We start from the raw sequence: 130643 nt of genomic DNA, 5'->3' as shown, positions 1-130643 counted from the left end.
AGACCTTTATTTCCTAAAAGGAGTAATATAGTTAAATATTAAATTTACAATAATAAATACTGGATAAAAGATTTATCATAATTCTTACTTATTTGCGATTGATTTTGTGAAGGCGTAGGTAATATTCGCAGCGGATCAATATTTATTATGAGATCATCTATTGGTTTACCTGCATCGAAAACACATAAAAAGTATTTGTGTTTAGCAAGATGCTTTATCCAGATTTTGTTAATAATACAGCATGATAAATAATTATTTTACCTGTAATCCAAGGAAGTTTGCCTGATTCATGTTCTTTTGACCATGGCATTACTTGCAGGGTAAAATTTGTTGTGTTGAAAGTTGCTGTCATCACTGCTTTTCTTTGTAGGTGGGGGTTGTGTAGACAAATGATGAAATTTGGTGGATTATATGTGACATCAGATGTGGTCATGTATGTTCCTAAATAATTGGAAATTGTGTTAACTATTTCTTTTGAGACTTGGCGAGGTTTCGCCTTGTATGCCTTGGATGGTTTTGCAATAATGCAGTGCCGCCAGTATGTTTCTGAAAAATTAAACAAAAAAAAAAGAACTATTAAATAAAAAAAAATAATAGGTTTTGCTGATTTTTTTAAATCGTAGAACAGTATGAAGGTCTCCAGAGTTGTGAATCTGTGTATTGAGTTCTTAGGTAAGAAAAAAAAATAAACCTTCATTATTGTGTGGAGTTTCCATCCCCGCAGATAGTCCAGTATTAGATGGCCTGTAAAATGAATTTACGAATCTGAATCGGTGAGTGAATCTTTGAAATCTATGAAGAAATTTTGTGGTCATGGATGCTAGATCTTGAATCCTAGCTGATCTCATACTTAGAGTATCAATGCATGCGGGGAATCCAGAAGTAAGCTGGGAGCAGATGTCGGAGAGTAGATGCACGGAGAAGGATGGACCTGGGTTAATTTGGTTAACTCACCTGGTGACGGGAGCAGTCAACGCTTGGTGAGCGCGCAGTCGATGGGCTTGGCGCGTCCGAGCTCGGTCTGGCATGAATGTAGATCTTGGCAGCGGCTCTCCTCGTCTGATGCTGTTGATGGTTTTTTTTTTGAACCAGCTGTTGATGGGTTTTGGCAGTGATGATGGTGGTTCTTTTCTACTCGTGGGTGCTGGAGGGCAAATGCTGCGAGAGCCAAGTATCTGAGGTGGGGAGGAGACCTGGAGGTGTGGTGTGGAAGAGAAGACAGAAGGATGCGTGGTCAATAGAAGGATGGAGTCGTTTGTTTTTTTTTCATCCTTATTTATATATTGCTAAATTGTGAGGGTCCACTGTTAAGAAAAGAAAAAAGAGAAAGCGAAAGAATTATGTCACCTTATGTTTTTCAATTAGCCAGTATTTTTTTTTTCTCGTCTGTATTTTTTTTAAGTGTCTGCCGTTTGGTTTATATATTTGTTTTTTTTAAAATATATATATATATTTTTTTTTCCTATGGATTGCATTTTAGGAGAAGCAATTGGACTTTTTTTTTAAAAAAAAACAGAGGTCATATATTTTATGTACACCCGCACATATAAATATTACAATAGTAGTTCGGGCAATGTATTGCCATACTCAAACTATAGCATATTACCAATATATTTATATGTAAGATACTTTATATTACATAGAGAAAAGGTAGAACGACTAATATTTCTAGAAATACAAATGCTAATATACTAAGATTTTGAGGTCTGAAGTCTCTTGCTCGTAGACTGAAAGATATAGCTGTGTCTACTTGAGAGCTGCAGTGATATCCTGAGCTTTTAAGATTCATCTGGGATTGAGCGATATATTGGCTGCAATCTTGTTGACTTGAACTTTTCCTGCAGAATTAAATAGTTAGAATGATTTATTAGTATTATTCTTATTTTGAAATGTTTGAAAATGATGACAGATTTTGGAGTCTATACCTTGTTATGGTTGAAGCATTGTAAAGCATGGTCTGTAGCTATGGAATAGTTTTGTATCCAACTGAGAAGGTGTTTAATTTTGCTGCTGAGAGGTGGAATACTTTCTGTATCCACGTGCTTTGTTAGTTGATGGTGCATATTTTCAATGTCTTTTTGGACTTCACTGATTATAGTACATGCTTTCCTTGCGCAGAGTTCTAGCTCACTAATCCCCACATTATAATTGTTAATTTCTGATACTAACCTCAGCAGAGTTGGGTAATTTTGATCCACAATATTGTAGGCGAGCTTGTTTGTTGCATACTTCAAGAAACGATAGATGCTATTTGCTTCAGCTTCATCAACCGTGACTGTATTGGCTGACATGTATTTGTGGTGAAGAGATGCAACTGAAATATGTGTGCATAAATATCCATTTTTTGTTTTCTCTGTTTTGACAGCTGCTGCTGTTCCATAGATCTTTTCAGTGCTGATATTGAGAGCTTTCTTTAGGAAAGATGCCAAAGTAAATGGTGTGTGGATCTGCAATACATATCATAAGCGTGGATGTTTAATGTTGGTAACATAACTATAGTCAGGTGGCTGCATCAGTAAATTTGAGATAAGCAAAAATATTTTGTGCACCAGTATTTAAGAAAAGAGAATAAAAGCTTTATCACCTGGCCAGAAGAATTTTGTTTCTTGTAACTTGCAAGGCTTAGAGGTGGCCTGCTTTTTTCATACATTGGATGTAGGGTGAAACCAAGTCCAACCAATTCTTCTGCAATATATAATGTCTCATAGTTTAAGGATTCAATAAAATCGCTGATATAATAGTTCACTTCTTCAGATAATGTATCCTGGAGACCGTCAGTGTCTTTACAGATTGGTTGGATCATTGGACTGAAGTCATTATAGAAGAGTTGGGCAATCTCACATATATCCCTGCATAATTCTTTGCATCTTCTGAAACTATCAAATTTAGCATAGTAGAAGTCCTTCAATTCAAGAATCATCAAGTAACTAAAATCTGTTTCTAGTATCTTCTTTTGCTGTCCTGTAATAATTTATTTATGAGTTTATAACATACTACTAATGTTAAAACTGAAATGCATATAAATAAGGTGGTATAAATATAGGGTCTAACCTGTGACAAAGTTGTATAAGATTGGTGCTGGAATCTTGGAATTGTACATGTAGATCTTTGACTCATCTAATGCTTCACCTGCATGTTCAAACATAATCTAATTTAAATTATATATTTTTTTATATGTGTGTAATTTGCTGGCTCTATGATTACTAACTGGTAATTAAGGGTAACTAATCATATACCTTGTTTTGGCTTGATCATTTGGTCACTACAAATAATAGCAGAGATGTGGCGTTGTAGTGGCTTTGGTTGCCCAATAAGGTTCTGTAGGTAAGTCTTTCCTGGTTTATTTGTCAGGTCTATATCTGTGTATGTGATATTAGGTAGTACCTCAGTAATATTCTTGAATTGGAGGAATAAAATTCAGGAAGTGCATATTTCTCAATATTATTTATTATAATACCTTGAGAAGAAGTGACAGGTATCCATAGGAATTCAAATGTTTCATATTCATAAGACCATGGTAAGATGTCTAGTGTAAAACCTGGTCCAGTCAGTGCTTGAACTGACAGGAGATGGAGCTGGAGCTCGAGCGATGTAAAATTAATAGCAAAGTTCGGTGGCGAGAAACCAACATTGAAGATTGGTCCATACTGTTTTAATTGTTCTGTTATTTCCATGCTAATCTCTAATGGAGTTAGAGCACATGGAATTCCTTGCCTTGGTCTGATAATTACTGAGAACCTCTGATTGTTTCCTGAAAAAAAAAACAAAAACAAAAAAATTAGCTACGCATAGTGTATGTGAAATATTCTTATAATTTTTTTTTGTTATATAATTTACCTGTCTGCTTTGAGTCCATAGTTCATATGCTTTTGTCACAATATCCTTATTTAACCATATTGTAGGTCTGCATCTGCAGGATTATTTTTTATTTGTTGTTTAGATTGTTTTGTTTGATAAGAACTGCTGTAAAAAAATCTTAAAAAGATTAAAAGCAAAAGAAGCTACGGCCACTTAAAAACACCGAATCTATTAATTAGATTTATGTTAAAAGAGGAAAGAAGGAATAGGCTGTAAAGAAATAGATCAATCTGTGTTCTGTGTAGTGTTAGCTCATTTGAATGTGCAGAAGTCTACTGGGGAAGAAAAAACGAAGAGAAGCGACGCTAAGCTGAAAGAGGAAAAGTATGATTCTTGAAAATTAGGATTTGCTTACCTTGGGTGCCGGCGGAAGTGCAAGGGACAAATGCTATTGTGAGTCGAAGAAGAGGTTAGAGCAGTGAGGAATCGGTGGAGAATATTAGACTCAGTGACGTGCTGTAACTTTCTAGATTGGGGTTCCTACATGTTTCTGGAGTGTTCCTTTTTTTCCCCGCTCTTTTTGCCTTTATTGTTGGTCGACCATTTTTTTTTGACGATGCTTTCTCGCGTCTGTTGTTCAGTATGGGTGGTCTATTTTGTAATATTTTTCCTTATATTACTATCCTTGTGATAAATTCGCTTTTAAGGTATTATGTATGCATCCCCTTTTTTTGGATATATTATAGTAAATAACTTTTTTTTGTATGTTTATATTTTTTTTAATATATGTTAAAAAGCATTATTTTCTAGATCTTATATTGTTATCTAACTAAGATAATACGAATGCTAGTATGTAGCTTAGTGCATTTTATTTAATACTAAAGAATATCACGAATGCAAGTATGTAGCTAAATAGCATACTGCTCAGTAATTGACGACATAGTTCCAAGGTACATGCTTGCTGGACCTAGATATATACATACATAATTATAGTCTCTAGTGTCATGTTTGCCTTGTTCAGAAAGTCTTATGGATCATAATTTACAAAATAACGAGGGCGTTACAATAGTTTATCCTCGGATCATAGTTATCTAAAAGAAGTCTAGAAGTTCTGAAGGATGATTCCTGCGATATTGCAAAAGAAAGACATAAATGCCTGAGATGGTTGTCCAACCTGTCACAATAAAGATGAGAAAAACATTTAGGAAATTTCATAGTGGAGAGATCTGAAAAAAGATTTATGAGTATTGTTCATTAAACATAGCAATTTTTTTTGTACGGATTTGGATGGAAATAGATGCATGAAAGTAAAAGTAAGTATCTATATATACATCTCATAAGTAAAATCTGTACAATATATATGTAAATATGAGATTTTACTTCTCACCTATTTTGTGGTTTTTGCTGATGTAGGTTTTCCAACTTTTGGTTGTAGCTGTAGGTTGCATGCATCAGTTTTTTGCCTGTTTATCATTGTGAAGAATTCATTATAAGTTATAAGTATGATTTAACTAAATAGAAAGCAATTTTTAAATTTGTAGTGTAGAATGGTGGAGTGATTTTCCTTACTTCTTAGCCTTTTGTTCTGTGGGCAAATTAGATGGTTTAATTCTATCATGGCTGCGTAAATCCTCTGATCCATAGTCTTCGTCAGTCATTGAATCCTAAAATATATATGTCAATATGTCACTATGTACTAAATAGATAATACACATGGAACGAAGAGTATATGAATTAGAACCAACCTTGACTACTTCAGTGTTAGCATTTGATGTAGATTGTTCTGTATGTGCAATGGACTTCATGGGGATGTTCCTGTAGGTAAGAGTAATGATCAAATTTTGGATATAAAGTAAGGGTTACTGAGGCTGTTTCTGTAGATAATAGGAATAATGATTTTGTGATAATAAATTAAGGATTACTAATTTGAAGGCAACAAAAATAAGCATATATTTGCGTAATATGATTTAGGGACTTACATTTTTGTAACATCTGTGACTAACGTTTCACTGAATTTTGTAGCATCATTGCTTGCCACTTCTGTCTGTGCCTAAATGTTGAAATTTATATGGAGTTATAATAATATGAGTAATTGCATGGTAATATAAGAATGTTGTATTAATGATGGACCTTGTGTACATCAGTGCTTGATGGAAAAAGTGTTCGATAAGCAGATGACTTTTCCTTCTCTATGGTGTCTCTGCCATGTATTATAATGAGAGTATTATGTGAATGTATGGGGATGGATTGTAAATGTGGAATTACTCAAACCACAATGCTATTGGTATGTTTGATAGAAAGAGACAGACCTGGTTAGTTCGGTTCTTTTTGGTGTGTCATCAATTGCAAAGCCTGGTGGAGGTGTTTGTTGCTAACATAAAAGATAAAAACAGATGTGGCATAGATATGAAAGAGTAAGTAAATAGGTAAATATAGATATTTAAAGATTAGTAAGCGTACCGAAGAGCCTCCGGTGTCCATAATATCGGGAACAGTATTAGCAGAATTACTGGGAGTACTGGACTGGATTATGTGTTCTTTGCTCACTATTGGTGTTAAAGTTAGTGATGTATCACCAGTTGGTTGGGTTAAGACCTGCTGTTTTGCTTTATAAGCTTGTACTTGGTGGTCTGCTGCAACTGATTTGACAATATAAGTTCTATCTTTCATTTCACCAAATGAGTCATCTGTCAAATTGACATTGAACGTAAACTTCTTTGAGATAACATCTGTGAGGAACTGTGGGAAACCAGAGCCCTTGTTGAGTTGGTTTAATACTGCTCTAACATTGCGGTGAATAATGTTACGTGCCGCGTCATCATATGCAAAGAACTGTGCCTCAGCTGTGTCATCTGTAGCTGTGAATGAAAATTTATACCTGTTGGCACAGGATATGGTTAAGGCACAAGAAGTTCGATAGATGAATTTCATAGATTATTAGACCAGCACATGGCATTAGTAGGGATAGTCCTTACAATGGTATACTTTCTGAACACTTGCATGGTGCACACCAGAATGTTCCTGTTTCTTCTTTTGGAGATTTTTTGCACTTTGCGCAACCAAAATACCACCACCTTTTTTCCTGAGGAATACATTTGATTGTAACTGTACACTTGCATCCTTGTTTCTATGAATGGGTCAAACAGTTGTACAAACATATGGTTAGACTCATGGGATCTAATATAAGAAAGGAAACAAAATTATCAATTTGTATGTAATCACTAACGGGAATGATGTTTGAGTCTATGTACTTTTGTTTTGTTCAATTATTTGTATTTCACTTACAAAATAGGAAACAAAGGACATAATGGTGATAACTTACCGGGAATTCAAATGGATCCATATTGTTAAGTTCATCTAGAGTTTTATGTTCCAGTATGATTGGCAGTACTGGTTCATGTGACGCAGGATCTAGTGGTTGAGGTTGATATATTGGTACAGGATTCTTCTTTAAACTGTTTATTTGAAAATATATAAGCGGATTTATATTAGTATAAAAACATTGCTTGTTGGTGGAATTTGTGGATGATGTGGTCTAATTTAAAGTAAAAATAGAGAGCTTTCCTGTCATAGTAAGGCTGCGCTTCCTTGATGTCTGGATTAAAGAACCATCGACAACCATTCCCTCCGCTAAGCTGAGTTTTACCTAATTATATTAAGTGGCAGGTCATACATACATATTTTTTTTCTGCCGTATGAATTAAATTTGATAATTTTGGGAAAACATAAATATACGTACGATCTATGCTTTTTGGCAGGCAGCCAACAAAAAGGACCACAATTGAATGGACTGGTCCAGAGGTTGATGATTCAGGCAGATTGAATGTTGTAGCATGTTCAGCCCATAGCGTCACCTTTAGTTCTTGATCACTGAAACAAGGTAATGTTAGTATTTTTTGATGTGATAAATCAGAGTATTGATTTTGAATATTTTGTTGTTGTGTGGGAGTCTTACTTCAAATCTTTTATCAAAATCTCTCTCATTGGAATGACTCTTTCTTTGTTTTTGACACGTTGATCAACCACATTGTCAACTGAAGTGACGATGCCCAAAACATCTGTACATAAGAAATAAAGATTATTAGGTGAGTAATACATGGACCAGAGAAGGATCGTTCACCATGTGTGATGTAAACATTTGAAATGGCTAAAAAAAGTACCAATGTATTTTGTTGACGATGGATACACAGGATTAATCTCAGAATAAGGAGTAATATTGTAGACATATTTTGGGAAACTGTCTGGTGGATTTTCAGCTGGTGTCACAATTGTGAAAGAAGTAAATTCAATCATGTATTTTTTTTCAAACGGCACATATGTTGATTTTGACGTCTTGACATAGAATTTTCTGATAAGATATGTGCTGTCAAGCTGTAGTAAAGGTCCTTTGGTGTGAACATCTCTCTCTATAATATGACCATATATTGCATTTCCCTGCATAGAATGTAAAAGTTAGAAACATAAGGGATGATAGAGCTATTACGTTAATATGTGTCTGAAAAAGAAAAGTATAGTTGGAACAATTTGAAAGGTGGTGTTATTATAAGTATATTAATAGTTGTAACTTTAATCTTCAAGACTCATACTTGATTAAGAAAATCGACCAAAAATAAATATAACCTTTTCATCTGCAAGCACAAGTCCTATGTAGCGAATGGAGCCACCAGTTTCGTTACCATCATAGGTCCACTTCCTCATGACACGTACACAGATACTTTCTGTTATTGGTCCATGAGTTAGGTCTGATAAGTAAAGCTTATGTGGTGTAGGGCGCTGCATTATGTGTGCCTGCACACAGAAAGTGGCACATGTTAGAATGAATTGATGATTGTAAAAACATAATAAAATCAAAGATATCTGCGAAATACTGTATTGATTTAAATTTTGATAAATAAGGAATATCTATAACAGGGAATTCATGTTTAAACATGGTAAAAGTCAAAACAAGATGTACTGAGATCAATTGTTTTACACAGGTAAAGTCAGGGAAAAAAAACATTAGATGATTACGTACAATTGTATAGAGGATAAATTTTACATGCAGACAGGCAATTGACTAACCATTTGTGTGCACCAAATATTATTTCAATGTGTGGTCAAACAGTCTGTGCAGATGTAAAAGCAGTAAAAACTTCATTATATACAACATTTCTTGTTTCATCCGTGCAGTTCCCTTTTTCATCTTCGATAATGATTTTGAGGCCTTCCTTTGAAGTAACACGGGAAACCGCAACATAAAGTTGACCATGTGAAAATACAGGTCTTTTCAAATAGACTCCTACGTAGGAAAGGGTTTGGCCTTGACTTTTATTGATTGTCATCGCATAGCAAACTTTGATGGGAAACTGTCGCCTCTCAAGCACAAATGGATATCTAGTACATTTTAGAGTCAAAGTAATGCGAGGTATCAATACATTTTTGCCTGCATGATTTCCTGTTATTAGTGTTGCCTCGATAACCTTTTCACCCAAGTGTGTAACAATAAGTCTACTACCATTGCAAAGTCCTTCTGTCTGATTGAGATTTCGGAGTAGCATAATGGGCACACCTTTTTTTAAATTTATAATATGTTGCGGAAAATTGTTGCCATTCAAAGAATTTAGAAATTCAACAGGATATAGTAACTGATAAGATTCATGACTGCCAGTAGATTTGGATATGCTGTCACAGCTCAAATATTCCCTAGAAGCATCTGGTAGCAAAGAGACAATATAATTATTAACATGATCAGATGATTCATTTGTGGGTGTAAGTATGGCTCGTTCTTTTAAATACACCTCATTTCTGTAGTTCTGTAAGAAATATGGATAAGTTGCTTCAACTATGGAAGCTATTTTGTCTTGACTGTTCATAATAAGTAAATCAGGTGGTATCTTAATCCATGAGGGTTCAATTTCACCTTCCCTAGTTATAGCGGGTACCTTACCTTCACCAATATCCAGCATCCACTGACTGAAATCAGCAAGGCACTCACTTGCAGTAGAATCAGAGTGACATGATGTTAACCGCATATTTTGTGTTAGCTGTAACACTTTAACAACTGACCAAAGATGTGAATTAAATATAGCAGATCCAATGATCTGTGCTCGTGTGCCACCTTCAATAACTGGCAATATTTGCCTGACATCACCACCTAGAACAACAACTTTCCCACCAAATGGAATAGATGATGCTTCTGGATAGTGGGCAGACCGGATGTCACGAAGAGTTCTATCTAAGGCCTCAAAAGCTCGTCGATTAGTCATTAAAGCCTCATCCCATATTATCAATGATGTTGCCTCAATAAGTTCTGCCATCATGGTTCCTCTGCTGATACTACAAACAGAGCTATCATCTAGATCACAAGGGATATTAAATCTTGAATGGGCTGTTCGGCCTCCTGGTAATAGCAATGATGCAACACCAGATGAAGCAACAGTAAGGACAATTTTTTTTCGTGAACGAAGGTGGTTAACTATGCAGTTCCAAAGATAGGTTTTCCCTGTTCCTCCATATCCAGATATAAAGTAGAAGCCTGGTTCATTATTGAGGACTGTATCTATTATAGTATTGAAGGCTTTCAGCTGACCAGAATTAAGAGAGCATACTATATTGTTTTCATTGTACAGTTCATCAGAAGGGTATGACAGCTCTTCCATAATTAGTCTGTTGACGGATGGGCAAGGGTTAGGCACAGTTCTTTGAGGAAGGTTGAATTCACGAATACTTCGACCATTGTTAGAAAATAATACTGACAGATCATCAAGAATACTGTCTCTAATATCATTGTCAGACATGCAGTAAGACGTGTTGCCTACCATATCTCTAACTTGATATTGGATGTCATCAGCTAGTAACCTCCAAACTTTTTCAAAAAATGCATATTCATCACCAACCTCACAAAAGAGAACCATGGTAACAAATAATCTACGAAGATGAGATGATGTGGCCCAAGTTGCAGCCTCATCAAAAGCATCATACCATTCCTGATCATCACCAATAAGTCCACGGGATCTACAGGCTTCCTTAAATGTGGAGTATTGTATACCGTTGTGTTTTCGCAGATCACTAAAACTAAGGGATCCTTTTACTGTTAACAACAACATCCTCAAATAATACCTCTCACCGGCAGAAGGATGTACATAATGCAGGCGGCCTATCTTTGGACGATTTTCTTTACGACGTTCCCATGATCTTGATTTAGTTTCCCACCTCCATTTAGCAGGAAACTGAGGATACGTGAGTTCTCTAGCTGAAATATGTGCTTGGTTAGTGGTGAACCATTCAGTAAGCATTGTTTTCCTTAAGAATTCTTGTTCTACAATTGATTTCATCTTAGCTCGAGCACTATAAGTTATAAAGTTCTCATTTGGTAAATGAACAGGCATTCTTTCAACAGCTGGATAATGTCTGTGAATGTCATAACCTAATATGCGCCAGCATGCATCTTGCTCGCAGATATATCTGCAATCTAAGTACTCTTTAATTTCATTGATAGTCTCTGTTTCTTTGTCATAAGGTGTAGCTTCACCATTCCTGACACTCTGAAGATAATCTTTGCTACAATCAGCACCTTTGGTGACATATTTGAAAAGATATTTGACAAAAATAGTTTTGTTGCACCATTCTGTATTGATATGTGCTTGATATTTTTTCAATTGTTTGAGATTATATGGTACGACCCATCTATTATCAAGACAATGGCCACCTTTATAAATGTACAGATTATTTGAACGTCGTCTGTAGACAGCAAAACCATCTTGATCTACAGATGTTTCTTCATGGTAATTTTTTGGGAAGAACTTTGAACATCTTCCATCCTTCATGCAAGGGCATCTATTGTTTAGTCTACCGCAAGGACCATGAACCATATGTTCAGCTACAAGACAATATCCCAATGGATCTACAGCAGGATCAGGTATCTCAGCACTTATAAAGGAATCAATAAGAGATGGGGTTGGCTCTGATGTGTCAATCTTAGTCCAAAGAATGATATGTGCATGAGGCAGACCACGTTTTTGGAATTCCACAGTATGAAGAACTGCAGAAATTAAGAATGATTCAGATGTTGGTGGCATGAATCTAAAAAAGGAACATGCAGCACCATAAGATACCAAAAGAAGTTCTCAAAGTTTTGGAATAAATATAGTAGGCAACTAAACACACCTGCCATACATGGACCAAATACAGTACCATGACGCAAATCATGTAATAGTTCCTCAAGTTTCATGTTGAAGACTCTAACAACTATATCTGATCTGTCAGTTGAGCGTTGACCAGCATCCATTATGCCTTCAGTTATCTCTGGCCATTTTGGATTGCACGTAAAAGTCACAAAAAAATCTGGAGGTCCGTATTCTCTACATATGGCGATTGCATCATGATAATTTTGCATCATGTACCGTCTACCTCCAGTAAAAGATGCAGGAAGCACAGTCATTTGGCCCATTTCACTGCCTTGTGTACAGCCACGACTAATTGCATCCGTAATCCCTTGTATACTTTCCATCCGTATATCCTTTTGATGATCAAGGATGTAAAAAAGTCTATTCTCATCAATGCAAGCCCTAGCATCAACCTTTATTTGGCTAGACAAAGCACCATAACTAAGGTATGGATTTGGTTGGTTCTTTCTGTAGTGTAGCATGTAGCGGTAGTAGTCTTGCATAGTGACCTTAGTTCGTGTGTTGGTGCTTGTAGACTCCGTACCTTCATATGGTACACCAACCTGGTAACCTCGTTCACCAAATGGAAATAATAAAGGATACTGCAATGGCATGAAAGCAGGATGAAGAGCAGATATCTGCTTAAGTTCACCAGCATGTGTTTCTATGACTATGTCTCGCTGATATGCGTCAACCGTGAAATCACCAACAACCAGCATTGCTAGATGGTTAGTAGTTGGTAAACTATACTGTGGTGGATCTCCTTCTCTTGGCCCCACAATTCTAATAACAAATTCCTCGTCACCATGTTCTTGCAACCTATCCCTGGCAATCCTAAACTGTTTAACAAATGGGTTGTGCTCATCTAACATACTTATCAAAGCCTGCACAATAGAGGTATCTAAGTTTCCTTCTGACGCTTCTGCATAATCTAAGGCCTCTAACCTATTACTGATTTCATTAGATGTGTCATATATATACAACTGTATAAACTTTGGAGGTGTGCCTTGCTGTGGCAACAAGGAACCTATCCGATGGTGGACTTGACCACTAATTTTGAACACGGGAGGACCACGGCCGTCATTCATGGAACGATCTATATTTGCTCCCATGGAAGTGAAAGCAAACAGGCAATTGTACTGGCGTATATTTTTCATGAATCTACTACACCTCGCATCTCCATCAAATCTTGATAATGAAGCTAAGGGCTCTGGACGGGGTAGGAACGGTGGTATAACAATTTTACCACCTTTGCAGCAATTGTTGTATTTTGGCTGTCTCAAATGGCGTGATGAGCCTCTTTTGATGCCTTCGCGTGGCCAAAAAACAGCTTGGCAATAGGGGCAACAATATTGTGGTGGGCCATAATATGATCTTCCCGGATGAGACGCTGCAAAGGAAGCAGGTCTGTTTTAGCAAAGAATTGAATAGATTATCGATTGGGCAAACAATAAAAAAACAAGAAGGGTTTTGGTAAAGTTTAGGTTTCTTTATATGTTGGTGAAGTATTCCCTAAGAGCCAACCTTTGAGTGCATCTACGTATGCTTCATCGAACTGTCCACACCTAAGAGTCGTAGTGTTCATATGGAGGCTTCCTGATTAGTTACAAAAGGTATTAGACTAAAGATATTACATAGATAGTAAACATATGTTAGGAGTCCATGGTTCCTTTTCTTTCACCTGTGCGAGCAAGTTTTCGCTGGTCAAGTTTTCTTTTCCGATTTAGTCGAGCCTGAGTAGACTGAGGACTTGTGATGGCATGCCGATCGAAAACGTTGTTGGCATTCAATGGAAGACAAAACGGTAGGGTAAATGGAGGAAGAGGCGATGGTATAGATGGCAATAAAGTTGCTACAACAGTACAAAAAAAATACGGTCAAACTAAGTGTATTGAACGTATTAAGATAGGAACATGTGCTAATATTTGTATAGATATGGATAATGTATACAGCAGCCTATTACCTGTTGTGGTGGAATCTAGGCAGCTGAAATTCTCTATTGTAGGCCAAAGATGCGGGAAATGAAGATTTTGAGTAAAACAAGGCTGTTCTAAGTTATCTGGGCATAACATTGGACAACATAAGATCAGGAAGAAAGGCAACCTAAGATAGATGGACAGATTCCAAACCATAGACTAAAAATTAAAAGGAAAAGAACCATACAGTGTGTGATGGCTAGATCACAGGCAGCTGTTGCCGTAGCGTCGAAGACCGACGCTGCAGCAGGCGCTGTAATGACAAAGTTGCAATGAACGCAGATACAAGATATTAAAACATGTTTCTTGTAAATGTAGACAATGGCACAAAGAAATCACCAAAAACGTACATGGAACAGTCGTAGTAGTTGGTGGCCGCGTATCCATCGCGATGGATAACCGTGGAACTATATAAATTCATCAAGAGCAGGGGAAAATAGTAGAAAAAAAAACATTGTTTTTTTTTGTTCACTAACCTTACCATGAATAACAAATCAAGAAATAAAAGCGTAATTAAAGGCACTCGAAAAAAGGCAAGAATAACAGCAAGAAATATAAAGAAGGGAATCAGTGACACCATTATTTAGGTGTATATTAAGCAGGATTTATGATGGAGTCTAACTCCTGAATTAATTGTTCAGCAATGTGTACTGTCTGATTATTTAGGTATATATTAACCAGGATTTATGATGGAGTCTAACTCCTGAATTAACTGTTCAGCAACATGCAGCACCTGTGTACTGTCTGAAATTTCATTATGTGTTGTGCCTATAACCATACGTGCTAACTGGGCACCTTGGTTTGCAAGTGAAAATAGCTGACGCATTAAGTGACGATGCTGCACAATTACCTGATAGCTATAATCATGGATGGTGAAACCATACAAATTCTGAAGGAAATTTATTGCTTGAAAAGCTGCGTCTTCATATGCATGTGGAGACATTAAGTTTTGGGTAGACCAAAAGAAAAAGCGCCGAGGCACATCAGTGTGGAAAAGTAAAGGTAATTCAATCTCTATACCCCTAATTACTGTACCATCGTAGCCAATTTCATTTATAATTGAAACTAAAGGAAGATGACAACGATAAGCTAGAACTTGTAGAGTAGATATGTAAGATAATTGTATAACAAACATGTTAATTATGAGGCTAGATTACTAACAGGGTAAGGCCACTAAAGCAGGCACTTCTGTTATAACTTGAAGAGGGCAGATATGTAAGATAATTGTATAAAAAGCATGTTAATTATGAGGCTAGATTACTAATAGGGTAAGGCCACTAAAGCAGGCACTTTTGTTAGAACTTGAAGAGGGCAGATTATTTAAAAGCTAAGGTACAAATGATGCAACCATGTAAATTTAATCTTCCCTTTTTTTTTCAGTACTGCTTGCCGAAGATGTATGTCCGAGAAAAAAATGCTTCTCTTTGTGCGGACGGTCCCTTTTTTTTTCTTTTTTTTACTGAATGTTTGTAAAGGTAAAATTTGTAAATAAAAAAAAAATTGGATAACAATATCAGTATACAGTTTTAAAATAGCAACTATGAATACATTTAGAAAATACATAGAAGAATAACAAACACAACAACTAAACAAAGCTAATGTTAAGAGTAAAAGGGGCATAGAAACATACTCAATTTATCGGAAGGCAGCAAGCATGTAGCAATCCGCCGTTGTTACCGTTCCAAGGGAAACTCTCCAAGGGAAACTTGAGAACTCAACAGGTACAATGTCAGCACACATTTGCAGTTAACAGCTGATGCCCAAAAAAAAAAGGATTCGTACCGTTCCTTACCGTTATAGCTAGAAGATCTGAGTAGCACCAAATTCGGTAAAGTTGAAACTTTTGTGTGCAGAAAACCTGGTAACACGGCATTCAATCAGAACTTACCCTAACACAATTTACCCTAACCCTAACTATCCCGTCAGTACACGGCCACGAAGAATATGGAGTCGATGAAGGACTATGGTTACCGTAGATCCAAGTTGCACCGGCGTAGATCTTCAAGGAAGGTAGCCAGCGGCAGCAAAAGCTGGCGGACACGGGCGGCGGGCTCAGCCAACGGCGGCGGTGACGGGCGCCGTGTAGATGGCAAAGCCACGGGGGGAGCGTGCGCACCGCTCGCCCTGGATCCACACGCCACCTGCAGCGCGCACCAAGGACAGGGAAGCAGGCCGGATTCGTAGCGAAAGAGACGCAGGAACAGCGAAGAAAAGGAGAAGAGGAAGCGACGGCAAGAAGAGGAAGACGAAGTAAAGTGCACGGAGCCTTGTTTCCTCTTTTTTTTTTTATTTAAGACTGAGGGAAGCGTTGAGGCGGGCCCGCCGGATGACGTGGACGGTACGACCGCTCGGGGAGCAGCTTAGGATTGTTAGGTTAAGCGCCGCCAATAAATACGCAGCCAGCTGCTGCAATCCGCAACAACAATCACCACACATATCCCTCTCTCCCGCTCTCTCGATCCATAGGAAACAGGATCAGTTACTCCTACTAAGTTGTTAGGTCACCAATGGCATCCTCGTCGCGCTGGCTGCATTGTTTGCAGTTGGATTGTGCGGCAACACAGTGACCTTGACGGTCGGCAAGGGCACTACCCCTACATATACCCACCTAGTCCTTGTCGCCAACCTCCCCATCCATGAGCTGGCCATCAGAGAAAAGGGCGCCGCGGAATTTTTGGACGACATGAAGGAGTCACCAGCCAAGACCTTTACACAAGACAGCAAGGCACCGCTCAAGGGACCCCTCTCCGTCCGCTTTGCTGTGAAGGGTGGCGGCTACCGCAACAGGGATGAGATTTTCCCTGTTGGATTGAAGCCTGGCGCAGTTATCAACACCAATATCCCGTTTTGAGTAATCGGCACATCTGGTCTTGCATTGAGTGAATTTATTTGACCATTATATAATTTGTAATATAGATTGAGGATATAAATAAGCAGGCCAGTAATTCATTTACTGTGGTTATTTTGTGGTAATCTACCGCAAAATAAAGTATACTAGGTTCTCCTCCTGCATATTGTTGTGGAGCTATGTATACACACAATTGACGATATTATTTTTATATGGCACAAGATATCTAGTCAACCATTGTCAAGGCAGCTGTGTATATATGATTTTTCTAAAGTTTCATTACATGTTTGTGTCAAAATCAGTGAGGCTTTTTTATCTTCTTTAGCAAGTCCAAAATGTCATGAAAATTGAATTTGTACTTGTGATCTTTTATTTAACACAAATTATTCAATCACAACAAAAGTTTTACCCTAATAATCCAAACACTTGTTTTCTCAGCACCACAAATTTAATCGGAATAGGAGGATCTATTGTAACATGGACTATAAGTTATTGCTATACGTGGCTCTTAATACATCTAAACTACTGAGTTGTACATGTCAGTTGTAGATCTGTTGGGAGAGGTAGCTGTTAGGGCCATGATAAATATAATTGTGGTTGCAAGTAAGTGTAAATATTGCAACAAATTATGATGCGTTGTGTTAATAATAAGCCGCTGGAATTCATGGTATTGCTGAGGATGCAATGAACGTTGACAATCATGAGGAGGATATGCCGGGACCGTGTGGGTCGTAACAGAGCTGCAGATTCTCGCCTACTTTGGCTCTGGTGCAGGCTACGACACAGCCGGAGTTCGTGGCGGAGTCTGTGGACGCACGGTCCAGCTCCTTCATGCAAGTTCCCGGCCACTACGACATGCGGTTCGTGGCACGCGCCGTTCGTCAAGGAGAGAAATGAGGCTACGCTCCGGAAGATTGTACGCCATCCACTAGAGTTCCGACCACTCAGCGACATCGTGCATTCATGCGCAATGAGGCCATGCTGTCCAAGATCCATTACTCTACTCGACAAGCAACTTGTGGAACTTCTCAACGAGCATGCCGACGATGTAGTAGGCTAGTAGCAGCCACTCTCCAGCTTGTGCACAAAGAGGTCCTCTTCCAGCTGACGATGTACACATCGGCGTGGCCGCCGTGAGGACAGCGAGGAGGGCGGCGTTCGCGCGGCTAGCTTGCGTGCCGCAGCACCGTTGGAGGTTCGATGGGGCCAACGGGAGGGCAGGGTCCCTTCCTATGTCGTCTGTGCATCGGCGTACATGATCTCCAGGTAAAGAGATAGAAAGCTTGCATAAAAGGAATGCTAGTTACTGGGACATATAGTTGGGAATGATGTCGATACATTGCATGAAGAAATAGAACATCTAGTGAGGTCAGTTAGTGGAGAATGATGTGAATACCTTAGGTTTTGTTTGGCTGCACACAAATACACCCGGTTTGAATGGGATTGAGGTGGAATTTAAACTAACTTCCACCTCAATCCCTCCCAAACTACGTGGATTCGGATCAATTTGTGTGCAGCCAAATGAGCCCATAAGAAGAGACAAAACGGCTCGTGGTGTTTTGCTATATATGTGTATAAAGATATAGATGGGAAAGCAACCCAACCGGCAATGCTTGCATTGGTTATAGAGGCAAATATAATTAAAGATAATAAAAAAGGGAAAATAAAAAAGACAAAATAACTTACGCAGCAGTATGTCATGATCCATTTGATGACTTATGTAAAATAGTCCACCTGTTTAGATGTACTAGAGCTAATTTTTAGCTAACTAGTAATTAGTCCTTGTACTCTACCCCACTCCACGTTTCAATAGTTTTAACCCAAACCATTTCAATCCACTAACTAATTACACCCACAAATTATAAAACCCATGGGTTTGCATTAAATGAACGTATATAAATTTGCATAGAACATACGAGTTCACATTAAAATTCAGTGTTCTCTCAATTTAAAATTTCACATTCACATTATAAAATTATATCCAAATTGACTAGCTTTTTTGCAGATGATTTAATGCAATAAGCAGCTTCCTCATGCCAATTAGAACTACCATATGATCACTACTAGAAGTTCAGTGTACATAGGGAGTTTTGTTTTGTAAGTAACCATGCCTACCAACGAGCCTGCATTGAAATGTTATTTGCAGGAGCTGAAGGTTTTCATTCTACAACTGGTGACCGTAATAAGCAATGAGATCAGAAGCGTCAGCCACCAAATTGAGAGTGGAAAAGCAAATGTCCACAATGACAGGGAGGGTTCAACAGCTAGGAGGGTTGCTCCTTCGAAAGCAGACGAGAACAAAGGATATGATGGTGAGGATGACGATGATACCATTTACGGTTCTGATGGTTTTGTTGATGAGAGGCAGACCAATGCCAACCATATGTGAAGGAGGCTCCACAATAATAAAACAGGCATGGGTGCATTTAGGAATCGATGAAATCAAGGTAATGCTGAAGCCGGCGGCCTGGAGTAAGAACTTGCTCCCCCAAGCAAGAACAACCGGTGAACATGCACACAGGCAAAAGACTCAAGAATTGAAACTGTCTCGGGTTGGGGACTGTGGAAGCGGCTATATATAGTGGGGACAGTTTAGTCCTAGATGAGCCTACTAGAACCGATGGATCAACCTCTAGTCCCGGTTGAAGCCACAAACCGAGATAAAAACCTTTGGTTCCATTATTTCGAACCACCCAGGATTGGAAGGCGGCATTTAGTCCCGTTTTGATCCACAAATCAGAACTAAATGTCTATGCTGAAAAAGCCCGCTGCTCTATCTGTTGGCAGGGGACTTTAGTATGAGATGGAAGCTCCAACCAGGACTAATACTTTCTTTAGTCTCGGGTCTAAAAGTGACCGGGACTGAAACCTAAAACCGAAAGTCTGTTCTGTACTAGTGAGTTGTGATTGGCTGGCGGGACTTTTCAGATTTACGAAAAATGATGCTTGCTTTTCTTTCATGAGATTTGTGAAATCTGCGATTGTATTTCTAAGGGTGTATAGATTCTGAGCTTTGGCTGGAAATCAGATTTGCATAGTTGTATTTTATTGCAAGCCACTTATATAGAGCCTTCCTTGCCGTCTCTAGAAACAGTCTACGCTTTAGTGAATAATCTGCTTTCCGCACGAACAGGGGTGGATCCAAGATCACACTAGGATCCGGGCTAATAACACATGAAATTTCCACAACTATAGAATTTAGACTCTTAATATTTCATTGTTTAGATGATTTACCAGTGGTTTTTCGGTCAACGACACGGGCTGCATGCAGCACGGGCACCCGGGGCCTGAGTCCGCCACTGTGCTCAAATATACACATAAAGTCTGAAGGGGTATTCCCATAATATGTATATCGATAGTCTTTCACTTCTACACTCATCGAGCAGAAAAATCACATTCAAGGGACGACGAAGCTTTCGTACAGCTGTTACGATAATCATTTATTTTTAAAATGTTATATATTTGAACCTTATTTTATGGAGTCCTACAATCGTGGTGGCGCTGCACCAAATATAGTAAATACGAGTAATAGCGTCATGATCCCTCAAAATCACCCAGACATCAAGAGAAGCCGGTCACCACTACGTACTATTTAACCCTATTTGGATACACGTTGTTCATGTTCATCTTACAAGGCGGATTTCATGTTAGAGATGTTAAACAACTCTCATGTCCACACTGTTTGGTCCTGAATTCTAACAGTAGATTAGACTAATAATAGTGGTCAAACATAACAAATTTTGAATATGTAATCTCTTATATTTGAAGGTATAAAGAGTATTAAATTTGTTTAAGTAGGTCACGGTGTGACTTTTTCTGTATTTTACTCAAAATAGTAGGTCACGGTGTCACGATGTGGGGGTTGCATGGCCAATGCTTTATGAGAGATCTGCATGTCCTGCGCTTCTTTTGCCTGAAAGCAAGACAAGCTGGACTACTGAACACACATCTATTTGTGGCAATTGAACAAGTATTCGTCAACAAACAAGCCGGCCAGGCAGAGATCTTTGTGGCATGTCTTCTTGCCTACACAGCCCATAAATACGCAGCCAGCTGATGTAATAATCCGCAACAACAATCACCACACATATCCCTACCTCCCACCCTCTCGATCCATCAGGAAATATGGTAAGTTACTCCTACTGAGTTATTAGGTCACCAATGGCATCCTCGTCCTCCTTCCTGCTGGCCATGGCAGCGCTGGCAGCATTGTTTGCTGTTGGATTGTGCGGCAACAGTGTGACCTTGACGGTCGGCAAGGGCACTACCCCCACGTACACCCACCTAGTCCTTGTCGCCAACCTCCCCATCCATGAGCTGGCCATCAGAGAAAAGGGCGCCGCGGAATTTTTGGATGACATGAAGGAGTCACCAGCCAAGACCTTTACACAAGACAGCAAGGCACCACTCAAGGGACCCCTCTCCGTCCGCTTTGCTGTGAAGGGTGGTGGCTACCGCAACAGGGATGAGATTTTCCCTGTTGGATTGAAGCCTGGCGCAGTTATCAACACTAACATCCCGTATTGAGTAATCGGCACACATCTGGTCTCGCATTGAGTGAAATTTTTTTACCATTATATATTCTGTAAGATAGATTGAGGATATAAATAAGCAGGCCAGTAATTCATTTACTGTGGTTATTTTGTGGTAATCTACCGCAAAATAAAGTATACTAGCTTCTCCTCCTGCATATTGTTGTGGAGCTATGTATACACACACTTTACGATATTATTTTTATATGGCATAAGATATCGAGTCAATCATTGTCAAGACAGCTGTGTATATATGATTTTTCTAAAGTTTCATTACATGTTTGTGTCAAAATCAGTGAAGCTTTTTTATCTTCTTTAGCAAGTCCAAAATGTCCGGAAAACTGAATTTGTACTTGTGATCTTTTATTTAACACACATTATGCAATCACTATAAAAGTTTTACCCTAATCCAAACACTTGTTTTCACAGCATCACAAATTTAATTGCAATAGGAGGATCTTTTGTAACATGGACTATAAGTTGTTGTGATACGTGGGTCTTAATACATCTAAACTACTGAGTTGTACATGTCAGTCGTAAGATCCGTTGGGAGAGGTAGCTGTTAGGGCCATGATAAATATTATTGTGGTTGCAAGTAAGTGTAAATATTGCAACAAATTATGATGCGTTGTGTTAATTAATAAGCCGCTGGAATTCATGGCATCGCTGAGGATGTAATGAACGTTGACAAGCATGAGGAGGGCATGCCGGGGCCGTGTGGTTCGTAACAGACACTAACAAAATGGTGGAGTTCTCCTAGTATTTTTAGTTAGTAATAAAACACTATCACTAGTCAAAACACTAGGGAATCCTCACTAGGTGGTATTTACTAGGGAAAGTTTATACTAAATTTTGAATGCTAAAACACTAGGAGAACCCCACACTACTAATAGAAATTGAAAAATCTGGTTGTGAGAGCTGCAGATTCTCGCCTACTTTGGCTCTGGTGCAGGCTGCGCCGCAGCCAGAGTTCGTGGCGGAGTTTGTGGACGCACGGTCCAGCTCCTTCATACGAGTTCTCGGCCACTGTGACGTGCGGTTCGTGGCACGCGCTTTCATCATGGAGAGCAATGAGGCTATGGTTCGGAAGATCGTACGCCATCCACTATAGTCCGACCGCTCAGCAACATGTGCATTCATGTGCAATGAGGCCATGCTCTCCAAGATCCATTACTCTACTCGACAAGCAACTTGTGGAGCTTCTCCACGAGCGTGCCAACGATGTAGTAGGCTAGTAGCAGCCACTCTCTAACTTGTGCACAAAGAGGTCCTCTTTCCAGCTGACGATGTACACATCGGCGTGGCCACCGCAAGGACAGCGAGGAGGGCGGCTTTCGCACGGCTAGCTTGCATGCCGCAGCACCGGTGGAGGTTCGGTGAGGCCAACGGAGGGCGGGGTCCCTTCCTATGTCTGTGCGTCAGTGTACAGGATCTCCAAGAAAAGAGATATAAAGCTTGCATGAAAGGAATGCTAGTTACTAGGACATCTAGTTGGGAATGATGCGGATACCTTACATGAGATAGAACATCTAGTGAGGTCAGTTAGTGGAGAATGATGTGAATACCTTAGGTCTTGTTTGGCTGCACACAAATACACCTGGTTTGAAAGGGATTGAGGTGGAATTTAAACTAACTTCCACCTCAATCCCTCCCAAACTATGTGGATTCAGATCTAATTGTGTGCAGCCAAATGAGACCATACGAAGAGACAAAACGTCTCGTGGTGTTTTGCTATATATGTGTATAAAGATATAGATGGGAAAGCAACCCAACCGGCAATTCTTGCATTGGTTATAGAGGAAAATATAATTAAAGTTAATAAAAAAGGGAAAATAAAAAGACAAAATAACTTACACAGCAGTATGTCATGATCCCTTTGATCACTTATATATCTAACAAATTAGTCCAGCTGTTCCAGATGTATAGAGCTAATTTTTAGCTAGCTAGTAATTAATCCTTGTTTGTGAAGAAGCCGAGTTTGCATAGGACATATGAGTTCACATTAAAATTCAGTATTCTCTCAATTTAAAATTTTGCATTCACATTATACAATTATATCCAAATTGACTAGAGTTTTTTTGCAGATGATTTAATGCAATAAGTAGCTTCCTCATGCCAATTAGAACTACCATATGATCAGTACTATAAGTTCAGTGTACATAGGGAGTTTTGTTTTGTAACTAACCATGCCTGCCAATGAGCTTGCATTGAAATGTTATTTGCGGGAGCTGAAGGATTTCATGCTACAATAGGTAACCATAATAAGCAATGAGATCAGAAGCGTCAGTCATCACACTGAGAGTGTGGAAAAGCAAATGTCCACAATGACAGGGAGGGTTCAACAGCTAGGGATTGCTCCTTCCAAAGCAGACGAGAACAAAGGATATGATGGTGAGGATGACGATGATACCATTTACGGTTCCGATGGACCGTATGTGAAGGAGGCTCCACAATAATAAAACAGGCATGGGTGCATTTAGGAATTGATGAAATCAAGGTAATGATGAAGCCGGCGGCCTGGAGTAAGAACTTGCTCCCCCAAACAAGAACAACAGGTGAACATGCACACAAGCAAAAGACTGAAGAATTGAAACTGTCTCGGGTTGGGGGATAGTGGAAGCGGATATATATAGTGGGGACGGTTTCGTCCTGGATGGTAGAGCCTACCTGGACCGATGGATCAACCACTAGTCTCGGTTGGAGCCACAAACCGAGATAAAAACTTTGGTCCCATTTTGTTGGACCACCCAGGATTGGAAGGCGACATTTAGTCCCGATTTGAACTACAAATCGGAACTAAATGTCTACGCTGAAAAAGCCCTCTGCTCTATCTGTTGGCAGGGGGGACTTTAGTCCCAATTGGAAGCTCCAACCTGGACTAATACTTTCTGTAGTCCCCGGTCTAAAAGTGACCGCTGAGACTGAAGCCTAAAACCGAAAGTCTGTTCTTACTAGTGAGTTGTGACTGGCTGGCGGGGCTTTTCAAATTCACGAAAAATGATGCTTGCTTTTCTTTTATGAGATGTGTGAAATCTGCGATTGTATTTCTAAGGGTGTATAGATTCAGAGCTTTCACTGGAAATCATATTTGCATAGTTGTATTTAATTATTTCTAGCCACTTATATAGAGGCTTCCTTGGCGTCTCTAGAAACATTCTATGCAGTAGTGAATAATCTGCTTTCGCACGAACAGGGGTGGATCCAAGATGACACTAGGATCTTGGCTAATAACACATGAAAGTTCCACAACTATAGAAATTAGAGTCTTAATATTTCATTGTTTAGATGATTTACCATTGTTTTTTCGGTCAATGACACGGGCAGCATGCAGCATGGGCAACCCAGGGCCTGAGTCCGCCACTGCACAAATATACACATAAAGTCTCAAGGGGTATTCCCATAATATGTATATCGATAGTCTTTCACTTCTACACTCATCAAGCAGAAAAATCACATTCATGGGACGAAGCTTTCGTACAGCTGTTACAATAATCATTTATTTTTAAAAATGTTATATATTTGAACCATATTTTATGGAGTCCTACAATCATGGTGGTGCTCACTACCAGACTAGAGATAATTCCAGTCGGTCGAATTAAATACTGACAGTTTTGTGTATATTCCTGACGGTTTTCGGCTGACAGGAATGATCGCTAGTCCGGTAGTCTGCACCAAATATAGTATATACGAGCAATAGCGTCATGATCCCTCAAATCACCCAGACAACAAGAGAAGCCGGAACCACTACGTACTATTTAACCCTATTTGGATACTCGTTGTACATGTTCATTTTACAAGGCACATTTCATGTTAGGGGTGTTCAACAACTATCATGACCACACTAAAGATAGCTCTAGTCACATCTTGGAATTATTATCCTATGCAACTACTAGACGGTTGGTTTCATGGCATATACCTCTTCAACTTGATCCTGCAGTTTAGCTGAGTAGATGGAGATCAAGCATAGTGACTGAAGGGGCCTCACCATGGTCCATATTATGCTTTTACTAGATCCAACGGTTTGTGGATTAACTGGTTACATGGCCATATCTGGTCCTCATTGTTTGGTCCAGAATTTTTACAGTAGATTAGACTAATAATAGTGGTCAAAGATAACAAATTTTGAATATGTAAACTCTTATATTTGAAGGTATAAAGAGTACTATATTTGTTTAAGTAGGTCACGGTGTGACTTTTTCTGTATTTTACTGAAAATAGTACTAGAGAAAAAGATACGGGTCGGATGGCCAGTGCTTCATGACAGATCTGCATGTCCTGCGCTTCTTTTGCCTGAAAGGAAGACAAGCTGGACTACTGAGCACACATCTATTTGGGGCAATTGAACAAGTATTCGTCAACAAACAAGCCGGCCGGGCTGAGATCTTGGTGGCATGTCGTATGTCCATGCCTAATTTTCTTGCCGACACAGCCCATAAATAAGCAGCCAGCTGATGTAATAATCCGCAACAACAATCACCGCACATATCCCTCCCTCCCACCCTCTCAATCCATCAGGAAATAGGGTAAGTTACTCCTACTGAGTTATTAGGTCACCAATGGCATCCTCGTCCTCCTTCCTGCTCGCAATGGCAGCGCTGGCAGCATTGTTTGCTGTTGGATTGTGCGGCAACAGTGTGACCTTGACGGTCGGCAAGGGCACTACCCCCACGTACACCCACCTAGTCCTTGTCGCCAACCTCCCCATCCATGAGCTGGCCATCAGAGAAAAGGGCGCCGCGGAATTTTTGGACGACATGAAGGAGTCACCAGCCAAGACCTTTACACAAGACAGCAAGGCACCGCTCAAGGGACCCCTCTCCGTCCGCTTTGCTGTGAAGGGTGGTGGCTACCGCAACAGGGATGAGATTTTCCCTGTTGGATTGAAGCCTGGCGCAGTTATCAACACTAACATCCCGTTTTGATTAATCGGCACACATCTGGTCTCGCATTGAGTGAAATTTTTTTACCATTATATATTTTGTAAGATAGATTGAGGATATAAATAAGCAGGCCAGTAATTCATTTACTGTGGTTATTTTGTGGTAATCTACCGCAAAATAAAGTATACTAGGTTCTCCTCCTGCGTATTGTTGTGGAGCTATGTATACACACAATTTACGATATTATTTTTATATGGCATAAGATATCTTGTCAACCATTGTCAAGAAAGCTGTGTACATTTGATTTTTCTAAAGTTTCATTACATGTATGTGTCAAAATCAGTGAAGCTTTTTTATCTTATTTAGCAAGTGCAAAATGCCATGAAAATTGATTTTGCACTTGTGATCATTTCTTTAACACAAATTGTTCAATCACTAAAAAAGTTTTACCCTAATCGAACCACTTGTTTTTACAGCATCACAAATTTAATCACAATAGGAGGCTCTATTGCAACATGGACTATAAGTTGTTAAGATATGTGACTCTTAATACATGTAAACTACTGAGTTGTACATGTTAGTCGTAAGATCCATTGGGAGAGGTAGCTGTTAGGGCCACGATAAATATAATTGTGGTTGCAAGTGTAAATATTGCAACAAATTATGATGTGTTGTGTTAATAATATAAGCCGCTGGAATTTATGGCATCGCTGAGGATGAGATGAAGGTTGACGAGCAGGAGTAGGACATGCCGGAGCCGTTGTTCGTAACGGAGCTGCAGATCCTCGCCTTCTTTGGCTCTGGCGTGGGCTGAGCCGCGGCCAGAGTTCATGGCGGAGTCTGTGGACCCACGGTCCAGCTCCGTCGTGGCAGTTCCCGGCCACTGCAACGTGCGGTTAGTGGCACATGCTGTTCATCAAGGAGAGCAATGAGGCTACGGCAGGAACATCATACACCGTCTGCTATCATTGCCGACCGCTCAGTAACATCATCGTGCATTCATACGCAATGAGGCCACGCTCTCCAATAGCTCTGAAATTATGTGATCTCAGCTGTTCCAGAAGAAAAAAAAAAAACACCTGTATGATATCATGGACAGACGTCCCTCGGCCAGCGAAGTGGCTGTGCAAGGCCAGGGGGGAAGTCGTTTCTTTTTTTCCAACGCACAATTGGTTTCATTCAAAGTCGTTTATTGTTTGCTACTATATATATACTACTGTGGTAGCTTTGGAGCCTATTTAAACTAAACTTAGGACATTGTGTTTTCTTTGTCCAGTTAGGTAGTAAGATAACAGATATACATTACTGTCTCGTTCGACAGAATGAATTTGTACAGGCAGCTGTAAAGTTACTAGAACAAATATAGATCACTCCCTGACATACATGTTATTGTGAGACAAATATACAATTCCACGCAGCTTAATAAAAAGTTTCACTAGAACAAATGCACACGAAGTTATTCACTAAGTACGCATGCATTGTGCATATATAACTCACACGGAGTGGTAAATTGTAACTGGACGGGTACGGAGTATAATGTTGGACGTGGATATGGATACATGATAAAGCTTATAACATTTGCTAGGCTCAAGTGCTGACCATAATTCAAGCATCTCTTCCAGTCTTCTGGATGCCAACCCTTCAACTCGCCTCAGAGGATGATGAGCCTTCGCAGGCCATTGCCTTCACCTGCTTAAGCTCCTCAACAACCTCTGCCATGGTTGGTCTCTCGTACGTCTACGTCTTGCTCGAGACATCTAACAGCCAGCGTACCGATCATGTCGAGGCACTGCATGTTACGTTGAAACTGAGCACCATCACCTGAGAAAACTTCTATATCATACATCTTCCTTCCGCTACCCTCGTCCTTGAAGCACTTGCCGAAGGCCAAGGGCAGACTTGTATTCCCATCATACAGGGCTGTTTTCCCCGTAATGAGCTCCAGAAGCACCACACCGAAGCTGTAAACATCGCTCTTCACTGTGAAACGGCGTGTCTTCATATATACTGGGTCTATGTATCTCGTATCACCAGCCACGGCCATAGCATACCTGTTGACTGACAGGAGCTTGGACGAACCAAAGTCAGACACCTTCGGATTGAGGTCATCATCAAGGAGGATGTTGGCGGGCTTGACATCGCCATGGACGTGATCACCATGGGAGTGGATGTGGGAGAGAGCTTCGGCGGAACCAATAGCAATGTCTAGGCGCTTCAGCAGTGAAAGAGTAAACCGCTTGTCACCATCATGGAGCCTTTTTTCTAAGCTTCCATTGGAGACCAACTCGTAGACCAATATGGGAATTTTTGTCTCTAAACAGCACCCAATCAGTTTGACCACATTTATATGCCTGATCCTAAACTGGAACTTGATCTCGTTGACAAATGCACCATCATCATCCTGCTCCTGCTGCGCCAATTGTTGGATGGCCTTTAGCCAGTTGCGCTGCACCACGGAGTATTTAACTGCAACCAGTTGCGATGGTTTGCCGTCGATTCTACCCTCATACACTTTGCCATACTTCCCTTCTCCAAGAAATAATTTGCGCTCGTTTGTGATTTTGTTCAGTTCCCTTTCAGAGTACATGGTTACGCCATGACCCTCCAGTATTCTACGACCATTTTTGTCAGAAAGTTTCCTGCGTTTTCTTTTCTGAAGCAGAAAACCCGCAAAGCATGCTAGAATGATGGCAACAGCTATTGCTGCACATAAAACAAACGTTTTCAGATTTATATTTCAGAGTGCTTCTAGTATTAGATGTTGACTTTATACTAGCAAAAATTATATGATTTAGTTATTTATCATCTTATTTGTATATGTGATCAACTATATATGATGTTAATCATTTATTGTACATCATTACATTGGACTAGTCCAATTCATCCAGTCCAAAACTATCGAACCCCAGTTGGCGCGGTTCTAATAACTATGTTTTCAATACATTAATATATGTTTTTTGGAAATAAACATAGCAACAAAAAAAAGAAATCTTCCATTCACTACGTGATTGTACCAAACTCTCACCAAACTGTAATTGAGGAGATAAAGGAGCGTATCATTTAGTGGATCTCACCTATGGCAGCTATAGCATATGGAGAAAATACATAATGATCACATCCCTCTGCACTTTTACCATCTCCTTTGTGGTTGAATTTGCATTTGCAAATATAATCACCGTCTGTATCCTTGCATGTGCTATTGGGGCCACAAGGGCCATACCTTGTACTGTTTGATTGTTGTCTAACTTCAGTACACTCATTGATATCTGTATAATAATTTAAAATAGTATCAGTCAGTTCACGGAACATACAAGAAAATTCTCAAAATCCAGATTTTTTTATTTGCTAGTGTGAATTGATTTTGTTGATTGTTGTAATTTTTTAACTGAAGATTCATAATGTATAGTCGCCAGTAAAAATGAAACTCTAGGCCCACGCTATGAAGCACCAGTATAAATTCATCTTAAGTCTCTATTGCCGGGATAATTTCTACTGGAAGTAGAATTAAGAAAACAACAAGCAAAAATGCATTTTTACTATTGTTCTCTTAACCTAATGCCACTACAAATAATTTGATATTAATTTTTTTTCATTTTTCAGGTGATGTCGGATGGATACATTAGTCTCTACATTGCGGTATTGGTTCGGAAAAGATCTACAACTTAGCAGTTGATTACTCTTTCATTTAAAATTATTTAGGGCTAAAAAACTATGCATTAAGATTAATGATTTTAAAAATCATACTTTTTTAAATTTCTCAAATGATCATCGATCGAAAAAGAACAACGGCTTGAAATCTCCATTTTGAAATTTAAAAAATCAAAGTTTAAATTGTGGATGTCATAAGATTTTGGCATGCAACAGAAACCACTCCACGCAGCTAATAATTGCATATTCAAGATATACACACGTGCCTTGAAATGGAAAAACCATGGTTATTCACTACTACAGAGAGTATTTGTAACAACATCTTTTTTTTCTATTTGAGTCACCTCTACAAATAGTTTACAAACGAGTCGACCCATAAATCCATTTGTAGGGGACGATGCTGGTGTTCTAAGCCGCTCCAACAAATAGACCCTATTTATAGGGGCGGCTCGATTTTGTAAGGTTCGGCTTATATTAAAAGTTAAGTATAAAAAATTTAAATTTTGAAATCACCTCGGACAGATAAATGACCAAAATAAAAGTTGTAAATTTTGAAAAGGTCTAGAACTCTATTGTTTATAATTTTTTCATTTAAAATCATTTATTTCTTTAAAATATTGAAACAATATTTTGAGGTAGTAAATAATTTTATCTGAAAATCATGAACATAAAAGTTATAGAACTGATCAAGATCTATAACTTTTGCTTTTGCCGTTTCTTCATCCGACAAAGTGATAGTAACATTGTTCAAAAAAATAACATATCTCTCTGTTAGTTCGTAAAACCATATGAGAAATATATAAATTTTGTGAATAATGTTAATATAACTTTGTCACATGAACAAATAACCTAAAAAAAGTTGTAGGTCTTGAGTAGCTCTACCACTTTGTTATTGATGACCTTTTCAGTCAAAATGATTTACTGGTTCAGAATGTATGTTTAAATAGTCATTTTTTTAGATTCAAATTTTTAATTGTTCAAACAAAGTCACATAAAAAACAATCAAAATGAAAGTTATAGTTCTCAAAAAGTATACAACTTTGTAGTTCACAAAATTTTATTTGAATTTGTTTCGAGCCTCAAACAATCAATTAAAACTCAGTTTATAATAATATGTGGGGAAAGAAAAATCTAATATGGTTGCCAATGTGTGGTGCAGTGGTTAGATAAGTGAGCGTGTGAGGCCGAGGTCATAGGTTCGTATCCCCAAGTGACTTCTGACTTCGATGAGCGGGCAGGTGGTTGACCAGTGGACCTCCCTAGATTAAAAAAATCATATTTTTTCGTCCGATTTCATGATTTCTAGAAAATTGATTTATAGGAGCAGCTAACCAAACCGTTGCTACAAATGGTTTTTAGCTGCCCCTGCAAATCATCTATGGTGTAGTGATGGATGAAAAAATAGATTATATTATGCCAATTATGTTAGAAAACAGAAAAATCAATTTATTCCGAGTTTTTTATTAGTTAGATTAGAGGCACTAAACAATAATAAGAAATACTTATATACCGCTAACATCCTAGCCCCAGTGCGAGAGCTTGATGGACTAGTATAAGGGACATCGGGTCAAGATCTATATACTGACTTGTGCAACCGTTGATGATGTATGGATTGCCCATGTATCCGTTTGAGCACTTGCATAGGTAGCCACCCCCTCGTGTGTCGTTGAGGTCTTGGCAGTAGCTGTGTGCGCTTGCACAGGCGGGGGCTGTCAGTTTACCTGACAGTGACACCCCACTGGTGTCCAGCTCCATCTTGCAAGATCCATTACCCCTGATGGCCCAATCAAGAACCAACGGGGCACTTCTTTCTCCGACTCGACTGCTGAAGCTGTCCTTTCCCTTACCACTGAGGTCTTGCCGGCTGAATTTGTACCTGAATCAACTCGATCTCAGTTATAAAGTTTTCCGACGGAATGAGCAAACGATGCATATATACTTATTAGAACCCTAGATATTATATATATATATCTATACATATACGTACCAATCTTTCTGCGCCACGAAGGCATGTTTACAGGGGCTGTACTCCCACGCAAAACTATTGCCAGCGGTGTTGTTATCGGTCGTTGACCAACCAACCTCTATGGTGCTAAGGTTGCCCAGGATTGAGGTCTGGCAGCAGCCATGCCCCGTACAACGATCTCCGTCTTGAGCCGAATCGTTCAAGCTTGCGCAGTAGCTGATGCAGCCAGTGAAGTAGTTCCAATCGGAACCACCTTCCAGCAACGCCAGTGCAGCACAGCCAATGGCGGTGAAGACGTTTTCGGTAGGCGAGATCAATAACGGCGGGAGAAGATACCAGCCGATGGACCCTTGGTCGAAATCCGTGGTATTGGATGAGTTGTAGCACACAGACGCTACAATTGCGTAGACATGCATCTCCCCGGTCTCCACAGAGATGCTTGTAATCTCCACGTTGCCGTTAGTGTAAGGCCTTGGAGGGTTAAAACTTTGGTTGCAATCAATGGTGAAGTTACCCCCACCTGGCCAAGCGCAATCTGCGCTAATGCCAAATGGGTATGGAATGTCTACTGTGCCGCACTTGCTAGGGCAACGACGATCGGGCAATGGCGGAGCCGGTGTGGGTGGTGAGGCCATGGTGGAGGAGACAGCAGCTGTGGACACTGGCAAAACTAGGTTGGAGTGGGAAAATATCAATAGTGCAGGAGAAAGAAGAAACCACAGCACCCGTGGGGTGGCTACTACTACTACTACAAGGTGTTTCATGCTCGTTTTTTCAAAGCAGAAGTTAAGGTCTGTCTGGCCAATCTGCCCATGAGGGTGGCTGTATAAATAGGCGCCCAGACTAGGCATCTTAACATTGACTATACTGACTTGTATGCTCAAAGATTTTTTTAACAAAGCCACATCTATGTTTACTTACATGTGATTGTTAATTAACGTCCTCGATCTCAATGAAATTGGGCAATGGGGCATTATCCTTGGTCATTTCAATGGCATCATTACTAGCTAACTATGCACCTTATTTGCATGAACTAGGGCTAATTTCTTGTTAGGCTAAAAATTAGATCAAACTAAATAAGGTTTGGCTAACTAGTTAGTTGGCTACGACTACTTATTAAAGGCTTGTCCAAAAAATTAGCGCACCAATTAGCACTTTTGCTTTGGACGCACCGTGGCTACGACTATTGAGATGGATACCTTGCATGTGAAAAGAAATTGATAGTGACAAACGTTAATGGACAACTGAGGTTATCGTCTTGCATATCAAGAGAAATATATAGATAGTCTGGTATGATAGTGGACTGCTGAGATGAACGCCTTACATGTCAAGAGAAATATTTGCTACACAAGAGTTATAATTTTGTAAACATTAGACCTCTTGTGCAAAAACATTTCTTGTATTTGTTTGGCTATAATCGTGCACGATGTCTTTTTTCCAACTACAATCACTTGCACAAACTATATATATATATATACTGCTATCATTTAAAAAAGTCGTCATTGGTTTCTCACTTTACATCAACTCCCCTCCTTTTTTATTTCACTCATCCCCTTTACCGTTCAATTTAATCATATTTGGTTATTTAAACCATTAGATCTTGATGAAATCCGATGATCTCATAATTTGTAGTCCCTATCGGCGAACGTGAGGGCTCCTTCTTCGATCGTTCTGCTGTACTAATATAATTGAAGAATGTATGTACAAGCAACTGATACGCTTGTTTTCTTCTAGGGTCGAGAAAATTCATGGAAACCGTATGCATATATACTAGCTACTGTGTGAATGCATGTCCAAATGGAGGGCGTAAACCACAGACTCGTGTGTTGATGACTTGGCCCTGTGCAAAACGCATGTGAGCCTTGTACTGCTCATCCACGAGCAGCAGTACACCAAGCCTCTCGATCGCCAGAACAACCACTGTGCAAGCAAAACACCAAGCAACAACAGGACACTTCTTTTTTGATGAAAACAACAAGACAATTTCGCTAATACCGAACTCAGATGGCCCTATATGTACACGTTGCAACTATATATATATATATATATATATATATATATATATATATATCACAATCCTAAAGTCTTGATAGAAAACTGACCTTTTTGTTTATATTTATAAAAAATAGATAGTTGTGTTTCGTTGTTACATATTGACTGACCGGGAGACTAGCGACTGATCAGGCCTGAGTATGTAGGCCAGATTGGTACAAGAAGAGAGGGGCGTCCAAACGTTTGTACCATTACTATATACGAATGAACCTGTCTGTACATTGCCAAATTGTGGAAGAACATACTACTTCCTTCATAGTGAAATATAAGAAATGCATGTATTTCAAAATTAAAACTTTATTTTTTACCAATAATTAGCCTAAGTGTATAAGAATATTATACTGTAAAGGTAGTTTCATTAGATTTATATTTTAAAATATTTTTTAACTCTAAAACTTTTGTTCCTATAAATCATGTATATTATCAGAGAAATTATACGTCAATATATGTTTATAAAGACCACATAAAATCATAATATGTCTTATATTCTGAGAGGGGGTATAGGAATCTAGGCTTACAACCGATCGAGTCTAAACTATTAAACCATACAATGAGGCGGTGTATATCCCCTCAAATCTACTCCATCCATCCTAAAAAGAAAATACACTTCTTTTTACAACGACAGGGCCAATGCAACTGTGATAGAAAACCAAGCAAAAAGATATATGTATTCTTTGATTTTGATCGGATCCAAATGGATGGCGATGCCCTAACGATGCAGCTAGTTGGTCCGGCCACTTGATCCATGGTGACCTATCAATCGAGGTTTTTGTTTGCATGTGTAGGCCACCTAAGGCCTTCTTTGGTTCCTCTTGTTTTTTTTAACTCTCATCATATTAAATGTTTGGACACATACATGGGGTACTAAATATAAATTATTTATGAAACTAAAAACACAGCTAAAGAATAACTTGTGAGACGAATCTTTTGAGCCTAATTAGTCTATGATTAGACTGTAATTGCTAAATAAAAAGAAAAATACTACTATACTTACTAAAATTTAACATCCCCTAAATCGCAGCCGCCACCACTGTTTCGAACTCTGATAAGTCGATCGCATTATTGTTTTGTTTGGTGACACGCACGGGTCCAAAGAAAACTGTATCCTATCCTCTACACAACAGCAATATAGGACAAACCTAGGGCTTTGTAGAAACTGACCATTTAACTTCTTTGTTTTACTATAAATATATAGCTCTATTCTACACCCTACACTAGTAGAAAAAGGTACAATGCCGAGGCCCCCTTTTTATAGCATAGGCGGTATATTATTCTACACCGTAAGTCAAAACTGAGCAGGAAAAATACTGAGTAGTACATCATTCAGTATCATCTAATACTACACCTAGGACCACGAAATATTGAACAATAATGAAACGCGAATACTGAGTGATATTGAATTCTATTCAGTACAACAGTTTAGTGTAGAATAGTATTATATATATATATATATATATATATATTCTTTTGTATATGTACGTGTAGTTACTCTCATCTTCAATAAACCACCTTGTCTATGTGTTTATACATACTTGTTTATCACTTTGAATATGTTTAAAAACTTATATTAAGATTCTCTAGATCTTACCACGCGATTTTTTTCAAAGAAATCATATTTTTAATATATTACTAAAATACCACTACTATATTATATACAATAAGTATGACCACATACTCTATGTATGCATGCATGCATACTTAATATATTATTCTACACCGCAAGTCAAAACTGAGTAGAAAAAATACTGAGCAGTACTGAACAACGTTCAATATCATCCAGTCATACACCCACAACCACAAAATATTGAACAATACTGAAACACGAGTACTGAACAATACTAAATTCTGTTCAGTATAACAGTTTGGTGTAGAATAGTATTCTACACCTAGAGTATAACAGAATTCAGTATTCTACAGTACACGCATCTTCAGACCAGCTACACTTATCATTCTCACTTCTCCTGCGCTTGCAACATGTTGCATTGAGATACAATGCTGCAGAAAAATCGTATTCTTGGTATGTTCTTGCTGTCAAGATTACCTTTCAAATAGGTGACAAAAGAATTTCAGCGTTAACAAGTTGACGTTCATGCTGCCAAGATTACTACAACTTTCAATTAATCCCCTATAAATCACTGAAACATGACTGTACACTTTGGTCTTCCACATCAGAAGAAAAATCGTATTCTTGGTATGTCACTTGCCTACAAGCATGTAATAACTGTTGTTTTAAATGGTACAGTACAGAGTAGAAAGAGAGCTTTATATTTCACAGTACATCATTAGCAAGCTATCCTAGTTATTTACGTTGCCGAAACATGGACAAATAAATGCTGGAAGCCTATGCAAGTCCAAATCACGGGTGAATATCAGGTGTGGAAGTTCAGAGGATTAAGTACTTTAGGCATGATCTAAATTTTCAGAACGCAGTTACAACTTACAACTCAGAAGAACCTTACAAACTCCACCACTGCTCAACCAAATATAGTAACAACAGTGGGGAATTTTTGTCATACATGTCTGAACGGAATATTTATTCTACCAATTTTCCTATTTTATCAGCTTTAAGAACAAATATATATTTGCCAGGTTCAGAAAATATTAGTAAACCTAGAACTCAGATCTAAACATTTATACTACGTATGTATAAAGAATAGGAGCATGATGCTTCACATTATTTTATAGTCCAAATAAACACAAAACGATAAATGTCCAAACAAGATTACAAACCAAGTAATTATGATTAATGACAAGGACCCTGTATCGTGGCACTGATGTAGATCCTAACTCCACCTTCGTTGTTTTTGCTGCTCTATATATCCCACAAAGTCCTCAAATCAACCGATTTTGATTTGTTCTTCATTTTGTAAACCAAGCAATACTAAACTGCAATAGACAATATCACTATAAGTTACTAAACTCTGTGTCTCCGTCTCTAAACCAGTTGCAACCAAGAACTCAAGATCCAAGAATATAAGAATTGAAGTAATGAAGTAAGAAGTATCAAGAAATCAAGAATAGAAGTATAGAACCTAGACCTGAACAGAGCAACCAGCGAGCACTGGGCACTGGCTCCACGCAGGCAGCAGCAGGGCAACAGGCCACCGCGCCCTCGCCTCCGCCTCGCCGCGCCGCCGCACGCGCGACCGCAGTCCGCAGTCCGCAGGCCGCAGCCCGCTCCGGCTCCGGCGCTCCGCGCAGGCAGCAGCAGGGCAGCAGGCCACCGCACCCTCGCCTCCGCCTCGCCGCGACACCGCGCCGCCGCACGCGCGACCGCAGTCCGCAGGCCACAGCCCACTCCGGCTCCGCGCAGGCAGCAGCAGGGCAGCAGGCCACCGCGCCCTCGCCTCTGCCTCGCCACGACGCCACGCCGCCGCACGCGCGACCGCAGTCCGCAGGCCGCAGCCCGCTCCGGCTCCGGCGCTCCGCGCAGGGAGCAGCAGGACAGCAGGCCACCGCGCCCTCGCCTCCGCCTCACCGCGACACCACGCCGCCACACGCGCGACCGCAGTCCGCAGGCTGCAGCCCGCTCCGGCTCCGCGCAGGCAGCAGCAGGGCAGCGTAGGCCACCGCGCCCTCGCCTCCGCCTCGCCGCGACGCCACCGGTCGCCTAGGGTTCACCTCGCACGGTCACGCTCAGTCCGCGCCGCGAGACCGTGACGAGCCGAGGAGGCCAAACCGAAGGGGGCTCGGGGGAATTGGAAGTGAGCCGTTGATCGTGATCTGACGGTGGATGAAGATTGCTCGTCTAGCAGGCCAGTTGGGTCCCATGGAAACATATTGCTTTTGGGCCAAAATTTAGCAACGGATGATCTGACTCAGTTACTCATATATAGCGACAGACAATCCAATGCAAAAGTAAAATAATTATAGCAACGGACCATCCATCGAAATATTGAATTTTAGCAACGGAGGATCCGAGGGACACCTTTAGCAACAGACCGTTCAATGCTAATTTTTATCTTCAGCAACGGACGTCCGATGTTGTTTTAGTGTTGTGGTGAAGTGCTCACTCGCCCTTCTCTCTCTCTCCCTCACTTGCCCTCCTCTCTCTCCCTCACCCTAGTAGCAAAGTGGAGGCGGCGTGAAGGCCTCCACCATCCACGGTGGCGCCACACGGGGCGGTCCGTAATAGCAATGGTGGTGCTCAGGGTGGCCATCACCGATCTAGCGGTGCTCATGGTGGCCACACCACATGCGGATCTGGCAGCTTGCGGGAGACAGCGGACGAGGTCCAATGAGCACGCATCTCTTCTAGGTAATAGTAGCCCTCTCTTTCTCCATCTCTCCTAGCTCATCTCCCTCACTCTCTCTTTCTCCTAGGGCGAACAGCGGTTCAGAACGGCGGTGGGTCTGACAATAGCAAGCAAGTAGCGTCAATGCCACCCAGATCTTCAAAGGCTACGGTTGCAGGGCTTGGAATCAGAGAGCGGCGTCGATGGTGCCCGGATCCGGCCGGCCACTGGAGATGTGGATCTGGCCCGTAGCAGCGATGGCGCATGTGGTGGCGGTGGTATGGACGAGGAGCATGACGGCGGGCTCGATAGGGCTCAATAATGGGCTCAATTGGGCTAGCTCTGTCTTTTTTATATTTTATTAATCGGTTAATGGAGGCGTACACCCTAAAATGCCCACCTCCACTAAACTATTAATTGGCAGGTATGGCAACCGCCTCAGTTAAGCCGTGATTAATCGAGGCCATCGATTGGAGGTGGTTGCATTGCCCACCTCGATTAACCTATTGTCCCCGCATCAAATAAGATTCTTCTAGTAATGAGTAAGGATACTACTACAGATGCTGAAGGTAAAAGCATCTTTGCGTATATGTATTGAAGAGCTTATTACAGACCCCTGTTATCTAGTTGTGTCTCTATTATTTAACTGTAGTCACTCTTTTGGACAGTTTATATTGTTAGGCAAATTACGTGATGAAAATGACATTTGTTGTGATTCTTGTGTATAAAAAAGTTGTAGATAACTTACTTATCTTGGTTGTGTTAAAATTCCATGGCATTTATCCAAATGGTTAACTATGAGATATGGTTGTTCAAAATTGGTCCTCAGAAATGTTCATTCTTTGGAATTTCTGGACAGATCTAGGAATTTAATTTATGGTGTTTGACCTTTATAACTATTCAATTAGCTTACGGAAGTTGTAGAAAATTTCATAAGCTTTCCAGACAGTTTTGTTTCAAGTTCGTGTGCATTACTCCAATTATAAGCAAAACGTGTAGCTGTTGTGTCTTATGTTTAAGTAATTTAAATGTGGTCTTGCCTTTGTCTTTTTTGACCCTTGTAATGTGTTAAGTGTGGTTCTCTTGTTAAGTACATGATTGACTTGTTAAGCAAATAGTCAGAATGCCTACTTTATTAATTTTCAAATATTGCTTGTGGTGCTACTTTGCAATTTATTAACCGTATCAAAGACAGGCTGATCGCATGGCTGGCCATTTCGTGAGCCAGAAGTCCTAGGTTTCAATGGCTTTGTATCGTGGAAGGGATTCGATCCAGTGTTGCCGAAAGTACCGTATAATCATCCAAGCATAGTAAGCAACTCTATATGTTTCAAATACGCCTCCACAAATATATATGTATATATGTGATTCTTAAATATACTTTAGAAAATTGACCTACATTTGGCTTGAGGAGACCTTGATGAAATCCGATGATCTCATAATTTGGAGTCCCTATCTCGGCGAACGTGATGGGTTCCTTCGTTCTGCTGTACTAATATAATAGAAGAATGTACGTATTAATATAATAGACAGCTGTCTAGCAACTGATACGCTGTGAATGCATGACCAAATGGAGGGCGTAAACCACAGACTCGCGTGTTGATTGACTTGGCCCTGTGCAAAACGCATGTGAGCCTTGTACTGCTCATCCACTGTGCAAGCAAAGACAACAAGCAACGAGACAGAGTAGACTTTAGCGGATACCGAACTCTGGCTCTATATATGTACCCTAGCTTAGCGTACACGTTGCAACTATATATATCACAATCCTAAAGGGGAAAAAAAAAGCTTGATAGAAACTGACCTTTTTGTTTATATTTCTAGAAAAATAGATAGTTGTGTTTCATTGTTATTATGTTGACTGAAACTGACCTTTTTGTTTATATTTCTAAAAAAATAGATAGTTGTGTTTCGTTGTTATTACGTTGACTGACCGGGACGCTAGCGACTCAGGCCTAATAAGTATGAAGGCCTGATTGGTTCAAGAGGAGAGGGGCGTCCAAACGTTTGTGCCATTACTATATACTAATAAACATACCTGTACATTGCCGGATTGTGGAAGAACATACTACTTCCTTCACCGTGAAATATAAGACATGCATGTATTTCAAAATTAAAAGTTTATTATTTTTACTAACAATTAGCCTAATGTATAAAAATATTATACTGAAAAGGTAGTTTCATTAGTTCTATATTTTGAAAATACTTATAATGCTAAAACTTCTGTTCCTATTAATCGTGTGTATTATCAGAGAAATTATACGTCAATATATGTTCTGAAAGACCGCATAAAATTGAAATATGGCTTATATTCTGTGATGGGATATAGGAATCTAGCATACAACTCATTCTAAACTGTTAAACCATACAATGGGGCAGTGTATATGCTCTCAAATCTACTCCATCCGTCCCCAAAAAAGAAAATACGGTTCTTGTTTTACAACGAGAGGTCTAGCAAACCAAGCAAAAAGACAACGGACTCGAATATATATATATATATATTTCTTTGATTTCGATCGGATCCAAATTATATGGATGGCGATGCCCTAACGATGCAGCTAGTTGGTCCGGCCACTTGATCCTGGTGACCGATCAATTGATCAGTTGAGGTATTTGTTTGCATGTGTGGGCCACATAAGTCGCTGCCGCCGCCACTGTTTCCAACTCGGACAAGTTGATCGCATTGTTGTTTTGTTTGCTCGCACGACGCACGGGTCGTCCAAAGAATACTATATCCTATCCTCTGCACCCCAACAATATAGAACAAACCTATGGCTTTGTAGAAACTGACCATTTAACTTCTTTTTATATATATAAGACACTTCATAGACGCGCATTCGCGTGCATGACAAATGCGTCCGCACGAGATTCTCTCAAGCATCTCCAAGAGTTTGTTATCTTTTACTTGGCAAATTTTGTATTTTGCCAACTCTCAAAACAATTTCCCAAGTAAAAAAGAAAATATCTCCAAGAGTTTGCTATTTTTAATTTGTCATAACAAAAAAAAAGGAGACCTATTTTGTTACCCGTCAACAGTACATCACGACTCATATCCTTCACGCGAGATTGACGCAACCGGTCATCTGCTCCCTGTGCTGCAGGTATCTTCCCTCTGACGACCATGAGCTATATTTTATTGTGATGGACATGAGCTAGTAGCATTCAATACCACTAGCTAGCAGGGTTTTATTTCCGAATCACAAAGAGGAGCAGACACTCAATGTCCTTTCGGCAGGAGAATTATTTCCGAATCCCAAAGAGGAGTAGACACTCAACATCCTTTCGGCAGGAGACAAGGACCTACAACAGCAGGCGGCTTGGATTAAATTAAGCATCACGAGGAGGAGCAAACAACCAATGTTCGTCGCTTTTATGTACCAGGAGCGCCATCACTCGCGCGTGCAGGAAACTCTGATGCGCAGTGGATACGCGTGCGCATATATGTGCTTAAGGAGGGAAAGGATGCCAAGTTCCCAAAATTGCCAAGTCGATTTGCCAATCTATTGGAGAGTAAGTTTCTTGTCTTGCCAAATTTTCAAGGATGGCAACCTCATTTAGTTAGCAAACTCTTGAAGATGTGCCGCCACGCCGGGCATTTACCTATCCTTAAAGGTACTCATACTTGTAAGATAGGTATGCATATAGCCATATGTAGAGGCCTACAGGCGTACATATATCAGTGTTTGAGATTGTATTATTATATAATAAATAATTACTATTGTAAGTTAATCTGCTTACAGCTGCTTTCCATCTCACGGACGGTGGCATACGTCATTCAAAAACAAGCATCGGTGTTTTGCCAACTAGAAGGCAGGGAGGAGCATTAAGCTGCTGGGCTATCGAATCCACCAGTTTACTTCAACATCATGGTGTAGGTGCTTGGGGATACTCCCTCCATCCAATTAGAAGGCAGAGAGAGTGTCAAACGGAAGGTATATAATACAACTTACTAAGTGTTGGAAAGCAGTTCCCGAACAGGTTTGGAAGAGGAGAGTGAAAGGTGGCGAGTGAAAGGAGGCGGCTAGGGTTTGTTGATAGGGGTTGGGAGAGAGAGCCCCCCTTGCCCTCATGATTATGGCGTTATATAGGCAAGCAGAAATTTACGAGCGACTCCCTCGTAGGGGTGGATTTTACATGCCACTCCAATGGCTTTAGTTGGGCCTCTTCTAGGGGACTTGTCCAATGTGAATATGACATGTCCGAACACTAAGAATTATGATATAAAATAAATAATATAAGATCAAAAAATATACTTTTATGGTAAATTTAGTTGGATATATAAATATGATTACTATTTACTATAAATTTATTCAAACTTTGTCTATGGCACGAACGAGGGGTGAGATGTGAGAGACGGACAGAAGGGAGACGGAATGGCTCCGTGGGCAAGAAGAGCGAGGCGAAATTGGTATTTCCTATTGCTACCTGGGACCCACACTAATTTTTTTAGATAAGGGATAAAAAATATCCGCCCTCTACATCTAAAGATGTACACAACCAATTATTACAAAGTTTGGGAATAAAAAGGAAAAGCAAACCATGGTCTCAGACATTTGACCAGGACTCTAAAGTAAATAGTAAAAATATTTTTATCCTTTATTAGAAATATCTAAAGCAATTGTCTCTAATCTCTTGCTTATTGAAGATAGGATGTCCTTGGTTTGCTCATCACGCTGCAGCGGGGCCCAAAAGCAGAGCTAATAGGCTCCCCTGAAAATAACCTTCATAATAGAGTTAGTTTTGAGTTTGTTAAAAATAACATCATTCCGGCAACGCCAAATAGCGTAGCACATGGGACCCACACTAATGTCCTACATTATGGACAATGTAACAACTGATAGCAGGCGGACTTGAGGTCCACTCTAAGTTCATTCTAGCTCAAGCTCGACAAGTTTACAGTAAATAGTATTTGTATTTATGTGTCCAAATAAATTTATTAAAAAATATATATACTATTGTTAGATAAATAGGCAATTTCCATATCATTTTAATTCTATAAATTAACATTATGATGATCACATATAAAAAATTATTAATCATAGAAGTCATGATATCAAACATGTTTATAGCAATATGGAACATGTGATCAATTAACATGTGAAGCATATGATTATTAAAAGCATTAAAGCATCATATATAAAACATAACAATAAGGCAATGCATATATCTCAAAATAGCGATAAACATGTAACATGTGAAATGATGAAACAAAACTACTGAAACATATAGGCAACAACATACGAAATGACTCGACTGAACAAACGAAACAAGCAGACAAAGCATATATTTTATAGCAAAAACAGACACAAGATATAAATAGAAATGACATGATTGAATATATGGAACATACTCAGGGCAATACGAGAAACAGCATGGATATACTACTGAAACATGGACGATCTGAAAAACGAAACACATTAGGAAGATGAACAGATCATACCCTCCTCTATGCTCCAAGGATCCTTGTCCAACTTCCATGATGATGTAGAGGATAAAGATCATCTCCACCAGGAAGGAGAAATCCGCCCGCGCCTGTGTGAGGAAGACGGTGACGGAGCTCGAAGACGACCACGAACAGCAGCGGTGGTTTGGGCAGTCGCGATGACGCTCTCCAAAAACCTAATTGCCGATCCCTCGTGCAAGGTCCCAAACAGCAAGGGCTTCAGAGCCACCTGCCCTCTCGCTCCTCAATACGCACAGAGTTGCGAGATGGAATACCTTCTTTGCTGTGAAACTGTGTTCTGAGTTGTTCTCTCTATATACCAAAGAGATCAGAATCTCCTATTTATCCTTGTGGCTGGAGTTAAAAGGAGGAGTGGAAGAGACTCCCAAATGGCAGCTGAGGAGACGGGCATCCGAAGGGCTTAACTCGGAGTTGAAACTCCTCTAGTAGTGAGTTGAAACTCCAGCAGTTAGTGGGTGCTAAAAATTAACATAACCACACCACGCTTCGCCCGCTCGCTGCCTGCCTGCCACGCTACGCTACACCTTTGTTCTTTTCTTAACTTCTCAGTTTAAGTGGAATAACTTCCACCATATAAGTCAGGTCAAGAACTCTTGGAATTCTAATCCGGTAGAACTTATATTTTGTCCACAGTTACAAACCATAGAATTTATTAATTTATTAAATCTAAATGAGCCTAGCCCATAATAAATTCAAAAACTATAACTTATCTAATGACTCTTATTTTTATTTTATATCATAAATGTTGGTAATTTTTATATAAATTTATTCAAAATTCAAATGGTTATCTAATGACTCCTATGCATTCGTACTCCTATGCATTCACAATACTTATCTAATAACTCCTATGCATTCGTACAGTAATGTAGCCGCAATAATTTAAAACTTTTGCACAGTTATTCTGACTTGGAACTTGACGACTATGCAGGCTAATAACAGAATAATACATTAACAACTCTGTTTTTGTAACATACCTCCTTAGCCTAGTATTATAATTTATAACAAGGCCTCCTGTTTATTATTACCCTGAAACCTGAACTGGAAACTACGCAATACACAGAGAATATTAATATTACACAAGCACTTGTTTGCCGCACAAGTACGTAGATATAGGCTGCTAAGTGTGGCACACTTGGGTTGGAGAGATGAGCTCATTGCCTTGCTATGGACCTGTAGGTACTCGCTTCAATTGGTGCGACCTTAATTGATCGATTGCTTCATCAACGGAACTACTTATCCGCTGAATCTACTAGCCATTTAACAGTGCTTTTTCTTTAATAAATCGGCGAATAGTACTTTCAGTTATGGCTTTTTAGCCAAACGAACAGAGCGTTTACTAGTAGTACATATCATGTGCTACATGAACACTAGCAAAATATTATGCATGTCCAATGTTTGGGTGGGTTCTTATCCACCAGTTGTATGATATGTAAGTTTCTTTCATGCATGGGGGGAATAAGGAAACAACAAAAGGTTTTCCGTGTCATTTCCATGGCTAGATGATGGCGAATTTTAGGTGAATCAACAGTTCCAGGTGCACCCGGAACCTGGAAGCTCTGGCAAGAGCTTCCAGGTGCACCCGGGCATGGTCGGACGTAGAACATCATCTCCACCCACGCGCAGAATTCAGAGAGGAAAAAACTTCCACCGCAATGTTGGATCTTGTAAAAAGTCTTCAAACAGATGCGTTGCTAGCTGAACGCCCTTCATAAAGAGCTGTGCTTCTGCTTCATCACCATAAGCACTACGTACGTGTGCTATTTTTCAGTAGCTTGTCACACCAGTTCTGCTTCTTCTTGCACCCTTCTCGATTGTTATATCAAGTATGGATTCTTGATATAGAACTGTGGATCAGGCAAGAGAGCGAGGAGATGAAGCATACAGTAGTTTGACAAAGTGGTGGATACTCTTATTAATTACCGCGCGTGTCTTCTCTTTTGGAATCTTTATTTTCTTTAGGGCGCCCACAATAATATAAGCTAGTTACTAGCTTTAAGCCAACTTTTTTAATAAGGTTAAATTTAAGCATATAGCTCATAATGTACATGCTGACCTCTCATGACACTCTCAAATAATCTTAGAATGTGTGTATGAGCCTAGTTCTTATCAAGAACTAGCTTTTCTCTCTTCTTCATTAAACTACGAAAAATTGTTTAGAGCTGGCTTATAAATGACCCACTGCGGGTGCCCTTAGCAATGTACATCCAGCTGGTACTTGGAAGGTCACCATTGCTTTCTTCACATTGTTAAAGTTTATCAAGTACTATAGCATTTTTGTTTTATTTAGTAATTAGTGTCCAATCATGGACTAATTAGGCTTAAAAGATTCGTCTCGTAAATTACTCTCTAACCATGTTTTTAGTTTCGTAAATAGTTTACATTTAGTACTTCATGTATATGTCTAAATATTCAATGTGACAGATGACGGTTAGGAGCAGGGTGTTGCATAATGGAGACAAATGCGGACCTAGCCTTGAACAAAAGTTTAGCTATGTCTTGTTTAGTTCACCCTGAAAACCAAAAAGTTTTCAAGATTCTCCGTCACATCAAATCTTGTGGCACATGCATGAAACATTAAATATAGACGAAAACAAAAACTAATTACACAGTTTAGCTGTAAATCACGAGACGAATCTTTTGATCCTAGTTAGTCCATGATTAGATAATATTTATCACAAACAAACGAAAGTGCTACAGTACCAAAAACTTTTCACTTTTCGGAACTAAACAAGGCCCTAGCCTCATTTAGCACATCGCAGTCTAGTCTCATCAACTTGCCAACTTGGTATGTGGCGTTAATTCCCCTCCAATAATTAGAGTTCAGACATGTGCTCTCATCAACTTGCCAACTTGGTATGTGGCGTTAATTACCCTCCAATAATTAGAGTTCAGACATGTGCTGATATGCACCATCTAGTCTAATCTGCTACAGAGATAAAGGGAGACCATCATTTTTTGCTATCTTGGACACTAATCCCTCTCCCTTTTTAATTGTGGTCATTGATGTATGTACCACATGTTTGACTCGATTTGTAGAAAATATATGCAATATTTGTATCTCCAAATAAATTTGTTAAAAAACTAGATTCAAAGATCTTTCTAATAATACTAATTATATATTATAAATATTAATATTTTTTATTATATAATTGCCGGCAGTTGTTTTCTGGAAGCGCAAGCGACAATTAAAAAGAAACGGAGGGAGTATATCTGTGGCCTTATTTAGTTTGTAAAAATTTTTGGGTTTAGCTACTTTATCGCTTTCGTTTATTGATTTCCAACTATACACTAACTACGCTCAAAAAATCGTCTCTTAATTATAGACAAACTATGTAAATAGTTATTATTTTATCTATATTTAATACTTTATATGTGCGTCTAAAGATTTGATGTTTCGAGAAATCTTAAAAAATTTTGGAAAGTAAACAAGTCACTACTCACCGTAGTACTACAGTTACCCGATAAGGCAATACTGTAACTCAAGAAAGTTGTGTTCTGCGTAGAATTTTTTTTTATTTTTAGCCCATTTTTAAAACAAATTTCAATTTTGACACGCTTTTGAAAAAATTTTCAAAACTAGGCCGTTTGGCCCCGCCACCATACATGGCGGGGCAAAATCACTGCACTCCGCCATGCATGGTGGCGGGGTACACCCTGCCACGTCAGCGCTGCATGTCCCTGTGTGCTGACGTGTAACCCGCCGTGGATCATGGCGGGGTATGGGGACCCCGCCGTGGATCATGGCGGGGTACGCCCGCGCCCTACTTAGTCGGCCGAACGGCCATCTTCCTCTCATTTCTCTCCCTCTCTCACCCCGAGGGTCTCTCTTTCTCTCCCTCTCTCACACCCGAGCTCCGCTCTTCTCCGGTGCCCCTTCGCGTTGTCCTTCACCCCCATTGCCCCGCCTCGGTGCCCCTCTCCGCTGCGTATTCCCCACCTCATCGTTGTTCACGGTTGTATTCCCGGCCACCCCTCGTTTGGAGAAGGTAAATTTCTTACAACCTTTACCTTTTCATTGTTTAGATAACTTCAATTGTTTATTTTTAGTATGTTTAGTAAATCTTTTGTTACGTTACTTTGTTTAGTTATGTGATTTGTGTTTAATTATTTTCGCGTATTTAGATGGAGGACTCGTATCGTGAGTCGATTTGGCGAAAAAAGGGTCGTCCTAGAGAGTTGTACCCCGATGTGTCTTGCAAGGATGCCCCCGTGCCTCCAGAGGAACCTATTCCTAACTGTGATTGTGGACATCCGGCACACGTGAGCCAGTCGACACATCCGGATACTGCGGCACGTTGCTTCTATACTTGTTATAGTTATAGCGTAAGTCACTGTGCCCTTTGTTTTTCTTATTAGTTTTTTATATTTTTATTCCCAATGAGACAATTGATACTCTTTTGTAGCCCTACTTCTGGTGCTTTTTCTTCTAATGGATCGACGGGCCGGACAAGTTTGACCCTAGAATTCTGCTTTTCTATCCCGGCGTTGATCATTGCAAACGTGAGTTGTTTACTCGCTGGGTTTCGCCCCCCCTAACCCTCCTCCTATGACGGATGAAGAGAAGGCCGTCGCCTCTGCACGGCGGCTCGAGGATCCTCCAAAGTGTCATTGCGGAGAACAAGCCGTGATAAATCCACGGAATGAACTAGAGTTCATTTGTCCTCTGCGGCGTGAAGTAAGTTTTAGGGTCAATCTTAAAATTTCAGTTCGTTTATGTGTGTTCTAATGTGTTCTTTTTGTAGGATCGTGGTTTTCGAAAGTGCCGTTTCGCGGAGTGGATCTATGGTCCAAAGAGCCATTGGCCAGAGCCTGAGAAGCAGGAGGAGGTTCCAGAGTGGAAGAAGAAGCGGAGGTCTATTGCGCCTCCCGTGATGTGCAAATGTGGTGTTGAAGCTAGCTACGGCCTAGTTCCTTCAGGTCTTGGGATTGGCCACTTCTGTGGCCACATGATCGACTATGATGAGGTTTGCTATGACTGTGCACATTTAGTACTACTATACTCATATATTTGTTTTTGTACGCTAACTTTGTATTCTTATATTTCCCGTAACAGAGCACTCAGAAATGCAAATGGGAATCATCTGATGATGTGTTTAAGTTCAAAGATGAGTATAAGGCAAGAGTAGCAGTTCGCAAGACGAGAGGTTATCCTGCAAACTACGTCACTGATTTTGTGAAGGACCATAAGAAGAAAATGCTTGCATTCGCGCAGGAGTTGCGTGTTCGTAACCCTGCGAGTATTGCATGGAAGAAGTGGTCCGAGGAGAGGGAAAAGGAGATAGAGGAGTACCGTTCAAGGAAGGCTGAAGAGGATGCAAGGAAGGCTGCGGAGGAGGCTGAGAGAGCTGAGATGCAATGCTTGAACGATACTATTGCCTCATTATGTGCTAGTGAGTCATTTAATTTTTGAAAGTGAAATTGTTTGTTTCTCTGAAATGAATATGTTATTAATTATTTAAATTTTGTACTTACAGAGATTGGATGCACCGGGAACTGGCAAGCAGATGTGGGCCGTGCTAAGTACGCGGAGAATATGATATTAGGGCGGGACGCTGCAGTTGGTGGCACCGCTAGCCGTCCGATTGTGGTCGAAGAGGAGGCCGAGGCGGAGGAAGATGACGACACCGGAAGGATAGGCGACCTCATTCGTCTTGCCGAGGAATTGGGGTACCCTCAGGACGAGCATGACTATGAAATGGGAAGGATAGGCGACCTACTTCGTCTTGCAGAGGAGGGTGAGGCGTCAGGACCGATGCCTCTCGGTGCCTTAGAGGAGGGTGAGGTTGCATACCACAACCAGAAGACATCGGTCTACGAGTCATGGTGGCCAACAGACATGACCGAGGAAGAGGGACAGTTATACTCTCAGGCGGCAGAAGAGGCGGAGGCAGCTTACTACGAGAGACAGGCTAGTGAGGCAAAGGCAGCGGAGGCGAGCATGGGTAAGGAGGCTGTAGTGGACGATTGGGAGTCCGAGGACGAGTTGCTTACGCAGTGGTGCACGCAGTTTGATTGATGTGGTAATGTATGTGAGTTGCTTAGGGATGAGACTTTTGTACTTTGAAACTTGTCATGTAATAATTTGTATTCCGACGTATTTCAATTTAATCGCTCCTCGCCAAAGTCCACAGCTGTCAGAATGTTTAACTAACATAACAATTTAAAAAGATTTTCTAATATGTTAAACTAATATAACATTTAAAAGTTTTGTTTCTTGCATGTTTACTAGCTAGTTATTTGTGTAATATTTAAAAAGAAATAGATGAAGTCTCTTTGAGTAGTACCATGTAAGGTAGATGGGGTTCTGGCCATTTTCTGGCTACCCCACCATGGCTGGGGGCGGGTTAGGGGTACCCCGCCATGGGGCATGGCGGGGTACCCCTAACCCACCCCCAGCCATGGCGGGGTACCCAGAAAATGGCCAGAACCTTTGCTGCACGTTCTTTGTTTGGTTTTTGTTAACCGATTGTCCTGGTTCGCAGCTGGTTTGGCAAGACAGAGATTTTTTCGTAAATACCAAAGATACTTTAGAACGAACAACTAAAATAATTCTCACTAATGCTTAAAAAAGGCACATCAAATATCTAGAAATATGTCACAGTTACCAACGTGCTGGAAATAACAATATGTTGCAGGTACTACATGACAAGTCCCAACTGCTAAACATGTCTAAACTAATCATCGCCAGGGGTGTAGCGGTTTCGCGGCTTCCGTCGCCTCCTAGGATTGGTAGGCACCACGTTGCTTGTCCACCCCACGTCCGTGCGGTCTCGCCGCTGCCTCTCTCGCTGCCGCCTATGGACACGGTCCGTCTCCTGTGTGGACGAAGTACCCTGCAAACAAGTACCCTAATGAGCAATTTTAAATTTTGAATCATGCAAATATAGAAAAGTAAAAGCACAGTATAGGCACCTGGTGCTCGACGTGTCTGTACTCCTCCTGTGTGTACTCCACCCCCTGTGTGTACTCCTCCGGTGTGTACTCCACCCCCTGTGTGCCAATAGGAGCACCGCCTAGCTGTGAGGTACCCATCTCCTCGTGACCGGTGAACTCCCACTGTAACTCGTCGTCGTCGTCGTCGCCACTAGTCGTGGAGTACTGAAGGGCCTCGTCCTCATCGTCCACGTCCGCTGGACCCTTCCCTGTGTACTGCGGAGTACGTACAGAGGAGGAAGCGGCCCTAGCCGAAGTAGCTCTGGTGGACATCGAGGCCGTCTGGCTCCTAGACAACATGGGGTGCAACGGAGGCTCATATGTCGTGTCTGTACAGCTCAGCTTAGCCGCTAACTTCTTGCAGCCCTTTTTGATTTTCTGCAGGATAAAATGACAACATGCATTATTCAGTTGTAATTGCTTTGTAATAATGAATTATTTTATCGAAAGTACCTTGACAAAGCTGCGAAGAGGGTTGCTCTTGTCGTCTCTACTCCGGAATAGTTGCCTACTAGCTTCCTCGGAGTAGTTAGACAACTGTTGTGACTACAACATCACACACAACATTAACTCGATCATTTGGACAACTGTTGTGCCATAAACATCAAATAATACATGAAAGTCCAAGGTACTTACCACATATCTATTTAAGGGGGCCCTAAGAACCTGTTTGTCAACCCTTTGCGCCTCGTCGAACGCATCGGCGATGTCATCCTCAGCACCCTCATCTGCAGGGGTGTTGGTGTACGGCACCATGATATGAGTCCTCGTACTCCGGTGCAGCCACTGTAGGTACTCAATCCATCTGGCCGGGTCGTGCGGTGGTAGTGAGTTGACGAGGGGAACCTGCCTGTGATACCAAGTCTGCAAATGTGCATCGTGCCTGACCGCCCAATCCTTTTGCGTGGACCGAAACCTACGATCAATCCTGCAAAAATATATTGCATTAGCAATGAGCCAGTTAATGGAAACAAATAAAGTGCCATCATACCTATGCAGCTCAGCGTTTGTGGAATACAGCGGTGGAATCCCCTGCAGCCTCCCGAACTGTCTGTAAACCCTGCAAGGGTAGTGCATCTCGACCACGTGGAAGAAGATCAGTGGGCCATCGTAAAGCCAATCGCTATCCTCCTCCTCGCAGCGTGGACTAAGGTACCCCTCTAGCTCCCACCGAGACCACGGTGACCATGTGACCTGCAAAATTTGTAAACTTATTTTTAGTATTTCAAAATAAAACGCATTAATAGTGCATTTAGTACTAAAAGTGAATTGAACTTATGTAGTTGTGTGTCAAAACGTCTAGCTCGTCAGTGTACTGTCTGTACCTCCTGTCTGCCTCGCCCCTGACTACCTTAGCATCTGTCCAGAGAAAAAGGGTGGCGGGTCCAACATCTTCATGCACCCGTACCTGCAAGTATCACAAACATAATGTCACAAATGCCTTAAGTGTTATGAACAAATCGAAATAGCAAATGCACTTACAGGCAAACCCGGAGGTTTAGTGGGCCTTCCAACTGGAAAACGCTCCCAAATCCAAACCTGAAGTAGATATGAGCAGCCACCTAGGTTTCCATTCGATGACTGGCGACGACAGGCCTGGCAAAGCTGACGGTATGTCCATGCAAGCACCGCGGTACCCCAACTGTAGCCGGCAATGTTCTCCAGTGGCTGCATAAGGATCCTCAGGAAGATTCAGCTGATGCTGTCTCCTGAGGAATCAGGGAACAAGAAACCCCCCAAGAAGTGCCACAACCACACCTTTGCATACATCTCCACCTCATGATCTGGAGCATCAGGCGGTGGTCCTGCACCAAAGTTCTGCGTAATCCAAGACGTCGAGACTCCTGAGGTCTTCCTGCAATTACAAGTAAACCAATATTGTATAAGTATAGATGTATCTAAAATGGTTGTATTAGTAATTTCAATGGGACTCAAATATGAACTTACTTGGTGCCTTTAACTTCAGCATCTGATGGCCGCCTGCCACAAAACTCCTGTACCAAGTCTAGCCAAGTAGACTCATCGACGACCCCAGTCACCGGATGACCAGACAAACTCAAACACAATATCATCTTCACATCCTGCAATGTGATAGTCATTTCTCCACAAGGTGTGTGGAAGGTGTGCGTCTCTGGTCTCCACCTGCATCGTTATAATATTGTGTATATCAATTATTTGAGGGCACATATTTAACAAACAAATTAAAGTAATGTAAAATGTTATGTTACCTATCAACAAAAGCAGTAAGAACTGCAGGGTCTAGAGTGGGAAGTCCACTGTTGTAGACCCGGACGATCTCAAGAAAGCCTGCACGACAAATGTACGGCGCGTATCGCTCGTTCCAGCTGTGTACGTGGTGCGTGCGACCACGAAGCACACACAACAGCCTCTGTTGCTCTGACAAGGCCTTGGCCCGGTGGTCCTTGTCGTAGTCCGCCTCAATGAGGCTAAAGCGGGGATGAGGTGCCCGCGCCGCCATCGTAGCCCGCCTGTTTCAAAAATAAAAGAAACAACATTAGTACAATTAATAACATTAGTAATAAGACAAAGCAAGTAAATTTGACGACAAATAACATAAATGCATGTTTACTAAGAATTTTGACAAGCACAAAGATTAATAAACAAACTCTTGTCTACCCCTCCTATGAAATCTAGCGTTATGACCAGGTTTCTTGCAAATGCTGCATAGGTTCTGCGCACGTTCTTCGTTGAAGTCACCGCCACCATACATGTCATCGCCATAACCTTTCATATTGTCCATATCGCCTTTCAGTCGCTTCTTCTTCCTCCTTCCCTTCCCTACCTTTCTTAGGTCCGGATAAGGCACGTAGTCCTCACCATTATATGGAGGCCACTGCGACTCGTCAAGGTACGGCTCGAAGCTATTCTCCCAAACATTTTGGGTGTTGGCACGGAGATACAAGGGTGACATGTATGGTTCAAGTGTATGGTCAAAACCTCTAAGCCGACAAGACGTAATCATGTGTGAGCAAGGGGCATGCATGATCTGAGGTACGTTGCAACTGCATTCTACTTTTTCAAGATCCACACGGTACGTTCGCCCACCAAATCGTTCGCCGCCAAGGTTTGTGCCCCCTCTAGCTCGTACGCTAAAAACAAGTCTATCTCGTCCATAGGCCTCGCCAACCTGTTGCTTGGACAACTCCTCAGCCTCCTGCAAATATTCGTGTGCAGCCTTCCCCCATCTTCCAAGCTCCTCTTCATTCCTCAGGGCTAGGCCATACCGCGTAACAAAATATTCATTGCACTTCTTAAAAGAGAACTCAACAATACCGGACACTGGTAGAGATCGAACGCCTTTGAACACACGATTGAAAGACTCAGAGGAGTTTGTTGTCATTATGCCATACCGAAACCCACCCTCATCATATGCTAATGCCCACTTCGCTTTATTTTCCATCTGCTGATCTAACCATGCCTTGCCCGCTCGGTTCATCATCTTCTGTAGTTCCGCCATTGTCTCCTTAAACTCGTGTTCCGTACGTTTATTACAAAGTTCCTTTAACTTGTCTGCCACCTCCTTCTTCCGTTGACGGCGCCAGAAATTAGCGGCAAAATGCCTCATGCACCAACGGTGCACTAGGGGTGGGTGCCCATCAATGTGTTCACCGGCAGCATTAAGAATTCCAATGTGACGGTCCGATATCAAACAAATGGTGCGAGAAGGACCAAGGACGTGAAGACGGAGCAGACGCATGAACCATGACCACGAATAATTGTTCTCCCCCTCTACCAAAGCAAAAGCCAGTGGCACAATTTGATTCTCCGGGTCTACAGCAGCAGCCATCATCAATGTACCTCTGTATTTGCCGGTGAGGAATGTGCCATCAACTAGAACAACTGGCCGGCAATACTGAAATGCATGCTTACACTGATCAAAATACCAGAACACACGGTACAGAATATGCCTCAACGGGTTCTGAAGATAAAACCCTCCTGTGTATACGAACCATCTCATGCCAGGGTTGAAGTGTTGCATTGCACACAAAATGCGTGGAACCCTGTTATAGGCTTCCTCCCAACTACCCCAACGAATTGCCAGGGCAATTTGCTTTGCCTGCCATGCCTTTCCATATGTTACCTCATACCCAACAAAAGTGGCTATGGTCTCCTGCAAGAAAGACACCGATACGTCGTTGTCCGCATCTACAAGACCCAATATACGGTGAGCAAGGTACCGAGCCGTCAACTGGGGATGGTACCGTTTGCCCTTGTTAGTCTGGCATCTGTGCGGCTGCTCCACTAAAGTTACTTTCCACTTCCCATCACTCGACCGTTTCCGTGCATTCAACTTCCACGTGCACGGGAACCCTGCCTTGCATACTATTTGAAATTTTACCTCCTTGTCGGAATGCCGAACCGTGTACGGCCTATGATGATACACAGCATAGTCCTGAAGGAACAACTTCATCTCAGACATCGTATTGAAAAGGATTCCCTTCCTGAGTATTACATTTTCATGGTTGTACAATGATTCCTTACAAATCTGCAAACCCGTGTCACAAACCACCATATGCGACATGCTGACATCCATATAATTTGGAACACCAGTAAAGGGCAAGCCAGCCTCCCTCAGCTGTGTAAGCTCTGCCGATGTATAAGAGGGTGGTGCAACGTAAGGTTCCGCCTCTCTAACCCGACCCCATCCTTCATATTCCTCTCCATCACCTAGATACCCTGTGGCTAAATTGCCCTGAGTCCGCGTTGCATGAAGTACCTCAAGCGGAACTCCTGAGGCCATGCCACGAACCGGTGCACACATGTCAGGTGAACCTACTTCCTCATTTTCTGATTCCTGAGAATCAGAGCAAACATCATCACCAATCATTTCATCCTCTGCCGCCTCATTCTCCTCTTGTTCAAACTCGTCTACATCAAAATCATTTCTTATTTGACCAACTGGAGGAGATTGAACCCGCTCCTGCGTCCAATTACCATCCAAGTCCATACTCTCCATAGTTTGTTGGACATGCACACCACAATCACCACCGTCGTCGAAGGACGGCTCCTCATTCTCAACAGTCTCCAACACCAACTCAGCCATGCCTACATTCGAACCGTGGATGACCCTATTGTATTGGGACCACTCAGCTTGGTTACACAAGTCCATCATCACATAGTGTGCCCTATTCTTTCCAACATCAAACCTACCCTTTAGTGTGAAAGCATCGCCAAACTTCAAACTCAAACGCTCACATAGATCACTGAAACAAGGGGGACCATCAAACCATTCCAAATCCTCGGACATATCCTCAAACTGACAATCCTCTCTCCTAACACTTCCTCCGTAAAAAACTCTTACACCGTAATCCATCTACAAAACGATTTGATATCCGATCAACAACTAAGAATTATGGTACTACTAAATAATTAATAACTAACTAACTAAATACATTAATACCTAACTTACTAACTAATTAATAACTAACTAAGTACAGTAATACCTAACTTACTAACTAATTAAGACATAAGTAACTTAGTAACTAAATTATTAACTCTAATAATATTAACTAACTAACTAACTACAAAAAGTCTAACTAATAAAAATAACTAACAATACTAAATAAATAAATAATAAATAAATAACTATCAAAAACTAAATTAAGTAACAATATAAAATAAGAAAATTATATACAAAGAAAAAAATTTATACCTTCACTGCCGGCCAGAGGAAGGGGGCACAAGCCCGGGCGACCACCAATGTCGCCGGAGTGAGGGGGCAGAGGGCAGGGCGCCCTCCAAGGCCGCCAAGGCAGGGGGCGTGCCGGGCACGGCCACCCCCACCACCAAAGGGGCGCGCGGCGGCCGCGGTGCGGGGCAGCGCGCGGCGGGCGGGGCGGGCGCGGCGGGCGCGGCGGCGCACGGCGGGCTCGGCACGGGGGCGGGGCGCGGCACGGCTGTGGGCGGGGCGAGGGTGCGGCGCCGGGCGAGTGGAGACTGCGGGCCGAGGGGGGTGCGGGGCTGGGCCCTTTTGTCAGGCCAGGGGTACCCCGCCATGATGCGCGGCGGGGTAGGGTAAACCGCCATGATCCGTGGCGGGGTACCTTTGGCCACGTGCCCCGCCACGTGTCCAACACGTCAGTTTTCGTTCCGTTGACCGTGCCACGTCACCACCCATACCCCGCCACCATGCATGGCGGGGTTCGGTGATTTTGCCCCGCCATGCATGGTGGAGGGGCCAAACGGCCTAGTTTTGAAAAATTTTTCAAAAGCGGACTAAATTTAAAATTTGTTTTAAATTTGGGCTAAAAATAAAAAAATTTCTCTGCGTACTGCATTGGGATGTTTGGAGCTTCGTGATTTCCTTGGTTTCTTGTGTTGAACTTTATTCATGAGAAGCTGGAATATTAATATATTTCTTTTTCTAAAAAAAATACTAAAACTACCATATGTTTGCCAAATATAATTAAGATAATTTTATATTTTCTATTTCCACCTTCTTTTCCAATCTGCTCTTATAAAACGACGTAGAAACCTAACGATCGATTATTATTATCAACATCTTTCCTCCACAGTTTATAAAATGGTCGAAATTTTTTTCTTCATCTTCTTTGTAATCAACAACATAGGCTTAGGTCTTACTAGTATAGAGAAGCTCGCGGTTCGTATAACCTATTTGCACAAGCATTTTTGAGAACCGTCAGTGCTAGACGCCAATAAAAATGGATTTTTCCACTAGCGGTGCGGTTGACTGAGAACTGTGGAAAATGATTTCCACCGTTGTTTCAATTAAGACAACTGCCTGTGGGGATTGATTTCCACAGGCGGTTCAGTTAAGCCAACCGTTAGTGGAAATATTTGTCCAGAAAATATAAACTGAGTTTCAAAAATAAGAAAAAAAAAGTTATTTCCACCACTGCCTGTGGTGATTGATTTCCACAGGCGGTTCAATTAAGCCAACCGTTAGTAGAAATGTTTGTCCAGAAAATATAAACTGAGTTTTAAAAATAAGAAAAAAAGTTAATCATATGGAAGTCCCGGCAACCAATCAAATTTGAACTTGCAACTTTAGCATAGCCTCTTTTACCACTCCACTTATCACTCACTTATGTTTTTATTAAAGTTTGGTTCCCCACATATTATTCTAAATTGAGCATACATTTATTGTTTGAGGTCCTAAACAAATTAAAATGAAAAAGTTGTCAACTATAAAATTTCATAATCTTTCAAGATCTACAACGTTTATATTTGTAATTTCTCTATCCAAGATCGTTTACAAAATTTACATTTCAAATTTGAAAAATTCTAAATACGCCTTCCAACATCTTATAAAACATCCGATGTGACACTCAAAAACTTTTCATTCGTCAACAAGGCCTATATTTAAGATGCAAGGAATATGATGTCTTTCTTGAAAAGATTAGGAACAGCTGGTGCCAGTCACATGGATGTCTGCATCCACACCTTCCAGTCAAAAGCCGACAAGAGACAGATGGATATGGATGCTGAGTCGATTAATTAAAGCAGGATTTTGACACCGTAGCACTTTCGTTTTTATTTGACAAACATTGTTCAATCATGGAGTAACTAGGCTTAAAAGATTCGTCTCGTGATTTACATGTAAACTATATAATTAATTATCTTTTTTATTTATATTTAATGTTGCATATGTATGCCGTAAAATTCGATGTGATAGAGAATCTTGTAAAGTTTTGGATTTTTAGGTGTATCTAAACAAGTCCTGGCCGGTCTCACCCACACCCACACCCACACGCACACAAACACACCACACCCCATTCTAGCCGCGCGGGGGCGTCTCAGAGCTCTGCAGCCATCCATGGCGGAAGTCTTAGCTGGATTGCTCACTTCCGCCGTCGTCGGCGTTGCCAAAGATAAGCTGGCCTCGGTCATCGCGGAGAAGGCCAACTTTCTGTGGAATTTCGAGGACGACCTGGAGGACATGATGGCTGTTCTGGAGACCATCTCAGCGGCTCTCCAGGATGCCGAGAGGCGGTCGGTCAAGGAGAAGCTGGTGCTGCTGTGGCTGAAGCGGCTCAAGAACTCAGCCTTGGACATCTCCGACATGCTCCAAGACTACCAAGACACTAGCAAGCAGTTAACTGCAAAGGTGAGTAGTTACGCATCCTACTACTATCTTCATTTCCTTTGCAACTGAGGACATGGATCGTGGGGGTTAATTAATTATTAATTGGACACTCTTATTTTGGACCGGATCTGGATCTCCAAACACCTGCTAATCGATCTCGAGCGTATTCTGTAGATCAGATCTGTATGAAGAGTGTGTGACACTCTGATTTAGTGTCTTATCAGGTGCACCAAACTTTAGATGAATTAGTTTGGGATTTATTGAAAATAAACTAGCTGCCTTTTTTATTTACAGAAAATGCAAAAACACCTTTATGAGTCCTCAAAGGAAGTCACAGAACTCGATATTTAACAAAGCATGTATAGTATGAAAAATAAAGTTATTATATATTTATGAGTAATTATTTTTCTTCTTTATAATGCAGAAAATATCTGTCAAAGTTTTATTTTTACTTGATATATACCTCGTAGGATATTATCGTATTATTGCCAATATTAACTTACTATATTATATATTATGCAAGTTATGAACATCCAAAAATAAATTGCAGTTTTAAAATTTTCAAAAAGAATAATACATACATATAAATAGGTATGTAACATTCCTCCCTATTTTCCCATAAATATCGAATAGCTTATTTCTCCCATTACACACACGAACATATTTGTTAGTCTGTAATGAAGTTTATAATTTTTTTTCAAAAGTTTTCGTATATGCAATTGGAATCTCTATCATTGCAGCATCTTCATTAATAAAATATAAGTTAGAACTGCTACTGTGAGATATAGATTGCAAATACATATACCAAAAATGTTCGTAAACATTTTATGAGTTTTACACAAGATGGAACAATGTACATGATTTATGAATCCACGAATTCATTCTCAAACTCAACTTAATTAAAAATATTAGAAAAGACAATTTTCTGATATTTTTGGGACAAGCTATGAAAATATCTTTAAGATAGGTGGTTTCAGTATGTGAGATGTCTGTGAGAATCACTTCATTTCGATGTGCATTTAGATAAAATGTGTGCCTAAAATTGATTCATAGCTACAGCACACCCATCGATTATTTAATTAATCCAGTCATATGTCTACAGTTTATACCTCTTATTGTTGAGTTTCTTTAGTCTTAGCCCAACCATGCTCATAGTTTGGGAAGGTGATGCATGACCATGAGGATTACCCAGAAGTTGGAATGATGTTTTGATAACCTAAGACAATAGATTGCAATACTAATTATATTCACCTTTTTCTCTACAAATGTTCTTATTTGTATAAGTTTAAGTTAGAAAGCAGGGCCAATAATGGGCCCCTTAATTTAAAATATCTAGCCAATTCCTACTTCAGTTTATGGTAAGAGACTAGAGAGTAGGTTACACATTTCCAATGAGATACAAGTTATAAGTTTATATTGTTTGTTGCCTCTTTGCTTTGGGTGTAACTTCATACTGAGAAACACATGAAATTCTTACAGGTGCCTGGTGTGCTCTCATGTCTACCCATTGCGTGTAAGAAGACTAATGTGGCTAGTAGGATGAAGAGTATTAGAGAAGAACTGGGGAAAATCAATAAAGAATTTCGTGATTTTAAATTTTCAAATGGTGGGACTACCAATTCTGTTGACCAGTTTGATGACGTTCGCGAAACATCATCATGTCTGCCTAACGAACCAATAATAGGGAGAAATATAGAAAAGCAGGAAATCATAAACTTGCTAGCAGCAGGTACAAATAAGGAAGAGACATTGATTGTTGCTATCTATGGCCTTGGAGGTATGGGCAAGAGTACTTTAGCACAACAAATTTATAATGATGCACATTTCAAGAAGTATGATCATCGTATATGGGTTTATGTGTCCCGGGATTTCAGTTTAAGGAAAATTGGAAGCTCTATAATTTCTCTGCTACCAATAGAAGGAGGCCATCAAAACAGGGACACGCTGGAGGCGATAAATCAGTGCCTTAATACCCAGCTCCATGGCAAGAAGGTTTTGATTGTTTTAGATGACTTATGGGAGGAGAAGGATGCTGAGTTGGGGAAACTGAGAAGAATGCTTCACGTTGGCAAGAAGGACAGTATGATAGATGTCATAGTAACCACACGCAATGAAGACATTGCAAGGAAAGTTTCCACTAGTGAACCGTACAAGCTTCAGCCTCTGAAAGATGCTACATGTTGGGAAATAATTAAGAGAACTAGTAAGTTTGAACAAGAACATAACCAGGAAGGATTCAAGCAGATAGGATTGGATATTGCAAAGAAATGTGGTGGTGTGCCATTAGCAGCTCAAGCAGTTGGCTACCTGCTACAATCCAAGCAACTGTCTAAATGGATAGAAATAAACAACAGTGATATCTGGAATGAATATTCTGAGGATGATGTTAGTGTTCTTCCATCCTTGAAGCTAACTTATGAAAGGATGCCACCACAACTAAAAGTATGTTTTTCCTACTGCGCCATATTCGAAAAAGGCCACAACATCACAGAGGATGATTTGATTCACCAGTGGATTGCTCTTGATTTTATCAAGCCATCCATGGGGAAGAAATACATCAGGCAACTTTTGGGGATGTCCTTCCTTCAGGTTTCAAAGTCGCCCTGGGTATGTATGAGTATATATAACTGCCAAAATAATATTCTCTGCTATTCTTGTACTACTCGCATTTTGCCAAAATAATATTCTCTAGTCGTCTAGGCATTTGACTTACAAGTAATAACCTAGATAAAGTATATATAATTGTTATTAATTAATGTAAATAAATTTTTGAATCATTAGTGCTTGAGTCTTTAAGTAAATATTTTACCAAAACAAAACACATTATTTATCTCTCACACATACATGTGTACATGATCTGTAAGATGTCCCAAGCTGTATTTTTTACTTTAATCAAAATTATATTATATATATATATATATATATATATATATATATATACACACACACACACACGTATAAGTGGTAATCTATAAATATACATATCCTTTATGGTTTTTCAAACATTTTCTTGTAACAGAAAATGTTGACCACTTAAATGTAGATTTGATGGGATATTTTAGATTTCTTTAATATTGACAAAAGTGTTATGTAAATTTAAGGGTTTACATTTATTACCTTTCATAATACCAGGGGTAATTAGATGCAACTTTAGGTTTACATAAGATCAACTTTCTTAATTGAATAGATAAACTAAATGAAATGGCTATATTATTATCAATGGTGATTTTAGTCTACGGAATATATAGATATACTACATGTTTCTAATTCGTTTTATAATTTCTAGGGTTTACCTTTAATGTTTTTCTATGGGCTTCATGAGGATTAGCTTGGAACCTCTATTAATGACTTCTAGTTTGAGTTTCTACGATATAAGCTCTGGTTGCATCATGGTATAATAATCATTTCACACACACACACACACACACACACACACACACACACACACACACACACACACACACATATATATATATATATATATATATATATATATATATATATATAACATACATTTTAGTCAAAATGTATAAATTTATTTATAATTGCAGCATATGAAATTTATTTACGTGGGATATTAATATAGCTTAAAGGGGATTATTAGTGTCATAACTATACAATTTACTAAGTGACCATTTTTCCATGCTTGTTATGCTATTAAAATAAATATTTATTAGAATATATGCATGTTTACTTGGTCTACACAATGGTATATTGTTGGGGGAGCCCATATGGAACATGAGCCAACTCCCTCTTGAAGACGCCCAATAGAATTTATAGTGTAGTAGTTGAAGATAAATCAAAGGCCATGATGAAAATTTAGAGGCTGTGATGAAAAGTTGGAGGGCGAGGCATCATGAAAATTAGTTGGAGGCTATGATGAAAAGTCATAGGTTGAAGTACCATGAAGATCAGTCGAAGGCTGTGATTCAGAGGTCAAGCACTGCGAAGATCAGTCAGGGGCTATGATAAAAAGTCATAGGTCCAGGCACTATGAAGATCAGTCGGAGGTTACGAAACAATGGCGAAGGCAGAGGCACAATCCTCCCGAGCAGAGATTCTGAAGCAACATCACAGGTGGAGGCACGAGCCTCCTAGGCGGAGGTCATGAAGCAACGGCGAAGGCGGAGGCAATCTAAGCAGAGGCCTACATATCTTCGCCAGTTTAGAAAGGGAGTTTCATGGTGCCGCCCCTTTGGGTCAAAGGCGGACCTCCCGTGGGCCTACAGCTAAGGCCCATGAAGCAAGGGTGGTGGAGGAGGAGAGTACCTATATTGCCTCTAGAGATATGTACAAGTATAGGAATATTCTAGGAATGTACCATAGCTGTCAAAGGAAAAAGTGTAATATAGCACCCGAGCGAACAATGCCCTATAAAAGAGATAACTAGGCTCTACATAAGGGAGGATGGCGTGTAATTCAAAACCCCCTAACTATTGCCTCGGTAATTATGTGAACTCCATTTTTGTATCTGTGCCTCCACTAGTTGAAGGTCTCTGCCCCAGAGCGGAGCCTTCGACCACCAGTGTCGCGCTGCTATCTCCTCTCCCACTCTGACTTAGCAAACCCTAACGAGCTTTCTCCTCGGGCTTCACCTTGGGACCTTCTACCTAGGGCCTCTATCGGGATACCTCATCCAACCGGTCTTAGTCCAGGACCTTTGTCTTGGGATCTCCGTCGGAGACCTCCGTTAGGGGACCTCTGCCTCTCACCCTCTATCGGGACCCCTATTTCCCAACAAATATAGCATTATCTTACTCTTAACTTAACAACTATAGAATTTTGTAATTTAAAAATATACATTGTACTTTATGGATAATAAACTATTTGATATGATTTGAGATGTATTTTTGTTTTTATTTATGATGAATGAAGTGGATAATTTAGATACAAATAAAAATGTGTTTCTTTACATTTTCTTTCAAAATGGAATATATAGTTAATTTGAATGCAACATAGGCATTGGATTGTATTAATGACAAAGGTGGGTGATTTATGTATAAATTTAGTGGGTTATTCTTAATTACCCTCGGTAATGCATGGTGGATACATGTGATTTAGATAAAAAAATTACTAGGAGGTCACTCTATGCATTATCTAAAATGGCAGAGTTGGGTAATTTTGTTATATGAAATAGAATAGACTATTATGATTGTAGACTATCAAATTAAATACAAGGTATTTCTAGTAACTGTATAAATTTATAGGATTTATTTTTTTCTAAAGCATCTTCTTAGAATTAACGTGAGGCCTCGGTTGGAGCCACTAATTAGTAATGGTATGATAATATGTTGTCAGTTCTTAACGCACTATTTTTTAGGAAATGCTTCTGTTATAATGGTCTTACGTTGCTTTCTGTCACTAATGGAGTATGTTGAACTTTTAATATCAGGCTTTTGGAGAGCATATGGCACGGTACACCATGCACGACTTGATTCATGATCTAGCAACATTAATCATGGCAGATGAGTTAATTGTTTCAGACGTCGCATCGAAGAGCAATAACACACATGGCCAGAAATATTGTCGCTATGCATTGGTTACAAAGTATGACCAGGCACAGGCGACAAAATTATCATATATTTTGCCGTCCAAGGTGAGAGCACTTCATTTTTCAGATTGCAATAAGCTGGATGTCGCTAATGGGGCATTTTCATTCGCAAAGTGTTTGCGCATTTTGGATTTCAGTGGATGCTCTAGTGTACAGTTGCCAGCCTCTATTGGTAAACTTAAGCAGCTGAAGTATCTCTTTGCTCCAAGAATGCAAAATGATGTTCTCCCGGAATATATCAATGGGCTAGCAAAACTGCAGTACTTAAACTTGAAAGAATCTTCTCGCATTTCTGCACTACCAGAGTCAATTGGCAAGCTCTCCGGGTGTCTGGAATTTCTGGGTTTATCTGGTTGCTCTGGCATATCAGAACTGCCAGCATCATTTGGTGATTTGAAATGTATGATGTATCTTGACATGTCAGGTTGTTCTGCGATAAAAGAACTCCCAGACTCAGTTGGTCATCTCACAAATTTGCAGCGCCTTGAGTTATCTGGATGCAATAGTCTAAAAGCGATACCTGAATCTTTGTGTGGCCTCACACAACTCCAATATTTGAGCTTAGAATTTTGCACATATATTGTACGGCTACCGGAAGCTATAGGCTGCCTGGTTGATCTACAGTATTTAAACTTGTCACATTGTGGCGTCACGGAACTTCCATTGCATCTTGAATTGGCATTGTGCTCTATAAAGAAAGAGTTACCGAGAGCTCTGCGTGGACTGACCAGATTAGAGTATCTGGATATGTCATGGAATGGTCTGGTGGTGGGGAAAATGGAGAAGGATGATCTACTAGACGCTATGAAAAGCCTCACCAGTCTCAAGGTTTTGTATTTGTCAGGTTGCCTCAAAAGATGCTTTGATGTGAAAAAGAATGATGCTTATCTTGATTTCATCGGTACCCTTACCAACCTGGAGCATCTGGACCTATCGTCGAATGGAGAACTTGAGTATCTACCAGAAAGTATTGGTAACCTCAAAAGGTTGCATACGTTGAATCTCAGAAATTGCTCTGGACTCATGTCCCTCCCAGTGAGTATAAGTGGTGCAACTGGGCTGAAGTCTTTAGTGCTGGACGGATGCTCACACGAAGTGATGGACCAGGCCACTTCTCTGTTGCATTATTCATTAACATTACCACTTTTTAAGGTTCGTGCTGATGACATCAGCGGTTACAGCAATCTGCACCAGCTCCAGGGTGAAAGTGACATTGGTGGGTTAAATATTGTTTCCCTTGAAAACGTCAGATTTCTGGAAGAAGCACAGAGACTTAAGCTGTCGGCCAAACAGAATCTTGTGAAGTTGACACTGTCTTGGACCAAGGATGCCCATCGACTTATAGAGGACAAGGATTTATTGGGAGAACTAGTACCACCGATGAGTCTCAAGTCCTTCCGTCTTGAAGGTTATAGCAGTCCTAGCTTTCCGAGCTGGCTCATGGTCATTTCTCACCATCTCTCCAGTCTTACTCAAATTACCCTGGATGGTCTACCTAAATGTAGCAACCTACCACCACTTGGACAGTTACTATGCCTAGAAAGTCTGTTTCTCTCGTGTGCACCTGGCATTACAAAAATTGACAGTGGTTTCTGCGGTGGCGCAGGAGCATTTCCCCGGTTGAAGCGTGTCGATGTATCTGATATGGATGGCTTGGAGGAGTGGAATACAACATACATTGGTGAGGCTGGCGTGGAGGAGTTCATGTTCCCTGTGCTAGAAAGATTAGAGGTATCTTGGTGTCCAAGGTTGAGGTTGAAACCATGCCCACCAAACAGCAAGTCACTCGTAATACGAACAAGCGACCAAGTCATATCGTCACTGGAGGAGATAGAAACCAGCAGCCATTATGTCCGCAACTCTACTCCAACCACTAGACTGCTCATCCATGTAAGCCAGCGCCAGAGTTTCAGGCTGTTTCACCACTTCCCTGCCCTCCAGCACTTGCAGTTGGGGAAATGTCCAAATCTGGGAAGCTTGCCGGAGGGCATACGGCATCTCTCTTCCCTTCAAAGTCTGGCGCTGAGAAGCTGTGACAGTATATCGGCACTGCCAGAATGGCTGAGCGACATCTCCTCTCTTAAAGAACTCCACATCTGTGAATGTACGAGCATCAAGTCTTTGCCTCAATGTATACAGCAGCTCACCAACCTCCAGAAGCTAGTTATTTATGGAAACCAGGAGCTACGTCAGTGGTGTGAGTCAGAAGAGAACAAGGCCAAGCTCGCACACATTAAGGAAATAGTAAGTTCACAATTAAAATGCATTTATCATGTCAATATTATTCATGCTTTCGTTATACATATTACAAACTTCCTGATCCTTTTTGTGTTTCTGCAAGTCAATTATCTTAATTAATTAATTAATCTTATTAGATATATGTGTCTGTCTGTTGCAATTCTCTTGGTATTGTAGAGTGTTTTTTTTTACTTGCTAGGAAATAATAAATAGGGAGAAATCATTGGCTGACCTCTGTCACATTAGTTAGCTAACAAGTCGCTATGGTTTAACAAATATCAGGCAATCCATCTTTCTTCCTTTGGAAACAGAGTGACAACAGATTAGTCTAACAACTCTTTTTGGCTGACCACTTGTGTGTTTGCCAAAAGCAAAAAGAATATTGACAATATATTACAAAATAAGAAAAGTAGAAGGATACATATATAATAGGTATTGAATGAAACTAGTACTGTATTTTCTGTATGTATGTTGTACTCGAGATATGGATATTTTGTTATATTATTGTCTTCATTTCAATGAGAGTATAAACTATTGCTAACCAGTACACACTTCTTTCATATCTGCAGAGATATGACTAATTACTACGGAAAATGGGCATCAGAGTTAAAAGGTTACGGATACAATCCGCTGGAGTTCATTTGGAACCTTCTTCTATATTTTTTTTCTTTACATTTTTTACGTGCACTATACATTTTTTGTATTGTGTAATTATTAAATTATCTAGACACTTCTCAGATGTGTATTACAAGGACTGGGTCTTGTCATACTGTTATCCACTTACTACTGCAGAAAATATTTCGTTCTCCAGCCATTCATTACAAAACATTTATGATAATATATCACCGACGATTTGTAATAGACCTGGTTCTGAAAATATTTTTCACCATTAATTCGTATTATGAACCGTTGGTGAAAATATTTGCGTTACATAAAACGAGAGTAAACTCCAAACTCAAAACAAGGACCGGATCCTATTATTCTGTAATATCCGATTAATTTTAAGAACAAAATCAGATATGTACCATATGTGAGTTTTAAAAGTCAAATCTCATATATAGCTACAAATAAAGGATAATATTAAGAGACAATGCATAAATTATATAACATACATAATAAATCAGAGATAACCTTAAGCAGCAAACAAAGAAAGATAACTCTAACTCCAGGTATTAACTTCACTTTACAGGATCCAACTGACTGGTTGATCACAAGCCTAACACTCCTCTAAGTATGGGAGAAATAGCAAGAGTGAGTCCATGTTGAACTCTACAAGTATAGCAACTAGATTCTATAGATCCCACAATCTCATGATCAATGTGACATAAATAATGTAGAGCATTAAACAATAAATAATGAGTATTTTAACACAGCAAGAATCATCACCCTTAATGCAAGAATTCCCAAGGCCGCTCTTGACCGTACGTGAGCACGGCTAGCATACCAGTTTTAAACACTCTGCAGAGGTTGTACATCTTTACCCATGAGTCATGATTTACCCTTTCGCCCAAGGTGATCAGCTTCTTAACCCACTACCAACGAGGGTCGACAGAGATCACTATGAAGTCTTTCAAAAGTTTGTCTAACCTGTTAGGGCCGCAAGGTTTCCCGGGCGAGCAGATATAGAGCCCCCCTTCCGAATGGCACAATGACGCGCAGCCTATACACATAAGGAGAGAGGCTCGCACTATACCCATGTCGGCAAGCCCCTCTAGCGCCCTTACGGGTAAACCTCTAACAAGCTAGAAAAGGTCTTCATACTGAGCTAAAGACAGAGCCATTATAACCCTCATGGTTGCACTGTTGTCCCGGTTATCACTTACAGGTAAATCATCAAGTGGCTAAAAAGTCATTTTTATTGTTTGTTACTTAACATTAATCTAGTCATAGGATCATGGTCATAGAAATAAAACCCAAATGCTATACTTGCCTTGATCCGGTTGCTCATACTTTCTCAAACATTGCATATGGTCAACACCTTTTGATCTCCAGCGCTTGCAGATAGTCTTTCTTCTACTTGTAGATCGTAGCACACTAAGCACGCGAATAAACATACAAGCAAACAAATAGAAATAACTAAGAATAATACACCACACAAGAGAAAACAACATACTAAAGAGAGCTAATTAATATCGTCATGAGAACGCAAGAGATGCCGAGATCAAAGCTACCAAAAAGTTTATGTCTTAAAAGAAAAAAAAATAAAGACTACAACTTGACTTCCTTTAATTAAATAAAACCACATGAAAGTTATTAACTCAGATTGGCTAAATTATATTTTAGTTCAAACGCCGAGTAACATGATTTATCTACAATTATTGCTATTGTGGATTAAAAAATAGATTAACTTATGAGAACATACATATATGTACACAAATTCATATGTACATGTTTAAACTAAATAAATTTATAATTTTAAAGTATATTAATGTTAGCAATTACTCATATTAATATTCTAATATAAAACACCAAATGTATAAGACTTATGTTGCTTCTAATTATAAAACGTGGTGCATGTATATTAATTAATTTAAATATTTAATTATATAGAAAACATGTGAAAGAAAAACATCAGCACTACCGTGCAGAGCACATCGTCATGAATCTAACATAACTTGGAGTTAAAATAGAGAAAATATAACCTAAACATGCTATTATATTTTTATTGTATTTTTGGATTTATTTTTTTTTAAAAAAAAAACGGCAATAATACTTACTTGATAAGTTCATCTGAACAGCAGCAGATCGCTGCCTCCCTGCCTTTATAGACAGACGAGACACGACGCCTTCTGACTCCGACAACAGCACACACAGATCGATTTCAACGCAGATCAATTTATTTTTTTCAATCTCGTGTCTGGCTTGCATGGATACAGGACGGGGTTCGACTTAGAGGAGGTGCGGCCGGTGCAGCTTAGAGGATGAAGTTGGGCTTGGGCTGTGCTGCGTACGGTGTTTAGCCTAAAAGCGTGTCGACGACGGCCTGCCGCACAGGAAGCTCTGGTGATGGCGCCGTAGGAAAAATATATTATCATATGATAATTTCCAAATCTCTTAGGGTAATTTTGGTGTACTTTGTCTAAAAGGTTGGGGTATATATATATATAAAACTCTTCACATCAACGTCAATTAGCAATATAGTACTAATTAATGTTGCACCCTCCATCTTTACTAGTAGGCCTAATTAATTATTAAAGCCCACTAATAAATAAATAAATGCATTTGGCCTTTGAATCATGATGACGTTAGGTTAGGGTAAAATGAAGGATTTATTATTTTCGAAATTAATTATTTTTGTGGATAAAATAATTCTAGAAAAGTCCAGAATTATTATTTAAGCTACGAAAAATACTTCAAAAGCTCTAAAAAATTTGGAGAAAATTATCAGAGACATTATGAAACATGAAAGCCAAATAAAGTATTTGGAGATCATGATAAGATAATTTGGAGCATCTAAAAATTGGATTATGCTCCACGGAAAAGGCCAGAAAAATTCCCGAAAAGTTTATAGAGATCATTTGACGGATGAGAAACTGAAAGGAGTGATTTAGATTGTAGTGAAAAGATTTTAGGAAGCTTTAAATAAAAACTTGAGCTGAAAAACAAGGAAATTTTGTTGTAGATAAAGATAAAGACGTACCGATCAAGGAAGACCGTTCTACTAAACACAATTTAAAGATTTTGCTCACTGTCAACACACAAAGGAGCAACAAGCAAACATTACATCAAATCGAATGCACCAGCATATATGCACAACAATGTTGTTAAACCTTATGATAAATTTTAAATTAATAAAAAATATTATTTTTCCTATATTTTTATGAGTACAAAAATACAAAACTAAATCAATTTTCATCCATTTTGAAAAGGAGCAAATTTTAGGGTTTAGGGTATTCCCTACCTCCAGCCAAACACACCTCCTCAGCTATCCTCTCTCGTCGTGTATGCGGAGATGCAGAAGAGGCGAATGGCATGGCACAAGAGCCATAGGTATAGTTGGTCACACACAGGCGCGACCCACACAAGGCAGCGTAGGACGAGAGATTCCCCAAAGCTTCCTGCCTACTACGTAGCAATATCAACATTTTTAAGGTAATCCAATTCGAACTATCCTCACAAGAAGAACCAATCAGGTGCTCTCTCACCTATGATGTAATCCCATGGCGAGGTTGCACCACAAAGCATATATGAAAAAATTCAACAAACTCCATTTTTAAAATATAAGACGCTTTAGCTTTTTTAAAACATATTTTTTACTATACCCCGCATATACGTTATACCTAAATACATATATAATAAAAGCAATATATCTAGACAAGTCAAAACATATCATTTGGAACAGAGGAAATATAATACATCATCACTGTACAAAATTTAGAAATGTAACAGAATTTATAACAGAAAAAAGGTGAAACCAACATTTGAATAGTACTAGATTACTGCGAGTAAGAAATAAATAGTAGAAATCATAGACTAATTTCACATCACTAGGCAAATGCAGCACCAAATCGTACTCTGATGAAACCAATCGTCATTGTATTTTGCTTCATCAACACACGAACACAGAAATACAAGCTCCGTGATATTCAAGCATCATACAGCTCACAAGAGTATCAGCATTTAGCGATGCCATTGTATGACTGAATGAAAGTTGAAAAAAAATGATTCCTAGTAGTAGTGTACTACAGCTGCCATTAATTAATTTAAATATATTTTGAGACTAAAGCTGACGCCGTTCACTCGTTCATTCAACATCGCTTCTACGAATATGCTTGTGACACCAGTGCGTGCACAGCTGACTGTTAGAGACTTGAAAGACAATTAATTCAATTAAACAGCGCAGCCCACATATATGAGCTACCCAACACCAAACTCTCCTGCTATCCACACAATCAGGCGTAGTACACGTGTTCATCATAGGCCGCTCCCCAAGTCCACGCCGCCGCCATTGTGCTCCCAGTGTAGCCAGCACCAGGAGATGCAACTGGCATTAGTTGGTAACCAGGATGCCCAGCGCCTACTACTGGTCTGGTCACGCAATGACTTTGCATCGCAGCGCCTACATCCATCTGTGGTGGCATTAGTTGGTAACCAGGATGCCCAGCCCCTACTACTGATCCAGTCACACCATGACATTGCATTGCAGCGCCTACGTCCATTTGTGGCCAATACACGCCGGTACCACTGCTGCTATGATAAATCATATCCTGCTGGCTGTGGGGGAACCATGCCTGGTTGACCTGCCGGTTCGCCAGATCTGCGTGGTGGTACTGGATCTCAGGGTTCGCTGGAGCAGCTTCATATGGCATGCCCCCTATGACTTGCATGCAGTGCTGATTCATTTGACTGACCCCGTAGATGCTCTCAGTCAGTTCGCCGCCACTGCCCATGTCTGATGTCAATATGTCCTGAGCAGGATCCCACATCCAAACTGGAGCGCTGCTGCCACTCAGTGCGTTGTCCTCAGGAACAGAGATGGATCCAGGCAACACATGAGCGGTAGACACAGCAGATACCCCCTGTGTGAAGCCACACACATTTGCAGCATAGCCAACCCGATGACCATCTACATGGTATTGCCTTTGACTGTGACTCACACGATATTCTCTCCAAGTGTACCCAGGTAGTGAAACCGTTTGAGTTGGTTCTGAGCGGCTCACAGCAACCACATGGGTGGAGTCGAGTTGTTTCTCTATTTGCTCCAACTGGTCAGATAACTCCTGCATGATTTTTAACACTAGAGAGTTGGCTTCTTGCTCAGTAAGATCTGATGCTAATGTAGCTGAACCATTTGTGCTTCCTTCGTCAGAAGCAGCAATGCTCCTCACTAGATGCTTGCTAATTTTCTTTTTCTGATCCCCCTGGTTCTCAGGTTCAGTTTTAATCTCAGATTTTGTAGCAGTGGAAGTATGCAGGGATTCTTGATCATAACTCTTAGTTTCCAATATGGACGTCAATGAATTATCAGATGATGTTGTGTGCTTTTCTGCCTGTAGCATTTGCCTGGGATTCTGCAGGTGCAGCTCTTTGTATTCAGGCTGATAGGAATGCCACTCCATTTCACTTGTTTTTGCTGGCACTGCATCCTGCAAAACAGTGCTTTGATTCCCAGATGGCTGGTTTGGAACAGGTAGTGCCATGCAGTTCACCCTACCAGCCTCAGGCCGTTCTTTCTTGCTTGGCTCTTTAACTTCTGTGCACATGATACTGTCACCCCCATGGGGATCCTTGGCATGCTGTTCATCATGCTGATTCTTTCCCGATTGCTTTGTCTGCTTAGGACTAGCACAGCTATTTGTTGCATCATAATCCACTTCCTTGGCAACTGTTTTCTCCTGATTCACGGATGGAACTGAAGCATCCCCAAGCATTATGCTCCCCACAGTAAAGCCTCTAGTCAAAACAGCCTGTACGGTGATTATAGAACTGTTGATAACAACGCCTGATACAGGAGCTTTACGCAAACCAGATGTTTCTATATTCTCAGTTCCAAACATGCATGGTGACACAGATCTGTTCTCGCTTTGTGTTGAGAGGTCCACATGAGGTTTAGCTTCAGCATTTCGTGCGTTCACATGAGTTCCAGGAACAGTTGTAATATCTTCTGTGCTTTCAGCTATGTTTGACCTCTCCCTTAGAACTCTCTCTAGTGGATGAACTTGCCTTCGCCTATTCTCCATCTGCAAACGCTTTGGAGAACTGTTTTCGTGTGACTGTGATGCACTTCTCCAGGCAATGTGTTCCATCATGCTGTTTTCATTGTTCCTTGCTGAAGGTATGACATTATGAATAAAAGACCCTTTGTTGACACCTGCAGGTCGTGATGCTGGAGTGCAGCTCCTTAAAATTCTTCGATGTGAATGAACTTGCCTTCTCCTTTCCTCCATCTGCAAATGCATTGGAGTCCTGCTTTCATTTGAGAGTGACACGCCTTTCGGGTCAATTTGTTCCATAATCTTGATTTCTGTGTTCTTGACTGGGGAAATGGTGTTCGGAATCAAAGGACTTTTGTTAGCATCTGCAGTGTCTGATGCTGGAGTGGAGCCCCTTGAAATACTATCCTGTTTATGAACTTGTCCTTCCCTATGCAAATGCTCTAGAGCACTACTATCATGCGAATATGCTTCAGTTTTATCGGCGATCTGTTCCAGCATGCTAACGTCGGTTTTCTTGGCTGCACGCATCACATTCTGAGTGGAGCAGATAGGAGCTGCAGTATTCCTCACGGAATTTGGTCTTGGAGGCACATTAAGATTCTCAGTATAGACAATACAACATGTATCTGATGTTGAGGTATCATGACTACTAGTTCCACTGCTTCCAGCATTTTGTTTACAAAGATTTTTGTTTGTTTCTAGTGGCACATCATTCGACATTTCATTCTGTGCAAACGAACATCTATTCAGTTCTTCCAGTTTTGCATTAGCTTTTGCCTTTTGTTGAAGTTTTCCCCTCTCCTCTTCCTGCAGTTGTTTTGGATGCTGTGCAGACAATTCTCTCCTTGAAAGCTGAATGAACCAAATAAACATAGTTAGCAACAAAAATAAAGAAATACAAGATTCTTGGAGACATGACACATCACTAAGATGTCTGTGCTATTTGTGCACTTTTCACATTTTATTTAAGTATGCAAGCGTCACTATCTTTGGTACTCTTCTAAGAAATTTGAGTATTTGATAGCAAAGGAAATGGAGCAGCCTGTAATGAAAAGGATGCACCTAAAAAGTATGAGTGGAAAACTGTAGGAAAAGAGTCGAACCAAGTTCAACTTCTAGAGGACATGCATCAAATCTTAACATCATAGATGAATTTATCAAGTAGAAGCATTCCTGAAACATCTTTTTATATTTTATGATTGAATAGCATGGCATTTCATTTCATTGTAAACTGGTCTCACAATTGCAAAACAGTTGGTGACCATGATACCATGATATGACATCAACTATTCCTAGTTGAGTATTAGACAACACTTGCTTGACAAAGGAAGAAAATAACATGGCATCACACAACATGACAATTGAGTACCTCAATGTCATAACCAGGTGAGTTAACCATATCATCAACAGTTCTCCCCTGCACCTGCTCAGAAGCGTCCTCAGGAAATGATTGATCTTGATAAGTACCTGTCCTTACAACTGGCAAAGAGTCAACTGTAGAGTGATCTTTCCATCCATGTCCAGGCATGCTAGATGAAATATCCTCAGCAGAACTACCATGCCTGTTTCTTGATGTGTTCTGTCCGGCATATTTATGGTAATCAGCAGATGCACCAAGTGCGTCATTTGATTTCAGATTATGTACAAATGGACGTGTGCTCAAGTATTCTGGTTTGGCAAATGTTTCCTTATGTTCGATGTTTTCACTCTCCATCTGTAATTTTTTTGCATATCTAGTAGAAGACTCTCAAATACAAGATTCAGGGACAATGGACACTTCAGGTCGTTCTTTCACTTTGCTTGCCTACTTTTACTTCTTGTTATTCATATATGCATGCACAACTTTGAAGATACTTAATAAACACTGTACATGGAGTCTACGTTACACGGATACTTCAGGATATGAGCGTATCGCGTATCCGATACGTATCGGACACGGATACGTATCCGATACGCCGCCGATACGTATCCGCGGAGTATCCGAATTTTAATTATTTTAAAAAAAAACGGATACGCTGGGCTGATACGTATCTGTTCCAGGATTCGCGTATCTGCTTTGGTGGATACGGCCCAGCCCAACAACAGCCCAGTCAAACACTTATCCACTGCTTTGCCCTACCCTCACGCACGACACACCGCAAGCGCCCCCATCCGCGACGCGCCGCCTCCTCTGCTCGCGACTCGCCGCGACCCCCGACTCGCACGCGCTCCCTCCGCGACGCCGCCGTCCGCTCGCCGGCGACGAGCAGCCGCCTGAGCAGGCAAGCATCCGTCCCATCCGCCGGCTTCCCTGCTCCCATCCGACGAGCATCCTCTCAGGGACGGCGCGACCCTCCCTGGCTTCCGTGCTCTCCGTCCGCCGGCAGCAGGCAAAGCACCCGTCCGCTCGTCTCCAGCCTGCTCGCCACTCGCCAGTCGCCCCTGTCCGCCCGAGCAGGCGAGCACCCGTCCGAGCAGGCGAGCACTGTCCGCCCGTCCGCCCCTGCTCGCTACTCGCCAGTCGCCATCGCCAACGCCAAGTCTCCAGCCTGAGCCTGCCGGATCGGGGTCGACCTCCAGTGAGTGAGTGAATCCCCTTCCCCATTCTCGATCTGTTCTATTTCAGTAGTGGAGCTAGAGTTAGTGATTCCTATTGCTTGATTATTGTAGATGACGTCTCCCAATTTAAGTGGTGCTAGTGCTAGTGGTACTGGTAGTGTAGGATCTGCAGCCACACAGCCAACAGACATTAAGGCTCCACTTTGGGATCATGTGATTATTCTGGAGAAGCCTAAAGCTGGTGGAGGAAATGCTATGTGGCGCTGCAAGTACTGTCCAATGCAAAAACTGAGTAGTTACACTAGAGTTGAGGCTCATTTGCTGCAGATTTCAGGAAAGGGAATAGGTAAATGTCCTAATGTCACATATGAAATGCTGAGTGCAATGAGAAAGGAAATTGAAAGGTGCAAGAATCTGGTGGAAAAATCCAGGTCCAGAATGGTTTCACTACCTACTGCTCCTTCCTCGAGCAATACCGATGACACCAACAAGAGGTCTAAGAGGGGGCCTACTTCTGCATTGGAAAAAGCTTGGAGAGCGGAAGACCGTAATCACTTGGATGCTTTGATCAGTAGAGCAATTTATTCTGGAGGGGTTTCTTTCAATTTTTTGAGAAATCCATATCTTCGAGAAGCTTTTGCCTTTGCTAGCAGCAGAAACATGCAAGGTTATGTGATGCCTGGTTACAACAGAGTTAGAGAGGGACTTTTGAAGCAAGAAAGGAGGCACATAGAGCGTTTGTTGGAGAGCACAAAGAGCACATGGTCAGAGAAGGGAGTCACAATCTGCACTGATGGCTGGTCAGATCCTCAGAGGCGACCAATAATCAATTTTGTGGCTGTTTGCGACAAGTCACCTATGTTCTTGAGAGCTGATAATTGTGAAGTTGAGATCAAAAGCAAAGAATACATTGCTGAAAAATTGAGGGCAATAATAGAAGAAGTAGGTCGAGATAATGTGGTCCAAATAATTACTGAGAATGCTGCAAATTGCAAAGGTGCTGGTCTAATAATTGAGGCGGAGTATAATAATATATTTTGGACACCATGTGTTGTGCATACCCTTAACCTTGCTTTGAAAAGTATATGTGAACCTAAAATAGGAAATAATCCTTCTGATGATGACAAATTTGTTTGGGAGCAGCTTGAATTTATACATGATGTCAAGACTGAGGCTGCTATGATAAAGAATTTCATAATGAATCATGGCATGCGGCTTTCAATGTTCAATGAGTTCAGCCGTTTGAAGTTGCTTTCTATTGCTGAAACCAGATTTGCCTCTGTTGTATGCATGCTGAAGCGCTTTGTTGAGGTAAAATCAGCCCTCCAACAAATGGTGATTAGTGACAAATGGAGCATCTACAAAGAAGTCAGAGATGATTCTCCAACTCCAACAGCCCAAATTGTGAAGGACTTGATACTTAATGATGTATGGTGGGATAAGGTAAACTATATTCTTAGGATTACCACTCCCATATATGAAATGATTCGTATGACAGACACCGACACACCATGTCTTCACTTAGTTTATGAGATGTGGGATTGAATGATAGAGAAAGTGAAGAAAGAGATATATCGATATGAGGGCAAGCAAGAAGATGAGGATTCAGACTTGTACTCTGTTATTTATGACATATTGATTGCTAGGTGGACAAAAGGAAATAATCCACTTCATTGTTTAGCTCATTCACTTAATCCAAGGTAAAAATTGACATGTCACTTGTGTCATTCATATTCTTCCATTGACTAAATCATAAAGTCAAATTGACTACTGCAGATATTATAGCAAAAAGTGGCTTGAAGAAGGTGTTGGCCGTGAACCACCCCACAAGGATAAAGAGGTGTCAAAAATGAGGATGGTTTGCTTCAAGAAGTTCTTTCCCAATCCAGAAGACTTAGCAAAAGTAAAAGATGAGTATGCAAAGTTCTCTAGTTGTTCTGAAGAGTTTAATGATCCTGACTCAATCCATGATAGATGGGCTGTTTCCCCTATGACTTGGTGGACAAATCATGGACAAGGAGCAGCCATGTTGATGAGTTTGGCCATGAAATTGCTTAGTCAACCAGCCTCATCTTCTTGCTGTGAAAGAAATTGGAGCACCTACAGCTTTATCCATAGTGTGAAGAGAAATGCTTTAACTCCAGAGCGTGCTGAAGATCTGGTCTTTGTGCACACAAATCTGAGGCATCTATCCAGAAGAAGTGATGCATACAAGACTGGAGAGACAAGGATGTGGGATGTAGGAGGGGACTCTTTTGATTCACTTGGTGATATTGGCATTCTTGAAGTGGCTGACCTGTCCCTTGATGAACCAGAATTGCAAGCTATGACTTTTGGTTTGGATGCTGAGCACGAGCAGCATGATGTAGTGGATGACAATGGGACATCTGAGTAGGGAATAAGACCTTGCTGGCTTGCTGCTGTCTTGCTGGCTGCTGCAATGTTGCATGTAGGCTGAATAAATTGCAAGCCTGAAGCCTTCTATTAGTTTCTTAAATTTGAGAATTGAGACTACTATATTTGAGACATATTGTTCTGTAATAATAGTACTTGCGACCATATATTGCTATCAACTTTATTGCTATCAGCTTTAAATTTAGACCTGCATTATTTTTATTTATTTTTATTTTTTTTAATTATTAAACGTATCCACGTATCCGCGTATCCGTATCCTTCCGATACCGATACGCGTATCCGTATCCGTGTAACATAGCATGGAGTAACACTGTACAGGAAAGACTAGCTTTTGGAGGATAGACATCAGTGTTACCATTGATATTGATGAACTTATTGAATAGAAGAATTTCTGAACACAAACATATCTTCATATTGTATGTTTGAATGTTATGCTAACTATGGCATTTTAATATCAATTGGTCTCACCATAACAACAAAACAGTTTTGCGGCCTTGATAATGTCATAGAAAAGCATGTATTCCTGGACAAGTACAAGATATCATTTAATTGACAAAAGTAGAAAATAACATGGTATCAGACACATGACAACTTCATACCTCAATTTCATAACGAGGAGAGTTAAGGATATCATCAGTTAGCACTTGCCCTTGCTGAGAGGTGCTCCAAGGAAAAGATTGATCTTGATGAGAACTTGTCATAACTGAGGAAGAGTCAACTGCAGGGTGACCTTCCCATCCATTTCTCAAAATGTTAAATGGAATATCCTCAGCACAGCCAAGCTTGTTTATCATAGCATTCCATCCTCCATATATATCGGAATCAGCAGGTTTACCAGGTGCATCATCTGAATTCTGACTTTGTACAAATGAGTATCTATTACAGTCTTCCAGTTTTGCAATAGACTTTTCCTTTTGTTGACTTTTTTCCCTCTCCTCTTGCTGTAGTTGTCTTGCGTTTTGAGCAGATAACTCTCTTCTTGAATCCTGAATAAATCAATTAAACAAAAGTTCAAACAACAAACACTAAGATTTAAGGATATAGGACAGTTAATTCGTCCTTTTAGGCCTTGTTTACTTGCAAAAAAATTTGCAAAATGTGAACAGTAGCACTTTCGTTTGTATTTGACAAATATTGTCCAATCATAGGCTAAGTAGGCTCAAAAGATTCGTCTCGCAAATTACATGCAAGCTGTGTAATTAATTATCTTTTTTATCTATATTTAATACTTCATACATATGCCGCAAGATTTGATGTGACGGGAAATCTGAAAAATTTTACAAAATTTTCTGGAACTAAACAAGGCCTTACAATGTTGCTTGCTCACTTTTAACATTTTATTTATGTTATGCCAAACTCTTGAGTATTACGTCAGAAATTAGGAGGCAATACAAGTGGAGCAACAATAACGAAATGGACATACCTAAATAGAATGCATGTAAGAATCACACTGTAGAGGACAAGACTGCATATTTTGAAGGATATGCACCAACCTTAACATGGATACAGATGAATTTATGCATATTTATAGAGTAAAAGCCATGCATGCAAACAACAGAAACCTCTCTTTACATGTCTAGGTACTCAGTATATCTCATACTAACAAAATTACAAAACATTTCAGTAACCCTGATTATATTACAGGACACTTCCTGATCAAGTGCAACACAATCTTATTAACAATACTGGTGGAAAATTACAAAATAGCAATCAAGTACCTGGATTTCATAATCAGGAGAGTTCAGCAAATCATTAGCAGTTCTCGCATGCACCGGCTGTGAGCAGTTCCCAGCAAATTGTTGATCTTCATGATTACTCGTTGTAGTGACTAGCAAAGAGTAAACAGTAGAGTGTTCCTTCCATCCATCTCACCAGATATTAGATGCAGTGTCCGTAGCTGAACTGCCACGGAGGTTTGTTGATGTATCCGCTACTTCATATACATGATTATCAGCAGATTTACCCATCTTTGTAGCTTCACTGAATTCAGTAACATGTCCTTCTGACAGATCAGTCGTTACAAGAACAGTAAACATATTTGATGTGCCAATCAACACATGATTACTTCTTTCAGAAATAGAATTAGCCATGTCAAAGGCAGAGGTGATATAACTGGTGGCAGCGCTGAAGGGAACATCATTTGCTACATGATCTGCTTTTAAATCAAGGCTTTCTGGGCGTTCAACCATGGATTCGATGCACGAAGATATTTCTGGCATCCTATGGATACGAAGATTTCTAGCTTTGATGTTTAGACACTTTATTTTCTCTAACAGTGCCACATCCTTCTTGATGACAGGTTGCTTCTCAAGTGCATCTGAATGGCTACCATTGACCTTTCTATGTATGAGATGTGGTAGACACTTTATTTTCTCTAACATTACCACATCCTTCTTGATGACAGGTTGCTTCTCAAGTGCATCTGAATGGTTATCTTTGACCATTTCAAGTACGAGATGAGGTAAACTTTTGACATAAGTATCAACAGGCACATGAGCATAATAGGAATCATTATTTTCTGGGTGATAAACCCTATGTGGACCATGCCTTTCTTCTCCACCCAGGTTCAGAAGGGATTGGTCATCATGAGTAAATGATTCAACAGGGAAGCTGCCAGTCTTGTCTGCAGGCTTGCATGGACCATATGATACCACTCCTCCAAGACAAATTCCATTCCTGTCAGGAGGGTGATCAGGAGGAGGATGCCAGTAGTCAATACATGGAGGAGGCATACATATATCAGGAGTTTGTGTAGCATGTAGTGGAGCTTGTTCTGGTTCCTTAGAGAAATTTGCGGTAGAAACAGGATCACCTCCTGACAAAACAAATATATATCTCATCATATGGAAAGGAAAGAAAATTATTTGAAAGAAAAATACTATGGTAACCTATGTTATGAAGAATGAAGCATAAAACCATGGGTAAGACTCAGTGAACAAGGTGTGTACCAGTTAATGGGACCTTTCTTTGTTCATCTCGTGCCGCAATAACAACAGAGCTAAAAGATGGTCGCCCTTGAAAACTATAGCCTGCAAATGAGAAGGCACTAAGTTTAAACAACATATGGAACTGACAAGCATTTAGCACCACTAACATAAATTTATCAAGAATACAGTTTATTTCTGGGCAAAATTATGATTTTAGATATATAACTGCATAAACAACTTTAAGCAGACTTTAGGCAAGATAATCTGGTGATACATGTAGACACCTTGTTGATCATTTGACTGAGAGTTCTTGGAATCAAGTACTGGGAAATCCTCTGCACATATGGTAAACCCCTTTCCGTGTGATGTAGGCCTCTGCATTGGAAAAAATATATTATTGGATTATACCTGACTTCTATATGTGTTCAGTTAGCTGATAACATGAATACCATATGGAATGCATACCTTTTTGGCAATAGTCCTTAATGGGGCTTTTGGAACATCCAAGAAAGAAATTTGAGAATGTGGAAATTTCCAGCTTCCTGATCTTAACTCTGTGCTTTGAGGACGACTTATCGCAGTTACAGAATCATGTGAAGTACGACCACAAGCAACAGGTGAGTCGAGCAAATCACTTTCATCTGTCGACGTGCTTGAGCTTCCTGGAGTAGAAGGGCGGTCATTGATGTTCACAAATGACCCAGAACCTTCACCCTTCTTGAGAGATAGGAGTGATGATGAACCCCATGCATTTGGTGCTGGAGGCATTGTCCTGTCACCCCATGGTAGAGCACCCCTGCATCCATTCCAACATCCCTTCAGATAGCAAAATATCACAATGGAGCCTCATCACTGTATATTATCAAGACCGCTTTAACACTGAATCAATACTATTCAGCATCAAAGCTTACATGGCTACTGGACACAGTTCAGACTTAAGGGGAAATCGCTAAACAGCAATCACAGGGAAACTGTCAAAAATTGTTTAAACTAGTAGTTACTTAGACAATACACACAAGGGATCCTTAAAGACAATACGCACAAGGGATCGTTATTTCTAGTCTAGGGACAAAAATTATGAAAGCATAAATTTGATTGACCCAACATCCTTTCTTTATTTTACATAACAGTAGTGCAAAACTATCTGAGCCTCCACCCATCAACAATAAAATCATTGTCAAGTTATATAACCACATAAACACTCCAAACACTGGGAAGGGAACAACCCGCTCCGGAATGAAGCCCCAGTGGGTAAAACTCACTGATAAGCAGAATTTAAACCCCCAGTTCAACTAAGAATGGCATCTCCAGATGATGATTTACGCCAGGGAAACGAAATGTCACCTCTGGCTTTGCAATTTATTAGGCTTCGGGGCCGTCTCAAGATCCCCCGCGGCGAGCGGCCTCCCCGGAGCCGCAGCGGCAGCAGCAAACCCCCACCTGCAGCGATAAACCCTAAACCCTTGTAGTCGGGGAGCACCAACTGAACCCAATGGAGACACAAAGCGATAGAAATGGGAGAAAGAATAAGGAGGCGAAGCGGATGGGACCTCTTGTCGGCGCTGAATGCCCGCGCCGGTGCCGCGGCCATGTCTTCCTCGCTCCTGCGGGGTTCGGAGCCGCGCGCGGAGGAGAACCCGGGACGTCGCGGGTGACGGTGGCAGCGAGTTGCAGGTGGCACGGGATGGGTAGGGGCGTGCTGGAGACGCAGGCGACGGCGGAGGACGAGGAGCGTGGGTGTCGCCGGCGGCAGGGGAGAGGCGGATACAGCAGGGGACGAAGGGAAAGGAAAAGTTTCTGTGGAATTGGAGCAGCGAGCAGCGGAGAGGGGTGTCTATGACAAGTGGGTCCCACTGAATGGTCGGAGACAAATGGGAGATCCCGGGAGACCGGGGCACATTGTCAGCGAGGAGAGAGAATGTCCATGACATGTGGGCCCCACTGAATGGTCGGAGACGAACAGGAGACCGGGACACATTGTCAGTTACTTTAGAACGAGCGACGCCACTGCTGCAGAAAATCTTTTTGGTTTTGTGCAAAATTTAATCGTCTGTTGCTTTGAACTCATGTTTGCGAATTTTTTTTTCAACTGCCAAAAAAATAATTGAATTTACCTCGCGTATGCCATAAAAACCGGTAAAGCAAACATAATTTAGATGAAATTAAAAACACATTTGAACACTAAACGACAATTCAGTTGACCCAGAAACAACAAATTTTGAAAAGAATTTTAGAAGTGTACACATGGTTGCCTTGTGTCCCGCTGAAAACCTGTTAAACAGACTGAATTTAGCTGGTAATAAACAAAAATTAGAATGCAGACAAGAGAGTGCAACCGTACACAAAATCCGTTGAAATTACAGAATATATAGGCAAGACAACAAAACATTCAAAGAAACACAAAGATTGTAAAACGAAAACGAAAAATACACAACATAGTTGCAATAGATCACATCTCCTTTTCATCCATTCAGCACAAGAACACACAAGATCCATACGCCAATTCACCACTGAGATCATCAGAAATTGTGGAAAAACTGATTTGAGTCACATAAACTACTACCCGGAAACTCATTTCATTTCTCCTATTGTACACCAAATTAAATAGGGAGAAAAGGGGCAGCGCACTAGATATCGTACAACTCATTAATCATTATACATCAGGAGCAGCCTGCTGAACTGCTGCGCCTGGAAATGTTTCGCCTGCAGGAAAACTGGGAAATGCACCATCAGTCCCTTGGAAAGGTTGGCCAGTAGGTGTGGCGCCAAAGCTGTTGTCATTCCCACCACATATCAACGGTGCAGCAGCAGGTGCCTGGACTAGGACACCAGGAGACATTGGCGACATTGAAGATGTATCGGCCAGTGATTGCTGAGGTGCGAGAGCAGGAACAGGCGGTCCTGCTGGTCCAGGGACAGGGACAGGGACAGGTGCAGGTCCCGCTGCTCCAGTTGCGGGAGGCAGCACATCGAAACCAGATCTTGCTCGGGGCCTGCGCTCCGGTGCTGCCCCATGGTCACGGCTCCTGCTCCTGCTGCGACTCCGGCTGCTGCTGCGGCTCCGACTACGGCTCCAGCTCCTGCTGCGGCTCCTGCTGCGTGACCAGCTCCTGCTGCGGCTCCTGCTCCTACTAATGCTCCTGCTATCACTTCTTCTGTCATAACCGCGTGACCGGCCTCTGTCTGGGCTGCGGCTGTAGCTCCGATCCCTACCCTTGTCTCCAAATCCTCGACGGTTATCATATCGTCCCCGGCCATCTGAGACAAACCGGTCATGTGGGCCACGGTCAGAACGCCCCCTCCCACCAAATCCACGCCCCCTCCCACCGCGTCCACCAGAAAAATCTCCCCTACCTCGCCCACCAAAACCGGGAGAATCACCCCTGCCACGCCCACCAAAACTGGAAAAATCACCCCTGCCACGCCCACCAAAACCAGGAGAATCGCCCCTGCCACCGCGTCCACCAAAGCCCCCAGGGCTTGCTCCACCTCTACTGCCAAAACCACCAGATCCACGCTCCCCTCTACCACCAAAACCACCTGATCCAGGGCCATCTCGTCCACCAAAGCCACCTGGGCCCTTTCTGCCACCAAAGCCACCAGGACCTTCCCGGCCACCAAAGCCACCAGGGCCCTCATGGCCACCGAAGCCACCAGGGCCTTCCCGGCTACCGAAGCCACCAGGGCCAGCCCGGCCACCCAAGCCATCAGGACCTTCCCGGCCACCAAACATGGCTGGGCTTTCTCGGACACCAAATCCACCTGGGCCTTCACGACCACTGAAACCTCCAGGACCCTCCCTAACACCACCATAACCAACAGGGCCACCAGCACCAGGATCAAAACGACGACCACCAGGCCCATCCCAGCGACTCATACCAGCAGCCTGGTTTCTTGGACCTCCAGAAGCACTGCGTGCAGCCATGTCTTGCAGCTGTGGAGGGACATGCTGATTGGCACCTTGCAAGAGTTTCACCAAATCACCAGCATATTTCCAATCTTGTTCAGAGAAAAAAGTGTACGAGACACCAGTAGCACCAGCTCTTCCTGTACGCCCTATGCGATGCACGTAGTCCTCTATCCCAGTTGGAAAGTCATAATTGATTACCACTCTGGAAAAAAAAACATATGGTGCAATAAAAATGAGCAACAGAAATTTGTCAATGTTCAGTAAGGTAATATTGGACATTGAAATATTTTAAGGATTTAATATCTCACAATCAAATAAGCCTCACCTGATATCTTTGATATCAAGTCCACGAGCAGCAACATCTGTGGCTACTAATATTGGAGCCCTGCCAGTTCGAAACTGATTGAGAACATTATCTCTTTCAGCCTGCGATTTATCACCATGAATGCTTACAGCATTAAAATTGCGACCAATGCCGCGAGCAAGCTGGTCACACATCTTCTTAGTCGAGCAAAATATGATGATTTTTGAGCCCCTTTCTTGATCTCTAAGAATCTGCTCTAGGCGCCGCTGCTTGTCCATAGGCGGAACCACCTCTACATACTGCAAACAAACAGGAGCCTTAGAAATGGATCATCCTAGAAACGGCCACATAATATATTACAGATAAAGGCTGACACTAGGAATTAGGTGCCAAAGAATGCTTTTCCAAACTACTTAACAATAATAGAAATTCTGACACCAGTCAGCAATGACACTTCAAGGACTCTGAATCCTAAAGAAAGGCAAAGCATAAAGTATGACAAGAAACAATCATAATTTCACCAGAATACCTGAGTGATGGATTTGTTGGCAACAAGTTCATCGATGCTGCCAATGTTGACCTGGACAGGATCTCTTAGTAAATCCCCAGCTATTTTTGTAACCTCCTTTGGCCAAGTGGCAGTGTACATTAGAGTCTGTCTAGTATTAGGAATCTCATCCACAATCTTCCGTATTTGTGGCTCAAACCCCATGTCAAGCATACGGTCTGCTTCATCAAGCACAAGTAATGAAACCTGATGGAGGCTAATCTTCTTCATCTCCAGTATATCATTAAGACGTCCTGGTGTTGCAACCACAATATCTGCTCCACGCTCAAGTTCTCTTAGCTGAGGGCCCTTTGAAGCTCCACCATATAGGCACTGAAAAAGAATGCATCAACAATGATTTCAATGTAAGAATGTGACATGTCATTAGTAAACATAGTACCAGAAATAATGCACATATTCTACAAGGCACTTAGGTAAAGAAATCTTGAATGATCGATACACAGCAATATTGTTCAGAACCACACAAGTTCATTTTCTAAGATTACTATAAAAAACACACTAGGCTAGGTAGGCGCTCAAGCTAGCCTAGTGCCCTGATAGCCGCCTCAGCCGCATCGGACTTTCTAAAGCGGAAGCTATCATTTACTTTTTGAAGAACAATACTTGAGTCAATGACTCTATTTTTTAAAGTCAATAGAGCACATTATCAACATTTGATATCCAATAACTTAATTACTATGCATTTTCTTACAAAACAGAAAAAATGTGCACATAGTTTCAGGACTACAATTGGTTGTTATCAATGCTTGCAAGAAAAGATAATAAGGCCATAATAAAAGATATCAGATCAGAACTCACTGTGCAGGAAACTCTAGATGATTGACCAAACTTAACTACTTCGTCTTGTATTTGTGAAGCAAGCTCACGAGTAGGGGCCAAAACCAATACCGTAGGACCCAACATCGGATTATTGTGGCATCTCCTCAGATGTATAAAAGCAGGAATTAGGTACCCCAGAGTCTTTCCAGACCCTGTCTTGGCAATAGCTACTATGTCCCGGTTTTGCAGTGCAACAGGCCATGTCTGAGCTTGAATTGGAGTGGGATTTGAAAAACCTGCTGCATGGATCTGAAATGAAAATAAAAATGAATAAGCATCATAAGTGCATGCCCACCTGCAGCAGATAATTGGTATTTTCCATAGCTAGTAAAAAATGGTTGCAAACAATGAGAAAGTGGTTAAATTCTATCCTAGGTGAATATGGCTGCTTACTTAAGCAACTCAAGGCATGAAGAAGCTCTTTGTTGATTCAGTGGCAGAGACAAGAAGCAGGAAGCCTCAGCCACATTTTATAATCTGAAACAACACCAATCCTCCCAATACTTGTCAGCAGAAACTAGCCACAAGTATTTCACTACAGTGCCCAGAAATTGAAAACTAATCGTTGTATTGGGGCACTCAGCATCACCGCAAATCCATTATGCTAAATCAGTGAGCAAACCAATACGATGTGCTCACTGTGAGAGAAGTTAATTTTCCATTTCCAAGATATCATTTTCAGTGGCCCACATTGTCAAGAATCTATAGGCTAAGTTAAATTTGTGGATAATGCAACCATGGATCCACAAGTAGCAAAGCCCAACTAAAGATGACATACCTCTCTCAGAATCTCTGGAGGGAATCCAGTAGCCTCAAATGTCATAAACGGAGCAGGAACATTCTCACCCTGGATATTAAGAAAATAGCATTCAAAATATAAATAATCAACAGGTGACAGTATAAAAGAATAATAAACAGGTAGCAGTCTAACTAAACAAGAAAATGAACTTGTACACCAAGAAAAATATTCTGAAATACCCTGTTACCAAGCTATGCATAGAGAACAGGGCATACTAAAATTTGTACAACTGCAGAAGTGCACCTCTCAGGCTTTATGAAATTTTGGTATCTCAAATGTATTTCTCTGTGCAAAAACAAATTATACTATACCTCTGTCCAGTTTTCTTGAGTAGCATAGGCCAGAGATGTATATGACATGCTTGAAATGTCAGATGTGTGCCACAAAAAATATTTTTTAGTCATGTAAATGTTAGATATCAACCAGTACCGCTATTATGCAAACGGGTTACTAAATTATTCAGAGATACAGAGTACGTTAAAAACCACATGTGGAACAGCATTTCCAGAATGTTTAAGTACAATGGCAAACTGCCTCTGGAGAATTTTTAAGTTGTAAACTGTATCTTAGTTTTGCGACAAAATATGTCCAGCAATGAACTCCTTACCATGGCAGTGACTTCATGGTGTTGACGGTATGCATCAGCTGAAGATACACTTGGAAAATCTGGAGGAGCAAACATACTTGATGGTGGCCTCACTGAAGTTCCAATAGGCAATGGACCAAGATTATGTGGATTTGGTACTGAATGTGGAGGTGCCATGTTATAACCACCAAAATTGTCTGGACGAGGATAAGGCGGTCCATTATGCATGCCCTGCCGCAGAAGTTTACGCAAAATCAGAGTGAATGGTTAGCACTTTAGAATTGAGGTTAGCATGAGCATAATATATAGAAAGCATTGAATATATCAGAAAGCTAATGGGCATTGTTGATAACATTTTTACAACTAGTTCCATTGATATGGTGCGGAAATATCATCAAACTTTACAATGTACAAGAAATTGTATAGCTTACTACTGTTATGGTAGGACATAAATTTAGGCAGTATAAGGGTGAGCAAGGCTTCAATAAGATTCAACATTACTGTACCAAAGATTATTACCATAGGATTTTGTGAAGTTGGGATAGGAGCAAGCTTTGGCTGCTGCTGGAGAGCCTTTGTTCCATCAAACCTTCCATAAGAGTGAGAGTCATCTCTTTCAAAGTGACCATCACTATTACCCATATCAAAACCCATTGGAGGTCGAATTGGTGATGGACCAGCATGATTTGGAACTGCATGGCCACTAACTGGTTTTTGCTGGTAGTTTGTATCAGCTCCACCTTGATGCATATGAGCAGGTGAGTTCATAAAACCCATGTTGTTAGTCTCAGCAGAGGATGATCCACCAGGAAGATGCTTGGCGGGATATAATGGCCCACCAACTCCAGGTATATTTGGCTGGCTACTAAGTGCTCCAGGATTTTGATGACTAGAAGGTAACTGCTGGTTTGGGAGAGGAGCTTGGCCACGCTGCTGACTAAGTGGCAATGAAAAGCCAGTCCGCTTGCCTTCATAAACTCCATCATCATCCTTCAACAATGGACTTTGTTGCCCATGTGACAGTGGCGGTTTTCCATGCTGAGTGAACGGCAATCCATGCTGCAGTTGACCTTGTTGAGATGGCATTTTAAGTCCCTGAGGTTGAGAAACCTGCGGCGACTGTGTAGCTTGGGCAGGGTGGTGAAAGCTCAAAGATTGTTGAGGATGTTGCCCTTGACTCTGAGGAATCCTAACTCCCTGCGGCTGCTGGCCTTGATTATAAGCACCATGCGGCATTTGAGGCTGCTGAGGTTGATTGTAGGCAGACTGTGGTATCATGGATTGCTGACCTTGATTGTAGGAAGGTTGTGGCATCGGTGGCTGCTGAACTTGACCTTGATTGTAGGAAGGTTGCGGCATCGGTGGCTGCTGAACTTGACCTTGATTGTAGGCAGCTTGAGGCATCGGAGGCTGCTGACTCTGACCTTGATTGTAGGCAGCTTGAGGCATCGGTGACTGCTGAGCTTGATTATAGGCGGTTTGTGGCATCTGCGGCTGCTGGTCTGCCTGATATGAATATGGTGGAGCCTGCTGTTGCTGCTGAGGTTGCATGTAAGGACCATGCTGATACGGCATGTGCTGAGGATGCGCGCTGTGGTACTGATGCGGCTGATTTGGCATGTACGCCTGCTGTTGCTGATATGGCACTTGCTGAAACGAAGCTTGGTGCTGAGCAGGGACATGCTGCTGAGCTGGCTGTTGAGTGTGCTGCTGCCCAAGCTGGCCAGCCTGAGGATAAGCTGCCTGGCCAGCCTGAGGATACTGGTGCCCTGCCTGGCCAGCTTGGCCGATGTTAGGCTGCGAATACACCCCAGGTGCAGGTTCCGGACCCTGCGCAGGGGTCGGCGGTGGAGGACCTGCCGGCATGGGGGGCACCCCTGCAGTTGCTGCAGCAGGCTTCTCATACTGGGTCACATTCGTCTCCGGGTTCCAATAGTACAGCGTCGCGCCATCAATCAGCGCTTTCCATGGCGCCGGGAGCGTGGGGTCATCCGGAGCGAACCGAGGGCCCGAAGAATCGGCTGCGGCGGTGGCCTCCTGAGCCGCCATGGTCACCAACTCTTCTTGCCCCCTCCTCCTTCTAATGGCTCACCACCTACGCTGCTGCGACCATAATGCAAATGCCCTGCACAAACCAGTAAAATTCAGGGGGAGTCGAACCAGTTAATGAAACTCGATTACTTCTGCAAGAGAAACGAAGTTCGTGAGCGTTATAGATGCGTAAGCTCGCAATTAGAACAGATCCGAAGACAAATAGCGAGATAGCTTAAGTTAGGGTTTGGGCGCCGGGTCCCGCGCAGCAGGGAGGGGAAGAGAAGGGCTGGCGTACTTGGAGGGTGCTCGTCGACGGCGAGGGGGGTTACAAAGACCTGGCGAAGGGCGGTGTGGAGACCTCGGCACCTGGCGTAGCGCGGCGGCGGCGGCGGCGCTAGCCCAATCGTCGGCGAGAAGGAGAGGGGGAGAGGGAGAGCGGACGCGGGGTGAAACGGGGATGACTAGAGACGGAAGTGTCGCCGGTGGGCCGCCCTGGGCCGTTCCTCAATCCGCGAAAGCCTTTAAGATAATTTTTTTCCTTTTTTACTTTTGTGGCTAGTACCCTTTTTTTTTTCTAGTAAAAGTTTTTTGGTCTCTACTATATATGAATACAATACATGTGCGGGTTTACGGTTTTTTTTTACATTATAAGTTTTTTCCTTACTTTTATTAGGCCCTGCTTAGTTTCGAAAAGTATTTGGATTTCGCTACTTTAGTATTTTCGTTTTATTTAGCAATCAGTATCTAATTATAGACTAATTAGAGATTTAAAAGATTTGTCTAGCGATTTACAAGCAAACTATGCAATTAATTTTTATTTTCGTCTATATTTAATTTAATGCTTCATGCATGTATCCAAAGGTTCTTAGTACAATACATTTGGAAGATAAGAAGAAGAGAGTTTAAATGAACATTAGTAGGAATATTTAAGTTTTTTGTTTCTTTCTTTTTCATTCTTTCGTCTTATCATCATTTATCCATGAAACGCTATCAATGCTAATGGAACATTGGTTGGAACATTTTTTTTCTCTTGAAGCTAAACATTTTTTTCTTTTGAGCCTATAGAACAATGTATATGAAACTGGGACAGTTTTTCATAAAGCTAGGACACTCTTGGCTAAACTTGTAATATTTTTCTCTTAAACATTGTTTTCTTTCATAAAAAGGTTCATCGTTTGAAAAACTATATTTGGCTTTCATGTCCCAAGATTTTATGTTCACTACAAAGTATTTCCAACACGGGGCATAACACAGGGCTCCTGCTCTTTTTTAGAGCCAAAACCAAAAAAAATCTAACGGCCAAACTCAAGTCCCTACTATATGGAGATACCTAAATCTTTCTCTCAGCCTTGTGGATATAGAGAGCTCTCTACTTTCTAGGGACTTTTTTCTTCTATCAACTCCTTCCCATGCATTTTTGGTCCATCTCTTCTCTAACGTCGTCACCCTATTCTCTCCAGCGGCACTACCACCGAAGCTAGTACCATCCCTCCCATTGAGGTCCTCCCCTTCTGCTACACCGCCACCAAGGGCAAGCCTGTCCTTGCTCACGGAGGACCTTCTCCTTGGTGAGATCCTCTTTTTCGCCGCTAGTTAGAATGAAGTAACTCACAAATAAGCTGTGAAAGATCAAGGACCCTAAATTTGAGAATTAAAGCTCTTAAAATAAGAGAAACCCTCAAATCCTAAGTAGGTGTCCTATGTTAAAGGGACCTTTTGTTCGTGTTTCGATAAACCTAACTATTGCTTTGATTTAGTTATTAAAAAAGTCAACAAAAAGGTCAAAACAAAAATAGAAAGAGGACCAAAACAAGAAGCAGGAAGAACTACAGAGAGGGGGAGTGTGAGAGTGAGATAGATGGTGAGAGACCTGTCTCGGTGTTCTAATTTCAGGAGAGGTTGCATGGACCTAGGTGAGTTTAGAGTTTGACAACTCATCATTTTTGATGCATGCATGGCTATGATCTATTGAACTGTTGAACACATTTTGTTGGACTGTCCGATAGGAAGATGTGCACTGTAAAAAAGTGCCCCGGCATTCACGCGCGAACTATCCAACAAAGAGGGTCAGACTACCCGAGAAATGACAGCAGAGCCCAGATAATGCAGAAATATTTGTATTTTTTTTTAAATATAAAATGCAGTTTACGCTCATGATGGTTATGATAAATCATAAAATACAGTTTATGCTCATGATGGTTACAATAAATCAAAGTACACGGTTGGGTTAGCACTCTTTTTGTACAAATAATACGTGAGTGCTAGAACTGCATTTGTTTTTTAGGATGAAGTGAGTGCGTGTACCAATTTTGAAATAAAAAAAAAAGAGATAGTTGTGTCCCACTCCCGAGGCAATGCTGTATGGGCAGATATATGTTTTTTTTTTTTGGAGACGTTCGGTCGCATGAGGTTGAAATCGTTTGCCAGAATCGATGAACTGATCCAAACAGCTGCAGCGCAGCCCTGGACAAATGCCAGAAGATAGTACAAAAATCGCAAAAGGAAATCATTGGGCCGCGGTTGAATTCTCGTTTCCATTTCAAGCGGGCCTGGGCCTATCGGACGTGGTCGGCTCCTCGCGCAAGTGTTGGGACGGCCCGACCACGTCTGATCTTGACCCTTGTGGGCCCGTTAACAGAGCCGCGACTGTGATCCGGTGAGAGGAGCAGCTATGGCGGCGCCGTGCCGTCGTCGTCGCCGGCACCATGAGATTCCTCCCCGCCGGGCTCTACTCCCTCTCCCAATCCGCCGCCCCGCGCCACATCAAATCCAGGTAACGCCTATTTATGCGTCTGTGAATGCTGCCCTGTCATATGCCCTGTTCTTATTTTAGACACCGTTTTTCTTCAACTCATCTGTCGTTTTGGCATTAGTTTCACACGAATATAAACAATAAAACGACATGCTGTTTTTCTTTCAGCGATGAGCGGCATGATGTACATTCCATTAGTTTTCTTATTATATATGCATCGAGTCTAGCTGCTGCATCTTGTTTCACTTGGCAAGCCAAGCGTCCATTCAGACCACCAACATTTCGTCACAGATTCACAATATGTGCTAAAACTTCCTGAGATTTATATAATATGTACCACACAAGAATATATCACCAATGGAGCCATGGATGAAAGGAAAACAGTGGGTTCTTTAGGGAGGTGTGTCCCCTTTGTAAGAAGACATAATGTCATTAGAACGAACAATGTTTCACCTTAATTGCACACCATCCAAACATAAAGGGGAAAACCAAATAAATTCCAGCAGCGGAGCACAATACCATGGGATGTGAATGCATACTTTGTCCATCCCTATTTATTTATTTATTTATCAAACATGAATATCATATATTTGGTAATAAGAAACTACCCACTCCAAATCAACAGAGCATGTGTCAGTGAATTGGAAAGAGCTCTGGGCGGCACCAATATCTTGCCATTTCAAGCAGTGACGACATGATCAACAATTACCTTCAGTCCATGGCCATTATTCTTCAGATCATCAACAAAGAACTTGGTTGCTTCATCTGCTTGGTCATTAACTCTGAGATGCACCTCTTTGAGATTTTCTAGGGTGTCAATGCCGAGCAAACCTTCAAAGGCACAAAACCTCATATCAATCATCTCCAGCGATGGCATCGCATTGTCGCTGAAACCTAGCTTTGGCACAAGAGGGGCAAAGAAGCGGAGCAGCTTCAGACTTGGGAATCCACCAGGGACAAATATCTCCCCATCAGACTGTTCTTTGTTCTTCTCGAGGATCTCCTGTGTGTCCTCGTCAAGATTCACTGCATTCAGAGAAAAGGTGAGAGAAAACAATGACGGCAGGGCGCAGATGAGCTCCAAAGTGTCAGTCCGGAGAACTGTTAACGACAGGGTTAACTTGTTCAGCATATGCAGTTTACTCATCCACTGTGGGGGCCTTTCTAACATTCCGGACAGCTCAAGGGCAATAAGGTATCTTGGAGGTGCAGACATGGTGTCCAAGGAGTTGATAAAATCAGAACCTTCATCATTTATTGCCAGAGTTTGCAATCCACAGCTGCCAAGGTACTCAATAGAGGAGCGTAACTCTTTGAATGTGTCACCATCCTTATTTATGCTAAGCTTATAGATGGCAAACTTCCTTAATCCAGTCAACTGATGAAGGCCTGCTACAGCTGTTGATTCGCCAATGATCTCAATTCCAGACAGTACACGGAGTGCTTTCATTCCATCCTTACTTTTTTCCTGTGGCAACATACTTTTCCTTGGGTCTTTACTTTTTTCTTGAGACAGCCTCAACCCCTTCCTTGGGTTTTTATTTCCACCAAGTATGCTACTGATTCGTTTTAGCTGCCCTACAGCCTTGGGAAGCTCCCTAACATTTGTCTCTCTGATGTCAAGAGCTTCCAAATACTCAAGCTTTTCAATCTTCGAGGGAATTTTGGCAATCTCTGTCCGTCGAAGGCCCAAATACTTCAGGACAAGCATGTTACATATGTCCTTCAGATGTTTCTCTTTCAACCCCTTCCAGCCCTCAAGATCGAGCACTTGTATTATTGCATTATTGAATGAATGAAATGGCAATTGGTTCAGGCTCCCAAAAATGGTCAGTGATCGAACCTGAGACAAGTTCATACCTTTTGTTGAATTTCCTGACTTGGAACCACTGCTCTGCATTGAAAGTCGACGGACTTTATTGCTAGGTGCTGGCATCATCCAGTGGCCACCTACTACAGTAATAAAATTCTCTTCATTCGACTTGGACACAATATATTCAAGGACCATGTCATGAACTTGAAAGGTTTTTACTTTCCCATTGCTACCGTGCTCCACAGGACGTATTATCTTTCTTCTTGTGAGCTGATTAAAATATGTCTCTGCAACTTCCTCCTCTGTCAACCCTTGTTTCTCACTAACAAAACCTTCAGCTATCCATCGCCGGGTCAACCGCTTCCTGCTAATTTTCCAACCCTTTGGAAATATGCTCAAGTACAATGAACAGGTCTTGAGATCTGCAGGCAAATCATTGTAGCAACAGTCAAGTATCCTTGTAACCCCATCTAAAGTAAGAGAAGTCACAGGTTCTGGAAATAATGATTTGCAGACTTTTTTCCAATCATCACTGTGTTTGCTTGGGTTGCAGGCAACTAGGCCAGCCATGGTGACTATGGCCAAAGGCAAGCCCCCACAAATTTTCCAAATCTCTTCAGGGACATGGTTCTGAACTATCTCATTATTTTTGCTGCTTTTGGATTCAGAAACACCTTGAACGAATAATCTCTTGGACTCATCACCAGTGAGAAAATCAGCTGTATGCAGAAGGTCAATTTTATCATTTGGGGAGCACGTAGCACCAACAGCTTGAAACCTTGAAGTCACTATTATTCTACTGCCTCTATTATTCTCTTCTGGCAAACAAATTCTGATGCTCTCCCATGTCTTTGCAGACCATATATCATCAATTAAGAGGAGATACCTGGGAAGAAATAAAGGACAAAACACATATGAGGAAAATAGGCACACTTATTGGTTATGACATTAGGATTTTTTTCAGTGATGCTACTTGCATGTGTTTTACATCCTGATAAAAAAGAATGAAGGTTTGTACTTTTTCAAATTTGTAACGAAATCAATGTCTATGTAATTGAATTGTGATTAAACAACCCAAATTCTGAAACATTATAATTCAAAAACTTGAAAACAAATTCTATTGCAATTTGGATTTCAGCCTTTGTTTGTCAAAGCTCTGGCTTTGGATTTCTGGGAGCTGGGTATTTCTTGCTCCAAAAATCTATAGAGCTCATGTTATGGAAACACCTAAGTTGTTTGCTTGAAATGTTTTCTTTCTACTGAGAACAAGTAAAAATAGAGTATTAAAGTACTTGATTTTGTCACACCAACTTCAGATATGACGTGAAAGTCAGACATGTAGTTGTGCCAAATGGGGCCGAATTTGTTGTGTTAGATTAATTGATAGTTTGAACTGGAACCAAATTATAGTTCGAACCCCTATTTTGAATTACTGAAGTTTGGAGTCCCATTTCCGCAAAGAAAATTCTAATTGGTCCAATACCTTTTTGTAATACAGCCGAACAAACCGATTTAGTCCCTTGATACATCTTTCGTTTTTTTATCTTTTAATTTCTCTTCAAACCATGAACCCTTCCATTCACTTTCTTAGCCCCACCAAGTCCAGAAGATATCCATTTTTCACCTCCTTTGACTAGAAGATGAGTCCAACTTACCTTCTCGAACTACAAAACCGAAGATTGATACACCTATTGAATTATCTATGTATCCACCCTATGGGGTTTTGAGGGCAATTTTGTCCTACAATTGCCACATTAATGATCCCTCCTCTCTAGTGCCGCGAGACCATCGCCGTGCTCCGTCCGTCCATCGCCGTAGACGGAGAGAAGGGCATCCATGCAAATAGAAACTTTTTACCGTGTTCACTTTGTAAAACTGCTAGAGAGAAAATTTTGATTTGGGTTTGATTAATTACGAGAAAGTTTTGTGTTCATTTTGCAAATAGCCCTAGGAAAAAAACCACGCTTATGGTGATTTTACCAAGTTAGAATACTAAATTGTTGGAGAGAGATCTTTTTTTGACTTGCCAAATAAAATAGCGACTTGCTAAAACTAATGATTGCCAAATAAATCTTTATATCATAGCAGTAAAGGGGGTGTCTGCTGCTTTCTTCACCATGGTGGCATAGCAAGCAGATCCCATACCAACTTGAGAAGATTCTTGATTTTTTTTCTATACTGTATTTGATTGTTCCATCTATTTTATCTTCCATAGTTCCTGCTTCAGATTATAAAGAAGTAATATCCTGTCAATGGCTTTAGTATTTGCATGAGTTTGTTCATGTAGTATGTTATTCCACTTGAATAACAGAACCAGTTTGATGTGAGAATAGATGGGGCTCATAGCTTTTTTTAGTCTAATTCACCGGATTGGCACATCAATTTATCAAGACTTGGAATGGTCTCAGTTTGAGTATTTGTGCAATACAATTATACAAATTGCTTATAGTAAAATATTCTATCTGGTGATTGCTAAGTTTTGATATGGTAAATGTGTTCCTAAATTACAAAAGTTGGTGCTAATTTAGTCTTCAATATTCAGGCCTTAATTTGTGGTTTTGCTCCTGGTTTCAGTATTCAAGACTGCAAATTTCTTGGAACTTTGTAGATCAGTTGTGTTTCTCAACTTTTCTACATAGCATTTGTTAAAACTTAAAACCAAATATATGTTCCCAAATGAAGAACCGTAATTTTTATATAGACTTTTTGGTTAGTGGGGTAGGTTTGTTTTTTTGTTTTATGATTTATTTTAGTTTTGTAAATTTTTTCTAAATGTCAGCGTAGCGTTAGCACGGGCAATATACTAGTCTTTCATAGTTTGGTCGTTCTGTTGTGCCCATGCTAGGCCACAACCAAGTGTAGTAAGGATTTGAGTGACTAGAGGGCATGGGTCACTACTCACTACCAATACCAAGTGGGAGTGTGGGAAGCATAATGGCAGCAACCAAGTTTAGTAATTTCCATCAAAATCAGCAAAAAAAATGCTTGTACTAGCTGGACATGATAAAAACCCATACCGGTCATTTAATCTTTTCCTTTTTAAACCTTTTTTGCCCAATAGAGTCTATATAGATTAGAGCATCTCCAAAAGACTAGATAAAATTATATTCTAAACTACAAGATTTAGCCATTGTGTAAAATAAAAAACTCACTCAAAGCATAGAGTTCCACAACAGGCTTTGTATAGGATAGCTAGTGAGGACGATATGCTATATATGACAAGCGAAAGTTTAGGGATAGCAAACTTGTTATTTTAGCAAACCAGATAGCACACCTGTTGGACTTTAATTTTTGCTTTAAAAATGTAAATATAGCCTAGATAACATGGATAGCATATCTGTTGGAGTTGCTCTTAATGTATTCCCAACTATATAAGCCTAAGGACAAAACCCTAGTCAAGGAAATTTCACTTCTCCCTCCTTAGCCACAACATGCATTCCACCCCTTAGCAGACAAGTTCCAGTAATGTATGGTACGTGGTACAATACTTTGAGAAAATATGGGACAAAGAGAGTATACAGCTTCAGCTCTTTCCTTTAACTAGAGGAACACGTATCACTTATAAAAGGAATGTCACGGGGGCGTAGTGGTTGGTCCATTGCTCTACTCTCTCCGCTGCTATGAAGGTACGACCTCATCATCTCCAAGTTCGCCGCCGTGCGTCTCTTCCCGGCCATCAATACCTCCTCGATGCCCTGGTCGCCTCCCACGCACGGGGCACCCCTCCCCTCCGCAACTTCCTAGTTGTCTGCCATGCACGGGGCACCCCTCCCCTCCGCAACTTCCTAGTCTGCCATGACGCTGGGATCCTACCGGATGGGTGCACGTGCACCTATAACATTCTGATGCAAGCAATGGCTGCATCCTGACTCTTAGAAACAACGAGTCATGCATCCTGTCGTGCTCTGATTTCGTGACTCAGAATGATGTTCTCGGAATAGGAACGTGGGGCATGTTCCCATCCCCCCAGCTGCTAATAAGCTCCACCCTCTTTTGCTATATGTGTTCGGTTGTCAGCTGGACCGCCACCGCCACAATCCGTAGTGGTTGGCCTACATTGGTTGTGGGAGGTGCAATTGTCATCATTGAACCTTTGCCCCCTATCACCAGTCATCAGACATGGATGTCATGAGGGGAAGAGTGTGTGTAGATGTTTGTGGGAGGACTTGATGTGTAGGTGCAAATGTGACATTCCCATTGTTGATGGCAATACTAGAGGAACAAACATCAAGAATGAAGGCATTGGAACGACAATAACTAGTACACTTTTGTCCCTAGTCTACCTTTTGGAATAGTTTCCAATAATGATGGATGAAGGGTAAGTGGAATGAGGTGTTTGGAAAAAAGATATGTTACCAACATTGAGCATAACATGGATGGAGACGGCAGAGTCCATGATACAGTTGGTGATGGTAGGTGAGGTCAAGCTTATGGTGCTGAAGGAGTTGGTCGAAAAAGGCCGTTGATCCTAGGACATAGTCTAGGGAGACTAGCGGCGCCTATGATGGTGTTTGGTTCACTCCTCACCTCCTAAATCTAGTCCCCATTTAGTCACTTTTACCCAAACACTATGACTAAAATAGACTAAAAAGTGCATTAGCCAACTAGTCACCCAAGTGTGGCTAAATGGGACCACCTTTTACTTACTTTGGAGCCAAACACCTTGACTAAAAGGGGCTAAAAGGCCTCTTTTAGCCTCTTTTAATCCATCAAACCAAACATGGAGTGACTAAACTTTAGGGGGTTTGAACCAAACATGCCCTTATACCTACTGCCACGAGCATGCTGGTTATGGTGGTACAGGCATCATGGGAGGCAATCCCGATGACAGATGGACACTATAGGGGTTGGGTGCTCACCATGAAAACTTGTTTGGAAGCAAGGTGCCCAAAGCGCCCATCCCAAGGCACTAGAGGAGGATTGCACTGTAGGGCTGTTGGTGTCAGCTAGTGGGCACCATGGTGAAGGAGCCCATCCAGGGATTTTGTAGGAGGGCTGAGGAGTGAGGAGAGCTAGAACTAGCACCAACACTATTAGGTTGGGTCGGTGGCAAAAGTGCGGTGGGAAGTGCCACTACTACAAAAAAAAATTAACCGTCACCTTTTGAAAATAGGCTCGGAGGTGGGCAGGTTTTTGAACCGTCTCGGTTAATGGTTCGGATTAATCGAGACGATCACTTTTTATTAACCGAGGCGGTCACAAACAACAACCTCGCAAAATGGATTTATCGAAGCGGTCATCTTAATTCGACCATCTCCAAAAATAGTTTATTTTCAAAGGCAGTCGCATTATAACAACCACCTCCATAAATCCATTTTTGGAGGTGGTTACACTATAGAGCCTACCTCAGTAAATGATGGCCCAGAGGTAGCCCATTCGGCCTGATAACCAACTGATTGTATAAATACAAGAGTTTAGGGTTTCCTTCCCACTCCACTCCCCATCCGCAACCACCGACGCCCCAGGGGTCGTGCCCCAACTCCCCAGTCGCATAACCGTGTCTGACGCCCCTCCCCTCGCATGCCCAGCGCCCCCTCGCCCCCTCCCTCTCTCCACCTTCCTCCCTTCTGACTAGCGGCAACAATGGCAACCTCCCTTCCTTCCAAGTGGCGGCGGCGGCGGCTCGTTCCTTCCACTCAACGCCCCAGCCTCCAACGAGCTCCCTCCGATGGGTAGGTGGTGGATCCGGCAAGGTCCTCCACGTCGAGCTCTAGATCTGGTGGGTGGGAGGTGGATCCAACAAGGGAAGACGCCAGAGTGGCCAGATCCGGCGAGGAATGACGACGGGATCCATGCCGTCTGCCTCTTCTCTGATGAGCTATCCCCCTCCTCTCTGAGTGTCTCTTCCCCCATCTTCGACGCGGTAGAGGCGGTTCTGGTTGCGACAGGCAAGCAGGTCCAGAGATCTCATCAGCGAGCACCAGCGGCGATGGCAGCATGTCGATGGGCTTGGCGGGCTTGTCCATGGAATTTTTTTGTTTTTTTATTTGATTAACCGAGATGGGCAGCAAACCACCTCAGAATATAGGTCATCTACCGTGACCTTTGATCCAAGGCGGTTGTGAAAACCGCCTCGCTTAATTGATTTTGCCCGCCTCGATAAAGATTATTGTAGTAGTGTGCCAGGCATGGAGGAGACAACACCTAGGAGATGTTGGTGGTGGTGACCTTCTACTAAGGAGTAAGCGAGCTGTCAACTATTCAGATGTGGGGTCTAGAGTAACCTCCTTGTGAGGTCACTATGAACCTTGCTGAATGGAGGGTGTGCTTCAGAAGGTCCTGCATGTGGTCATATTTGGTGTTGAGTCCATGAAGAACATTAAGGACGAGGGTGCGGTCATGGATGATCTTATCAAGATCACCAAGAGCGATGACCATGCCTTTCATCTTGTGGCACTAGTCATTGGTGGACAAATCACCCTAGATGAATGTGTGGAACTCAACATCTAGGTTATGAGTGCAAGTCTCGTAGTTCCCAAGAACTGTTCTTTGATGCCGATCCAAACATCACACGTGGTGCTGCCGCAGACGTGAATGGTGTCCTGAGTTTGATTGTGATGGTGCCGAGTAGCTAAGACAGAGCAAAGCAATCCATCAGACGCCATGGAGGACAGCCAAGGCAGGGCACGTTGAAGAGGACATGGTCAACAAGGGTGTAATACTCGAGACTGAGCAACACGAAGTCGCGCCATTTGTTGTAGTGGGAGATAGGGGATTGAGGACCACTAGTACAATGGAGCGGATGTTCTAGACACCCGTAGCCTGAACATGGATGCTGGCAATGATGGAAGCTTCATAATTGGTATGAGTGTCATCGTCGCTGATGTTGGAGCCCTCGTCCTCGAGGAGTAGTGGGGTGGTTGGTCCTAGCCACAGTAGCCTCACATTAAATGTCTGTGGCCACAGTGCGCTCATCCTCTAGGATGGCGAGGGCTGCACGAATGCGGTCCTGGGCAGCGGTGGCTGCCGTGGTAGGACCTGCAGAGGCCCTCTCCAGTGCAACCTGCTCCTTGGGTCATGGCAGCGGAAGCCGCATGTTCGGTCGCAGATGCACGTTTGCACTCAGCCTGCTCAGCAGCAATGGCCGTGGCAGAAGGACGTGGTGGCCCAGGAGCCATGGAGGGAGGACATAAGAGGAGGGTGCGGATCAGCGGATGGAGATCATAGGATCTCAAGAGTCTCTTGATACTATATTAGAGCATAAACAAGCTTGTATATTCATTGATATTTGAAGAAGGGTTCAGTTACAGATATTAGAGAAAGGCTAAACTAGAGAATTATGGGGCGGAAGTCCGAGACCCTGGAGGCAGCAAACACAGTAATAGCAGGTACTCTCTCCATTACAAATCCTAAGACGTTATGGCTTTTGTAGATACATTTATTTTACTATTATTTAGATATAGTAAATATATCTGAGTGCATAGAAAAATCTATTGAATCTAAAAAAGCCAAGATGTCTTATAGTTTGGAACGGAGGGAGTATTAAACATGCTAACATATTAGAGTATTGTTATGAAATAAATGTATTAGACAATCAACAACAGCCAATTCGTCTAGAGCATTGAAATACACATAAAGGAAAGAAAAAAGGAGCATAATAAATATGCACATCGCTAACTCAGTGACCATTATTACGATCCTGCTTCACTATCTGAAGTAGTGAGCAGAAATAACATAGATAAGGTACCAGAAACTTGCAAGTATGAAATTGAAACAAAAAGTTGTTGTATGGATACATGTAATCTGGGTAGATCACAAGAGTGAGAAAATCAGGTAGTTTATTAAAAAAGAAGCAAATAAATGGTATGTACCTCTTATCAGCCAGTTGCTTTTTCAGTTCGTTGACAAGTTCATCATGGTCCATTGTCTCAATCTTGATTGGCTTTACATCAGAGCTCCCATCATTGCATTGCTGCCTGTGAATTTGGATTAATGGCAGCACAACTCGATTCAGTTTCTTTCTAATTTGTGCCACCAGTGTCTTGTCCTCGGGGGTTCCTGGCTCACTGCCTTGCTGCTTTTGATCTGTGTCTTGCGGCATGACTTGATTCAGAATGCTCCTCATGACTGCATCTTGGTCATAGTTCTGGGACACGGTGACTGACGCCCGGCACTCAAACTCATTCCTGACATTCCTGTACAATGCTGTTGCAATGGTGGTCTTCCCCACACCCCCAAATCCTACTATGGACAAAACAGCTCTCTCATTAGGATCAGTTTTGGATAGCCACTTCTCAAGTTTGTCCATGTCAGTAGCGACCCCCACAGGCTCCTTCATACCGATGAGCTGACGGGCCGCGACCTGATGTTCAGCAATGTCATATGTGGCTGCACGAACACCAGGCCTATTGCTAGTGTTGTGGTCTGGGTTGTTCACTCCATATCTGCTGCGGCGTTCGGCAATCTGTTGCGCCCGGACCTTGAGGTCAACAATTTTGGAAGCAATTTCACGGCGGGGCCACCATGTCCAGAGCTCATAGATTCCAATGACTATCCATGAGCATGTGAAATCACTGACGACGGGCTCATTGGGGAGCCGGTGGGCAAAGTCATCTATGCAGTCCTCGCAGTCGTAGGCCATGTCACGGATCTGCTTCATCCAGTCCTTCATCCGGTTGTCTTGCCCTTCAGGTGCAGAGCTCAGGTCGCGGAGGAAGGCCTGCATGCTGGCAAGCTCGTCACTGATGTACTGGATGTCACCACGAACCCCCCTGATCAGAGAATACTCCTGGGCGAGAAGGCCACCAAGCTTGCCCAGGAGAGATTTCATGGTTGCTTCTGAAGCACCAACCACCAACTCCATCTTCTTGTTCGGTGTGCTTTTCTTCACTACAAATTCCCACAACAAAAGATCTCCCACTGATGCAGGTGTTGAAATATACGAGCTGTGGAAAGTTGAGATCAAGCACAGACATTCACAACTTCACTGTACACCCACGGCCTGCTCCGGTGAACAAATCAACGAGAAGAGAAAAAAATGTAAGGGTCATCACCAATGAGCATTTTATATATAAGAAGCATGTAGATTAACACATTCCTTGAATACTGTCATATAAAACAATTCTAATTATTGCAACGAACGATGAATCATCTATGTCGTGATATGAAGATATATGGAATATGTTAAATTTAATCTCGTCACTAGAGTATCTGCATGTTTATTTTTTTATTATGTTTTTTTTTAAGTTCACTGCAGGAGGAGAGGTTCCACACCTGAACGTGTGTATTGATTTGATCGTGCCCGGAGGCAAACATTGTTTAGGAAGTACACCATTTTGGTCGTAATTGATTTTTTTTGGAACGTCGTAATTGATTTAACTGTGTATTACATACTAGCTCTGAAAACACCAGACCAAACCTCAGCGAATTTTTTTTTATTTTTAGCCTAAATTTGAAACAAATTTCAATTTTGACACGCTTTCAAAAGTATTTTCAGAAATAGGCCGTTTGGCCCCGCCACCATGCATGGCGGGGCAAATGCACAGTACCCCGCTATGCATGGCGGCGGGGTAGGGATGCCACGTGGCTGCCACCTGCCAGCTCGTGCTGACGTGGACCCCGCCACGATCCATGGCGGGTTAGCCGACCCCGCCGTGGATCATGGCGGGTTGAGGAGAATGTGACGGAAGCCGGTGTCAGGCTATGCGGCAAGGGCCTTGTTTACTTCACCCCAAAAACCAAAATTTTTTTAAGATTTTTCGTCACATTAAATTTTGGAGCACATGTATGAAGTATTAGATATAGATGAAAATAAAAACTAATTGCACAGTTTATCTGTAAATCACGAGATGAATCTTTTAAACCTAGTTAGTCCATGATTGGATAATATTTGTCAAATAAAAACGAAAATGCTATAGTGCCAAAATCTGAATATTTTTCGGAAGTAAACAAGGCCAAGGTCATTGCATCATGGCGGGTCTTTGCATGCAGCAGGCAGCAGCAGCAACACGGGCCAGCCTGACGCCTTGTTTAGTTTACAAATTTTTTTAGATTTCGATACTGTAACACTTTCATTTTTATTTGACAAAGATTGTCTAATTATAAAGTAACTAGGTTTAAAAAATTCGTCTCGCGATTTACAGATGAACTGTGCAATTAGTTTTTATTTTTATTTATATTTAATATACCATACATGTACCGCAAAATTCGATGTGATTAGAAATCTTAAAAAATTTAGGAACTAAACAAGCCGAACGTCATCATATGCTGCAGGCCTGAACACCACAGACCAAGACCCGACGGGTGGACAAGTCTTGTCAGCCTTGTTTAGTTCAAAAAAATTTGCAAAATTTTTTAGATTTCCCATCACATCAAATCTTTAGACGTACGCAAGGAGTATTTAATGTAAATAAAAATAAAAACTAATTATACACTTTGGTCGAAATTGATGAGACAAATCTTTTAACCCTAATTAGTCCATAATTAGACAATATTTGTAAAATAAAAACGAAAATACTACAGTTCCGATTTCCTAAAATTTTTTGGAACTAAGCAAGGCCCCTCTCTATCTTATGTGCATTGCATTGCTTGCCCATAGGGCTCCTGTGCATTGCATTTGCTTCCGTGTTTAGTTCTGTATGTACAAATTTTTGTGACGCTGTAGCATTTTTGTTTATTTTTTGTAATTATTGTCCAACCATAGACTAATTAGATTTAAAAGATTCATCTCGTAAATTCCGACCAAACTGTGCATTTAGTTTTTATTTGCGTCTATATTTAATATTCCATGCATACGTTTAAAGATTCAATATAATGGAGAATCTTAAAAAAATTTGGATTTTTAGTTGGAAGTAATCAAGGCCATACACTTGTTGGGTTCGTTCCATGCATTGCAACGCAGCTCGTACGTACCCCGCCATGATCTATGGCGGGATACCCTTAACCCGCCGTGGTCCATGGGTACACGTTAGCAGCCTCGTCGCCATGCACGCCACGTGACGGCTCTACCCCGCCACCATGCATGGCGGGGTGCAGTGTATTTGCCCCGCCATGCATGGTGGCGGGGCCAAACGGTCTAGTTTTGAAATTTTTTTCATAACCGGATCAAAATTGAAATTTGTTTCAAATTTGGGCTAAAAATAAAAAAAAAATCACCTCAGCGGGGTCCCTGTCCTTGTTTGGAAGCCGTAGCTTCCAGAGTTTGACATCAACCAGACATGCTGTCAACTGTCATCACCTGACGGAGGCTCACCCTCTCTGACCTGAAGACAACCCCATTCCTACGCATCCAGAGCTGCCAATAGCTAGCGCTACCCTTTGGCCATGTTGCGTCCGAGGAACCTTCAGAAGATGATGCTACCATCGACGGTGATGATGTTGATGCGTCTGCTGCCCCTGTCCCAGACCAGCATGGCGCTCTTCTTCAGCATGAGGCAGCCACCCTTCTCAATTTGCACGCCCAGGCCGTGGTAGTGCAAAACATCTGTTTACTCGTGCCCCTTGTCCTCGACATTAGCTCAATGCTCTACGGCTGCTGGCGTGAGTTGTTCCTCCTCGTCATTGGCCGCTACTCCATGCAGAGCCATGTCGTCACCGATGCCGCTGCCCCCGACCCTGACTCTCTAGATTGGGCGCGCATGAATTGCATTGTGCGGACCTGGATCACCGGCACCATCACCTTGGCCCTCGCCGAAACTATGGTCAAGTGCGACGCCTCTGCTCGCGTAAATTGGCTCGGTATCGAGTCATAGTTTCATGGAAACTGCAGAACTCGTGCGCTGCATCTTGACGCTGCCTTCCGCAACTTCAAGCAAGGCGACCTCGACATCACCACGTACTGCTGGAAACTCAAGGGCATGGCGGATGCCCTCCATGACCTCGGTGAGCCTGTGAACAACCACACCCTTGTCCTCAATCATCTGCACGGTCAAAATGGCTGTTATGACTTTTGAAGCCATTGGGTCCATCTTCGCCGTGGTTGCCTGTTCCCGACTTTCCTGCAGGCTCGCAATGATCTATTGCTTGAGGAGCTAACCATGGAGGATTCTACAGCCTCAGCGCCCCCCCCCCCCCCCCCCTTGGCCACTGCTCTTGTTGTGACTAAGGGTAGTGGCCGTCCCTCAACTCTGGTGCCCCCTGCTGCCCCCTGCATCACAGCAACAGTAGCATCCGCCGGCTGCACAACAACCCTCTAGAGGGGGCAAGAATGCACGACATGGCAAGCACGGCGGCAGCGGACGCAGCAACAATGGCATTGGTGCTCCTACCACCTCTTCGTGGCCTAACTTGCACCAACCATGGACCAGGTCCATCAACATGTGGCCTGGACCCTGTCCCTCGACGCTGCCACATCCACATGCCCTACTCGCCATTGTTCAACAAGGCGCTGGAGGGCAGCCGGTGCCTCAGTCACCGCTCACAGGCGCCCAGCAAGGCTGGGGAGTCCACCCAGTGTCCAATAGTGGGCACTCCCTCTTGCTGGGCTATATAGCCCCGCCATTCCACCACCCAGCTAGGACATGGCCAGTCTCGCCGCCAACTTCCAAATAGCCCCCATCGACAAACTGGTATTTCAACTCCGGGGCTTCCAACCATATGACATCTGACACTGGTATAATCATTGGGCCTTCTTCTCCACATATAACACCTCCATCTCATATTGTTGTTAATAACGAGAACCTTCTTCCTGTTACTTCCACTGGCGTTATAGCTTTACCACATCATTTTCATCTTAATAATGTCCTTGTTTCACCAGGTCTTATTAAGAATCTCATTTTAGTACGCCTATGGAGTTTGACCATTTTGGTTGTTCTATGGCAGATCTTCCCTCTCGGAAATAGATCATTAGGTGTGATAGCTTCGGTCCCCTCTATCGGCTACAGTTCTCGGAGTCTGCCTCTGCCTCTGCTCTACTCGTCGCTACTAGTCCTTCACTTTGGCACCAACGTCTCAGTCATCCTAGCCATGAAGTTCTCTCTAAGCTAGCACAGCCATAACTCATAAGCTATTCCAAGTAATAATAGTGCTATTCAAACATTGTGTCATGCTTGCTAGTTGGGTCATCATACTCGTTTATCCTTTCATGTGTCATCTTTCAGAACCACTCATACTTTTCAGTTAATCCATTATGAATTGTGGACCTCACCCAAATCTAGTGTTTCTAGTTGTACTTGATGATTTTTTGCACTATTTCTGGACTTTTTCGCTTCAGCTAAAGTCTGACACTTTTCCTACCCTGTCTAATTTCTTCACTTATGTTGCCATGCAGTTTGGTGTCGCCATTTAGGGTATCCAGTGTGACAATGGTCACGAATTTGATAACAATATTTCCCATGCTTTCTTCCTCTCACATGGCGTCCAGCTGCAGATGTCATGCCCTTACACCTCACCTCAAAACACTAAAGCTGAACGCATTATTCGTACCATCAATAATGTTGTTCGCTCCCTCCTATTTTAGGCTAGTGTTCCACCAGCCTATTGGGTTGAGGCTATTTCTACCGCCACCCTTCTTCTTAACATTCTTCCTACCAAGACACTCAACCTTTCCACCCACCACATGGTGCTCTACGGGTACCCGCCCTCCTATGTTCAACTCTGTATCTTTGGGTGTCGTTGCTACCCCAATATTTCTACCACAACTCCCCACAAACTCGCTCCTCAATCCTCCTTGTGCTCCTTCCTTGGTAACTCCCCTCATCATAAAGACTACTGCTGCCTCAACTGGTCATCCAACTAGATCATCATCTTCCAGCATGTGGTCTTTGATGAGACGACTTTTCCATTCTCCGAGGACCTTGGTCATCCTTCCTCCTAGGATTGAGTTTTTGGATTCCACTGACCCTGTGATGGCTCTACCACCGTCATTTTTATACCTACAGGCACTCCCAACGATCCCACATAGCCATGTGCGGCTCTTACTCCAAGAAGTAGCGCCTCTTGGGTCGCTACTACTCCCCTGGTCGCTGGCCTACTTGCCGGTTGTTCCCTTCCCGACCAGGCGTCTCCTATAGCCACCCCGGTGCCACCAATAGCTAGCCAAGCTGGGCCAGTGTTCGACCAGGCTACTGCTCCAGCCAACCCAGCCAACACCCTCACTAGCCAGGTAGCCCCCCGGTCACTCTAGGCGCTCAGCTGCTGCTAGCCAGCCGAGCCACTACTCTAGCCACTCCACTGGTTAGCTGCAGCAACCTGTCATCCCTAGTTCTACCTAGTCCGCCTCCTGGCTTCCAATGCTGGGCTAGCTTCATCTACAATCAGCGCCACAACCTCCTCCGCTTTACTTGGTTGTTCTGGCACCGGTTCTTCCAGTTTGGCTCACTTACAACCCACGTCCATGGCTTACTCCTACGCCGCTCGTTTGCACCAGCTACTATGCTGCCGCCTTCACCTCTGGTTCTTCTTGCTAGGGCGGTTCCTATTGTCCCTGTGGTTAATCAACATGCCATGTGGACTCATGGGAATGCTGGTTTCCAACAACCAGTACAACTAGTCACTCTTCAGGTGATAGATTCACTATCGCCTATCCCATAGACTTATCGCGCCGCACTTGCTGATCTAAATTGGCCTGCAGCTATGTAGGAGGATTTTTCAGCCCATCTCTCCAACCACATTTGGGTTCTTGTTCCCCGACCATCTCGCTCCAATGTGGTTACTAGGAAGTGGGTTTTCCAGCACAAGTTCAAGGATGATGGTTCTCTCAAGTGCTACAAGGCTTGCTTGGTTCTTTGTGGCTTTACTCAACGCCCTGGCATTGATTATGATGAGACATTTAGCCCTATTGTGAAGTTTGCCACTGTCCGGATGGTTCTATCTTTGGCTGTTTCTCGCCAGTGGTCGGTACATCAGCTTGATGTGAAGAATGCTTGTCTTCATGGGCATCTCTCGGAGATAGTATATTGTGCTCATTCATTAGGTTTTGAAGACTCCTCCCACCCAAAGTTTGTGTGTCGCCTAAATCGGTCGCTGTATAGACTCAAACAAGCCCCACGTGCATGGTATAGTCACTCGACCATTTTCCTCCTTTAGCTAGGTTTTGTGGAAGCCAAGACAGATACATCACTCTTTTTATATCGTCATGGCTCTGAGACTGCCTATCTCCTAATGTATGTAGATGATATTGTGCTGACAGCTCCTCTAGCCTTGCGCCAACACATTGTGGCTGCCCTACAGTGTGAGTTTGCTATGAAGGACTTAGGCGAGCTTCACCATTTTCTCGGTATGCAGGTTCAGTGCACTGCCTCTGGGTTATTCTTGTCACAACACCAGTATATGCTAGATATCTTGGAAGTGCTGGTATGGTTGATTGTAAGCCGTGTGCCACCCAGTTGATATCAATGGTACCCCTTTTCTGATGCTATAGATTACCGTAGTCTAGCTAGAGCCCTATAGTATCTCACCTTCACCCCGCTAGATATTGCATATGTCGTGCAACAAATATGATTACATATGCACGACTCACGGGAACCTCATCTTATAGCTCCAAAGTGGATTCTTCGCTATGTTCATGGTACTTTCGACTTGGGGCTCTGTATATGTGCCTCCAGTCAGTGTGATCTTGTGGTCTACTTAGATGTAGATTGGGTTGGTTGTCCTAACACTCATAGGTCCACCTCAAGCTATGTTGTGTTTCTAGTGACAACTTGGTCTCTTGGTCCTCCAAGCGCCAGAACACAGTCTCCTGTTCTAGTGCTGAAGCTAAGTACCATGTTGTAGCTAATGTAGTTACCGAGGCTTCTTGGTTGTGCCAGCTGTTGACCGAGCTGCACACACCTCTATGTCAAGCAAGGTTGGTGTATTGTGACAACATAAGTATATTCTACATGTCTTCCAACCCAGTTTAGCATCAGCGTACCAAGCACATTGAGATTGATCTTCACTTCATCCGAGAATGAGTGGCTCTTGGTGCTATCTATGTTCTTCACGTCGCCACGACGTCCTAGTTCACCGACATCTTCGCCAAGGGCTTCTTCCTGCCCTACGACATTACCTCTGCTTAATCCTTGCTGCCGGTGGTGTTGCGCCTTTCAAGTTCTCCCGGTGCTGCTTTGATTGTCAGGTTATGTCACTTATTTCTGTTTATCTTTTACCAACTTAAGGTTCGCGTTGCTTACTTCTAGAAAGTTGACAATTACCTCTGAGGTTAATCCCCATTCTGCGAGCAGGTGGGCCGACACGCAAGATGATTCGGAGGTTTCAGGTGCACAATAAAACTGGCTGGAGTAGAAAATTAGACACCTGCAGACCATAGAGCGTATTTTTTAATCTCTGTGTTTTTGTTCTCTAGGGCAGCTAATCTTTGCATATAATTCATATGCTTCTAAGTAGTCCATTGTTGCCATTGCCCATAGGAGCAGAGGTATGGGCATAGGCACCACAGTATAACATGATTCAATCAATGCTTCCTTGCTTGGAATTTTTTTTTCAAAAAAAAGGGGGGGGAGCTTCCCCACCATTTCATTCCAAACAAACTGCACTCGCTGCTAGCTTTCGCCAGCCATTGCAGAACTGTAACCGGCCATTACAAGAACGCAGGTATGAGCACCAGCTGCAGAGGCTGTTTCTCAACCTAGGGGGAGGGGGGGGGGGGGGGGGGAGGCGCTTTCGCCAAATTACAAGGTCATTGCAGACCCGCAAAATTACAAGATGTGAACAGAAACGATCGCCTCTGAATACATGGTTATTACGACTATCCCAAATTCTCCAAAGGATAGTTAGGAGGATGAAAGGCCAAAGAGCCCTGTCCTTGCTTGGAAAAATGAAATCACGTTACAGTTATGTGTTGATGTATATATGTGCAGAATATGTTATTGCTAACATCGATTTGATTCCAGCTTCAACCCTGCATATATAACATTACATTGTTCAGTTGGTGATCTATTTTATTAGTTTTCCATGTTTTGTGTTAAGGTCTGCTGCCAGCTTTAGTGTTACTGCTACTAATCAATTTGCTTATGTCTATCGTGTATATATGCTACATATACCAAACATGTTCTTCGATCATCCCCTCTCTAAACATACTTGGCTTGTACAGGCTTATTCCACCTTAGAGCAATTTGCCAATATAGATACACCATATATATTAAATGGATTACCTACATGAACAGAAGAAACAAAGAAGGAAACTGGAAGGGCCCCATCAGCCCCTACAGATAATAATTATCAGAAGCATTAACTGAAAACAACAACAGAGTATAGGGCTACAAAAGAAAACAAGAAATGCTGAAGAACAAGAAACAAGGAAGGAAACAAAGGTAATTCAACAAAAACTGGGGAGTTATATTCGAAGCTCATTATCGTAGTAGTGTTGGTTGCATTTTCTAGAATTCGTAGGCTTAATTTATGCGCATACGTATATGTATATGGGTTTGTTATCCAGGTGCTGTAGTGGCCCCTGCCCGAATCGAGATATGCATTTGATTGTATCTGGTACTTATTAAGGCCGATCGAGGAGGTCGAGATGTGCACAGAACGAAAGACAGCATGCTAAGCAGAGGAAAGAAACCAGACAGAGAGAGAGGAGGCGGAAGAGGTACCTGCATGGAGAGCGCACGCTGCCTGCCCACTGGCTGGTTATCCCGACGATACCGTCCTCGGCATCGGCATCGACATCGGCATCGGCATCAGCGTCGAATGCAACAGCGGCCAGGATGGATGGGAGGCCCTTTGGCAGCCGGTCGGCCTGAGTTTATTGTCAGTTGCCTCGGGTCTGGCTGTGTCTGTGTGGGGATGGGAATCTATAAATTCATCCCTTGACATGCACGAAAGCAGCTAACATGCTCTTCTCAAGTTACTCGCCACCACTTCCTTTCGCTTTCACCATGCATATGTTACTATAGTACTATAATATGCATGCCACGTACGGAACCATGTTCATTCATATGATTACATGTAAATAAGGGCAGGCGATGCATGCAATGTGCTAACTAAAAGGTAGTCCATCGAATGTGTGTAAGATGGGTGATAGCTAGTAAAGCGCGCACTCAGATTGCATATATACATTAACAAACAAATAATTAAAGGACGATGCACTAGTACAGGGAAGGGCTTTAGCCCCGGGCCGTAAGCGCCTTTAGTCCCGGCTACGGAACCGGGGCTAAGGTTTCGGAACTAAATGTCCCACCTTTAGTCCCGGTTAGTAACAGCAACCGGGACTAAAAGGTGCGCCAGGGTGTGCCACCTGGCCTCCACTTTTAGTCCCGGTTGGTCTCACCAACCGGGACTAAATATGTTTTTGTCCCGGACTCTGTTTTGGCCGAGATTATTGTTCATTTTGAGCAAGTGACCAAAGGCCTGGCCTGATGTACTATATATACTCCGAAGCACGTTAGGTGTGGATATCCAGGAAGCCTTTTCTTGAAATGTTTATATAATATCCAGGAGACTTACCAAGGAGGCAAAGAAGCACAGAATTATCTATCACATATCGTAGCCCAAGAAGCTAAAGTCTGACAGACATGGGGGGAACCTGCCTTTTCCGTTCAATATAAATATACGTACATCATAGAAGCAAGTTTCTAGGCTGACGTTTGGTCTCGGCGAGTGCCTTTGACTGTCTAGGGCCTTGACTGTCTAGGGCCTGTTAGAATTCACCCCAACTAAAAGTTTAGCCAGCTATGAAACTTTAACTAGTGATATTTAGATCCTCTAGCTAATTGAAGACCTTGAGCAATGCTAGGCCTGTTTGGGGAGGAGGTTGCGGGCTCTTCTTCCTCCCAAGTCCGGACCGCGTAGGCGGAGGAGGGTCACGGGCATGGCCAGGCAGAGGAGGCGCGGCTGACTAGCGTGGCCGGCAGGTACGAGGCGCGTGGCTATACCTGTCGTTGGGTAATACGCGGCTATACCTGTGGATTAAGAGGTTTGAGCACCTGGATGTGGGACCTCCACGTTAAATTTAGTCAGCTAAAGTTTAGCTGGTGGATTCAAACAGACTTTGTAGGATTTATATAATATGGATGAATGGATCGATACATGAGATTCACTACCGCAGAACTAATGTTTTTATCGAGGACCACGTTCGGTGTGGATATCAAGGAAGATTTTTTCTGAAATGTTTATTATCCAGGAGTCTTACCAAGCAGGCAAAGAAGCACAGAAATCTATCACATATCTTAGACATGGGGGAAGAGAGCAAGGAGAGGCTCTCTCTCTCTCTCTATATATATATATATATATATATATATATATATATATATATATAGGTTCAAAATGACTGAAACCCCCCTCAGGTCTTGTAGATTCCGCCACTGCTTGCGTTCCTTCTGATCTTTTCTTCTCCAAAAATACTGGAGTTTAGAGAATAATCAATATATTTTTTATTAGTATTAGGATACTTTTTCATATTTTGTGGGAAAAAGGAAAAGCATGCACCTAGAGCTAGCTAGAAGGTACGCAGCAACCCATACGGCAAGTAAGGCATCAAATATAATGGCTAGCAAGCTATAGCAGGGGTCCCCTCCCAGTCCCATCAAGGCATGCACGCAAGACCTCACCCATCTGTTTCATTTGGTCGCTCCTTCTCCACATGATGAAGCCATACAACAACCAGAGACCACACAGAAATGATATACCAAACTGATGAGCGAGCCGAGTGTGTGAGTGCTGTGGCCAACATGGAGCGTACTACCGTGAATGTTGCCACGGGTGCCTTGGGGCCCGTCCTCCAGAAGCTCACTGCTTTGCTGGTCCAAGATCAGTACAGGTCTCGTCTTGAAGCTGCAGGGACCCGCAGCGACATCGAGTTCATCGAATCCGAGCTGTCCTCCATGCACTCCCTTCTTCTCAGGATATGGGAGAGGGAGGATCTTGGTGCAGACTGCAAGAAGTGGATGATAGATGCTCGGGAGCTGTCCTACGACATGGAAGATGGCATTGACGACTTCATGCTTCGCAGCGACGGCAGCCATGGCCACGGTAGCTTCAAGAGCCTATTCCAGAAATTTAAGATCAGAGTAGTGGACGTTTCAAGGCGGTGCCAGGATGATTGGAGGAGTAGTGCTCCTGCTGAAGCCATCTCCAGCCACCCTCGAGCTGGCTCCCTCCACAGGGACACGTCCGAGCTCGTGGGCATGGACGAACCCAAGGAGCAGCTCCTCAAGTTGCTGCAAGATCACGAAATGGTGTGCATCCATGGGTTTGCTGGGATGGGCAAGACAGCCCTTGCTGACCTTGTGTACCAAGAAATCGGGCATGAGTTCCAGTGCCGAGCTTTCGTTTCACTCTCCAAAAGCCCTGATATGCTGGAGGTTCTCCGAGCTGTCCTCTGCCAAGTTACTGAAGGTGTACTACAGTCTTCGGACACTCGTTCTACCACAGAAGCAGCAACCGAAGAAAATCTCAGCAATGAAATATCCAATTTCCTCTCTGACAAAAGGTATGCAAACCTTCAAATCTCCCACTATGTACTATTTATTAGGCAATGTATGAAAATACTAATCCCCTTCAATCCGTCAAAACAAGCATGTGCACTTGCCCCTAACAGAAAAGTAAAAAAACCCTCTATATGTATTCATTTCAAAGGACAATAAATCACTATATATACTCAACTTCAAGAAAGTAAAATGAAACCATCAGATTACTGGGTTGCACTTTTTGATGATTTACATTAACCCATATAGACACCCAAAATTCAATCAATATAAAAACATTTCATGTAATTTATATACAGTTTTGTAAATAACTAGCTGTTACGTGTTAATATACCGGTCCTTATTCTACTATCATATAATCTATTTGCCATCGAACCAGCGAGGTTGCCAGTTTATAGTTAATTAGGTGAATACCCCGTGCGTTCATGTGGGAACAGAGATACTATAAAAAGATTTGCACAGAGCAGTTAGAATTCGTAACCGAGAAATTCTGTAATCAACTTATTGTCAGAATATAATAAATACTATCGATAAAGCGCGTGCTCTTATGCGCAAATTGGCATCTGCATAACTTGAAATTTGTGGAAAGAGAAAAACCAATGGATCTTATGTCCCATCAAGAAATTAAAGGCCAAGTGTGAAGATTGGAAACACATGGATAGAACACGATGATAATCCAAGCATATACGATGAAACTTCTGCAAGCTAGAAAGTAATGATTCACCTGTCAGTGAAAGTAAGAGCATGTCTTTCTTTTCCTGGTTCCTGTGAGTCTAGCAAAAAGACAAAAGACCCTCGTTCCAAAGAATCTCCAACTGTATGTTCCTACTAAACCAAGACAACTATAGTCACCTGGTAGAAAGGACATACTAAATCAATATCCAACCAAAATATTAATACACATTACATAAGGAGCACTTTTAGTCTCTAGCTTAACAAACTTGTCATCAAAGAAAGTCGAAACAGTGAGTGCAATTTCAGCTGGATTTTTTTTTAAAAAAAACAGCAAACAAAGATCAATAATTTATTTATTTATTTAAACAGGACTAGTAGGGCAAGCCGCAAACATATCTACACTATTCTGCAAAGTGCTATTCTATTGATCAATGGACCTTGAAAGGCACAAACTCAAATTATAGTCAAGGGTACCATCCTATTGATTTGCGTAGTAGCTAGTCAAGTACAGCAAATATATTTGAGGCTTAGTAACTATGCTTAAGCGTGAGAGCTAAACTGATGTTCTTTTTTGCAATAAAAAGTAGCTAAAAAGGATATCAAACCACCAGCTGCGGACATGTAAATAAACCAGCTTAAGCAGCATAGAAATTTCATTGTAGCAACCTACATATTGCTTAATCGGTCATTTAATGGGATACTTACCTAGCACCATGCCTAAAATTTCATCATAGAGATTTACACTTCTGCAGCTCATAGCACCTAGCTTGGTTCACTGAGAGAGTGAAAACTGGAAGAATGGCAAACTGAAAATTGGTCGCTTTATTTGAAATCTAAGAACAGCAGCAGCTAGGTTTTTTTCTTCTGAAAACGTAGGAGAACTGCAGTTCATTGTATTATAGAGATAAAAATAGGTTAGGCCCCCAACAGGATCCTCACAAAAACGAGATCAGATATGAGTGAGGCGATTACAAAGAGTCATGGTTTAAACACATAGCGAACAAACACGACTCGACCTTAGCTAAAAGGACCTAGTCTGTAAGCACTAGTCCTAGCCCTTGAAGCTTCTTGGCCCCAGCCATGTACTAGAGGCTGTGCTCGTTCTTCAGCTCACTCCAAATCATGGTACTCAAGCCCTATAAAAAAACACATGCATTCCTATGTTTCCAAATAATCCAGGCCCCTAGAATAATTAAAGAGTTCACTCCTTTCCCGTGCTTGCGAACTCTGCTAATATTCTTGCGCCACTAGTCAGTAAACTCAGTTTGTTTTGTTGGGGGAATCTGCTATGTTCAATGGAGTGAATAATTTGAACCATACTTGTCTTGCCACCACATATGATGTTAAAAGATGTTGTATTGTCTCATCATTTTGATTGCATAGAGGGCATTTATCCAGATGAGAGAGGTCAACGACAAAAACAATTTGCATTTGACCAGGGCCCAAGTCTTCCGTATAGCCAATGCCAAGGCTCAAAGGTCACCATAGAAAAAAGCTTTATAGGCAGATTTGGAGGACTAGCATCCACTTGCATCTAGCCTCCATGTGTGACGATACTCTTGGTCAGTCAAATTAATTCCCATGAGGCAGCCCCGTAGCTGTAGGAATTCTCTAATACCAGTCCAAGATAGGCCTCCTTGGATGTCCTTGACCATTCCACGTTGGCGAGTGCTTCAGCCACACAGTTCGGCTTTTGTGGATTCTTGGAGAGACACAAGCTAGCAAAGACATTTGGCACAAGATTTTCAATTGAACACTGAAGACTTTGGCTCCAAGGTTTTACACGGACAATGTAATGGTCGGACAGACCTACCAGAGGAGGAAGCAAACTCGTGGCTAGGAACACTGAATGTCAGCCCCGTGTGCATGCCAACTCTCGCAATCAGCTGAGACCAAGCCAGCAGGCGCGGTCACCACTTCTCACCATGCACGCGGTAACAATGGATCACCTGCAAGACTAGCCTTTGTATGTCTAGCTTGTGTTAGTTCAGTGTTAGTGGCTGAGTGTTAATCGTTTGAGCTATATGTACTCATTAGTTGGGAAATAAGAAGATCAGCTGGAGATTGATTACAATCTCTCCCACACACTGTCCACTGGCAAATTGGGGAGACCTCGATAGTGATCCTCTCATCCACAGTAGGTATCCGAGAGGACTCCCATTGTCAGTGGTTATCTTGCTTTACAAGCATTCTTCTGATCATGACTTACCCGAAGAGCCTTCTCCCAACATTGCTGCAGCATGTAGGCCTTGGGGATAGTGGCATGGTGGTTGATCGAGGTATTTCCTCAATTTAAGAATATCAGGGAAGAAGATGTGGTATGCTCTGTGAAAGCTTCCACCACACACTACTACAAAAAAGATTTACCACGACCTTTTAAAAACACCCTCCGAGGCGGGCAAAAATTTCAACCGCCTCGGTTAATGCTAGGCATTAACCGAGGCGGTCATTTGTTATTAACCGAGGCGGTTATATAAACCGCCACACAAAATTGATTAACCGAGGCGGGCACTCTTAAAATGCCCGCCACAATTAATACATATTAACCGAGGCGGGCATCTTAACGTAACTGCCTCGGTAAATCATTAACCGAGGCGGGCGTTATAACTCCACCCGCCACAGTAAATTGGGCCCAACCCGCTAGCCCAAGAGGACCATTACGAGGTCACATATATATACTAGACCTAGGGTTTCAGCTTCACTTCCTCACTCCTCCTCAGCCGCACCCGGACTCTCTTCTCTCCCAGACGCCCGACGCCCTTCTCTTCCCCTCTTCGCAAAACCCTAAACCCCCTCCCCTTCCCCTCCTCGCAAAATCCGACCGCCCCTCCACTCCCTCCCCTCCCATTCCCTCCGATGCCCCCTCCTGCCCTTCATATCTGCTTGTAGAGGCCCTCCCCAACTTCAAAGCGGGGGCGGAGGTGGTGGCTCCCCGCGGCGCTCCCTCCATCTTCCTCGTCACGCTCCCTCCCACCCTCTACCTCAATGAGCACGGGCCGCATGGATCCAGGGCGTATGGGGCACTTCGCGCATGGTGGATCCAGGGCAGCGCGCATGCGGCCTTGCTCGACCAGATCCAGGTGCGACGGCGCGTCCCTCCCTCTCCTCTAGTGGTGCGCCCGCAGCAACCTCCACCACCTCTGGCGTCCTTCACCACCTCGTGGGCTTCTGGCGTAGGATCTAGGCGGTGGCACCCCTCGGTGATGGATCCACACGGGAGGAGCTCTCTATCGATGGCGGCGGTTCCTGCGACGACGAGCAAGCCGGTGCCGGATCCGAGCGGGAAGAGGTCTCCGTCGACCCTCACGGCGGTCAGCATGGCCGCAACGGCGGTGGCGTCGTGCAGGCGGCAGTGGCTGGGTCCGGCGTGGAGCACGACCTAGATCCAGGCCCGGTAAGGGCTGGGTCTAGGCTTTTTTGTTTTTTTGTTTTTTTATTAACCGTGGCGGGCATGGAACCGCCTTGGTTAATGGTCACATTAACCATGACCTTACCTCCGAGGCGGTTGCAAAAACCGCCTCGGATAATCTTTTTTGACCGCCACGTAAAAACAATTGTGTAGTAGTGACATCCTGTTTTATAGGTGTATGCCTTATGGATGGTGGCATGGTGCACTATGTCAAAAGCCAAGTTCACAGACGCACATTTACATACATCACAGACGCGTTCGTGCGCGTCTGAAGTAATGCGTCTGTAAAGAGCGCTATTACGGACGCGCTTAACTTCCACTTATGCAATCGTGCGTCTGTGTGTTGGAATATAAGTGAATTGCCCACCTCTCCCCATCAGCTTAAGCTTTTGGGTTGAACTGGTCGGTGCATGCAACTCAATATGGTATCAAAGCCAGAGGTCTCGAGTTCGAATCCTGGTTAGCGCAATTAAATAAAATAATTGTTGCTCGCTCCTATTCCACGTCTGAGGCCTGAGGGAGCCTCCACGTGAAGGGGAGTGTTGGAATATAAGTGAATTGCCCACCTCTCCCCATCAGCTTAAGCTTTTGGGTTGAACTGGTCGGTGCATGCAACTCAATACTGTGATATCCTTTTTTACATAGTGGTGGTTGATCGAGGTATTTGCTCAATCTAAGAATATCAGGGAAGAAGATGTGGCGTGCTCTGTGAAAGCTTCCACCACATCCTGTTTTATTAGGTGACTAATGAACTCGCTGTAGGCAAGCCGAATAGTAAAGGAAAGGAAAATGAGGCACCTGGGATTCATCGCTCCACCACAATCTTATCTTTAGTAAGACTTCTTTATGCACTTTATCTAGAGGACTGAAGACCGTTTTTAGGGTAGTAACGGATGGACAGAGCTATTGACTAGCTCATCTGAAAATCCTTCGGGGGCCTACTATCGGTGTTATGGATCATGAGTACGACCTCACCATCTAGAGAAGAGTCCAATAGGACGGGATGGGCTGAGTTTGCTAAAGGAGAAGCCCAACCTAGATGGGGTAATATCTTGGTCTTGGGAAACAAGCCACCGACAACGTAGCCATGGAAACCAAGATATTCATGTTGATCTCATAATAAGATCAGATAGATTTCCTTATAACAAACTATGAAACACATTTGCAACTCATATATTTCTCAGCGCACATGTTAGTCATAGTGCTTGTGTTGTCATCTATAATTACCATACCCAACCATGACTATGCATAGGGCACATGATCCTTACATGGGAAGGCTTGGCGAAGTTTGCCAGCTGTTGCTAACACAGGTGAGGGGAAGAAGAGAAGAGAATGGGAAAGGGAAAAGGGACTAGTGGGTGGTTGCTGAAGTCAGAGTAGGGGCACTAGCTAGCGTGGTGATAGCAGAGGCTACATCATGAGGGAAATATGTTTTGATAGTTTATTTTTTGATATTGTAGATGTTAATATAGTTGCCCATGATCCTTGTCAAAATTTAAAAGTTTGGCTTGTAGCACTAAAAGAAAATGACTTATGACTTGGAAGCAGTTATTCTGTATGAAAAGCTAACTCATGTGTATCAAGCATAACTATTATAGTAAATTACCCAATTGTGCAAAAGCTAATAAGTCAAGGTATATATATGTGTCATCATATAGAGCCAGTACATATGCATGTATGATGCAATGATCATATTGATTTACATTACAAGTAGATGTCAACAAAGTATAGTATGTGATATAAACCACACATGGTGTGGTACAAGGAGAAAAACTATGAATGGCTATGGAAAAGCATATGAAGTAAATAAATTACATCTGATGTTGAAATGAATTGGACTGCTGGAAGTATATTTCATGGAGAATTTAATGAAACAGATTTGATGTTGTAGATATTGGTACATTTTGTGTGAAGTTGGCAAGTTTATTTAAAGAAGTATGACTTAGGATAAAGCCAAGTGAGCAATAATTCTGAGCAGAGAGAGTAATTAATTTATAAATAAAGAGTCCATTCGCTTAGTTCACCTTAAGTAGAGAGTAATTGGTGAATAAAGAAATAAATAAATAAATAATAGTGCCAATTTTTTCACTGTATATATGTATACTCATATTTTAAACAAGTGTCCACTTCTTTTGTTATATAGGTACTTGGTGATAGTTGATGATATCTGGCATTGGCAAGATTGGGAAATCATCAGAAGGGCTCTTCCCGAGGGTGTGCCGAAGTGTAGAACACTCACTACAACTCGTGCCAATGTTATAGCTGAAAAATGTCGTCTCACTAAATTCGACAATGGAGATGCATGTATCTACCGATATGGTGGTATCAATGATCAGGATGCTGCCACGCTATCTAGGAGAGTATTTAATAAGAAAGTCCTGAGCATACGTCACAAAAAGAAAGCCCTGATCAGGTCCCCAGATCATATTGTATTTGTCAAGGAGGTCCTGCCCTATAAGATTGCCGAGATGTGCTGTGGCATGCCCCTTGCAGTAGAGTGTTTGTCGTCGGCAGTGGCAAGCAGCATAAACATGGAGTGGAACGATATTTTTCAAACCGACGCAATTTATGATATCATGGTCCAGTATTCTATGGAAAAAGCTGTCCAACTTGAAAGGCTTCTACGGCACAGGCTGCTGGATGGGCTTCTGAGTAGTGGTAATAATCATCCATCGTTAAAGCCACTGGCAGAGAGTCTACGACTTGGTTACTGTGACCTTCCTCTTCATCTCAAGACTTGCCTGTTGTACTGTAGCATGTACCCAACTGGCTACTTGAAGATTGAAAGGCATGGTCTGGTGCGTAAATGGATGGCCGAAGGATTTCTTTACCACCAAGCAGGGGAGGAGGAAGCAGCAGCAGCAGCAGTAGCAGAAGGTTGCCTTGACGAGCTTGTCTCCAGGGGTCTCTTGCAGCCAAAATCATCGGAAGAGAATAAGCAATACTACAGTGTCCACCCCATGATGCGAGCCTTCCTAGTATGCAAATCAAAACAGGCTGCTTTTGCTGCATATCATGAGGAGGACAGTCGTCCGTCGAGCTTGGATGCTGATCGGATCCGTCGGTTGTCTGTCGGTTTCCTGCGAAGGCCAGATGATGTTGTTTCAGTAATGGATGGAGCATTGCGTACACGCTCCCTTGTGGTTTTTTCTGACCCCTGGCCACACGCTGGTGGTTGTCTAGTCCGCTGGGAAAAGTTGGAAGATATCCGAGTGCTGAGCATTGAAAGCACTGGGTTTCCTCTATCTGATATTGACCTGGCAGATATTTGCAGCAGGCTGCTCCGGTTGAGGTACCTGGGTCTCAGGGCCACGCTCATCAGTGGACTTCCGCCGCAAATAGGAAGATTGCAGAGTCTGGATACCCTGGACGTAAGCAACACCGACGTAAGTGAGGTACCCAAGGAAATCAAGGAATTGTGTGGTTTGAAGACGCTGGACTTGAGCAACACAAGTGTGAAGGAGCTACCGAGAGAGATTGGAAAGCTGCAGCGCTTAGAAACTCTGGATGCAAGCAACACCAGCGTCACGGAGCTACCTAAAGAAATTGGAAAGCTGCAACAGTTGAAGACCCTTAATGTGAGCTACACCGGGGTTAGGGAGCTGCCGAGAGAAATTGGAAACCTGCAGTGCTTAGAAACTCTAGATGTAAGTCACTCCAGGGTCAGGGAGCTTCCAAGAGAAATTGGGGAACTGCAGCACATGAGGATCCTGAATGTGAGCCACACCAGTGTCAGGGAGCTGCCTTGGTTGCTCACAAACTCATTCAGTGTGCTTGCTGGTAACAAGTATCCTGCTAAGGCGGGGAAGCTTTCTAACAATGACTTGGCTGTCTTGCGAAATCTCCATGACTTACATCTAGAGTTTCTAAAACCTGGAGAGGACCTAACCATCATGTTATATGATAATTCGTATCAGCTTCTCCCTGTCGCAGGACTTAAGATAGTCCGCAGACACATGAGAGTCCCGGAGTGGGTCAGACAACACTTGGCCAGGGTTTCCACCTTGGATATCAGGCTCTGCAAACTGGAGGACGACGACCTTGAATTCCTGTGTAAGAAAATGCCAAACCTGCACCACCTTACACTGAGACTTGAAGTCCTCCCACGGAAGGCTATATTCATCACAGGCGCAGGGTTCTCAAGGCTGATGAGCTTCTGCCTCGATTGCCGCTTGCCCATGGTGACTTTCCAACAAGGTGCAATGCCCAAGCTGGAGCATCTTGAGTTCAAGTTCTACACCAGCCGAGCATTAACAAGTGAAGACCCTGTGGGAATCAGGCACCTCCTGAGCCTTAAAAGGGTTGTCTTCCAAAGTTCCCCGAGGTATAAAAGCGACACTCCTGGTATCAGCTCAGTTATTAATAAGGTCAGGGAAGAAGCCAAGGGGCACGCCAACAAGATAACCATTTCCATCAATGGCGTTGATACCATGGTTTCCCCAGTGATAATAACAACTGCAGATGTTGGTGCTGGCAGCAGTGGCGAAAGCCTCGTGGTTAAGACCATCATTGAAAGAATAGGACAAGTATTGAGGGCAGCACTTATGCGAATCCAAGGTATGGAGGAGAATCTGGAGATTGAGGAGATCAGAGAAGCCCAGGAATAACTGCGCTCATTCTGCCTTGCCGAATGAAATCACAGGTATATGTGGGTGATATATCTTAGAACATAAGCAATAGCAGTACGTAGCTTAGTTCAACTCTCCGTTTCAAGAAAAAAACCAGAAATTTCTGATGCCTGATGCATTTGTTTCTTCGTCCATTTTTGTTTACTGTTTCAGGCCTTCAACAATGCACCTTTCACTCTGATCTCGCTGTTGCTCGTGGATTATTATATATATCTCTGGTTTGCGTTCTTCAGTCAATAAAGATGTAGTGTTTGACTACTACAAAGAAGTGGACTTGCTAAATGACACTTGGCCCCTTGCCAAGATGTGATGCTTGTTATATGTGTCAGTGCCTCCCTGCCGCGTGCCCGCGTGGCAGTTTGTTACTGAGAAATTTACATACCTCCTGCACTGGAGAAAAGAACGCAATAATATGTAATAAAGAACTGATGTATGTGGTTGTTTGTGTGTAAGCGTTGGTATGTCATACATGTGGCATACAAAAACATCATTCAAACTTTGGTCAATATCTGTACACACTTGGTTCTCAGTTTTTTTCCAGTTTCACTTTGACATATCTTGTGATCTCTTACATTTACAATGATGCCATGTACATCTCCTCCTCACCTCACATATAGGGTTTGGCATCTGGTTAGATCAAATCAATCGGTTAAGTCACTCGATTTTTTTTTTTCCAAAAATTCAGATTGCTAAAGTGGAAACCACTCAGAGGCAAGGTCAAGACCATCAGTATAAATAACTCCCGCAATACCTAGCAATTTAGTCGCATACAAGGAATCAAATGGATAGCACACAAGACACATGGATTATACAGGTTTCGGCAGGTGGTGCCCTAGATCTAGTTTGAAGTAGCTTCACTCTATATTCGTATGCTTGGTTATAGGGGCAGCTGTTTGTAGCTATGCACTAGAATGTAGAAGATCGCTAACTGATGGGTTTCTTAGTTTATTACATGGAAAGCCTAACATGATGATTCTATGATGGTGTTCGATATCCTCGGAACGACTTGATCTCCAAGCTTGTAGATGCGTCTAGTATATGCAGGCCTCATTCCTCGTCGTCTTGGCCCAGTAGACAAGCATGGATTGGGTATACAGGTAGTGAAGTACCCTGAGCCCATAAATCCGATAGTAGCCCCCATAGGACTTAATGATAAGCTAATCATATAGCTTCGTCGAGTGTCGTAATCGTCAACCACCGTAGGTCCCAATTAGCATTCTTCTGGTGCTGAGGTCTTTGACTTGTTGGTGTTAGTTGACGTCGAGTATCAAGGTGATTCGAGTGCTCTATGATGACATGAAGGCCTTTCTCTCAGGTGCCGAGAGTATTCTGGTGGAAGCATCTTCTATGCACATACTACCTAGCCTCCTAGGCATCTCGAGTGCAGGTGCATGTTTTGTTGTTGGTCTTTGTGTGTCATAAAATCCTGTTGAAGATAAGGATGAAGCTGCCAGGAAATCTGAATTGCCTTGTTTCCTATGCTTTTGCTATTACGCTCGTGACCCCCTAGGTCACCGCGCTAGTCATGAATGCTAACCGCCAACATCCCACTCTTGTCTTTAGGGCATCTATTTAAACCAAGGTTTGGGGAGTCGATCGGGCTCATTCCCTTCCCATCACCCTTAGCATTATATTGAGTAGGAGTCTCTTATAGTTGTTGTCTTCACTTATCATGGCGTCTGATGTGTCCTGACTACTCCGACACCACTGTGTGAAGGCCTTCAAGATCGAGCTCTCTAACCACCCAAGTACAACAACGACCATTCAATTTGGATGTTGCAGGAAGTTCCTCAAAGACTAGGAGGAACACCACCATGTGTTACCTGTCCAGCAAATCATGCTCCACGATATGGGATGAATCTATGGCAGGCGTAGGCCACTGCATCATAACATAGGTGGTGGTTCTTGGCTAGAGGGGTAATCTGTGGTGTCTTGTTTCACGGAAGCCTTGACAAATGGAGCCTGCCCTACATGGTCCCATGTATCAATTCGATGACATTATGTCATGAGCGATTGTTAGGTGTTCCTCTCTTCTGCTATGCAAGGTTGGGCAAGCCTCCTTGTGGTGCTCTTCCTCTGCTACTAGGAGGGTAAGAGGAAGTTCCATGAGGTTGCTCTCCATAATGCTTCTTGAGATCTATGACTCTACTTTTGATGGGGGTCTGGTGGATGTTAGCAAAATTAGATGTTCCTTCCACCAGCTTCTCTTGCACAAGCAAATAGAACCTTCATAAAAGGTTGAGCTACAATCATGTGTGGGATAACCCCGCACTCGATAAGTCTTTGTTATTGTGCACGCAGTAGTCTTCGGTAGGTCTTTATTATTGTACACCTGCAGAAGAAATGTAATAGAATTAATAATAAAGAGTTTCTTTTTGAAATATGTTACTATTACTCATGTTTTTTACTCAATTTGAGTCCTTCTCCTACTAATCATTCATTTTACATTGTCGGAGTAGCCTAACCTGAAAGGTGTTCTTGTGGCGATGCGTAATTCAATGCTTGTTTGAGCTCATGGGCTAGTCATAAATGCAATTGTCTCGATTGAAGGAATTTTATCGTACAATCCATGTGGCTTAGGCCAGTCTCAATGGCCCGTTTCAATGCACTGTTTCCAAAACAAATCTGCTGACAGAGCATCAATGAAACGAACAATGAAACAACCTCCACAATGCATGAGTTTCACCTTGATGTTTCCTAGGCTGGGCAAAGCATTTAATTACTGCAAAATGATTGGATTACATGCAAGGTGGTGAAACGATTTAGTCCTCAGTGGGGATTTCATCCTGTTTCACCGCGTGGGAAACTACGCCAGCGGAGTTTCACCATGGTGAAACTACTTTCTTCTCTCTCCTCTTCGTTTCATGCAAAAAGTACAGTTTTGCTAGCATGGCGCTCTAATAAATGTGCATGACATCCTGGTGAAACCTCCACTGAGACTGGCCTTAGAAGCCAAATCGGGTGGCCTTAGTGGTAGGTCCCATCTGGACAAATGATGGAAGCACATGAGTAGCAGATGTTTTTGCGCATATCATTCTTGGTAGACCCGTCACGCGACATGCCATTAAACTCCTTTTCCATTTCGGGAGCTCGTACTTTCGTCTGAACTCAATCAATAATTTTTTTTGTTTCTCCATGGAGCATGAGTCCTCTGAAATTACATACGTCAAGCTTGCACGCTGGAGACTTAAGTAGCACACGAGTGCTAGAGGTTTAGAGCCATACTTGTGGCCTTCTCGAACTCCCCCTCACTCTATGATGATTGGGTCAGCTTAATGGTCCAAGTATCGGAATCTACCAACTGATTAATGGGCTGAGCTGGGCTTGAGGCCCAAGTTTTGGACCACCCAGTTTGCCAGCAAAAATTTTGGGACAGTGTGCCTCAGCTTGGTCGCCCAATCTCTTTATAAGCGCTTGAGAGTGGAGGCAGTTTGTCTTTTCACCGATGTCGTCAAGAGCAGTCTTGCTCATCACTCCTCTTTTTCCTTGACCTAGCGGATGCCACCATTTCTACATCTTACCTGCGGCTCTCGCATCATGTTGGGAGGTGTGGTTGCACCAACTATTACAAATCAAAACAAGATGGAGTCTTCAGATCTAGCACCATCTGCATTGCTAGAGCTAACTAATTGATAAACTAATCAAATGGTGTCAATGCTTGTAGATATCATGCTGCTAGAGAAGCAAGAAGCTACTCCTAGAAAACTTTGATTACAGAACACTAGTCTATCAACCCTTGCTCTTCCAATGGGTTATAATGAACATTAGTCATTGATTAATACCTATATTTCATAAAAAAAATACTTATAACAAAATGGCACGTGTTTTATTTGTTTATTTTCTAATAGAATAGGTATAATAATTGATCTATAGTCCCTATTACGATAAACTTATCAATTACTGAACTAAATGTTTTCATTCATATCCATATATTTTTCCGTTTGCATGTCATATATATGCATTTTTAATATGCCTCCTTTGTCTCTGGCCATGCCCATGTTCGTTTAATTTTCCTCTAAAAACATGGAGATTTGGAGGGATCGAGGGGGATTAAATTTCCCTATAAGTCAAAATCCTCTTCAATCCCTTCCAATCCCCCTGAATCCCCATTGTTTATGGATGAAACGAACAAGGTCTGAAAAGCACAACACATTCGCAGGCAGCAATTAGCTTCGGGGAGCACATTTGCTGGGTGCTGCATTTGTTTCCAACTCACAATACGTTAAATGTACTTTTGAAATATATATCTACGCTCGCTGTGTGTGTGTGTGTGATGATGATGTATTACACAGTTGTTATTTTTTATGTGCTGTTAAATATCTCTATTGGATTCTTTGTGTACTTCCCAATGAGAATAATTAGATGGATCAAATTGCCCTAAACTTCGTGATGAGCTGTATGACGCATGAGCAGTTTGAAATTTTTGCTGTTGTTGAAAACTAAAGAGAAAGAGTCGGCAGTTTGATATGGTTTCTTGGACTGCCTACATTGTTCTTGTGTTCTTGGATTTGTAAAGCTGGCCAATTTGGTAGGTTAATCTAGCAACTTGGATTTGTAAAACTGTCTTATTTATTTTCAATAAAAGTCTTGTAGGGGGCGACCCCTCCTGTTTCATCAAAAAAAAAAAATCTAGCAACTGACATCATTTTTATATTTCTAAAACAGCTGTTTTGAGTTTTTTATGAAGGTTCAGATAGAATTATTATTGTTGATCTGATCCTTGTCCATAGTCCACACATGAAGTTGATTTTGTTGGTGTAATTATCTTCACTTCATCATCATCATCACAAACATATGGTGCTCCTTGTTCATATTTGTTTTTTACAAGGTTATATTAAAAGTACAACTCGTTGTATTATTATGAGCAATTTATGCTTCCATGGTACAGCTTCCTTAATTGTGATACCTTTAGTTTCCTGTTGTTGCTACACTTGGTTTTAACTATTTTAATGCTTAAATTAATTACTCAATTTTATGATGCAGGAACAATATTCTTGGCATGGTGGATGACACAGAAAGCTCAGATTCACTTCCTGGCAGCTCAAATGCTGCTTCTAAGGTGCCTGCAGTGGGTTGGCCTCAAAGTATTTATTTTTTCCTTTTCTTTCGAGATGGCTGCGCAAGGTGTATCCACTAGCATTGCCTTCCCAGCAATGGTAGATGTCCGCAAGGGTGGAGGAGGAGGCTTCTGCAGTGGCTAAGTGGTCCAGGGCCGGCATTAGGTGTGTGACAACGGTAGCTGAGTCTGGGTCGTCCCTAAACCCCTGCAGTCCTCTTTACCGGTGAAGTCCTGGATCCTTCCACCGAAGGCATCCTGTTTCTTTCAATCCCCTTGTTCTGTTGGTGTTGTCCGTGCATCGGTGGCAACAGCGTCATCAGCTCCTCGCTGCCAAAATTGGCCATGTCCACCCAGGCTAGCTGAGGATAGTAAGCATAGCAACAAAAAAAAAATCTTGTACTCAATCAATCTTGTTATCACTAAAGTTCATTAGGAGCCGATTCCCTTCCATTAGAATATTGCTTCACTGTACATCCTATTTTACAGCTATGAATTAGTACTTATTGTAATCTCATGATTTGGGATTTGTAGATAGTATTTATTCAAATTTTTTGGGTCAAAATTTTATAATGCTAGCTAAAGTTTTCTAATTTTACAATGTAACTAACAGAATTGATAGTATTTGTTTTAAACGGCTATACTGCAAAGTTGGAGGTGATCAGGCTTTCTCTTTGTAAATTTTGATGGTACATAATTGTTTCATTCTAATGTTTTATTTATGTTTGTTAGCTTGCTAATTGATATTCTGGCAATACATATGGTCATGGACGGTAGGATTATACCCATGGTAATCAATTGGATAATATATGTTTTTATGTTCTCTTGAGCTCAGGATATTTGATATGGAAGATAGTGAAGAGCAGCATGTATGGCTATATGATAGAGACAAGAAGGGCTTCAAGTGGGTTATGGTGGTATTCAAAAGTACTATACATTAATAATAATGGCTCTGTTAATTGGAACTAAGAGGTGAAATTTTCATTGTTCAGTTCTCTTTTTTCGCATTATTTGATACTTCATGGTTCATGCCAGGTTTTTTAATGTAAGCAGTAAGAGCTGTGACCAGAGTGAAGCTTATGAAGATGGATATGAATGAAAATGATGGAAAAAATTATAAGAAATATAGGAGGCTTCTCCAGCAGCAGAGAAACTTTTAATGCAAATTGGATCGATTCAGCTGTCTTGCTGCTTGGTAAAAGCTACATGTGTAACTGCATGTATACACGCACTTTCATATTACTCTGCTTCCAATGGTCAATTTAAAAATAGTTCTTCTATTGCCCATTTATCAGTACCATTTTACTATGTGTAATGAACAATCTTGCTTCGAGATTCTATCACTTGGATATTATGATACTGTTATTTGAATAATGTTGTTAGCCACCTTGATAAGTAACCCCAGCTGATCTACAATGCAACTTGCTTATTTTGAGCTTGCTCTGTTGTGCCTATGGCATCACGCTCATCGACTATGTTAAATGGATGACCTTGCTTTCGGTGTCTCCATTCATATCCTTACAAGCAGATTGTCTGCACGAAACAGGAGCAATTGTGAACTAGAAGGTCCAGTGGTTGTGCCACCGGATCCAAGTGTTAATAACATGAGGGGTTGATGTATCCTGTAGTGCACCATCTGCACATGTGACTTGTACTAATTCATCAAAGGTCAGTAAAGTATGAAACTTCTATATATTTTTTCCTAAAGATTGAATGTTTTGGATCTTTTGGTTCTGTTGGCATTGATTATTTTCGTCATAAGTCAAACTGTTGGGATGCCAAATTGGATCTCTGACTACTGCCCATGAATACAAGGTAATCGTTATTTCTATCTTGATCAAGGTTTTTAATTTCGTTATCGCAAAAATTTCGGCCACCACCGAAATTACCGAATTTCGCGAAATTCGGCCGAAATTTTTTTAGAGACTAGCACATGAAGTATGCTTTTATTTTTAAAAAAATTAGATCTAAACAAGTATCAATATGATTTATGATTACACATCTATTGAATAGAAGAATATGCAATATAAACAATAGAAAATATGAGTCTAAAGTTATATAGCACATGTATTAATATATAATAAAATTTCGGATTTTTCTTTCGGCCACCACCGAAAT

General features: G+C 41.9%; 12 protein-coding genes and 1 long non-coding RNA gene across 14 annotated transcripts; 5 read left to right on the top strand and 8 right to left on the bottom strand.

Moving 5' to 3' along the window:
• LOC8086006 (expansin-B11) lies at window positions 20831–21574 on the top strand. Its single transcript, XM_002451249.2, has one exon. It carries the CDS (start codon window positions 20928–20930, stop codon window positions 21291–21293), a length of 366 nt encoding a protein of 121 aa, XP_002451294.1. The 5' UTR covers window positions 20831–20927; the 3' UTR covers window positions 21294–21574.
• LOC8076328 (expansin-B11) lies at window positions 25772–26501 on the top strand. Its single transcript, XM_002451248.2, has one exon. It carries the CDS (start codon window positions 25855–25857, stop codon window positions 26218–26220), a length of 366 nt encoding a protein of 121 aa, XP_002451293.1. The 5' UTR covers window positions 25772–25854; the 3' UTR covers window positions 26221–26501.
• On the bottom strand, window positions 27533–32208 carry LOC8076327 (probable serine/threonine-protein kinase PBL28). The gene is given in 5 exon segments (XM_021462185.1): window positions 27533–27918; window positions 27920–28881; window positions 29355–29444; window positions 31548–31702; window positions 31814–32208. Coding segments are annotated over 5 exon segments (1701 nt in total). The 3' UTR covers window positions 27533–27819.
• Window positions 36450–37527, bottom strand: LOC110435760. The gene is made up of 2 exons (XR_002453621.1): window positions 36883–37527; window positions 36450–36730 (listed from the first exon to the last, which is right to left on the bottom strand). It is a non-coding gene; the product is annotated as an uncharacterized LOC110435760 (long non-coding RNA).
• On the top strand, window positions 48090–48825 carry LOC110436017. The gene is made up of 4 exons (XM_021462184.1): window positions 48090–48218; window positions 48286–48507; window positions 48597–48757; window positions 48795–48825. Exons 1-4 carry the CDS (start codon window positions 48090–48092, stop codon window positions 48823–48825), a joined length of 543 nt encoding a protein of 180 aa, XP_021317859.1.
• On the bottom strand, window positions 50146–50789 carry LOC110435378. Its single transcript, XM_021460878.1, has 2 exons — window positions 50456–50789; window positions 50146–50376 (listed from the first exon to the last, which is right to left on the bottom strand). The coding sequence occupies exons 1-2, from the start codon at window positions 50774–50776 to the stop codon at window positions 50218–50220; spliced, it is 480 nt and encodes a 159-aa protein (XP_021316553.1). The 5' UTR covers window positions 50777–50789; the 3' UTR covers window positions 50146–50217.
• Window positions 50912–52150, bottom strand: LOC8086005 (serine/threonine-protein phosphatase 7 long form homolog). Its single transcript, XM_021462183.1, has 5 exons — window positions 52016–52150; window positions 51774–51884; window positions 51468–51670; window positions 51113–51404; window positions 50912–51022 (listed from the first exon to the last, which is right to left on the bottom strand). Exons 1-5 carry the CDS (start codon window positions 52148–52150, stop codon window positions 50912–50914), a joined length of 852 nt encoding a protein of 283 aa, XP_021317858.1.
• On the bottom strand, window positions 56153–56524 carry LOC110436016 (oleosin-B6-like). Its single transcript, XM_021462182.1, has one exon. It carries the CDS (start codon window positions 56522–56524, stop codon window positions 56153–56155), a length of 372 nt encoding a protein of 123 aa, XP_021317857.1.
• On the top strand, window positions 58210–67192 carry LOC8086004 (putative disease resistance protein RGA1). Of its 2 annotated transcripts, none has more exons than XM_021461518.1 (4): window positions 58210–58565; window positions 60024–61151; window positions 63937–66339; window positions 66903–67192. In XM_021461518.1, the coding sequence occupies exons 1-4, from the start codon at window positions 58275–58277 to the stop codon at window positions 66912–66914; spliced, it is 3834 nt and encodes a 1277-aa protein (XP_021317193.1). In that variant the 5' UTR covers window positions 58210–58274; the 3' UTR covers window positions 66915–67192. The 2 variants fall into 2 exon arrangements, with proteins under 2 accessions (XP_021317193.1, XP_021317194.1); XM_021461519.1 differs by lacking the exon at window positions 66903–67192 and having other exon boundaries at window positions 63937–64140; window positions 64233–64389.
• Window positions 70787–79808, bottom strand: LOC8086003. The gene is made up of 4 exons (XM_002449970.2): window positions 79661–79808; window positions 78542–78928; window positions 74359–74568; window positions 70787–73841 (listed from the first exon to the last, which is right to left on the bottom strand). Exons 2-4 carry the CDS (start codon window positions 78734–78736, stop codon window positions 71226–71228), a joined length of 3021 nt encoding a protein of 1006 aa, XP_002450015.2. The 5' UTR covers window positions 78737–78928; window positions 79661–79808; the 3' UTR covers window positions 70787–71225.
• On the bottom strand, window positions 83276–90377 carry LOC110435585 (DEAD-box ATP-dependent RNA helicase 40-like). The gene is made up of 8 exons (XM_021461266.1): window positions 90185–90377; window positions 88375–89980; window positions 87877–88086; window positions 87249–87317; window positions 86450–86719; window positions 85613–85963; window positions 85105–85382; window positions 83276–84981 (listed from the first exon to the last, which is right to left on the bottom strand). The coding sequence occupies exons 2-8, from the start codon at window positions 89902–89904 to the stop codon at window positions 83523–83525; spliced, it is 4167 nt and encodes a 1388-aa protein (XP_021316941.1). The 5' UTR covers window positions 89905–89980; window positions 90185–90377; the 3' UTR covers window positions 83276–83522.
• LOC8086002 (putative disease resistance RPP13-like protein 3) lies at window positions 93114–112298 on the bottom strand. The gene is made up of 3 exons (XM_002449968.2): window positions 111926–112298; window positions 102266–103395; window positions 93114–95340 (listed from the first exon to the last, which is right to left on the bottom strand). Exons 2-3 carry the CDS (start codon window positions 103255–103257, stop codon window positions 93321–93323), a joined length of 3012 nt encoding a protein of 1003 aa, XP_002450013.1. The 5' UTR covers window positions 103258–103395; window positions 111926–112298; the 3' UTR covers window positions 93114–93320.
• Window positions 113858–123918, top strand: LOC8076323 (putative disease resistance RPP13-like protein 3). The gene is made up of 3 exons (XM_021461152.1): window positions 113858–114762; window positions 120985–123483; window positions 123623–123918. Exons 1-2 carry the CDS (start codon window positions 113951–113953, stop codon window positions 123446–123448), a joined length of 3276 nt encoding a protein of 1091 aa, XP_021316827.1. The 5' UTR covers window positions 113858–113950; the 3' UTR covers window positions 123449–123483; window positions 123623–123918.

This window comes from Sorghum bicolor, chromosome 5, assembly GCF_000003195.3.
Source record: "Sorghum bicolor cultivar BTx623 chromosome 5, Sorghum_bicolor_NCBIv3, whole genome shotgun sequence".
Lineage (NCBI taxonomy): Eukaryota > Viridiplantae > Streptophyta > Magnoliopsida > Poales > Poaceae > Sorghum > Sorghum bicolor.
The sequence above is the reverse complement of the archived record's forward strand: the minus strand, read 5'-3'. Positions and strand labels throughout refer to the sequence as shown.

Bases quoted from the DNA above. Each gene is read 5' to 3' on its own strand.
- LOC8086002 (XM_002449968.2), bottom strand. From the start codon at position 103,257: ATGGAGTTGGTGGTTGGTGCTTCAGAAGCAACCATGAAATCTCTCCTG. The intron at 95,341-102,265 runs GTACATACCATT...ATTTCTTCCCAG, and splicing joins AAGCAACTGGCTGATAAGAG to GTATCTCCTCTTAATTGATG.
- LOC8086006 (XM_002451249.2), top strand. From the start codon at position 20,928: ATGGCATCCTCGTCCTCCTTCCTGCTGGCCATGGCAGCGCTGGCAGCA.
- LOC8086003 (XM_002449970.2), bottom strand. From the start codon at position 78,736: ATGATAAACAAGCTTGGCTGTGCTGAGGATATTCCATTTAACATTTTG. The intron at 74,569-78,541 runs GTATGAAGTTGT...TATGCCGGACAG, and splicing joins CTCCTCGTTATGAAATTGAG to AACACATCAAGAAACAGGCA. The intron at 73,842-74,358 runs GTACTCAATTGT...TGGTTCATTCAG, and splicing joins CACCTGGTTATGACATTGAG to CTTTCAAGGAGAGAATTGTC.
- LOC110436017 (XM_021462184.1), top strand. From the start codon at position 48,090: ATGACGGATGAAGAGAAGGCCGTCGCCTCTGCACGGCGGCTCGAGGAT. The intron at 48,219-48,285 runs GTAAGTTTTAGG...TTCTTTTTGTAG, and splicing joins TTTGTCCTCTGCGGCGTGAA to GATCGTGGTTTTCGAAAGTG. The intron at 48,508-48,596 runs GTTTGCTATGAC...TTCCCGTAACAG, and splicing joins ACATGATCGACTATGATGAG to AGCACTCAGAAATGCAAATG.
- LOC110435585 (XM_021461266.1), bottom strand. From the start codon at position 89,904: ATGGCGGCTCAGGAGGCCACCGCCGCAGCCGATTCTTCGGGCCCTCGG. The intron at 88,087-88,374 runs GTAATAATCTTT...CTTCTGCGGCAG, and splicing joins CAACTTCACAAAATCCTATG to GGCATGCATAATGGACCGCC. The intron at 87,318-87,876 runs GTAAGGAGTTCA...CTTAATATCCAG, and splicing joins ACCATGAAGTCACTGCCATG to GGTGAGAATGTTCCTGCTCC.
- LOC8076328 (XM_002451248.2), top strand. From the start codon at position 25,855: ATGGCATCCTCGTCCTCCTTCCTGCTCGCAATGGCAGCGCTGGCAGCA.
- LOC110436016 (XM_021462182.1), bottom strand. From the start codon at position 56,524: ATGGCGGTTTACCCTACCCCGCCGCGCATCATGGCGGGGTACCCCTGG.
- LOC8086005 (XM_021462183.1), bottom strand. From the start codon at position 52,150: ATGCAGCCACTGGAGAACATTGCCGGCTACAGTTGGGGTACCGCGGTG. The intron at 51,405-51,467 runs GTATGATGGCAC...ATATTTTTGCAG, and splicing joins ACAAACGCTGAGCTGCATAG to GATTGATCGTAGGTTTCGGT. The intron at 51,023-51,112 runs GTAAGTACCTTG...GTGATGTTGTAG, and splicing joins CCCCCTTAAATAGATATGTG to TCACAACAGTTGTCTAACTA.
- LOC110435378 (XM_021460878.1), bottom strand. From the start codon at position 50,776: ATGTTGTCTAGGAGCCAGACGGCCTCGATGTCCACCAGAGCTACTTCG. The intron at 50,377-50,455 runs GTGCCTATACTG...ACTTGTTTGCAG, and splicing joins ACAGACACGTCGAGCACCAG to GGTACTTCGTCCACACAGGA.
- LOC8076323 (XM_021461152.1), top strand. From the start codon at position 113,951: ATGATATACCAAACTGATGAGCGAGCCGAGTGTGTGAGTGCTGTGGCC. The intron at 114,763-120,984 runs GTATGCAAACCT...TTTGTTATATAG, and splicing joins AATTTCCTCTCTGACAAAAG to GTACTTGGTGATAGTTGATG.
- LOC8086004 (XM_021461518.1), top strand. From the start codon at position 58,275: ATGGCGGAAGTCTTAGCTGGATTGCTCACTTCCGCCGTCGTCGGCGTT. The intron at 58,566-60,023 runs GTGAGTAGTTAC...AAATTCTTACAG, and splicing joins GCAAGCAGTTAACTGCAAAG to GTGCCTGGTGTGCTCTCATG. The intron at 61,152-63,936 runs GTATGTATGAGT...TTTTAATATCAG, and splicing joins AGGTTTCAAAGTCGCCCTGG to GCTTTTGGAGAGCATATGGC.